At 32.5% G+C, this 121896-nt stretch overlaps 1 protein-coding gene across 1 annotated transcript; it reads right to left on the bottom strand.

The window, feature by feature from the left end:
* Positions 1–252: 252 nt before the first annotated feature.
* On the bottom strand, positions 253–115204 carry Samuel (SAM-motif ubiquitously expressed punctatedly localized protein). Its single transcript, XM_070650973.1, has 8 exons — positions 113369–115204; positions 76343–76384; positions 40328–40838; positions 37275–37535; positions 35914–36010; positions 35722–35835; positions 34797–35423; positions 253–756 (listed from the first exon to the last, which is right to left on the bottom strand). Exons 1-8 carry the CDS (start codon positions 113424–113426, stop codon positions 484–486), a joined length of 1983 nt encoding a protein of 660 aa, XP_070507074.1. The 5' UTR covers positions 113427–115204; the 3' UTR covers positions 253–483.
* Between the last annotated feature and the right edge of the window lie 6692 nt (positions 115205–121896).

Raw genomic sequence — 121896 nt, 5'->3', positions numbered from 1 at the left:
ATATGTATATAACACTAATTTTATTATATTAATTAATTTCATTATATTCTTACAAAATTACAATTGCATCTTCAATTTCTTTCAATTTTTTTAAATTTTAAATCCTATAATAACATTTTTAATTAATTAATTAATAAATAACATTTTAAATGATATTTTGTTTTTCTTCTCTCGTGTTAAATTGACTATTGAATTATTTATTAATCCTAAACATGATAATTATTAATCTATAAAAAAAAGATTTAACAGTTCTTGTATTAAGTACATTCCTTAATATTCTAAAATTATTAATCATTAATAATGCAAAAATATTCAAAAAAATCTAATTTTATAATTTTTTAATAATTTTTTTTTTATATATTTATCACTTTATGTTAGTTTCTGTTAAGTCAATGAATCAATAAAAAATATATGAAAATAATAATAATAAAAAAAGTTGATATTTTGGTGGGATGAATTACAAATGATGATGAAGAACCGTTATCAAAATTTGACAGAATCAGCACTGCCTGATAATTCACGTGGAATTGTCATTTTTAAGAAGCTCTTTGAATCAATTAAATTCTCATCGCCACCGCCATTTGATGTGATGTTCATTGAGTTACATGACGTGCAATTGCATGGCTGATTGAGTCTTTTTAACAGCTTTGATCTGAGTTTTAGTGCTGGTCCAAGTTTCATACCCAAAATATTAATTAAATGTTCTTCTGTTAGCATCATTAAGCCTTCACCGTCGATGCTTTGCTCACGAAAATTCTGTAAATTAAAAGGAACAAAAAATAAGAATTAAACTCAAATGCGAAATTGACTGATAGCCACGTGCCCACAGGGGCTTTATCACGAATTGTCCATTAATTTCATTTCGCAGCCTTCTCTCGTTTTTTTACTACTTTTGCTTCTTCATTCTTAACTGCAATTTTCCCTTCAACTTAATTCACTTTTTTTCCTCTTTTTTATGGCTTGGCCTTTTTTAGTTCCAATCTGTTGAGTTGTTGTACGATGCATTATGAAATACAAGTACCATTCACAAAGATCACAAAATGAGAAAATAATAAAATAAATTAGCAAGTTTGGATGTTTGTGCGTACTTTTGTGGATGAATATAGCGAACTTTTTTTTTGGAGGAGTTTGGAGTCATAAAATAAATTTTTAAAAAGGGTTTTAATGGAAAAGTTTATATTTAAGTGCATCTAAATCAGGTATTAATTGCTAGATTGAGTCTGGTAAAATGTTAAATGATATTTTTAAGTGATTTTTAAAATCAATTAATAATTTTGCTTTTAACGATTTTTAATTTTTTTTATTTAGACCTGGACCAGGTAGTGTTATCCAGAATTCTTACTGATAGTCTCTTAGTCATGAAAGAACATTTTCACGAGACTACACCTTAAATATACTAGATGAGCATGCTCATGAGCTTTGCTTTGATCTTGAGAGCTTTTTGCTTGGTAGGGTGTAAATAGGAAATAATAAACATTAGCTGTTCAGACCATAGGGTCCATAGCTGCGCGTTTATATGCGTTTCATGGCTATTGATAGTTTAACGAGTGAGGATTCGCCAGATCTTCTGCTCAAACCTAGACCTACAGTTTATAGTGGAATTCGAACCACTTCTTTGATGACATTACTGCCTGTAGCCTTAAAAGGGAGGCTGTGAGCCGGTAAGGTGTACACATTGACAATTGCATGTCAAGTAAGAAATCAATCAAAATTTCTCAGTTAATCAAATTGGGTTGACTATAAATATCAAAATTGATCAAAAAATTAACAAAAATTATCAAAAATTTCTCAAGTATTTCTCAAAAATCATCAAAATCTACAAAAACTAAGCTAAAATTTGATCGAAATGATCAAAAAATGATTTAAATAATCAAGAATTATTTAAATTTGAAAGCAAAAAGACGCCGTGGAGCTCCAAAAGCTACATGGCACAGAACAATGATGAAAGAATGTCAGCTCAATGTACGGACAGAGAATTTTTACAGATTAGGTGACAGAACCAGCAATAGAGTCAGATGGAAAGCCTTTTATTGCAACCTAAGTTCCACAAGTGCTGGGAATTAAAAACTGGCAGAAGTTATCAGAGATAGATTCAGCTTCCAACGAACTCTAAATGCAGCAATGGGCCTACATGCGCCTTCACCAATAAAGTTAGTAAGTAAGTTCCACAAAGGAGCATGTTAGTGAGTAAATAAATTCAATTCCACCTAACCCAAACGACACAAATGAAGGCTGAGCCATACAAACGACTGCTGTCAAATAGAGACAGCATTTCCGAGTAGCAGAAATCAGTTAATCGATCAATAATCTGGCCCCTTGTTGACGCTGCTCCGACTTGATATATAAATCAATTTTGGTGCTCTGTCAGAGTCATGCAACCCTACTGCCGGATTAAGAATCGATTAACCCACATTGCACTATTCAGAATGACTGCTTATCCACATTGTTTACCTTAATATCGTAAATACAGCTTAACTCTCACGCTTAATATCCAAAATATTTGCAAATAATACCCAGAAGAAAAAAATCCACAAATTAAAATTAATCAGCATCAATAAAATATTGTCAAATTTTCATTCCCAGCAGCTCAAGAGTAGCACAAAAAGCAAAAGAGTATTCAATTCTTAAAGGTGTGTCTCTCGGCTACCTACCAAATTAAATTCATCAATATTCTTTCTCATTCCTTAAATTTCTTCGCCATCAAATCAAAAATCAATTTTGATGCCATGAACTTTCTTCTTATTTCATGTCTCGCATTTCATCGCCAACATTAAATTTACATAAAATATAAATTTTTTAACTCTTTTTTTTGCTAGGTATTAAGATAACTTTTATAGCCTTCAGTGCTAGCATGTCTCGTCTACAACCCTAATCATAACATAATCAGCCCACCAATTAAGCATAGTTTTGTCATTTTGACAGACAATAACACCCAACACGACGCCTTTATTTCGTAAATCATGTATTAAACAATTTCAGTGCGAGGATGAAGCTTAACATTTAATTCATAAAATTGTTTTTTTAGTCAGGAATCTTAATATTTCATTATACATTATTATCATGTGGTATTGTCAACATGTTTGCGGACTAGTAAGTAATAATAAATAACATTACAATTAAAACCGGTCTTGAGAGATAACATAAGGCAGTAAAAACATCGATCACAACATAAGATGATGAAGATGAAAAAATAAGAAGAAATTATAATGAAGTGGATGATGATTGCAATCGACAATGAGTTTAAAATTAATTAAGCTTTTGCAATAAGTACAGTACAACACGGCTGCATAGTTTTCATTCAGTAAAATATATGATATTAAATAATATTGTGAGAGAAAATCTTCAATAATTATCGGGATTATTGGGTTGGTGGATTGATTTATGAGCTTTTTGAGGAGGAATTTGATGCTTTTTAGATTTGTTCGTCTAATGATGAGAAAATAATTAGATGAGGTTTTAATTTGGATTTGATTTTGGGAGATTAACCATTTTTATGTCATTCTTCCCATTAATATTTTAGTAAGAATATCTGTATTTTATTATTAATTTTAAAAGGTTTTCGACAAGTTTTGACATGCAGGTGATCAATGCTACTTAGTTAAAGATTCTGCACTATCTCAACTACTCCATAAAATGCTAGTGTACTTCTACAGCTTCATGAGCACTTTTGAACACCTATGAGATCCCAAAATGTCATTAGAATCTAAGCTAGGCTTCTTAGTGACCCCACAAGTCAATCAAATCCCAAAATCTCAGTCAAAATCAAATCATTTGCTTAACCTTTCTAATAATCTCATTTATCAGAATTTTAGGAAATTTACAAAAAAATTTATTGTCGTAATATTTCTAGAGACTCTTGACAATAATAATCAATGGAAATTTGACTTTTAGAGCATCCTCGAAATTGCAATCATCACTAATCAATGGTCATTTAGATAATCTACTCGAATAGCACCTTGAGTGGACAAAAATACGTTAGAACTCCACATCAACTCGACATTAACTCGCCACCAATTAGTTTTAAATGTATTTTTGTCAATTCGCATATCGGCTAACTCAATACACGGCATAAGTTGGTTATTTGATTCAAAAATCAGACTGACAAACTCTGACTTGATTTGAATCCAATATCATCTTAGAGTCACATTTCGATTTAAACCAAATCCAACACCATGTCAGAGTCATGCCGGTCTGAAGCCATCTTTGGCTTGATTATCTAATTTGTGATATTAGGGCCATCAATTTTGATCAAGTAAGAATTATAGCTACTCTTTACCCGCTTTCACCTGTTGATCAAGTCAAGTCAATAGGTTTGGATTTGACTGGTTTTATGACTCATTTTAAGGACAATGCATTGCATCTCGCTGAAACTAAACGTCTTTAGAACCTGACAGACATCTAGTCAAAAACAATCTTGTTTACTCGAACAGAAATCATTACAAACACTAACAGTTCAAAGTGACTCTTTTTAGGTACCATAGTGGTATTTCTGTGTCATGAAAACATGACCTTTGCCTATAAGAGTATAAGTTGTAGTTACTTAGTCTACAATCTCATAACATCACATCCAAGACCCTCAAAGCCCCCACAAATCAATTCATCAACCCAAATAACTAATGAAAAAGTAAATAAATAAGTCGAGAAAGAGTAATCATAAGATATAATTAAACATAAGCTCCTACAAGTAAATCTATACGCATATTGTGTATATATTTTTTCTATAGATCATATGTATACATGGTCTATCATCATTCACAATTGCTTTGGCCACAGCGCGAGGTGAAAGAGAGATAGAAAGAAAGATAAAGTATTATTGCGACCAGTAGCTGGAATGATTAATTGATTACAAAAGCGTTGAATGGTGCGTCCAATGGTGCTTCTGTAATATTTCTTCTTTATTTTCATATTTTTATTTTTTTATATTTTCTATACCATACGATAGCAAAAGAAGTGGAAAAAATTGGATATTAATGTTTTCGCATTATTGTTTGCTGATTATGAAGATTAAAGAAACTTTTTTTTTTGCAATTTTTCTTTATTTTCGCATTTTTACCTCTCATTTCTTTATTGTCTACTCATAACACATCTCTCTCGGCCTTTATACACAATTCGGCTTAACTCTTTCATATTTTAAACAACTTGTGTTATAATAATCGACAATGATAGGTATGTATGTTATGTTTATTATTAAACACTATGTTTGATTACATGAAATGGAAGAATTATGGCTAAAAAAAAATCTTTTACTTTAGACAATATTTCATTCATCATTTTTCTGATATTTATACGAGTTTTTTTATGTTTTATGTTTTTTTTTCTTGCATTATAATTTCATGTCTTCCAGATCATCATCATCATCATCATTATTATTATCATCATCATGATGTGGAGTCCGATAAATAAATTGCATACACAAATTGACCTTAAAATGTAGTCGCATCAAGAAAATCCTACTCTTATGATGTGCATGTTTAGCTGGAATATTGAGGGGGATTGTTCATGTTATGTTTGTTTTGTATGAGGGGCTGGATGACTGGGTTATACACATTGAAGATTTTGACAAAGTGATTTAGGATCTTGTTGATCGGGGGATAGACAATGTCGGGTTAAATGCGAATTTGTATGATATTTACCATAATTTTTAAATTTTCATCATGAAAAATCAACATTTTTATGAAAATTGACCTAAAAAAATTGGAAAAATCGTAAAAATTCATGTGTTCTTGATAATTGAATGATTCTACACGATGTTGTCGTAAGTCCATTTCACTTTTTAAAATTCTGTAAAAATACATTAACTCATTAAAAGTATCATAATATGTATATCGTTGGAAAGGTTTTGACTTATACTATATTCTGCCGCCATTTTTGGAACTTTTCAAACGGTTATATCGGTTTTGTATCGGTTCAAAGTAAGACTAGAAACAATTGCTTATAACTTTTGAACAGATTTACGAAAATTAAAAATTCCTCTTGATTCTGAAAGCTTATAAAAATCTTCGCTGCTTTTTGAGACTTTCAAATTTTTTCTACCAGTGTTACATCATTTTTGATGGCTCCAAACTTGAAAATTCAAATGTCTATAACTCGGAAACTATAATAGATTTTTAAATAAAACTTTTACTTATCGATTACATTTTTTAAGTAGTTTAATTAACAAAAGACAATTTTGGGGTTAATTAATAAATAATGTCACAAAAATCAAATTTTCTAGATTTTCAAAATTTCTTTCACTTTTTTCACTTATAGTTTGCAATTATTAATAAAATTGGTTAATGTATTCATAAAGTACATAAAATTACCTTTAAAATGATGTATCACATGTATGGGGTTTGTACAAAATTAGGTCAAAAAATATATTTTTATTTTTTTGACAACTGTTTTGAATAGTTTTTAAAATTCCAATAACAGATTCGAATAGTACTTTTGAAGACCTTTTCAGCAATATATAGTTTGTATAAGTTTACTTGCGTCAGTTAAGTGAAAAATTAAGAAAAAGATTTCAAATTTTTTTACAACAACAACAAGCATGAATCGGTAATCTTAGTTTTTCTCAAAATTAACGCAAGTAAACTTATACAAACTATATATTGCTGAAAAGGTCTTCAAAAGTACTATTCGAATCTGTTATTAGAATTTTAAAAACTATTCAAAAAAGTTGTCAAAAAAATAAAAAAAATTATTTTTGACCTAATTTTGTACAAACCCCATACATGTGATACATCATTTTAAAGGTAATTTAATTTACTTTATGAATACATTAACCAATTTTAATAATAATTGCAAACTATAAGTGAAAAAAGTGAAAGAAATTTTAAAAATCTAGAAAATTTGATTTTTGTGACATTATTTATTAATTAACCCCAAAATTGTCTTTTGTTAATTAAACTACTTAAAAAATGCAATCGATGAGTAAAAGTTTTATTTCAAAATCTATTATAATTTCCGAGTTATAGACATTTGAATTTTCAAGTTTGGAGCCTTCAAAAATGATGTAACACTCATAGAAAAAATTTGAAAGTCTCAAAAAGCAGCGCAGATTTTTATAGGCTTTTAGAATCAAAAGGAATTTTTAATTTTCGTAAATCTGTTCAAAAGTTATAAGCATTTGTTTCTAGCCTTACTTTGAACCGATACAAAACCGATATAACCGTTTGAAAAGTTCCAAAAATGGCGGCAGAATATAGTATAAGTCAAAACCTTTCCAACGATATACATATTATGATACTTTTAATGAGTTAATGTATTTTTACAGAATTTTAAAAAGTGAAATGGACTTACGACAACATCGTGTAGAATCATTCAATTGTAACTGTAAAGACAGTGAAAATTCCCACATGCCCCATGACGGTATCACAAAGCTCAGGTTCAAAATGACAGTTAGTATTAAAAGCCAGCTAAATGTAACCTACTAGATTTCTTAGCCTGCCTGTTAAATGCCTCTGATTCCTCGCTTCGAAACGAGATAAACCATCAAATGTAATTCAGACTAGCCAAATCTAAGACTTCATCTTATGTGATTCTAGTTGCTTGTAGAGGTCCGAAAATTATCGGTAATCGAGATTTGACGGTACCGGATATTTACCGGTAATTACCAGTCATGGACGGCATGGACATCCGTCATTCGGACCTCTAGTTACTTGATTTTGAGTTTATATGAGCAAAAGATGCTTCAATTAGCAGTACCGAGTTATGAGCGTACAATATATGAGTCAGAAGTACACAATTTGGTTAGTAAGTCACCTTACTATAAATCACGCTAGCCGAATGGATTAACACATCAATATGCAATTTATATTCCTTAGATATGCATCAAATTTCCTTCTAAATTGACTATAACGTCAAAAACACATCCTAATCATCCAAAAAAAACTTAAATTCCCCCAAAAATGCGCTCAAATCACCCAAAACCTCTCCATTCCCTCCAATAAAAATCTTACAACTTTATTCATACATCCCCAGCGTTTGCATACATCTCCGTACATATGCTTTATAAAAAAAATATTTCATTCATATACAAGATAAGAATTATTATGTATAAAAAAGAATGAAGCATAAAAGATATAAAAAGAGTCGACGATAAAACAGAATAAAAAGAAAGAAAAAAAAAGATGCATGACATGCACATGCACCTTAGCCAAAAATGATATGTGTATGGAAGCCGTCAAATTATGGATGTAATAATTCATAAATTGCGTCATAATATGATCATAAATCATACTGATATGTAAGTTTTTGATGTTGTCAGACAACCAACATCATCTATAGACTCATCCCCGCCCCGACATTCTATATGCTATGATACAGCCTCGCAATTATTTTGCCATTTCTCAACCAGAAGCAATGCAACAAAAAAAGAGTTTAAACATAAAAGGTTAAAAAGTAAATTGTGGAGATGAAAGAGAGGAACAAAAGATGGCAATAAGGAGCACAAAAAATGCACAAAAGCAGACAACATTAGGGATGATAAAGTATGCATGAAAGGGAATTGTCCATTCGGAAGGTAATTATGTGTGCTACGGTGTCTTCTTCTTGTGCTTTATATTAAGTCTTTCTCTTTGCTTTGCTTTTTTTGTGAATAATAAGCAACAAGTTAAGAACTCAAAATGCAGACATTCAATCACTGGCGTATGAAATAAATGATTACACGCATGTGATGCAGGGCTGTTGATCTGAATGTCTATATTATTGGATGTAGATGCTTGAGACTGTCTTGATGGTAGATATTTTGAGGTAAAATCAACAAGACAAGCCTAAAGGCAGACTATAGCTGATTCAGGGGAATGAACATATTTTATGGTCCAGATCAAAAGTATTCAAAGTTTCTTTTTTGGACTTTTTAGGTCCAGATGACCAAAACTGCAAATTTTAGGACGAAAATTGTCTAACTTTGATGAGATTTAGATTGACAGATCCAACCAGAAGCTATTCAAGTCTAAGAATCTTAAACTATAGATTCTTAGACAACCTTTAGTCAATACCGTAGCTCCAAGCATTACTTAAGCTTTATTTGCAGTCAAGTCGAGTCAACAACAAGATTTGGTCCAGATTAGACATAATCTAGGTTCACAAATCCATTTAGAATATAGAATGGTTGTTGGGTTTGCTTATAGCAACGGCACTGCGATCGATGATCTGGTACAAATCCATTTAACTATCCAGTCAAGTCGTCAAAGACAGTCATTAATTCAGTTTATGCCATAGCTCGAAGTTGACTTGAGCATTATGTCGAGTCAAACTGACTAAAGTCGAATTTTCCATACAAAAACCGACTCGACTTTAAGCTCTGATTTATTTCCACCAAAAAAATCCCATTCCCAATCCCAACTCTGCATCTGAATATTGCTTTACACAAAAGTGATTGCATGCATAAGAAAAATACTCAGAATGTCGCAACATATGCACGCAAAAATAAATAATAGAGAGTCTCACTCTCTCAGTTTAATTCTTACAAGTAACAATTTTATTAAGGAAATAATGGTGACATTTTGTCTGTTTGCATGGAGGTGTTTGTTATGACGGAATAGATTTTTTTTTTTTGAATAATTAAATAAATTAATTTTAATTTATTGTTTGTTTGACATATAAAAATTCCGTTTTGGATGGACTGTTTGTCAATTATAAATTGGATCAGTTGAATATGTTAAGCGATGAAATGATGGTGAATTGGAATGTCTTTGCGATGATTTATTGATCTTTGTGGTTGGTATGATGGTCATAAAATGGTATTTTGATAGACTGTGAAGGTTACAGTCGATTTTAATTAAATAGATCCGTATTGTGCGTATTAAGCAAATATGTTTAAAGTTTGTATGAAAATCTGGAAAGCAAACGGTTGATAAATGGCCAAAAGTTCAGCTTCTGATCAGTTCAAGATCAGTTTGAACGCGAATTCAGTGAAATCCTGCTTCAGACCAGAGTTGTTTCGGTCTAGAATCGGATTTTCAGTCATTTCTACGCCGTGAGCTTTCTAGGACATGAGAAATACTTAATGCAAGTCACCACAGATTTTAAATTCCAAGCAAAATCTATTTTTGAGAATTTAAACACACTTTTCGTTAGATTTGGCATTATTTTGCTGTATATGCGCTTCAACTGAAGTCCAGACTACACTCCAATAGAGTCCATTGGACCACCTTTTTGCAATTTTTGGATCCGACCTCAAAAAGTCCTGCCAGCTGTCTAAACTCCTCTAAACTTAGCTTAAATAGACATAAACCATGCAAAATAAATTTCATCATCACCATACACCGAATATTGTAATCAAAATTACATGAGACATGCTCCGTCTAGCCAAAATTTACTCAGATTACAACTCGGCCATATGAGAGATCGGTCAAATTTCAAGAAACATACAAAAAAGAACGTAAAGTAAAGTACTTTAATACAGTTGAATAAACTGATCTTCTTCGTTTGACACTTGAAATTTGATGATTATTTTAATAAATAAGTGTCTTGAAGCTTCCGTAAATTGAAGTAAATTATGGTAAATTTATAATGGTTAATTTAATTTTTATGAAGATTTTGGGGTAGTTTGTAATTAATGTACTTTAAGACATGGTCTATATGGTCTATATGGGCGCTATATACCAACGTGATTTTAACTTAGTGCCGGATTCAGCTTCAAATCTGACATACCCTAACAGACATAGAGCATGCTTTCATGATACAGAAAGACCACTACGGTACCTCAAAGCGGTCTTTTTGCCCGTTATGGTATGTCAGATTCACGTCCACTTGGTTCCGACACCAACTTTAAATCGATTACTCGACTAGTGTCATTTAAAAAATCTTCAATATCATTTTAAGAATACAGTATCAGTGAATATGTGTCAAATGAATCAGTCGAGCTAGCATCGCATCTAGTGTCTATCTTGATGATCCAGTCTCTAAACTCAGCTTGCCAGAAATGCGCTCGCACCACAAAATTCCCAAAGTTCCTACAAAAGTCCCCTCTTATTCCATAATTTTACAACAAGAAACAGAAATCCAGAATAATAACAAACAAACACAAGAGGAACTCCAACACCACGAATAATAATAATAACAATAACAATATTATTGCATGAAAGTTCAAGGTTAAGTGCGGTAAGTAAATGTATGTAATGTTTGTTTTTTAACTCTATACTTGGGCAATCAAAATCTATTCAAACTCCCCGTTCCTTTTTTGTTTGCATTCTAGCAGGAAACCCACGCATCTAAAAATTTTTACACAAAAAAAATGCTTGCTTGCTGCTTAATGAATATTAATGTTTTCGGTACAAAAAGAGATTATTGAGGAACATGATTTTTATCTTTTGATTTTAAAAGCTCTGTTTTTACATCGTTTCGCTCCACAATTTAATCGATTTTTATATTTTTTTATTGTTTCTAACTATGCTCTGATTAGCATTACAATGTTTATGTTTCCAATGTGAACCACAAAATGCTTGAATATTTATTTATATTTTTTTTTTCTCCTACAAGAAATAAAAAGAACAATTTGAAATTGGTGCAGTTGTGGTTAATCATGAGTAACAATGGCGCATTAGTGTAGGATAGGATTGAGGGAATGTGCAGCTATTGATAAGCATTTGGAATTTAGCAGTCAAAAATATTTAAAAATTAACGTCCAAATTTTTTGTGAATTTTCAAAAATATTCTTGCCAAAAATACAATAGACTAAATTAACAGGAAAGGCAGATCCAAATTTACTACAGAGTTGCAAAGACCATCGAATAAAGTTCTGTTGAGAAGAGCTGATCAGGAAGACATCAACAGAGAAGTCCTAAATCGTCAATATGTCTGGATAGGTCACATTTCGAAAGCGGAATAGTGTTGTAGCTGGAGGAGAGAAACAAGCTTTTTATACCGTCCTTGGTTGGAATTCACAGCAGAAAAGCCTCCAAGTCGGAGCATAGTTCCAATAAATAAGTGAGTAAATAGCATAAATCGGTTAATCGATCTAAAATCCGATCCTATGCCAGAGTCAAGCAAACTTAATGTCGGATTTTAGATTGATTAACTGATTTATGCCAGTTCAGTGAGTCGAAGGGGCTCGGTGGTAGGATGGTTTCATACTTCGGTACTTAGCTATTGTGAAACTAACCAAGGGGTCATGGGTTTCGAGACTCGGCAGAAGGATCATTTTCATTTGTACTTTTTCGAATCATATGCAGTGGCAACACGGCTCACATCCTCCCTTTGTAGGCTAAAGACAAGAAGCTGACAACAGCGTCAACTAAGCAGTGGTCCTGATTCCACTATAAACTGTAGGTTTACAGAGTATAGGGGTCTGTTGCATCCTCACTCGTTAATCAATCATTAGACACGAAACACCCAAGAGTAGCTCTGGATCTCAATCCTGAATAGCTAAATATTTTTAAATTGACTTATGCCATTCAGAAGCACTGAATAGACAGTCAGACGAACATCCAAAAACCACAACATCCCTCCACAACCTCCGCTAAAAAAATATAATAAAAGCAGTTGGTTGAGTATTTTTTTTTCTTTTTTCAACATAAAAAGTTAGTGTTTTAAAAAAAATGCATTAAAGAAAATTGGAACAACAATTGCGCACAATAAACATTGCCGGTAGCACAAACATGTTACATTCAAGTGATAAGACAGAAGAAACTTTATTCATTCTTCTTTACTTCTTTTTGCCCATGCTCAACACAATCTTTTTTTTTTTATATGGACTGGCAATTTTTCAATCAGCAAACCATCAGTAGTGAGGAACATATTTTTTCAAGCAGCATAATAATAACATAGTAAAGAATGTATGTATGTATGAAGGATCTCCATCATATTAAATGCTGTGGAACAATGAAGGAATGGAAAAAAATTATTAATGAACAAAGGATCAAATGTTGCATTGCATCTTGGCTGATGGCAACAAGAGAAAAAAAAGAATGAAATAAAGTAACAATTGCGAAAGGAAGATTGTGGCCTGTGTGACTTTATGTTATTACGTGAGGAGAGAGAAGGAAGATGAATAATTTGAAGGGTCGAGTCAGTCGAATGAAATTGGCGCATTTTTATCGATTTTGTTATAATTTAAGTGAGTTGACGTCTTTAAAAAGTTTGGTGGATGAATCACGTACTACAATTAGCCTTAACACTTCATGTACAGATCTTACCTTCTTGCGATGATGACCATCAGTCCAAAGCACATAGTGAAGTGGAGTCGAACAAGGCTCGGAGCATGGACTGGCTAAAATTCCGACAGATTTGAATCTGCCTTGACATGACGCAAGAGTCTTACTGGCTTAAGGCTGGATATTTCTGACATTTCTAAATCATGTGTCTTTCGGGATAGCTTTCAAAAAGGGTAGTTGAGGGTTGGTCCCTAACTGATTCAATGGTATATCAATCAACTAATCTCAGAATTATTTTGATTTTTTGATGTTACATGAACTCAAAAGCTACAATTCTAAAGCTACAAATGGATGGTCATCGATCTGAAATTACCCAAACTGATTCATCGACCAAAAAGTCATCATCAACACAGGTCAAAGTGCATCCAATATTTCATCACCTCTCAAAGAACATCATCAACAAAAACACAAAAAAAAAAAAAATCTCAAAGAAGGAACAAGAGAAAAAAAAATGCAAAAGATCAAAGGCTTATTTTTCAGCCAAAAAGAGCCTTCAATTGCTGCTTTACACAACAACAACAAAAAAAAGATCTTTCCTTCCTTCTGAAAACGAGAACAACGAAAATATTTATATAAATTGACCTGCATCACCTCTCTTATATTATTTTTTTTTTTTACTTCCATTTATATTCCCGTCCGATTCAATCGATGATTATGTGCATTTTTCCTGTATTATTGCCACTTATACAGCCAACAAGAAATCCCTTTTATGTACCATCATCATTTTCGTGGCATTTGAAATTTTGAACAATGCAAAACTTTTGTCGTTTTTGCTTGCCTTTCCGCCTCATCATTATTGTGTTTGCCTATATATGAATGTTTGTCTTCTAACCTTCATATGGAGCAGTGCTATAAGCGAAATGTTTGTATAAAGCAACGTGACGGGTCATCAGTGACTAGTATGGAATGGCACAATATTGCAGAATGTGAAAATGAAAAATCAAAAAACAAAAAAAACAAAAGGTTGAAAAATGTTTTGAATGGACGCAGCAGCAACAGCAGCAATGTATAAAAAATCATAATGATGTATAAATGTTTAGGAGGCGAAATAATAAATAATTGAGCCCTAGGGCTACTTGAAACATGCTCTTTTTCGTTATATTTAATTCTTCTCGTGTTTGCTCCTCCATTTTAATACCGAAAAAGAGTTAAAGAGTGAATAAAAGGAGGAGACAGGGTTGGAGTTTTTGAGAATTTTTTTTGGGTTGAAGTGGGAGTTATAGCTGGTTATGTTGATTAAGAGATGATTAGTTGAGGTAATTTGAGCTTATCTTGATGATAAATTGTCGAGATAATCTGTTATGATCTTAATCTGATATTAGTGAGATTTCGAGAAGCTCTCATGAGTATAATTAGGTTCTAAAGACACTTAAGAAGCTCACACGAGCTTCAACTGATTCTATGAGAGTCTTGACAATCATTTAGAGCTGGAAATCTAACCTTGAGACTTATAACTTAATATGAGCTCAAACTGATTCAGAACAGAAATTTGAAATGTCCATTTGAGCACTAACTGACTCTATTGTGATTTTACAACTTCATATGAGCTCAAACTGATTTAGAACAGAAACTTTGCAAGTCTATGCGAGTTGCAACTAATTCTAGAAAGACATGGCATCACCATTTGAGCTCTGATTGACTCTACAGAGACTTGACAAGCCTATATGAACTCTAACTGATTGTACTGAGACTTGGGAGCTTGATTTAAATTCTAACTGATATTAAAGATATTTGAACACTTTATTTAAGCTTTAACTGGCTAAACAGTGACTTGACAAGTCCATTTGAGCTCGAAATGACTCTGAAATCACTTAAAAATTCTGTTTGAGCTCTTTCAAATAATATAGAGACTTGGTAGCTTCATATGAGCTCAAGTTGACTCTATAGAAACTTGACAAATTCATATGAACTCGAACTGTCCCTAGAGAGACTTGGTAAATCTATATAAGCTTGAACTGACTCAATTGAGTCTAGCACGAGTCTAGCACAAGTTTTATAAAGCTCCAACAGATTGTATAAAGACATGACTATCTTATATAAGCCTCTATTTGGCTCTATAAAGTTCAATCAAGTTCATGGGAATTAAACTTGACTATATCGAGTCTAGACAAGCTCATAGTAACATATCTAAATGTTTAGAGTCTAGAAAAGCTCATAATGACACATTTTAATTAATATAAACCCAATTCCAAACCCCAACCCTGACCCAGAACAACAACAAAAAAGGAACAATAAAAGAATTTCTTTTTAATATCGAAGCTCTCATTTTTCTGTCTTCATTCCCTCCTCGTTTCATCCCAGTGTGTTGTGTGAGGAATTTATTTCAGTGGCCCGCAAAAAAAAAAAAAAAAAAAGAGAATAATTGTTACATGTTTTATGTTTTAGTTCTTCCACCGATTGATTCCTTCTTCTTTCAACATTCTTAACTGACTTTGATGATAAATTTTTGATAGTGAAAAGGAAGGCAAAACTTCGATCTTCTGTGTTGTTTTTTTAAAAATTCTAAATGCCGTTGGCATACAAAGTATAAAACTTCGAAGAAATATTCATCAGACACAATATTTTTTTGTATATGAAAATGAAAAGGAAACACAAAAAATAAAAATAAGAATTCTAAAATGCGACCTTAGACTTTTTTTTGCAACAGAATTGAGAGGAGACCTTTCGCCCTTCGGGGTATTTAAAATGAACGTTAATAATGATGGCAGAATGAGGCAGAAACCGAGAATTGAATATAATGAAGTTGAAGTCATCAAAGGCAGCTCTCTCTACAATCTTTGGCTCTTTTACTGTGTTGTCTTATCAACATTCATCGCATGCTGCATAAGATCTATTATTTGTTATTCCACTGAACAAAATAATGTACACAGCCAACGAGTGAAACTAAATATTATTAAGAGATATGATAATGTTTTGGTGGATTGGATGGGATAAAGCGCATTTAAGAAGGATTGAATCAATTTGATGAGTTTTAACGGTTTTCAAAAATTTGAAATATTCAGGAATTTTCAGGAAAAATAAGTTATCAAAATTTTGAAAAAATCAACAGAAGAGAACATTTTAATTTTGCAACGTCTTTCAAAAATTTGAAATTTGCAACTTTTTTCTAGAAAAGTTAATTTTTTAAAGTTTTTCAAAAATTTGAACTTCGCAACATTTTTCAAAAAATTGAATTTTTGAACATTTTTCAAAATTTTGAATTATTCAACGTTTTTCAAAAATTTGAATTTTGCATCGGTTTTCAAAATTTTGAAATTTTCAAAGTTTTTCAAAAATTTTTAATTTTGCAACGTTTTTAAAAAATTTTGATTTTTTTAACGTTTTTCAAAAGTTTGACTTTTTCAACGTTTTTCAAAAGTTTGACTTTTTCAACGTTTTTCAAAAAATTTGAATTTTTCAATGTTTTTCAAAAATTTGAATTTTGCAACGTTATTCAAAAATTTGAATTTTGCTACGTTTTTTGAAAGTTTGAATTTTTGCAACTTTTCAAAAATTTGAGTTTTGCAACGTTTTTCAAAAATTTGAATTTTGCAACGTTTTTCAAAAATTTGAATTTTGCAACGTTTTTCAAAAATTTGAATTTTGCAACGTTTTTCAAAAAATTTGAATTTTGCAAAGTTTTTCAAAAATTTGAATTTTTCAACGTTTTTCAAAAATTTGAATTTTTCATCGTTTTTCAAAAATTTGATTTTCAACGATTTTCAAAAATTTAAATTTTACATTTATAAAAAAATTGAAATTTGAATCGTTTTTCAAAAATTGAATTTTTTAACGTTTTTCAAAGATTTGAATTTTTCCAACGGTTTTGAAAAATATAAATTTTGTTGTTTTTGACTAAACCAGCATCTGGATGGGTGACCAGCCACCCAATCCCACCACCACAATCCACAACATTTCAAAAAATCTCAGCTTGCATAAAAAAATTGCACAGTGCAGAATGTGGCATCGGTAGTGATTAAAATAAATAATATAATGGAACATTGAGTTTTTAATCCACCGGTATATATGCCAAGGGGATTTTTATATATTTTTTTTGTGGGCGTCAACTCTTAATTTCAGACAATTGTCTAACAATATCAAGATTAAACAGCACAAAGGTGCCCGCAAGTCATCATCATCATTGTCCGATAGGTTATTTCTGATGTTATTTTTAGTAATCTAATCTGAACTAAATTCATTTAAGTTAATGCCACTAAAATACCAGTTGTACATGTTGCTGGATATAAATCTACACATCTGCTACGTCCATTACATTCAATTAATTAATTAATTTAAATTTTTTTTCTTATTATTTTTTCGATAAGAATGTTAAATGGACGATTAAGGCAGCAATGAAGAAGACCAGAAATTTATTCATTTTCCGGTTAAGTACCCAAGCTACAGTCTTTGACCAGTTTTGAAGATGCATCAGAAGTTATTGCCATAACGATAACATAAAGCAGCATGATGGAACATAAACACGCAGAACCAATCAATAAATGGAAATTTGTGACCAAGACATTCAACATACATGTGTAATCAATATCAATCGATCGATGGATGGAATCTGGTTTTTCTTCCCATCATTCTAAATGAATCTATATGTTTTTATATGCTGAATATGTTGAATTGGATGGGAGTTTGGGTGTTGTTCTGTCGGATTGACTGGATTTGAATTTTAACGGTTTTCAAAAATTTAAATTTCGAAATTTGAATTTCGATTGTTGATTTTCAAATTTTTGAAAATTGTTAGAATTCAATATTTTGAAAACCGATTGAATTCAAAATTTTTAAAAACTGCTGGAATTCAAATTTTTTTTGAAAATTTTTGAAATTCAAATTTTAGAAACCGTTACAATTTAAACTTAAGAAAACAGTTGAAATTCAAATTTTTGTAAACTGTAAAATATAAAATTATGAAGACTGTTCAAATTTAAATTTTGGAAACTGTTAAAATTCAAATTATTGAAAGTTTTTAAATTTCAAATTTTTGGAAATTTTTGAAATTTAAATTTTTGAAAATTGGTAATTCAAATTTTATATTCAAATTCAAATTATGGAAAGTGTCGAATTTCAAATTTGAAAACCGTTAAAATTCAAATTTTCAAGACCGTTTAAGCTTCAAAGTTTATGAAAACCGTTAAAATTCAAATTTTTTAAAATCCGTAAATTTCTAATTTTGTAAACATTGAGAATTTAAAGTTGAAAACCGTAAAATTTCATGAATTATCAAAATTTTTTAACCCAAATTTTTGAACATCGATAAAATTCAAATTATATAAACCGTTAAAATTTGAAGGCTTTTGAAAATTTAAAAGCCGTAAAATTTTTATAATTCTGAAAAATGTTAATTCAAACTTTTAAAATTCAAATTTTTGAAAACCGTTAAAATTTAAAATTTTGAAAACTGTTGAAATTCAAATTTTTGAAAATTTTGAAATTTTTTATAAAAAGTTTAAAATTCAAATTTGAAACTATGAAATCTGTTGAAATTCAAATTTTATAAAACTGTTAAAATTCAAATTTTTGATGACAGTTGATTCTATTTAAAATTTGAAAATTAGAAAAACTGTTAATTTTCAAATTTATAAAACCTTTGAAATTTCAAATATTTTAATAAACCTTTAAATGCGTCTGCTCCGCAACACCACCAATCCACTTTATCCTCTCCTTGTTTCTCCATTCATGCAAAAATATATTTCCATCTATCTCCACCTATCTCCATCTCCCTCCCTCAGAATTTTCTCAAGTAGTTTCAAACACTTTTATTGTCAATGTCATACATGCAATAATAGCCAAATATGTTAAATAACTTTAATGAAGAAAACACAAGATAATTCAATGATTTCAGCTCGCGAATACATTTCAAAATAGTTGTTGCATTTCATTGAAATAACATTGTGTGTGCAAATTAATTTTTAAACCGTGTAATTTACACGCTGATGTAATTCAAACATTAATTCATAAAAAAAGCACAAAGAGTCGAGTTGAGGAGAGTAAAGAAAGTTTTATGCCATGACGCGCAATATAAATATGTAGCGCGATGATAAACATCATAATTTTCCTTGTGTTAAGAATTTATTCATGTAAACGCAATTGCAAATTAATCAGCAAAAGAGAACGAACGAAAAAGCGTAAAAATAAAAATCTTTCGCACTACTGCTGCTGCTGTAGCCGGAGAGACCTCGGTTAAAATGTATTAAAGATTTATGAATGCACAAAATAATGCATGTTACTGTTGCGTTGAAAGTAAGAATAATAATGATAAGGGGAAGGGGTTGTTCACTTATTACGTTACTGCTTCGTTACGAAATGCCAACATCACCAACCATCCACTTCCTTTCCTCTCCTCCTCTCTGTCTCCATTCATGCATAAAATATTTTATTTCCATCTATCTCCAACCTATCTCCATCTCCCTCTCTCAGATTTTTCTCAGAGTTGAGTATCATTCTTTATACATTTTTATTGTCAATGTCATTGGACATGCAATAATAGCCAAGCATAAGCATAATAACTTTAATGAAGAAAACACAAGATGGAGGTCAATGATCGGTTCAGGTCGCGACCTATACATCATCAGAAGCCAGGCTAGTTGTTGCATTTCATTAAATATCACATTGTGTGTGCAATCATTAATAGTAATCTTAAACCGTGTAATTTACACGCTGATTGTACTTGCAAACATTAATAATCATAAAAAAAGCAGTTGAAGAGTAAAGAAAGTCTGGTTGATGCCATGACGCGCAATATCTCTATAATATATGTAGCGCGATGATAAACATCATAATTTTACTTGTGTTAAGAATTTATTCATGTAAACGCAATTGCAAATTAATCAGCAAAAGAGAACGAAAAAGCGTAAAAATAAAAATCTTTCGCACTACTGATGCTGCTGCTGCTGTAGCCGGAGAGACCTCGGTTAAAATGTATTAAAGATTTATGAATGCACAAAATAATGCATGTTACTGTTGCGTTGAAAGTAAGAATAATAATGATAAGGGACCGTTCACTTATTACGTTACTCAAACCCCCTCCCCCCAAACTTCATTACGAAATGTCCTAGACTGTTACAAAATCGTAGACCCCCCCTCCACCCTAAAAAGTGAACAGCGAACGTAATAAGTGGACGGCCCCTAATGAATAAATATAAAATGCAAGAAATATGCGATGAAGATCAAGTTTTGAGGAGTACACTTTCAAGTACCAATTAAAGTACTCTAACTGAGCTCGTGCTAATCACCTATCGTCAATTACTACACTTATTCGATGTTGTTTGCATACATTTGAGGCAGTGCAATGAAATATGAAAATATGTGTAGTAAAAATACAAATGGAATTCAGCACAATGAGCACCAACAGCTACTTGAGATTACTTGCTTTTTATAAGTCATGGACTGAGTGCTGCAATCTGATAATATAAAAATTTATTGGGGTGTAGAAAATGTAGAACGTTGGATTAAGTGATTGAAACGCATTTTTATGGATTATTAGAGTGTGATGTTGGTATGATACTTATTTTTGGATTGAGGTGTAATGTTTAAGACTTTCGAGGATCACAACATAGTTATCTTACATGATTAGTATAACATATTATATATTTTCTTAAGATTTGCTTGGACAAAGAATAATTAGTTTTACATTGGGTTGGATCGTAGATGCTTTAGTGTGATGCTGTGGAACTTTTCATCTAGTTCCAACTTTTAGTGCAAGAAATGAGAATGCAAAGATATTGTCATCTGAAGTTCCGAAATATTGATTTTTCAACTCTGTCTACTTCTGGGATTTTCCAAAAACATGCCATAACTATTCACTGGAAGCATATTTTCTATGATCTTGCATTTGATAGTTTTTAAACCGAATCCTAGCACCAAAATTTTTTCGGTTGCCGTTTAATTATTGCGTTACAGAAAATGAACTATGGAATTCTTCAAATTTCTATTATTTTAATCAGAGATAGGGAAGGCGGGCAGTTCCCTGAACGAAATAAGTGAATGGCTCCAAGTCAGTGTCACGCCGGCCTGGGACTGTACTTTTGATCGATTAACTAATCTGTCATATTCGAAAAAATTTTATGCCTAAATGCTCGATGCCATGAAATCTTGTTATATCATTAGAAAATATGCTGATTAGCTGGAGTCACTGGAGCAAACTAGGGATACCTAGCTAGACTAGAGTTGAAAAATCAATATCGGAACTTCAGAGTTGATTTCAAAATACTTTACCCTGAATCTTTTTTAAATCACAACAATTTGGCAAGTCTAACTTTTTCGCTGTAAGACAATCGTCATCTCTAGAATGCTAAGAGACCACTATTAGGTACCATAGTGGTCTTTCTGTTTAGATATGAAATCATGCTCTTTCCGAAAATTGTTATAATAATTTCACTTCCTTCATTTCTGAGAAATTTAGCAATAAACAGTGATAATGTTGCGGTGCCTTGCCGAATACCATAGAATTAGGGATTTCAATCCCGGGATCCCGCATCAGATTGAGAGCTTTTTTGCAAATTGTCATCCCTAAAGGCTAAGAGACCACATTTAGGTACCGTGGTGGTCTATTGAGGCATTTAACCATGCTCCTTGTTAAGGCATTGATATTTTTAAATAAGACAGTAAGGTATTGAGCTGGATTTACATTGTATTTGGTTCAAAAATTGAATAACTCAAGAACCAGACACAGGTCCATGACTCTAACAAGATCCACATCATCTACAATCTCCTCCACTCCCCAGCCACCCAAATCAAACTGCTTCTTTAATCTCATTACCTCATCTTAAATCTCAACAAAACAAAAAAGTTACTTCCCGCTTCTTATAAACACACTTTTTTTTCTTCTACTTATTTTGATGCCATGTTGTGTGCAAAATGCAAAAAATACTTAATATTAACCGCACCATGAATAAAACTGAAATGATGAATTGCCATACAAACATGAAATGAGTGCTCGTGGGTAATTAATAATGAGATTAGAGCACTTTCGTATTAAAAGTCTACACTTCGATATGCATGCATACATAGTATATACAAAAAATTTTGCTTCTTGATTTTTTTTATGAGCTGAATATGAGAATGAAGTGTAAATTTTTATGGTCTCAAATGGCACATTCAACTACTGATCATCATCATCATCATCTACTGTTGATGATTATGGGGAGTCACTTATTCTTAATATTTATGTGCATGGAAATTGTGCACCGTAAAGTTAGTGGATGTCTATGAGTAATGAACTGAAGAAAGGTGCAAATACTCACAGACGTAGGCAATAATGTATAAGATAGATGGATGTGGATAGTTTTTTAAGTAAAGTAGCAAACCATGACCAATGGATATGCTGCATATCTGGTTAATGCTGTTAATAATGTAATAAAATGTAGTCAGATTTATCAGTTCGGACAGCAAATGAACAAATGGATATTTGGACTTAAATAGAAGTTTGGAAGCAGATCAATCAAAATGTTGAATGACTTGATCATTATTAGCATAATTTATCGTCAAAAAATAGAGAAATAGCCGAAGAAAAGGCCATTTAGCAAGAAGAATTAGTTAACGAATTAAATCAAAATCAAATCAACCTTCACATGCTCATCTCGCAATCTGTTACGACTCATTTTGATGGAAGTTGATTTTTGTTGGAAATGGAATTGGTGATTTGGATGTTTATAATGTTGGCAGTTTGGGTGTTTTTAAGCAATTTGAGTGCTTATAGTTTGGGAATGATGAAAGTTTTGATTATTTTAAGAGGTTGAAGTATCAGATGTTATCCTAATGGAACTCTAAATTGATAAGGAAGTTTACTTTGATAGGACAACTTATGACCAATGAACATCTTTCGTTACCATGTTCATTATCATGTTTTCTCAATTTAGAATATCCAAATTACCGAACCACTCGCGTGTCTTACTTGGTGCCAGTTTGATTAGCTACGCACCAAAATAGCATTAGATTGTGAAGAAAAGGTGGAATCCGTATTTAGGTACGGATTTAGAATCTATGCCATTATGCAACTCGCGTTAACGAAAAGTATCGACGTAGCGATCAAAAATCGGCCAACGCCGTGACTTTGACTTGGGGCAGCAACCTCGTCAGAGTCATTCGAACCTGGTCATGACAGAATCACAACCGGCTTGTTACCCGATTCGGGTAAGTCTAGAAATTTACATCTAGAAACAGAACAAGTAATACTCTGAATAAGTCTCAATTAAGTGACACAAATGAAGAAGACAACAGATCCTTGGAAGCCGCTCTATATGGCGACTACATGGATTAACATTATTAATGATATTAATATATATCCCCGATCGGCACATATTGAAATGTTGCCACCACGGCGACAAGGTGGCAGTATACTTAGAGCCAGGTGCCTGCCAAAATTTCAATATGTGCCGATCGGGATATCCATTAATAAAATTGAAATCCAAGCGGTACAATGCGGTAAATCGCATTTTACACTATAAAAACGGATCGAAATCAGTCATCACGATCCCATCAGGGTAACCTTATCAAGCATCTTACTGTTAATACGGCAACGAAGCAATGCCTTAGCAGACACAGTATTTTGTCCAAAAAAAACTTATTCAAGTGTGTCCCCCAGGTCAAACCACCAAAAATTGCGCTCTATACTCATTTAAATCCCTCTCATTCTCACAAGCACACATTTTTTTTGTGAAAAATTCCCGTGAAATAATTTTAATTCCACTTGCTGTCTTCAAATAAATTTCTCTCAACAGTAAAAAGAGAAGGAATAAATAACGAAAGAGATTTTTCAACAATAATGGACATTCATCGAGCAAATAATGGCAATAACTTTTACTCGCTTCCTCAACAATTCACACAGCAGCCAAATGCTGTAATGGAAGAGATCAAGTTGATGAAAAGAAATGAGAATTGAAGAAGATGTGAAGTTAAAAAAAAAGTCAATAGAACTTTTCTTAGACTCAATAGCCATTGGAAATAAGAGGAAAAAAATTTAATACCGTTTTTCTTTCTTTTTTTTCGCATTTTAAAATTGTATTGGAATCTGGATGATGATTCTTTTATGCCTCCATCTCACTCACTCAACTCCATTCATTTACTTTTTTTCATTTTTATGAGTTCATTGATGATGATCTAGTTTAACTGTTAAAGTCAATCGGAATCACAGATGGTTGGTTGATGATGCACAAGATTCTTATATTTTTGCTGCTGCTGCTGTTGCTGCTCTTCCACTTGTTGTTATTATTATTTCATGTTATTAGTGAAAAAAATAAAAATAAAACAGTAATGAAGACAACAAAGACATCAAAGTCTGTGGTTTAAAAAGCGCAAGATTGGGAATTTTAAAGGGAATCTGAATTGTACAAATTGGCTGGTCGACCTGAATCTGTCCTCAAGTCGGCGTGATTATGGCTTGGTGCTCGATTTAAATCGACTCTAGTTAGCTATAGCTTGACTCTGGCTTGATGCTCGAATTGAGTCGATTTAAATCGAGCATCATGCTAGAGTTAAGTTCAATCGGGCACTATGACAGTGTCACCTCCAGTCAGGATCTGGATTTTGGATCAATTGACCGACTTGTGCTATTAGGTCAGGTTTGCAGTTGAATGGCTTTTGCCAGTGAATGATGTACCTGATTCCAATAATTCCTCTTTTTATGATACTTTGAGTTACTTTAACGATCCGAACGGGCAAACTATTACATTTGACTAGCTGTGTGTCTAGTTCTGAGGACGACTAATAGAGGTCGAGTAAGTGTAATTTGTCATCCCTAGAACAACATACCCAACTAGTCAAGGTAAAAACCTGTCCACTAAGGCTAAAGTCACGTCATGTAATCTCTTGTCGACATGAATCATTTGGAAGGTCAAACAGAGCAGCAGAAGCTGGAGTGTTTAAATGTTTTCTGCATCCATTTTGAAAATTCACGGGATTTTGGAATTTTTTAGGGTTTGCCACGAAAAACCTATCAACCTAAAGTTTTGCGCCCTAAAGATGAGGTTTACATCCCAAACCCTACTGAATAATCCCCTGCAGAGTAGCATACGTACTGACAATTATAGAAATACTTGAGAAATACTCTAACTAGCAGAAAAGAACAGCTAGTAAGACATCCATACCCATAACTAGACAGACAGACTACTTGTGCAGACATTCTCATCTATTCCCAATAGTAAATGCCCTTAACAATAAACTCAAAACAATTCAGATGAGGGCACTGAGAGAAACCACAAAGTTGTGAGTTGTGGCTCACTGAAATGGAACAGGTTACATTAAGATTCCTTTTTTTTTTCATCATCTTCCTTCAAGCATATTCAATTGCGTGTCGATTTGGCATATAATCATTAATGTTATTTTGCTTCTTTTGCATGCAGTTTTTTTTTTTTTGTTTTTAGTTCTTTTCCATTTCTGTTGTTTCCATAAATGCGAATCGTTTGTAATGAACTCATTATATCCATAACCCCTCACTCAGAAATGATTAAAATGTGTAATTTACTTCTTTTGTTGTGAGTTGTGGCTCACTGAAATGGAACAGGTTACATTAAGATTCCTTTTTTTTCATCATCTTCCTTCAAGCATATTCAATTGCGTGTCGATTTGGCATATAATCATTAATGTTATTTTGCTTCTTTTGCATGCATTTTTTTGTTTTTGTGCTGTTTCCATTTCTGTTGTTTCCATAAATGCGAATCGTTTGTAATGAACTCATTATATCCATAACCCCTCACTCAGAAATGATTAAAATGTGTAATTTACTTCTTTTAAAAACGGCTACAGAAATTAAATGGAAATTAATCATCTTTTGGATATCCAATTTTTAAGCGATTAATGAGTCGTGATTTTGCGATAATTTTCCAACTAGACTAGTTTTTTTTTGTTAAAGCATAAAGCCCCACTATTAGACTAATAGGATTAGAACTATAACAGAATCACGTAGATAAGTTTCTGCTTCTCATTGACGACTTAATAGGTTTAACTGATTTACAATCACAAGTAGCTGCTTTTTTTGTGTTTGCCATTATGGAATTTTATTATTTATCTGATGGATTAGAATGACTTTGAATTTATATGGAGCATGTATGGCATGCTTAATGTCCAGTTTGGATTAATTTGGATTTATAGTATAAGTTTTGATTTATTGGAGTGTTTGTTGCAATTTTTGTATCTTGGTATTGTTTGGTTGCTCTGATATTTTGCGAATAGCACAAGTTGACTTATCGATCCAGGGCAAATCCAGGGTCGTAACCATCGAATATGTATTTTTGAATATTGAAAATCTTTCTGGTTTAAGCCCAGAACAACCCACAACAACTCGGTTTCCTCTATTAAATACGCATGTAAATCGATCCGAAGTCCGGCATCAGGACGGCGTGATTCTTTGTTCAAGGTATGATTTAAACTAAATCTAACATCAAGTCAGTATCACTCAATCCTGGAAACTGATTTTTGGATTATTAAACAATTTATGCCTTTTGGTTATTACTTTTTTGATCTTTTTAGATGATTTTTGAATTTTTATGAAGAGTCCAATAGCACACAGAGGTATAAAATAGGCACAAAGGACCGCTTTGTAACTAAAATGATGTAGATGTATTTTGAAAGAATCATAATCAATTTTAGAGATTTTCAAAGTCTCGATTTCGACGAATTTTCGAACAGACAGATTCTAGAGAAGAGAATTCTTCGAAAATCACAATCTCTGTAAATCTCGAAACGAACTCTGGGATTCGGTCTCGATATCGGTCTGGGTCTCTAGAAACCTTAGTGGCTCTATTGAAATGAAGTCCTTAAGAAGAAGTGGTAGGCAACTTTGACATAAGACACATGGGATACAGTACATAACATTTCCCACATATTTTGACTTCATACCATCCGTCGGCACACCAATGTCTTTGTAAATCTTATTTAGAAAGCATTTTTAATTGAGAATAAGAAAAGATGGGAGTTGCACTTGTGTCTAATATTCAAGCTGATATAGTCTTAAAGAACAGTCAATCATAGCCAGTTTAAAGAGCTCAAGATCTAATTCAAAGCAACTAGAGTGCAGAGATCATTGAATTTGACTCATGCACTTCCAAACCATTTCACTTCTCATCATTTTACACTACAAGAACGTATTAATCCCAAGCTACCTCAACATTACACTTAATTTAAATAATTTGATACAAAACATAACATTTCCTTACCAAGAATCAAACTAGATAATCATCTATCTAAACATATATTTAATCTTAACCACAACATTTCCCATAAACACATAACATATCCAACAAGTAGCTTTTCATCAGCTATAAACTTAAACTTCATCAAAATGCATTAAAAATCTTCATAAAGGTAGTCAAGAAGAAGATAAAAAAAAATGCAGCATGCTAAGCGCTTCCACATTTAATTTTTTTGAGGAAGATAGAAAAAAATGCACAATGTAAAAGTATTCAGCAACAGCAGCAGTAGAAGCAACTTTGAAAGGTCATCATTATTAACATTTTTTTTTCTTATTTATGACAAGCAAAAAAGCACTTCTTTCACTTTATTTTTGCAAGCCGATGATGCTGAACAGCCTTTTGCAGAAGGAAAAGTTGTTAATATCGGTGATTATGAGATGGCAATATCTGATCATTAAACGATATTTATGCGATAGGTGGTAGCGGGGATTTTTTGATGAGTGAAAATTATATGAGGATCAATAGCTGATTATTAGATACATCAGTCTGTCAGTTGCAATCGCTTAATTTATCAGACAACATTTTATTGTTGACATTTTCGCACATCGTCATTGTCTTCACGTGGCTAATGTGAATGGGAGTCATATAAAAGTCAACAAATTTAGATTTAAACGGCTGTAAATGGACATAAATAATGATAAGAAGTTGTTTGACAATGATGTGATGGAGTTAGAGTGTTGTGTTGAGTTTGGGGAACTCCCAGATTCTTTAGTTTTGAAAAAAATTTGAAATTGATAGCTAGACTGAGAATGAGACCGAAAATGGGACTAAGACCAAGATCAAGAGCGGAAAAGAGTGCTAGACTTACACTGAGATCGATACCAAGACTGATATCAGGACAAAGACCAAAATCGAGACCGAGACAAGACTGATACCGTGACTTGGACCGATACCGAGACTGTGGACTTAGACGAAATCAAGAATGATACTGAGGACTGAGGACTGAAGACTGAGAACTGAGAACTGAGAACTGAGAACTGAGAACTGAGAACTGAGAACTGAGAACTGAGAACTGAGAACTGAGAACTGAGAACTGAGAACTGAGAACTGAGAACTGAGAACTGAGAACTGAGAACTGAGAACTGAGAACTGAGAACGAGCACGGACTCGAGACTAGGACTGAGACCAAAAAAAAAAACCAAGCCATACCGAGACTGACAATCGGGTCGAGATCGAGCCCGATACTGGGATAGATACCAAAATTAAGGCCGAGACTCTGACAAAAATCAGGACTGCGCTAAGACTGAGATTAAGACCAAGATCAGATACTGAGACGTATATATCGATTGGGACAAAGAAATAGACCGAAATTAGAAGAAATTAGAATTGAGACGGAGTCCGAGATCGGGACTGAGATGGAAACCGAGACTGGCAAGTCTTGGTCTCGATCACCAGGGTCCTTAACTGAGTTAAGGAGATTGACTATGGATGCAAAAATGATGTTGATGTCGTACTCAAGTAGTCCCTCAAATCCACCATTTTACCATCCATTGACCAACATCCTTGTTTCCACATCCACCCTCAATCTCTCAGAAAACTACAAGACCTCATTTGTCAACGACAACACAAAAATGAAATCGTCAGGAGAAACTGGAAACTTGGCTTTTAAATTTAAATAAATTAGACTTTCTGTTGATAGAGGACATAAATGTTGATACAGATTTCTAATGATGATCTTATTTCTGTTATTTTTGCTCGCGATCTTTTTAAATTGATAAAAAATTTATGATTTCAATAAAAAGTCTGCTTTAAAGCTACAAGTTTTCACTGCAAATTGATTTCTGCAATATTTCGAGCATTTATTTGCAATAATTTAAATAAATTTATTAAGTTTTGAGCCAAATTTTGTTTGTGTCTTGAGCTTATCTTGCGTGTTAATGACTTTTTATTATTGAGTTGTGCTTGTTTATTGCAGGAACTAGGATAGGTGATAATAAATCAAACAGTTTTATGACCCGAATGAAATGGATTTTAAATTATTCGTAAATATATTTTAATCTAGATTTTTGACATTATTAAGTTGTTAACATATGAGGATGTTTATAGCTGTGAATTGACTTTTAAGATGACAGTGATGTCAATTGAGTATCCGGGGTGGATATTGGCCGAGTTAGCAGTTACCAAAGCTTGAAACCGACTCAAATTGTGTATGGAATTGAGTCGACTTTTCCATACAAAATCCGAGTCATCTTCAAGCTCTAACAGTTACCATATTAGGCCATAATGTCAAATGTCCTCCAAAAATAAATAAAGCAATTTCAAATGGTCCAATTTTTCTTAACAGAAGTGTCAACATTTTTTATATTTCACATATTTCGCTGAAATCTCGTTGAAATATATTCAAATTTAGATCATTTTTCATTCAAATAATATAATTTTTTATTTTGGTGAATAAAAGTCACAGGTGAAGTTTAAAGAGGATTTGATATTTTTGGATTTTTTTGTGGTTCAGACAGTGAATTTGAATTTGAAGCAGGAAAATGAAAGAATTTTAATGATTATCTTAGTGTTATTTGTTTTACTCCTGATTTTAATATAATTCATTAAATTCTATTCGGAGTCTAGTCAGAATAAACTCAGGAGTAGTTTATTTGGCTTTTATTAATTAAATAGTCATAATTTGTACATCCTGAATTTTTCAAGCTTACTTAGCCTGTAATTCAGCCTTTAGTTACAGATATCTCCAAATCACATTTTTGTCCCTAGTAAATTCGATAGAAATTGTTTCAATTAATAATCAGTAAAATGTCCAAATTGGCACCGAGCTGCCGTGATCGACAAATTTTTCTGAATTTTTTTAACGTGATAATGCCGGAATTTAAATGAACCAATTACTGAACCTTGCATCAAGTCATTAATTTTATTCGAGTCTATACCAAATACTGACATCCAAATTTTAATCAATGTAATTGCTGATATGATACATTTTTTGAATTCGTGTGATCCAAAACTGACAAACTGATGTATAATGCTACATCTTTCCCGACGGCTGAGGCCAAATGTTTAATCATGTAACATGATCGCTGATTTTGACTCATTCTTACGGAGAAAACTGAATTTTTCTGAAAGCTGCCAATTAATAGATCCGAAAATCGGCATCAGACCCTGTCATAATTCCGAATTTATGCCGAATCCAGCATCATACTTGAGTCATACCACCTTGGGGCCGAATAACTGATCGATCAACCGATTTGTTCTATTCAGAGATACGGAAATATTTGTATTTAAAGATTTTAGCAGATTAGCATTAAGTCATAGAGATAGAAATGAGAATCCCATCAATGAAATCATCACTTTGCATTCTAAAATAGTCTATTTGTCTCTAAAATGGGATTTCCGTATTCAAATAAAATTCTAAAAATATCATCTGATTTAAAAATCTATTTTCATCCAATTTAGAAAGATATTAATGGATATGAATTTATATTTTGTGCCATCTTGTGTTAAGCTTAACGATTAAAGTCCAGATAAGAATATTTAATCTTAAAAGGTTATTGAGAACTGAAAAGTTCGAATTAATTAATTTATGGAAAGAAGATCCTGAAGATTTTTTGAGAATTTCTGATGTAATCGACCCACATGCTGTATGCAACAGCTTAGAATTGATTGAGATTAGTATGAATAAATTAACAAGGCATTGCTGTCCAAACTCCATTGATATTCAATCCATCAATTACTAATTCAGCAAATATCATTGCAGTCATTAACAATGGGCAGTAATAACCATAATTACGAGTCTATAATCCCCAAAAATTAATACCCTTTGAACCCCAGTATCACACCTCAATTACCAGCAATTCCACCCGATAATTGACTAGTAAAATTACACTCAATTAAATAATAAAAATTACATGCAATTTAAAATAACTGCAAAATCATTTTCAAGGAAGAGTCTTTTGTATTCTTAATAAGTAACACATTGAAAAAAAGAAGTAAGTTAAAAAAATAATAATATTAATTGAGATAGAGTATAAGAAGATTGAAAATCAAGTTTTACAGCCTCGCCATGTGTCATTTTATCATGTCACTCGAGCGGTTTCACCATAGGCGACGAGTGTGAACAGGGAGCTGCTTTATCTGTTTGCGCTATATATATTGAGAAGTAATATGTATGTGAAGCATAATTTATATCCATCGTCGTAGGCGCAAGCTCTAATAAATTGATACCTATCATAAACTCATGTTGGTAACATTTCCTAGCTCTTGCCCAAGGATTTATGAATACACATATATGTTGTTTTTTTCTTTGCTGTACATTTGTGACAATCTGTTCGAAGATATGTATCATTTGAAATAGTTGGAAATGAAGGAATGGAGGGGTGATTGGAAGTGATGTCTGTTGGGAATTTGGAGTGATTTCTTAGAGATTTAGAGTAAAGTATTTATGTAAAAAAGAACCTGTAACCTGTAGTAGCTTGGAATGCTAGGAAGCTTGGAAGTTAGGAATGCTAGAAAGACGGCCGTCTGGTGTTATGTGATAAAAGGTCAATAATGTGAAAATGATCTATTCAGATGCTATTTTAAGGATATTACAGGATTGCGAATCTTAAAATTCAGCTTTAAGCTTCAAAAGCTCAACATTACTATCGATTCGATGTCCTGAAATATCTATTGAATGAACCATTTTTGGGTACTTGACCCCTAATTCCTCTCAAAAATTACGATAAAAGAACCAATAATATCATTATTTCAGAATAATGCAGTGCTAGTTATGTTAACAGAGGAGTCTAAGAGTATGATGAGCAATACATGCAGTCAGTTGTACATATCATCTCGTACCCAATTATCTATCTTCTCCTAGAAGTCAAAGACCGTGCTCTGAAGAGCAGGGTAAACTTAGAACAAGCTCTCGAAAGCATGCTAATTCCCTGTTAGGGTTTGACTATCTCTTGGTTGATTCCGATAATTAATCGAACTAGAACACATGAAGTGGATTTTATAGGAAAGTCTGGATGTCTTAGCTGGCAACCCCAGCTGCAGACTAGGTTATATAACAATAACTCAAACTCACTAACAACTGACTTAGGAGTTAGTATCTTGGATTCATCTTGGATTCATCCTTGTTATGCTAGATAATATGCGGCTTAATCGAGAATTCACCGACAGAACCTTAGTTTTCTCTAATAACATTGAGATAGCATTTAGAAGAACCAGCCTTTAGGCTACATCTGAGAAAGACCATGGATCACAGTTGATCTGTATGGCCATCAAAGTAAGTAAGTAAGTAAGAGACCATCCAAGAACACATCAACACAAAAACTAAATTCTCATTCATCTTACACAGCCATCACTTCCCAACAACCCCCATATCAACTAAGAAGAAGCAGTCCAAGCAGGAATTCTTCAATGGCAAGGAGACCAGAACCAGATATATATATATTGCAATATTTATTCTCCAACCTTACTCAATGTCATTCCTACCAAGCATTCTCGCATGTTATCTCAATTAACAGCACATTCGAGAAGTGCAATAATTTGTTATAATGAAATACCGCATTCACAAATATCTCCGCCGACCGACTCGTTCTATCTCAATGTTTTTGATAAATGTCATTTGCATTCTAATTTAATTGAACAGTTGAAGTAAGGAAATTTTTTTATATAAATTCTCTCTTTTTTCGCATTTTTTTATTATTTGTAACCTGTCGCATTCAGGTATGGAAAATATTTAATGTCAACGTGCGGGGCAGTTTCTGTCTCTGTTTCACTCACTCACATTGAGTCGTTCGTTCGCGTGAATAATCTCTCATAGACTGAACACAGATATGGAGGGATAAAATAAAATAAAAATTCTGCGCAATTAGCTTTGGCGACAATTTATTTGTATGGTTAATGGTTGGCAATTATTTAAGTGAGAAATTGAACTTAAGCTCATGTTATTTTTGCGCTGTTGTGTGTGCTTTGTTCTGGTTGGTGCAAGGTGTATTTACTGGTGATAAACAATTTTTATGATATCTACTTATTATGATTTGTTGACAGTAATGAAGATATAAAGGAGAGTTGTAAGACTGTGATTAGATATAATGAGAGAAACTTCAATGAATTTGCTGATTTAATACTCAAAAGCCAGCCGTGTTCACAGGCCGGTATGAATCTAGCATGGAGTTGGATTTGGAAGAATACATTCTATAATCAGAAATGAGTCAGAAACGGGATTAGGGAGTTCTTGGTCATTTTATCACAAATTTTAATTATTTAAGACAGTTTTTAGATCAATATTCTTTAGTGACACTACGTATATGGGATTATGGTTCATAGGACCGACCGAATTTTATTATTTCGGCTGATATTTCGATTGGTCCTATGAACCAACCCCCGTGTATGGATGTTCAAATTAAGATCATAATACCTTTAACTAAGTGTTGGGCAACTTATTTGCTTCGGAACTAGTCGATTCCGAAAATTTTCCAAAAACCCGAAACGACCAACTTTCTAAAGCTCTCAAATGGTTTGATGTAGCACCCTAATTTTCTAACTCTTCACATCATGTTATTATACATACCAATTGCACATTTGATCTCTTGTACATCATTATTACATGAATATGATCATATTATGGTGATCCATGTCAATATTAAGATATTACGAGAACGGTTGAATAACTCATGAAAGGATACTACTGTTTGCGACAATATTGGGCAAGATATAGGAAATTTTGGAGTGTTTTGTAGCTTTTGTAAGGAAGAACATGAATTAAACTATCTAATTGAAACCATGGATGAAAGACAGATGTATATTGATACCAGGGCTTTCAATTCAAATATCAAATTGTACTAAAACTTGACTAAACTCCAAAATAGATCTCAAAATTGATTTAAATCCCATTTCATAGAGCAAAGAGCAGAGTAATTTGAAAGCAACGCTCACGAGTATGTTCATCTGGTAAATGCTCATAAATAAGTAAGACATTTAAAAATGTAATGCTCAACTAGTACTCTCGAGAGCATGCTCTTTGCCTGTTAAGGCCAACTAATAATGCTGATATTGCCTAATATGTAAGTTGATACCCTAAAAACACCACAAAACATCAATTTCCTCAATAAAAATCCCCAAAAGTCTCCATCCCCTGCCTATATATCTCTTTCCTAATTCCTTCTCATTCCTTAACATCTTTCTAGCTTGACCAGAGCAAAGCTTTAGGCAAATGTGTTTATAGATGTAATAATAATAAATTAAAGTTAAAGAGCACCCACGCGAGCTCAATCACGAATGATCAAGTTAAAGTACGGGGCACAAATGTAAGATTGAGAATAAGAAAATTTATAGATATTGTCACAAAGAAGCTGTGTATAATCCCCATTCAATGATTTTCTTATATATGAGATTATTAATAATAAAAATTGAAAACATTTATTTTTTTCATCATGTGATTAAGTGAAGAATAAAATATTGTCGCTTAAAGGCTTTTAAGTATCATGGACAATTCGTAATAAAATTCAAATTTGGATCATAAATTATAAAAAGGCACAAAAAAATCACTCACCTTAACATATTCAACACAAATTGCAATACTTTGAACAAAACTGCACACTTCATCCACATTCCATGCATTAATTTCATCAATTTTCATTTGGCATTTACGTGTTGACTGTTGTGTGGCTGTTTGCTCGCTATTATTACTTGTTGTACTACTGCTACTGGACGATGAAGTACTAAAACCTGATGTTGACGTTGTTAATTGATTATTTGTTGTTGTGACATTGGGTGATGTCGCTTGCTGTTGACGTTGTGCTTCCGTTATTGTTGGCGATAATTTGATACGTTTTGCAAGCGGTGGCGTACTTGATGAACTGAGATCAAGTGGTGATACACCCATTGATGGATTATTATCATTTATTGGACTTTTATATGGAATATTTGTCATTGTTGTTGTTGTTGATGATGCTGATGGTACTTGGGTACCAATTGGTGGTGCTGGTGGTGATCGTGTTGATAATTGATGAAGTGCTTGGAGATTTGTGAGGGCGGGAAATGGATTAAAATTATTAAAACTACCTAAATTTGGCATCTGTGTTGATGTTGATGGAAAATTATTGAGGTTGGGAAGTTTACGCGGCTTGTCGGCGTCTTTAATTAATTTTTGCATTTCTGCTTCTTGTGCTGCTCTCGCCTGTAAGATGACAACGATTAATTAATAATTTGTTTGAGGTCAAGCAAGATGGTTTAGCATTTTTAAGTGGTAAATTGAGGTATTTAAGTAGCGGTTTGGGTGGGTTTGAGTCTTGAGTGACTTAATGGTTGACTGACAGCCTGGTTGACTGCAGAACTAGACCATTAAATGATTGAGCGACTTGTGACAAGCAATTAGACACTGATTGACTAGGATGTCAGCCTGGAATGCGCTCTATCCACCCACAAACCCCTCATTAAACCAGCAAAAAATTACATAAAAGTGAAAAAACACTTACAAGTAGCACCAATGCCCTCGTACTTCCCATATCGAGCATCGGATTGAAAATATTATTTTGATTAAATTGAAGACTTGAGAATAAAGATGTGAGGAGATTTTGATTTGATGGAATCTGTTGAATAAACATAAATAAAATTGACATTTTAATGTGAGGCACATGATATGAAATAAAAAGATGTTTAAAGCTTACTTGTGGAGGCGAGCTTGGCTTTTTGTCCAATGATGTTGATGTGTCGCGATTTGATTTGATTCTAGAGTCCATAAATGTATTTTTGGGTGTAGATAAGCTGTAGATTGAGAGATGAGAGACATAAATTAATAGGAATGGATGAATATGATTGGGTTGGTGTTAAGTTGCAGCTTTTTTGAGGGGGAAAATGTTGAAATTACGGAGTTTTTTTAGGAATTTGAAAAATTTAACGAAAAATTTGCACCAAAGAATTTAGTGTAACAAATTTTAATTTCAAACTTTTTGAAAATTTAAACAAATTGTTAAACTGCACTGTTATAAAAATTTAGTTAAAAAAGATTATGCGTAGAAATATAAAAATTTTAAATGAACTACATATTTAATTTTCAAAAATTTATAACATGTTTCTTTTAAATTTAAGAGAAGCCAAAATTCTTTAAAGAAATTTGAAAAATTTAAAAAACTTTGAAATTCCACGAAAATTAGCTAATCTATTGAGAAATTTGAAACCAATTTAAAGCTGAACAATATTAAATTTAAAACAATTTAAAACTCAAGAAATTTGTAAAAATTTAAAGAAATTTGAAAAATTGGCGTAACATATATGTTACATTTTTTATCAAAAATTTATGTTAATTTGTTAAAAATTTTAATGATGAATTTGAAAAATTTAAGGCCGAAAAGAAATTTGATTCAAAAGTTAAATTTAAAATTTAAATTTGCAAATTTAAAAATTTAAATTTGAATTAATAAATGAAAAATTTAAAGAAATTTGAAAAATTTAAAAAATTTGAAATTTGAAAGATTTAAAGCAATTTAATTTAAAGAAATTTGAAATTTGAAAAAATTTAAAGAAATTTGAAAAATTTAAAGAAATTTGAAAAATTTAAAGAAATTTGATTTAAAAAATTTTTTAAGAAATTTGAAAAATTTAAAGAAATTTGAAAGATTTAAAGAAATTTCAAAGATTTAAAGAAATTTGAAAAAATAAAATAAAATTGAAAAATTTAAAGCAATTTGAAAAATTTAAAGATATTTGAAAAATTTAAAAAATTTGAAAAATTTGAAATAAATTTGAAAAATTTCAAAGAAATTTGAAAAATTTTGAAAAATTTAAATAAGAAAAGTTTAAAAGAAAAAATTGATTCAAAAAAATCAAAAAAAAATGAATTTTGAAAAACTAAAAGAAATTTGAATAAAAATTTTTAAAGAAATTTGAAAATTTGAAATTTGAAAAATTTTAAAAAAGTTTAAAGAAAAAAAATTTGAAAAAATTTAAAAAAACTTAAATTTAATTTTTCTCATTTACTTTCCCCCTCAAATTAAACTCCAATCAATATAAAGTCATTCAAAAAACCTACTCATTGGAATTATTATTGCTATTATTGTTATTGTTATTATTATATTTGGCAGCTAGTGTTCTCATCATGTCAGAATAATTAAGTGGCGGAAGCTCTGGACGTTGTGTATTGCCACCGTTGTTCCCATTCCCCAGATGTGTTGTCGATGCTGACAACAATGAATTGATATTTGGATTATTCATCAAATTATTTGGTTGTGCTGTCTGTGGCGGTGTTACTGTTCCAATATGATTATGTGACTGTGGTGTTACACTTCGTGGTCTATAAAATGACAAAAATAATGAAAATTTATCTCTTATTGATATTAAATTTGTGTCGAGTTTTGCAAAAAAGCTAGGCTGATGCGACAATCACAAACAACAGTGATATTAGGTGAGACTCGCGCTCTCTTTTTTCACAATCGTCGTAATATGTCTTAAATATCAAGGTCAAATCATTATGAAAAATTAGTCGAGCATTTATTTTAGCTTAGCTGCTGCTGCTGCTTACTTTGTTTAACACTCTGCTTGATAAATGATTTGGATAGACGCAACAGATTCAATGAAATTATTTAAATTTAAATTTATGGCTCTATCAAGAAATTAATTTCAATGACAGGGAACTAAAGGTAAATTGAATGAGAAGAAACAAAAGATGAAAAATTGATGATTTTGGTATGGATGTAGATGGTTTTTGGCGCATTTTTTGGTGATTGTGGAGGTTTGAGGTATTGTTTTGAATTTGAATCTTAAAATTTTAAGAATTAAAAAATTTAAAATCTTAATATGTTTAAAATTTGAAAATTTTGAATTATTTGAATTTAAAAATTTTGAATCTGTAAAATTTGAAAATTTTGAATCTTTAAAATTTGAAAATTTTGAATCTTTAAAATTTGAAAATTTTGAAAGTTTTAAAATTTGAAAATTTTGAATCTTTAAAATTTGAAAACTTTGAATCTTTAAAATTTGAAAATTTTGAATCTTTAAAATTTGAAAATTTTGAATCTTTTAAATTTGAAAATTTTGAATCTTTAAAATTTGACAATTTTGAAGCCTGAAAATATGAAAATTCTCTTAAATTAGAAAATTTTGAATTTTTAAAATTTGAAAACTTTGAACCTTTAATTTCTGAAAATCATAATTTTCAAAAGTTTTGAGATTCAACATTTTAATTTTTTTAAAGTTTTCAATTTTTAGTTGAATTTTTTTTTCGAAAAGTTCAAATTTTCACAAAAAGCAAGTTTGATTCACTAATTTCAATTCAATTACAATTTAAAAATTCTATGAAAATCGAATTATTTAAAATCAATAGAACAAAAAGCCAATTCACTCTCATTTAAAGTCCATTCAAACCAAATTTCTATGACTTATGATCCGTAAATCCTCATCACACAAAAAATGCAGCTAATTCTTCACCTCATACAGTTAAACTGTAGACAATAACCCAACCTTCTTTTGATAAAATGCGTTTTGTAAAAAAATTGGCATTAAAAGATAAATGTGAAAGAGTAATTAAGTAGCGTGTATAAAAGTCACAATACAAGAAGTGACCGTAGACCGTATGAGAAATATAAAAGAAAAGAAAAAAATAATAAAAAAATGTATTGAAAAAAAAAAAAACGGCAAAAAAAAGTCGATTCTCATAAGAGTTCACCATTGAATGATGAGAATGAAATAAAAGGTAAAAGAAACATAATGTAGCGATATTTCTCATCATCGCATCGTTCATGTAAAGTATTGTACAATTGGCTTCGCTAACTGAAAATTGATTTTCTTTATGACCGTCGATTGAATGAAATTTGTAATGAAATGAAATGAAACAATGAAGGAGGAGGATAGGGCTGTACTAACAGTGAAAGGCATCATCTCATATAAGACTTCATGCTATATGTTATTCATTCAAAAGAACTTGACGGAAATCGAAAGATTTAAATGATGGTACAGTTAAGAAGCATGTCGAATTTTTTGAGCTTCTTAAATGATTGAAAATCATGTGGAAAATATGCGATATTGATTTGTTTTGTTAGCTCGATTTTTGAGGATGTTGAAAACTGAATTGCTCGATTTGACTCAAGTTGATCTGAGAATTCCTCAAGTTGACTCAAGAATTCAAGTTGACTCAAGAATTCTTCAAGTTGACTCAAAATTCCTCAAGTTGACTCAAGAAATCTTTCAAGTTAACTCAAGAATTTCCTCAAGTTGACTCAATAATTCCTCAAGTTGACTCAAAAATTATTTAAATTGACTAAAAAATTCATCAAGTTGATTCAAAAATAGTTCAAGTTGACTCAAGAATTCTTCAAGTTGACTCAAGAATTCCTCAAGTTGACTCAAGAATTTTTCAAGTTGACTCAAGAATTCCTCAAGTTGACTCAAGAATTCCTCAAGTTGACTCAAGAATTTCTCAAGTTGACTCAAGAATTCCTCAAGTTGACTCAAAAATCTCTCAAGTTGACTCAAGAATTCTTCAAGTTGACTCAAAAATTTCTCAAGTTGACTCAAAAATTGTTCAAGTTGACTCAAAAATTGTTCAAGTTGACTCAAAAATTGTTCAAGTTGACTCAAAAATTGTTCAAGTTGACTCAAAAATTGTACAAGTTGACTCAAAAATTGTTCAAGTTGACTCAAAAATTGTTCAAGTTGACTCAAGAAATCATCAAGTTGACTTAAGAGCTCCTCAAGTTGACTCAATAATCCTTCAAGTTAACTCAAGAATTCATCAAGTTGACTCAAATAATTCTCATGTTAACTTAAGAATTCATCAAGTTGACTCAAAAATTCCTCAAGTTGACTGAAAAATTGAATCAAGAATTCGTCAAGTTGAAGCATCTTCTTCGAGATGAGTCAAGAATTTCTCAAGTTGACTCAAGTTGACTAAAAAACTCCTCAATTTGACAAAAAACTTCAAATCCCAAAAAATGCGTCATAATTCCAACTTAATTGACCAAGATACTTTCCAGCCGCCTTTTTTGCAAAGAGGATAGACACCAGCACAAAACATTCATCTATTGTTTATGGGAAACTTGAATGTGATGTGCCGTAAAAATCAATTATTAAGCTATAAAAATCACTCACCTATATATTGATAAATCGTTGATTAATGGCGGACTAAGTCTCTCAGTTTTAACAGGTCCATTACCATTTGTCTTATTGCCATTATTAATTCCATTGCTCAACTTACTTAACGACGTAATTTGACTAAGTTTTTGTGCTGTCGCTGGCGATAATTGACCATTTTTAATAAAATTCATATTGCTATCTGATGAGCTTTTAATAAGTTTATCACCAAATGGACTAACAGCAGTCATTGGCGTTACATTATTATTATTAATCACCAAATTACTATTATAATTATTATTATTGTTGTGTAAAAAATTTTTATTATTATTTTCAATTTGTTTATTGCGCTCATTAAGCATTTTATCAACGGAATATTGTAATGTATTGTGAATGGGTTTTCGTTTGGCGCGAGCATTTTTGTGATTTTCACTGTTACTCAAATTACCGTTCACCGATGCACCATGTGGCGATATTTGTAATGATGGTGATGAGGCTGTTTGTGGCGATGATTCTGATGTTATTTCACCTGTAATTGAAAATAATGTTAACATTATTATTTATTTCTATTTAAAAAATCATCTTTAGGCTGAAAATTTTGTAAATGATTTAAATTAAACTAAAAATTGTGCCGCTGAGCACTCAAAAGCTATTTTAGAAATTAACAAAAAATTGTAAGCAACTGAATTCTTAACGGTTAAATGAATAAAGTTTAGTGTTCTTAGTTATTTGAACTTTAATTCCCTTTTTTTTCCTCACATTTCATTCAGTTTACTATAATAAAAAAAGATTATGGCTGGAATAAGAAGAAATTCCATTTATATTTTTATGAAACAATGGCACTTTTTATACTCTATAGCATAATTATGATGATTACGGGCAAAACTATAAGAGTAAACTAATGTCACATCATTATCATAAAATTATCAATTTCTCGACTTTATATCTTGGACTTTAATAGCTTTTAACAGCACAAATGGCAAATGTTACAAAAAAAAAAATATGTGAAATTCAGGGATGAGATGCAGTCGACATGACTTCCATGCTTGAGGGGAATTGTGATAAGAAATTGGATAAGCTTGCAGATGCAGATGTTGTATGATTTTGTGGTCTAGAATATTATATTGGGATTGCTTAAAATTGGCACTGCGATCAATGATCTGTTGTATTATCTCACAAAGCCTCTATAGAATGTCTATGTCCTTGATGAATCTAATTATGTCCAATTTCTAGTCTAACTAAAAGCTCATATCAGAAAAGATGCAGAACAAGAAGGCAAACGGTATTAAAATGGAATAAAATCGTGCACCTTGGGCAACTTGAAGCTGTTCATAAGCTTTATTTGGTTAAGTCCGGTCTCAAACCAGAGTAAAGTTGGCTTGTTCCGGATTTTTGCCCGTTTCAACTATATATCCTTTCCGGGAGTAGAATAATCTTCAGAACCCTTAGTCTCGAATATCATAAATTGGTTAGTCTATGAAAAATCCGGTCTAAGACTGTCGTGACACTGATTTGGTGTCAGATTCAGTTTAAATCCTAAATCAAGTCATGGTCATGCCGGCCAAAAATCCTACATGACTCTGACATGTTTTCATGCAAGATTTAGACCGAAATCAGCACCAAATCAGTTTCACGTCGGTCTGATTCTGGATATTAGATCAATTGAATGGTTTTTGCTATTTAGGAACCAGATAATGCTTAGACATCCTGCTCTGTAGATCCAGAATCTTTTCATATAATTTCAGAATCAAATTTTGACTGAAAATTCCATATTTCAAAGTTTTCTGTCCATAAATATCTGAGTATGATAGCAACCAACCTGAATCTAGAATATTGAAGGCACTGCTTATCACAAAATTCCAAAAAACATCAAAAAGTCACGGAACAATTCACACAAAAAACTATTAAATTAACCCAAAAAACTTTTCAAATTCACAGACCACTAAGATTTACTTATTTAAAAAGTATTCACAAAATTACAAACTAATGCATGAACACATTAATTTAATCTACATCAAACATCAATTTCCAGCAATCATCTCATACTTTATACATTTGCCTGCCCATACTCCACAACCATTTAACCCCAAAGTTCAAAACATTCGACACACTAAAAAAAACTGTTAAAAATCTTCAATTCATGATAAGATCCATCCATACTAAGAGATTCAAAGCCAAAAAGTCATCCCAAGTTCACATAATTCACATGGAAGTCAGTCCATTGATGAATAGACGAAGAGCAAGGCAAAAAGAGAACTGAGAGAATAAATATATGTAATAAAAGATTGTGTACGACTTATAAGGAAAAAAGTCTTCATATATAGCAAGAAACAGCAACATTCGACACCGTGCTCGATGTCAACACAATTTAAGGTTAGGTTGAGGTTAAAAGCAACAAAAAAAGTATAAAAGAATGAAAAGAACAACATGACAAAAGAAGGCAATTTGCATTCCTATCCTCGCCTTCAAACCATTGCATTTTAACTGACTTACAATAATTGTGCAATGTAAATAGGTGTCGTTGCCAGATCAAGACACATTTCAAATAATCCCTCGAGCAATGCTCACATATGCTAAAATATATTCCGCGATGAATTTGTGCCAAACGAATAAAGAACAACAATAATGAAAGAGAGAACAACATTATTTTTGTTGTTTTTTCATGTTTTTGTTTTAGCATATCTGAAAAAAAAAATAAATCCCTTCTCACCTTTTTTTTTGGTGCATTTTTTAGCATGTTCTGTGATAGATTAATGATTGGATTGCAGTTTAACCGTTAATTTGCCGCTTAACTAATTCAGAGATTTCAGAATTTTAGAATAGACTCAATTTTAGTGATAGAACAAGAATTGCTGGAAATTAATAAGCTGTGACCAACGACAGAGTCTACTTCATACACATTAGATTGTGTATGAACAATGTACAATGATTGGTAACAATGTATATTAATTAATTTGAATGGTTTAAAAAGGAAGGAACTGTTGACAGTGATAATAATGCATACAATATTGAAAACTGATAAGCAAAGCCAGCGAAAGAGCCAGTTTCAGGTGTCTGAGAGAGGCAATGGATCATAATTGATTAAAGTAAGTAATAAGATTAAAGAAGTGATGTTTAATAAGATCAGATCAAAAATATAATTCAGGTTGATCTCTCAAAAATTACAGAATGCCCAAAAATTGCCTGAGAGAGGCCATGATGAATAATTGATTAAAGTAAGTAATTAAGCTAATGAAGTGATGTGTTAATAAGATCGAATCTCTCAAAAATTAAAATCATAAATTTATACGCCGAATCCCGAAAATCGTCCAGTAGGAATAAAAGCAGCCTTATGATCTAATGATCTGTCTTTTAGATTGAATACTGATCAGTTGGACTATTAAGATTATCTAGCTTTTTAATATTCATAGAAAGCCTTTTGTAGATACTTAAATAGGCCCTGATTTTGAAAATTATGAATGTGCGTCTAGTCAAGACAGGCTTTTCATTGTCAGAAAATTAAGAAAACCTATTATATAACTTGTCATTCGCAAAATCATGTATCATTTCTTAAGAATCATAGTGCTTCAACCAGAGTTGGCAGGACTCTATTGTATAGGACTCCACTTGAGCTCAAATACCAGACAAGGCACCTTTTAGGTATTCAATTTAGACGTTTAAGAAGCTTCTTATCTAGGCCAAGAAACTGGAATACATGGAATATTTCATATAAATTTTTGGAAAACTTGTGAATTCTTATATACGAAATGGGAACAATACAGATGGAATACTAGGTGTGCATCTATGCATCTAGACTCATCTAATTTTGGCAAACCCTAGAATAATTAGAAGGACTTTCATGAATTTTGAAAATATTTGCGATTATATTCCAGAGTTCCCAGACCTTGCTTCTCATTGTAACAAAAAAATCCAAATCTGCGCTTCCTACATCACCTCCCAATACCCTCAAAACTTGTGTTTTGTTGTCGCTCAATTTAAATTTTTTTGTAGGTGTTAAAAACATAAAAGATTTGTATGCAAAAATAAAACTTATTTGTGCAATTTTTTTTTCTTCACTACCTTTAATAAGTATGCATGTGGTGAACTATCAAAAAATAAAAAAAAATTGTGAAACGAACGAAGCAGAAAAAAAAATGAAAAATAAAGTGAAAAACCTGTCACACGCTTTTTTTTGCAAAAAAAAGAGAAACAATTTGACGGATAATGTAGTTTGGCACATGAGCCATAAAGCATAAAGGCGCAAGCAATGAATTACATTTCTTTCTTTTTTCTCCTTTATTGCGCGGCTCTGCACGATTGTCGCAATTTATATAGCCTGAAAGTGTTGAAAGCTTTAAAAAAAAATTATTTCATGTAATAAGTCGTATGAGTGGCTGTTTTATGTGTGACTACATAATTTACAATAACGCATCAATTTCTGTTTTTTTGTTTTCTTTTTATTACTTTTTTGTAGTAGGTATTTAACTTTGTGTTTATTCAAACAATTGGGCGTTTTACAGTCAACTGACATTGGGATATGAAGTGGATAATTTACAACTATGGAATGTGTTTCATCGGCTTAATAGGATTTTAAAAAATGTTTACTGTGAAATGTGAGTCGTTGTGCTAATTATTCAATGATGATGGTGATGATGATGTAACAGGGTCAAGTTATGGAGACTTAATAATAATATGGGTCATTAGAGAAAGATATGGATTTAGAGGGGGTCATTAGAGGAATTTATGGAAATGTCCAAAAATTGAGATTCAGGATTTGAATTCAAACATGACCTTAGATTAGATAGAGAAAGTCTCAATGCTAAGACAGAAATACAATTTTGGTACATCTTCTTTGGTTGAAACTCGCAAGGAAAAAGACATTCTAAAGCTCCAAAAGCTTCATGGCACAGGATTTTTGAATTTGACAATTTGTTCAAACTAACCCGACCAGCACAATACAGCGAATATCAATTCTTATCGTAAGAATGAGTCAAAAACAGCCGCCGTATTTCCGTTGGAACAATATCGCAGCTTGCCATCGATTTGGCGAGTTTAGGGCACTTTAACGACTATATTGTGTTAGTCAAGGATTTGACAGGGTCTGCAGCAGAAATAGATGTTAAACATTTTTTTAATCTAAGGACTACATAAACGAAAGGTTCCAGTAAGTGAGTAAGTTAGCAAGTACACCCTAAACGCCACAATATGGCTAATTTCCATTTCACAGCACTAGCTCGGAATGCTCAAATCACCAAGCTGGCTTCATAAAATCGGGTTTGCAGTGGAACTGACATCAAGTTGGCTCAATACTATGATTATCAAAAAGATGGCTTAAATACTGTTAATTTTTTGGAAAGCTGCTTGATCATAAACATTGATTCCAAAAATTGTTGTTATTTACACAAATTAGTTCATCCATTCAAAATATATCATCAGTCCCAACAGACGGAGAGACTGCTTTTAGGTACAGTAGTGGTCTTTCCGCACCATGAAAGCGTAATATTTGTCTGTTGTGCCCTAACATTATTCTGACCGGCATTATTTTGACTTGGTAACGAAATTGGCTTGAATCCGGCATCATGCCAGAATTACCCCGGCCCGGTGCATGATTTTTGATCAATTAACCGACTTCTGCTATTCTGACTAATTCAAACAATACAAAAAATGCACCATATACTCAACAACAACAATGTTCACCTCTGTGATTGCTTTAAACTTCGCACATTACTGCCTATAATTGAAAAATAATCACATAGATGCACACAATATTATATACATTTTTTTGTTGTTGTATTGTGCTATTGATCTGACGAAGCCTCAATATAATATAATTTTTTTTTATTTCCCTTTTGCTCCATTGTTCATTATACTTTAAATGACACTTTGAACATCAGCGATGAGAGATGAGAAAGAAGAATGAATTTTTGCGCACTCACGAAAAAAAACCGCAAAAACCCCGACGGTTGCTTCCTGTACGTATTGAAAAATAACTCCCAAGAGACTGCTTCTCCATCTCCTCTCTTTGTTTTGCTTCATCAAAACGTCATGTCTTGTCATTCTTTTTTTTTGCACCCAAAAGCTGCAGCATTGTTGCAAATGTGATGGAATTTTTTTTTTAAAGCTTTTTCCATTCAATAACGTCTTTTTAATGAACTTCTTCTCGTCAATTTCTTCTCGGATATAGAAAATTACTAGGTGCCAAAAAAAAGCAGCACAACAAGTCGGTTTTTGAATGATCGACCACGAACTTCACTATGTTGCAAATATAAAAGACTTTAACTAACATTTCCACATTTTTTTCTCTTTTTTTGAGGTTTTCCGTCAGTAAACTACTTGATATTTCTTCAGGCACACAGAAAACTTTCTCGTTGGAATGCTGAAGTAATTTTTAGACAATAAAAATAGACAGTGGCGGTAGAAATAAAATTTCATTGCTAATCATTTTATTACTACTTTAATCGTCAGTCAAGAGATCAATTGTCTGAGTCTTTTTTTGTTGTAATGTCCAAACGATATGCACATATAATTTGCAGAATAATGGGATGGATTTTGTAGCGAAAATTTTTTTTGCTTTTGATGTGGAAGGAAGTTGTTAAGTATTGTGGATTGAGTTAATTAGATGATCGATGATTTGAGTAGCATGGAAGTGGTGTTGTGAGGGCTTTTTGGTTACTGGAATCAACTTAAAGTGTACTTAAGCGTATGGTATATTGTCAAGAACCAGGACCGACCCTTTAATTAATATTTGGCTGAGGCTAGTGACTAGCTCAAAAGGCAACGTTCAAAAATGACGAAGCATTAATAATAGCATTTTTAAACTCCTCCTACCTCCTCCGTAACGCTTTGTAACAAAATCATGAACCAAAATTAGGACACCGTAATCAAATTGCACATTTGGTATTAGAAATTGAAAAGCGGAAGCCAGCGATAAGGCCAATTTCAGGCAGCTTATGAGGAAAACCATAGATCACAATTGATCTGTATGGCCAGCAAAGATAATAAGTAAGTAACAAAATTGCAAGCTTTTTCCTAAACGTCATTTAATTTCTGAACATTTCTAAAGACACGCGGCATGAAATTATAGGAAAAAGTGTCCTCAGATCAACATGACTCCACTTCCAACCATGGCGAAAGATGAGCTACCCGGATTTGTCAACATTTAGTCACATTTAACTGCATTTACTAACAAGTTTCATCTCTAGGATTCAAGACTAATTTGAAAAATTTAGGTCAAAGTCTAGTGTCAAATGAGACTTTGGGGTAGTCTTATTTTAAGTGATTCACAAATTTAAGGTACAAAGCTTCTTTTCCTTTAAAGATCACTCTTAAGTAAGTTTGCACATAGTTTAGCCAATTTTGAGTTTATTCTGATTTATCAGGGCTCATAGTCGACTCAAATTTGATGCAATGTCAACCTGACTTAAGTCAACTTCTCCATTCAAAACCCAAGTCAACTCCAAGCTCTGAGATTCAATAGATCCGCATAAAAACGTCAATATCACATCCATATTCATTCAAATAAAAATAAAAAAATAAATAATTTCATTCCACATTTATATATGTTTTTCCTGATTCAGGAATTTAAAATTGTGGCATATGCTATACAAGAAGCAAGCCAACAAAATCCATGAAGTAGTATGCTACCCATTCATAGTGCTTCTGGAAATGAGATATATTTTTCATGATATAATAATTGTTATTCAGTATCGCTAAATGTAATCTCTACGTAGCTTTATTTTTTATTGTTATTTCATTCCACTTGAAACAGCCTTCCATTCAATAAATGCTTAATATTTCATTATTTTCATTTTTTTTTCTCTTCATCTCATGCCTTTATTTTTTTTTTTGTGTAGTTATTTATTATCTGCTTCTTTTTGTCCGCATCATTGCTCTGCTGTACCCTTTATAATATTTTTTTCTGCGCGCACACTATGTGTGCAACATACAGTACACAAGGAGTTTACCCGAAAACACATCAAGAAGCCATTCGGTTTGATTGGCTGCTCTCTGGCTGCTTTATAGCTTCTGGGTTAAAAATGTAAGCATAATAATAATGATTATCAGAAATGTTTTCTTTTTTTTTCCTTTTCTTGCTTTTTTTGCTCTTTCATTCCATTTCGCGTTGTACATTTTTTTTTTGCACTCGATTCTTAAACAATTGAAAAAACACGACTAGTGACAGAATGTTGTGAGCTTCCATGCTTTTTATGGATTGTTTTTTGATATGGTGATGATGGGGATTGTGTTTAGATTTAGGAGTTGATTTATGAATAAAGGTATGAAAATGCAATTTTTGGATTGTTGGTTATGGATTTAGGAGTTTAGTGAAGTATTACTAAGTTGACCATCTGTTCTGGTTAAAAGAAGGATGCTTTATAGCAAAGTTGACAGGATTCCAATGTTGAGGCGCCTCTATTGACTCTGATGGAATACGGACTTCAGTGGAGGCAGCTATTTGAACTTTTGGAGTCTGAACTCCCCAGTGTCCTTCAAACTCTAATTTGTAGTTTTGTCCTCAATCAGGAGGCAGACAACTGAAGTTACCATTGACAAACCAAGTGACAAAATTGACAAAATACTAGCAGACAAAGACCTTAATTTTAAGAGCAGAGTAAACTGAGAGCACGCTCGTGAGCATGCTTTGCTAATAAATTTAAGTAAAACAAGCTTTTGACAGCATGCTTTCATTTGCTTTGTCCGCTCTTAGCCCCAAATGAACAAGTTTTTATTTGACTACTTATGTCTTCATTTCAAGGGGTTCTTAGACTAGACGGGGGTCATGTCATTCATTTTTTGGAACAATAATTCGATTAGATACGTTAATATCCAACTTCAGACCAGAAACATACCGATTTAAAACTGCGTTTTTTCTTCTTTATTCGTCAAATACTTTTCGGGTTTTGGTAAAAGGAATTTTCATTCTTAGCTTAGAATTGCCTTGAATTATTCATATTTGATGGACAAATCTTGGGACAAAATGTTAAGAAGTAGCTCATGAGCTAAGCCAATTGTTATTTTTATTTGTAATGGTAGCTACTCAAAAGGAAAGCAGCTCAATTGAACAAATATTCGATGGATAAAGCTTGCAAAGGTACCTTAATCTTGTCTTAACCGAACGCACCTCCTTATCCTCATAATAATACTTATTAACTGTCAAATAACATTAACTCAAACAGGACAACCCAATACTTAATCAAATTAAATTATTAAGCAATAAATAATTCAAATTTACTGCCCATAATTTCAAAATTATTACATTTTTGTAGCGAATAAACAGAAACTTATTCATATAAATATTAGCACCTCCTTAATCCGTATAGTTCCCACATCCACAATAAGTACACAAATAAATCTTAAATATTCATCATCAAAATCCTCTAATTCCAATTTTGCACGGAAGATAAAGCAGAAGAAACAAAGATGAAAGGAAGAATGCAGCATGCAACAACAACAACAAAAAAAGAGTAAAATTGAAGAATTAGCATTTGCCAACGTGCATCAATTTCATATCATTTTGCCCCGCATTTATACATTCAACAATTTCTCATCCTCTTTTGCATCAGATGCGATGCAGATTTACGTCATCTTATAAATAACAATAATAATAATCATCATCATGAATGTGCATTAAATGCCATACGAAAAAAATCCATTCACTTTTCACTTGCTTGTCGCTCGAATGGAATTTTTTTATATTTTTTGATGGATAGAATGGCATTAAAATTGTAGAAAATATAATAATAATAGAATGGATGATGCTCATTGTTCAATCATTTCCATTCCCATTATTGTCTATTATTATTTATAATATTTACTTTATAATTGACCAAAATCACATAGGAAAAAGCCACACACACACACATTACCAATGCATTGATCTCCATATTTATCCAATTTTTCTAATGATGTATCTATACATAACATTTGACTTTGTTCATCGAGACCCGACATAAATGAATGAAAATGATACAGAATATTAAAATAAATTGGTAATTTATTTACTAAAAAACAGGTTGACATCCGTACGAATGGCTGAAGATGGGAATGAGAAGAAAAAAAAAATAAAAACATTTTTTTGTTGTTGTTGTTGTTGTGCTTTTTGGTCTCTTGTTCATAACAGTGCCGCCTCTATGTTCACCAACGTTGTGAGCAATTTATCATCGACATTTTATCAATTCAGCTCGATTTAAGTTTATTGTTTCAACATGCGTATAATAGCATTTATTTTTGTATTGGTGAGGTCTATGTGGGGTTTGTTTGGTTTGTGATGTCTTGTGATTTTTTTGCAGGATGAGATGGAAAAGGAGCTGAGAATTCTGGACCAGATTACTTTTTACTACTACTTTACTTCTTTGAGGAATGCGCATGAGGGTTCATTGAAGTCTTTAGAGTTCGTCGAAAGTTGGATCCGTCTTTGGATAACTGATGCTAGTTTCTAATTCTTAAAAATTTTGCATCCATGCTGTTGCTCACACAAATTGATCATAATTTGAATCTAAATTAAACCAAGTCAGGGGTCTATTCAGAAATTGATTGAAGTTATGGCTCATATCCAAACGATTTCAGATCCCTAATAGGCCAAAACTTGCCCAAAACAGCCTTTAAACCCCTCTTAGAACACCTTCACTTCTTCCTTCGTCTTGCCATCAACATGACGTAAAGCTATCTTGGAATCTACTATGGGCTACTATGGATAAGTTTTAATCTTTATTAGACTGTCTTAAAACTTATAACTAATTAGATACAGTAATAAACTGATTCATGAACTGACATAGCAAATGTTCATCATGCCCTCATCATCTAATTTGACTCTTCTCAACCTCTCTTCCCATACTGATCCCCAAAGCTGACTCTGAATACTTTCTTGTATTGGATTCCAGTCGTCAAGTCTGCTTTTTTAGGTCATGTGGAACAGGCAGTGTTTAGTCGACCCTATGTCTAGTTATAAATTTGACATCTCATAGAAATTTCCACAAATGTCAAACTTTTAATTAGACAAACTTTTCCTAATTCAATGACGATACAGATCTACTCTGATTCATAGCTTCTATTAGTTAACGTCTGAAACTGGATCAATTGTTGGCTGCCTTTAGACAATTACCAATTTTACTAGACATAAAGCCGACTAATCGCTTCATGTTCCACTCGGAATCCACACAAAAAATGCTTAAAACATCAAAAAATGATTAAAATTTAAAAAGATTCTATAAATTAAATTCAGAGTTGGCAGGACTTTGGAGTCCGGACTTTAAAAGTCCGAAAAGTCCCAAAAGTCCGGACTTTGAAAGTCCGGACTCCACTAAAGTCCGGACTTTGAAAGTCCGGACTCCACTAAAGTCCGGACTATGAAAGTCCGGACTTTTGGGACTTTGAGACTTTGACTTTGGGACTTTGGAAATTTTTGGACATTTTTTTTCGGTTACACTGCGTAACCCGAGCTAAAAAATTGATTTTTTTGACATTTTTTTCGGTTACACTGCGTAACCCGAGCTAAAAAAGTGAATTTTTTGACATTTTTTTCGGTTACACTGCGTAACCCGAGCTAAAAAATTGAATTTTTTGACATCTTTTTCGGTTACACTGCGTAACATGACTTGAAAAAGTGGTTTTTTGGACTTTGTTACGCGACGGGTTGGACTTTAGACTTTGGACTTTGGACTTTGGACTTTGGACTTTGGACTTTGGACTTTGGACTTTGGACTTTCAGCAGAGACTTTGGACTTTGGACTTTGGATTTTGGACTTTGGACTTTGGACTTTGGACTTTGGACTTTGGACTTTGGACTTTGGACTTTGGACTTTGGACTTTGGACTTTGGACTTTGGACTTTGGACTTTGAACTTTGGACTTTGTTGCGACGGGTTACGCAGTGTAACCGAAAAAATGTCAAAAAATTCACTTTTTTAGCTCGGATTACGCAGTGTAACCGAAAAAAATGTCAAAAAATTCACTTTTTTGCTCGGGTTACGCAGTGTAACCGAAAAAAATGTCAAAAAATTCACTTTTTTAGCTCGGGTTACGCAGTGTAACCGAAAAAAATGTCAAAAATTCACTTTTTTAGCTCGGGTTACGCAGTGTAACCGAAAAAAATGTCAAAAAATTCACTTTTTAGCTCGGGTTACGCAGTGTAACCGAAAAAAATGTCAAAAAATTCACTTTTTTAGCTCGGGTTACGCAGTGTAACCGAAAAAAATGTCAAAAAATTCACTTTTTTAGCTCGGGTTACGCAGTGTAACCGAAAAAAATGTCAAAAAATTCACTTTTTTTAGCTCGGGTTACGCAGTGTAACCGAAAAAAATGTCAAAAAATTCACTTTTTTAGCTCGGGTTACGCAGTGTAATCGAAAAAAAAAATATTAAAATACTTTAAAAAAAAAAAAAATTTGTATGGGACTTTTCGGACTCCCAAAGTCCGGACTTTCAAAGTCCGGACTATTCTAAAGTCCGGACTCCACTAAAGTCCGGACTTTGAAAGTCCGGACTCCACTTTTTTTTTTCAAAGTCCGGACTTTGAAAGTCCGGACTCCACTTTAAAGTCCTGCCAACTCTGATTAAATTTCCCATCAAACATCATTACCACACAGTCCCCATTATATGCATATAAAACAACAAACTGCTTATGCGTATCAGCACAAAGTATCGAATGTATCAGCATTGACCTTTCTTGTAGCTTGATTCTTTCCAACTCTCATTTGACCATATAATAATTTTAATTTAAAAGCGCGGAGAACACAGCAAAAAAATAAAAAAAATAAGGCAAAAAAACGAAGAAAGAATGAAGTAGGGAGCAACAAAAAGGAGAAGAGAAAAAGAGACATAAAAGTCATGGACAGGGTCGAACGTAACGAGATCATCGGGCAAAATGACAAGATCATTTCAATCATGAACCGGTTAAAGGAATGTTCTCATCTCATTTACTTCTTTTTTCGTGTGTTTGTCGTGTACGACTGAATCACTTTTAGGTTCTTTTTTTTATGATCTTTCTTCTTGTCGTTAGTTTGATGGTCAAAATGTGAGGCAGAATTAAAAAAAAAGAGATTCCACAGCTATGAAATCTGTCTTGGACTTTTTTTTAACGATTTTTTTATTATAATTCAGTTCTTGTGGCGACGTTTGACTTGATTTTAAGTCAACTTTACTTTTTAATCAAAACTGAATAGAATTTTAGATGAGATTTTATTTTTTGCTTGCTTGTTGATCTGTTTGAGATTCTCTGTTTTCCCACGCATCCGAATGACAACGATTTGCGCGCGGTTAAGATTTGATACACATATTTATTGTCAGTATCAGTTTGCTGTATCAATAAATTTCCATTGGAGAAGACACAAATGTTTATTATTATTTTTTGTTCAGGAAAGGAAATAAGAAGAATTAAGTCGCTTAAGTACGAATGTCAATTTAATTTTGAATGAATAAATTTTGAGGTAAATGAGATGGAGAATGGAGTAATGAAGCTATTAACTTCTGGGTAAATGGTAGCAAAGGTGCAGGCTTTGTTGATCTTAATTTTAATTCAATAAATACGAATATTTAATTTGCAAAAATATAGATTTTAGTTTTTATGAGGTTTTATTGAATTTAATGCTTTAGAGAATTTTAAAATTTAAAATAAATTCTTTTATGAATTGACTTTTTTTAAGTAAATTGAAATTTTGTCGCTCAATTTTAATTTTTTATTAATTTGAATTTGCAATTGAATTGATTTTTTTAAATTAAAATTTTTATGGAAATTGAAATTATAATTAAATTGAGCTTTTGTAGGAAAATTGAATTTTTTATGAAATTTTAATTTTTTGAATAAATCGATTTTTGAAATTTGAAATTTTTAATAAATTCAACTATCCAATTGAATACTGATCTTAAAAACATAATGATTTTAAATTGAAAATTTTAAAATTTGAATGTTTCACAAACTAAAGTTCTAAAGATTGTTAGAATTAATTTTTGCAAAATTACAAGAAAGTTTTAGATTTTAAATGAATAAAGTTTTAAAAATTATCATAAAATTTTACAACATCTAAAATTCTCTTAATCTTAAAAATTAAAACCTTTTTAATCTTAAATATTGAAATGTTAAAATTTTCAAAAATTTCAGTTTAAAGTTTTGAAAATTTTAACTATTAAATTTTTAAGATTAAAAAAAAAATGAAATATTTTAGATTTTGTAAAAAGTTTAAGGTTTTCAAAAATTTGAATTTTAAAGTTTTCAGAATTTCAATTTTTTAAATTTCAATTCCTTTTTAAAAAGGTTGAAAACTTAAAATCCCAAAAATTTATGTTTTATAAAGAACGTGAAGATTTAGGTTTTATAAAAGTCAGAAATTTAAAATTGGTTTATAGTTATTTTCATATATTTTAAACCTTCATAAAGAAGTTTAAAAAGTAAAACAAAGTTTCAAGAATATTATAAATTTTTAAAAAGATTTGAAATTTTAAAAATAAAATGTTAATAAAATAAAAATTTTAAGAAATAAATAAACTTTAAATATACTAAAACTTTAAAAATTTCAACAATTTTAAAAAAGAATTTAAAATTTCAAAATGAAATTTAATATCCAACGTTTTAAAAATAATCTGAGTCACAAAATCATAAAGGTGAACTTCATTTGACGCAACAAATTATCCAATCAACCTCACATCCATTCATCCATCCAACCAACCCCTAAAGCCAATGCAAAAACCACTCCAATTTCTTTTTAATTTTTTGCATAAAATAAAATTGCATCACATAAAAAAAGTTATCAACCTGCCAACAAAATTGACTTTGTTAAGCACAAACAAAACAAAAAAAAAAAAGGCAGTCAACGTTGATTGTTGACAGTTATTAAGCCATTTATGATCATTTGCATTGTCATTATGTCGCTCCGCTTTCTGCATCTTTTTTGCGGCTTAATTAAATCACGAAAAAAATAAAATAATTTTTATATTCCACCTCATTATGATGAAATTTTTTTTTTATCACGACTTACAATAGTCTTTTAGTGTCTCATTTTCATTCAACAACTTCTTTTTCGATACCGCAGTGAGCAGTGAGCGTATAAATGCAAAACCTTGACATTTTTCATCATCGAATTGGAGCATCTTCAACACTGCTTTTATTGAGCACACCGACTTGATTTGACATTCTTTTAATGGCATATATCGTTTATATATATTTTGTGTCTCAAAAAATTTATTAGGAAATTTAATTTTTTTGCTCTGTCCTTTTTGGTGACCGCATATTGTGCCAAAAAAACCTGTTTTAAGTTAAATGGATGTAAGTTGATAAAGAGGTGATGTGGAGGGAACTTTGTCTGATTGTCTGTCAATATACCTTGACATCAGAGCTTTAAATCGACTAAAATTTAATATGAAATCAAGTCGACTTGAGTCAACAAAATCCGAGTCAATTTGAGTCGATTTAACTCCATACAAAATTGAAGACAACTTCAAGCCCTTCTGGTATGGATTCAGACAAATGGATTGAGATTAAGTTATTTTGGGGCTATTCCGGAATTGTCTCAATCTTGATTCCATTACCAAAAGCACACGGCATAGAAATGGCTAAAAATTATGTTCGCAAATAATCGTGCATCTAGTAAGAGTCCAGATTCGATGAAATCCAGTTTCAGGCTAGACTCAAGTCGGCCTAGGTTTTGACTTTTGGTTATCTTTACCATGTACTTTCCTGGAATCTTGATCTCGTTACCGTATCTCTCTTGATATAGGTTTGATCAAGACATCCAGAACCCTAACTAATAGGGTCTATTTCTCCTATCTCTAATTAAGGAACAAGCATTATCTAATTTGGAGTCATTCTCTTATTCAAGTGTGTAATGGAAATGTGACCCATTTCCTAAATTTTAGATCTGCAGGCCTACAGTATTAGACCGTACCTTAAAGTTCATCCAAAGCTCCAGACCTGCAATTTTAGATGATCCCTACGATCTCTGTGATACCTAAGATCAATAAGACCCTTAGAAAATTGACACAAAAACTGCGTTTTCATAATCCACTCCAAATCTCATCCAAACCAGCTCATTTTTGTCATCAACAAAAGTTCAAAACGATTTTTATTTTGCGTTTTATAAATTGCTGATGTGATAATTAACATAAATTGAAGTCACATGAAGTATCGTTTTACTGTAAATTTTTTAATTAAGATAATATAATGGAATCGTGTGTTTGTAAATAAGCAATTTAGGTACCAAAGTGTTTATGATTTTGTTTATTAAAGCTACTGAGTACAATTTTTGAGTAAGCATAATTATATCTCAAAGTTATTCGTCATTAGTCATGATAGACCAGACCGAAAAAAAAAAGTATTCATATCTGAAGGCGATGTAAGTAGCTGTACAACAGAAAGCAAACCGCTACTATTTAACATGACTATGACTCGATGATATATTTAAACAATCAGATATTTTTTTTAATGATTAATTTTTATTGCAATTGCTTCATCAATTCCACAAGTCATTTACGTTTCATTTTCAAATTACTTTTTAACTCTCGCGGTGATTGAATAATTCTAATGATTTAAATAATTTTATTGCTTTCAGAACTCGACCGGGAGGGTAATAATAACTGGATAATTATTAAATTTATAGTTGAGATATTGAGCATGCCGAGTGACACATGGAAGTGTGGACATTGTCGTGATTTTGCATCAATTATTATCTTTTCTCTCTTAAATTGTGTGACATTGTTTCAAGAAAATTTAAGCACAACGATTTTATGTTTGACAATAAATTTTGAATATTAGAGACTAGATTTTCAATCAAATTAAAGCCTACAACTCACAAGAAAGGCACAGGAAATAGGCAAAGTGGAAAATAGTGTCTCCAAACCAGCGAGACTCTGGCATGAGGTCGACATTTGCTGCTGGATCCGACTGAGATACTAATTTTGAGATTTTCTGGATCGTATGTCTTTTGAGTTTATTATGAATCTCACTAAGGTTTTAATTTTAGTCCAATATAGAAGGATATGGCATTTAAGAGGAAAAATACGACGCAAATAATTCGATAATCAAAAATTGCCACAAATTTCACTTCTTTTGACCACAATAATAGCAAAATGATCAAACTGTTGCAATTATTGCAAGGAATTTATAAACTCTAGTGACGTCGCTAATTAGGAATACAACTTCCTTATACTCAGACCACCTCCCCTTTCCCTCCTTATCCCTAAGGAAATTAATGTCTTGTTGATGACTAGTTCTAACGGTTTTGGTCCATTTGGGAATCCATTTCTATTTATCCATATCAATACATCATTGATAATGACTTAAAAATTACTAGGATACCTCTTTAAATAGCTCAAATCGGTTAATCTATCAAAAATCTGCCTTCATGTTGGTTTAACTCCTAAACTATTTAAGAATCACATCAGCTTGATCCCGAATTTCGAATCGATTAACCGATTTGTGCCATTTAGCTTAAAGTTTGCTTAAAGTCACCCATAAACATCTCCACACATCTAGCTCGGTATCCACAATATCCACACATATATTAATGGAATGCGAATATTAAATATAAAAATTTTTTTTAAAGGTTTTCATCGCTAATTCCCAAGCAGATAATATATGTAATTTACTTAACAAAAATGACATTATCATTTAAATAAATATTTAAATAAAGTTTATATATATTTTTTTTGTGCTGCTCTCCGGACAACGCTCAATGAACTTGCAAATCGCATCGAAATAAAAAGCTTTTAATTCTCAGTATAAAAAATTGCTCTTTTTTTCTTCTTCTGCGGTTAATTACTTTTGATTCAGATAATTATGTGCCATAAAACTTTTATGTGCATGCATAATCTATCGCTGTTTTGGTGCGATTAACAAAATGAATAGAAATTGTCAGTTGAAAATGAAAATTAATTAGTAATTTACTTTATATGGTTAAATGGATAGTTCAGGGGTGTAGTTGGGAGTTTTGTTGGGAGTTTTGTTGGGAGTATAGTAAAGGTATGTTGTGATAGGAAGACTTGAAATTTGAAAGTTTGACAGTTTCTTGGTTGATTTGTAACAATTTTGACTTCATGGAGGTTTGAAGCTTTGGACGATGATATGGAATTGAATAATTCATCAAAACTCTATTTCGGAAGGCATATAGAGCAGAATAGACCTAAAATCAAGCTTCAGGCATGCAAGAGTCTATCCTGAAGTCGGATTTGACTGAAAATCCAAATCAATGTCAGTCTGGAATCAGATTTTTTACCATTTCAGTGATTTTTGGAGTAGTTATAGAGCATAACAGCTCATTTAATCTCAATATGGTGTCAATATGGTGACTGGTCCTTCAAATAAGGGATTAAGGGGTTGATTGCCAACTAGTCATATCTTTCTTTTCTTTTACATATCAGAAATTGCTTCTCATAAGCTAAATTCTAGTCTAAAACTAATTCGAACAGCACAAATCGTTTAATCGAGCAAAAGTTCGGCTTTAGGTCGGATTCACTCAATCTTGGTGACTGATTCGGGTATAATCCGGCAGCAGAATTGGGAGGAATCCATAGTAGATGCGTCTCTATTAGAGTCCGGACTCACAAAGCTTTGCCAATTCTTTGAGACACCATGACAAAGTAACACCAGTCTGGTGTCTGCTTGTTTATGTTTGTGGACCGATAGACCGACTAGCACAATTCGGAGAAGTCACACAAAATGTGTCCAACTCCCCATCCTACACCCCTGATCCACACACATTTAGCATGGAAAAAACAATTTGTATTTTTCCTTATCATAAAAAATGGAATTTACATTGTGTAACTGATTTTTAGATCACACGAGCAAACATTTTATTTTATTTTTTTGCTGCCTTTCTACACTCGCCTTTCTTTTCGCTGTGCTCTCTATCATGAACATATATTAACGATTGACAAATCACGAACTTGAAAGCACTACTCTCATATTTTATATATATATATTTTTTGATGACTAATGTAAATGACCTTTAAGTCGAGTGTTTCACATACACAAATATTGAGGAGAAGTGAGCAAATTACGAATTCTGTAGAAAAAATAAGATCTTAATGAAGGCATAGCGAAAATGTCGAGAGCGAAACGACGATGAAGTAAGAGAAAAAAAAGTCGAAAGGTTTTGACCTTTTTTTTTCCTCCTCATTGTGCCTGTTTTATGAATATCAACGAGGAGGAAACGTATTAAATTTACATGAGTCAAATATTTCTTCTTCACAGCTCTGCTATATATTTTTTTTTGGAGGCTCAAAGTGACATGAATATGTGATACACGATGTGTAAAACAAACGAAAGGCATTCAGTAAGCAATGAACTCAAGTATTAACGGAAGGTGCTTGTTGTGACTTCGATTGATGATCATTTTGTTTGTAAATTCCAAACTTTTTTTTTTTTGAAAATTTTCATATGGGGTCATTCAGCATTGACATCTCAATTGAGTGATTTTTGGAGTCTGCGTTCAATTTGGCAAGCAGACGAGAAGCAGAATCACAAAATTAAGCTTGATAAATGATACTGACTGAGCATACTCATGACCTGACTCATTTAGGTGAAAATGTTCATTGTCAGTTTGGGTTTTTGGGTCAATTTGCCATTATGGGCAGATTTTCAACTTGAAGCATCATGAATATGGCCCTAATCAACACTTATCTAGTTCTTACATGCAATGATACCACTTTTAGGTGTCGTAGAGGTCGTACTGTACCATGAAAGCATGTTCTTTGTATGTTAGGGTAGATTTAAGCTCATAATCCTGACACAGAGTTGAATTTACAGGATATCAGGCCCTTGAAAGTCAAACTTCAATGAATTTGGACTTAGTCTAAATACTCGTCGGCTTGGATCTGAATTTTCCATCATTATAACGCCATGTGCCATCCAAGTTTGTTCATTAGTATATGTCATGTCATTGAATATCATATATTTACATTAGAAACATATTTAAAACTAAGGCTGTCAAAAACAGCTGTTCAAATTTTGATGATTAGAAAGAAAAAGATGATTAACCTCAAAATCCTCAAATTCCATACCCAACATCACTTATCAACACCTCCCAAAGGTGCAAATGACTGCCTTTCAATTTTATAATCTCTCTTGATTTTCAATGGATTCCCCTTGAGGGGATTTTGGCTTTTTTTGGAAAGGATGAAGAAAAATCTCGAGAGGATCATTAAAAATTCATTAATAATTATTATGCAAATCCAGAGGACTTTTGTAACTTTGTTGAGTATTTTTCTTAAAAAAATATTTAAAAATGCAGTGAATTTTGAGTGGGTTAAAATCAAATAAATCATCATATGAAGAATACTGCAACGTCATATTGGCACACGAGTGTCATAATCCACAAATCCTACAATTGTGTCCAAACTTTAACCCCATATCACCCAACATACTTTAAACTTAATCATGACACATGACATTCCAGTTTTTTTAATTTATTTTATCGCACAGCCTTGAATTTTCTGATTCCATCGGGGTCAAATTCATTAAATTTGATAAAATGTATAGTAAATGATGATAACGTAAATGAAACTGAACTTTTTTTTTTGAAGTCGTTTAATTTATCAAACGCTTGTCGAAAAAAAAAGTAGGAAGAACAATGAGGAAATAAATTTTACAAAAAGGTTGGATGAAGTTTTTATGTGTGGACTGAGTTTTGTTTGATTGTTTGTCTTGTGGATCGAGTGAGTTTTGTCTGAGAGCAAAGTAATGGATTCTTGATAGGCATACATTGAAAAAGACTGAATTTACTGATCAACCGTCATTTTTTGATTGATCCGAACAGACACTAAACATAAGCATCTAAATAAGTCTACTCATGAGTAATCAATATGATTGAACATGCTCAATTTTGTAGGTAACTTTGTATGCTCAGGTAATTAACAGTTTTTGACATTTCAGTGGTAGCATTTGCTGATCGGGATTCAATCAAAAATTAATCTAGTTTCCCGGAAAGCACAAATGAAAAATTCCAACAACAAGCTAACCTCATACCAACTTCATACCAATGCAAATCTATATTCATACTGATCCGGATGGATGTGGTCGTACTCAAACAGATTTGTAGCTATTAAGCGCCATACGGATCATATTTAAAGAATGTTAAATTAGATTAAAATATTACATAACTCGAAGTTGAGCCAAATTTTGTATGAGAAAGTTGACTTCTGCAATTTGTTCATCTGATCGAGCTTTCGAGATCAAAATCGAGACTGGGAATAAAATCGAGTTTGGGATCGAGTCAAGACAGGGACATCTCGATCTCAACCCCAATAACCCTAACTGTCGACTCAATTTCATTTAAAATTCGAATCAATTTTAAGACCTCAATCATTTAACCCATAAAACTAGAAGAATTTACAAAAATTTGAATGAAATTTAGCTCAAAGAAAGCTCCATTGATGATTTTAGAGGACTTAATTTGATAAATATTTAAATCTTCTTAAGGCATTAAGTTTTATTGCCATCAAAAATGAGATAAATCACTTAAAAATTACCACAAAAATTTAATTGCCATTAAATTCGCATTTTCAAATTATTATCATTAATAGATATTGTATGTTTAGTCAACAAGGGTCCATAGTTACATGCCAGCACTTTAGGCTCCATAGTCTCATATCAGTATATGCGCATCACCTCTAAAAAGTCAACCTCGAATCCACAAATACTCTTTCTAAGGACAGTTCACTTGAAATAACAAACTTTCATCATCATAATAAAAATCGATGAATTTGCGGCATCGCACATAAGGTGTGGTCCATCATATACATACGAGACAATACCATACAATAGTAATAATAATAATAATGTCAATTAACATGTAAAATGATTGTTTTAAGGTGCGCGAGAAGATGAAATTGAGGAATGATAATAGCACCATGAAAGTGTCACTTTTTATGAATTTTGCAGCGGAGATGAAAAAAGATTCTCTGAGTAGAGTTCAATGAACAGGTGAAAAGTCCAACGCAAATGACGCTTGTGACTGATCTTCAAAATATATATAATAATGTGAATGAGAATAAAAACTTCTCAATCGGAGATAAAAGTGCAAATTTCTTCTTTTTTCGCGCTCTCCTTCTCACTACATTTTTTTTCTTTTCTTTATTTCTCTGTTCTTAGTGCGGCTCATCCGCAATTTAATAAAATCGTTTGCATATTTTTACAATCATAAATTCTTTGCTTAAATGACTTCATTGCCGTTTTGTGTTTTTTTTTGCCATTTAGGTGATACTTTTGTGATTTTTTGTAAGCGCATGTTACTTTTAGTTTGGGGAGATTGAGTCCGTGATAAAGGTGTGGAGCAGAGTAATCAGAATTTGGTCAATTATGGTCATTTTTGATTAGTTTTGATGATTTTTGATATTTTTTTATTAATTCTGATAATTTTTTAATAATTCTGATATTTTTTCTTTTAATTTTGACAAATTTTTGGTTATTTGACCAGTTTTACGTTCGAACAGCACTATACGTTTTCTAGGACACCCGCTATGTTGCCCTATGAATGATAAGACGCAATATTGCCCAATCGACACGATTATGGTTGATTTAGACTTAGATTTACAGTGAAAAATGAGGTTCGTCTCATAATGCAGCTTGGAAGAGAAACTAAATGGCGAAGTTGCTCCAACGACACAATAACGGGTGATTTGGATCTAGTTTTACGGTGGAGCCACATAATGCCGCTCGGGACAGAGGCCAAATTGCAAAGTTACCCTGACGATAACGTGACGGTTGATTTCGACTTAGTTTTACAGTGTAAAATAAGTTTTGTCACAAATTGCTGCTCGGCAAGGAGGATAAGATGCAAAGTGGCTCTGACTGCACCTTGATGGCTGATTTTGACCCAATTTTAAGAGCGAAAAATGCAGTTCACCTCATAATGCCACTCGAGATGGATTTTCCAATGTTGAAATGCGCTTTACAAGTCCTTTCATTGGTATGATGGCTAGTATGACCATCTGTCCATCTCATGGTCTGTTTATCCACTCATCTGATAGTCTCTCATACCAATTCTTCATCTTATTGTCTGTCTGTCTGTTCACCTATACTTCCCCCTATCTATCTACCCTAACAAGCAAATAGCAAGCATTCATAGAGCAGAAAGACAACTACGGTACCTAAAAACGGTCTCTTTGCCTGTTATGGCTACAGTATAAACTAGAACTTGAAATTGACTCGGATTTTGTATGAAAAAGATGACTCAAGTCCTCTCGATTCAATATAATATTCGAGTCGACATTGAGTTCTGGACAAACCTGAATAAATGCGCTTCTTGAGATTTTCATCTCAATTCTACTTTTCTCCTTCAAACACATTCGACATCGACATTCTCATTTTATTTCTATATCCATTAAGTGATCGAATTCCATCATGTGTTGGTGTTGACTTCAATATGTGCCCCCCATCACACGATATATTTCATCTAATTTCCGACATTTTATGTCCCATCAATAAAATACAAAAAAACTTGATATGCAAATTATTTTAGTTGTGCTTTATTTAATCCTAACATCATCTGACACATTTTGGACTATGTTTTGGATGTCTTGAGCTCATCTATGATAAAATGCCATCATCTTCCGTTGGACTTTATTTAAATTTATTTTACAAAAAAAGCCTTAAAATTATCTCATTATGGATTCTTTGTGCTTGCTGATAAATCGCGTCTACATTTTTAATGTTAACAATTTTGCGATTTTCACTATTTAATTTGTAATTTATTTGACATGAAAAAAGTTGAATTGACGGTTGTTGGTCGTGGTCATCGGGTGGGCATTGAAACAATAGACACTTTTGGGATATTTGAATAGTCTTTGATTATTGGATTTAAATAAGATGTATCAATGGCTTACGTTACAGACAGATTATCGATTTAGTGCTTCCTGTTTATGATGATTTTTTGGAAATTTTAAAGAAAAAAAATTTAAATTTTGAAACTTTTTTATAAAAAATAATAATATTTTTATAAGAAGAAACTAAGTTTTATTAGTTTTATTATAAGAATTTAAATTAAAAAAGAAAAAAATTTAGTTTCTAAAAAGTTTTAAATTAAAATTTAAAATTCTTTAAAAAGTTTAAAAAAAATGAAACAAAAAAAATAAATTTTATTTAAAATTTAAAAAAAAATATTTTTTTGAGCTTCAAGAAATTGAAAGCTGAATAAAATCTAAAAATTCAACAAATTTAAAATTTTGAAAAATTGAAAAAATTTAACAAATTTAAAATTTTGAAAAAAATTTAAAAATTCCAGAAACTAACAATTTTAAAATTTAAAAATCCCAAAAATTTAAAATTTTGAAAAAATTTAAAAATTCCAAAAATTTAAAATTTTGCAAAAAGTTTAAAAATTCCAAAAATTTAAAATTTTACAAAAAATTTAAAAATTTAAAAAAGTTCTAAAAGTTTAATTTTATTTATTTTGTAAAATTCTCAAATAATAAAATAATGAAAAAGTTTAAAAAAATTCATTTTTATTATTGAAAAATTGAGAATTTAATTTTAATCTTTGGTTCAAAAATTCCTCAAAATCTTAATCAAACCAATCCAAAATAAAGCAATATTTCATCATATCATTCCTAATCTATTCTATATACCCACTATTTATATAACCTAATCGCTGGTCATTCTTGATAAAAGAAAAAAAATATTTACGATTAAACCATAAAATTCGTTCAAAAATCAGCAAAAAAAAAATTGTTTCATATTTTTCCAACTCGCACACCCAATAAAACTACAATAAAAAAATGTTTGTGATCAAAAATGTTTTAATATGGAAGAAACGCACCAATAAATTATATCTAAATTGTCTATGAAAGGTAGCATTTTTTGAAGCTAAACAAGCTTTTACACTTGTTGATATTCTTCTCATTTGAGGTGAAATGGAAGAATTTTTGGGTGTCATTTGTAAGTGATGTTAACGGACTTTTGAGTTTAATTTGAAAATTAAAATGTTTTAGATGCTTTAAAGAACCAATTATCCAAGGGTAGAGTCAATATGGGAGTTAGGGGGTTGTTGAACACAAAAATTGCGGTTTTTTTGGATATTTAGCTCCAAAAAATATTAGAAAACTAGAATAATCACCCACCAAGCATGGTGGGAAGAATTTATACTATTTGGGTAAAACACCCATTTGGGGTAATCTAAATAGATCCGAATAACCCCAAATAATCAAATATTTGGGTATTTGTCCTAGTGACTTCTAGTGACTCTATACAAGTCACATCAATTCCAACTAAACCCCCTTAAATTTAAATCCAATTCCAAACGATATTCATTCTCTTCTCCAACAAATAAAAAACTAGAGAAAGAGCTAAAGAAAGATTGTCGCAGAGTAAAGTTAGCCTCAAAATATCGTTAATCCTTTTCGTTGTATAATAATATTTATTTAATGATAGTTGTACATAATGTTAGGTATAAACGATTTAATGAAGGAGGATTTTGATCTATAATAATATAATTAATAATTGTAAATAAATCAAATAATTAATGGCAGAATAAAACTTACGAATTTTGTAGAACGTCCTCACTCTGCAACGTTCACGGGTAAAAAGAAATAGTAAACATACTTTCGCGCACTTTATGCAGGGCACGTCAACTTACTATTATTTGTTAGCAGAGCAAAGGTTTTTCAAATGCAGAAAAACCGTTAGAAATCAGTTCTTATATATTTTGCCATTAACTTTACATTTAATTGGTTTAATATTAAATAAGTAATTTAGATTAGTTCAATGCATGAATTTCATGCTAATATTATACATTATAATGATTTATAAGAAGTTCAATAAATAAATGTAAGGTAATTAAAAGAGATGAAAATAATTGAACTTAAATTGAACTAAACTAAAGTAAAATTAACAATATTGATATAATTTCATAGTTTACAATATTAAATATAATTCGGGTATTTTAGCAGCTGTCACAGTCAGTGACAAAAGATAGTCATTTGAATATTTAATTCTCAAAATTTCCTTAAAAAGGTCCAAAAAACCAAAAAATTATTCCACACGATCGCATTTAAATGTTTAAAATATGTTAAAATCACAATAATAAATTGCGTGTGTTATTGATGTCGATTTGTATTAATTCATTGAGCATACTAGATATGTGTGTTGTGTCTGTAGATGTCTATGCCCTCCGCGTCGAAATGACATTAAAATTTCTCGTGATAACACCGTACATAGTTCACTTTTTTTATATCTACAAATATTCTTCTTATTTCCTCAAATTTTTTTATAATTTTTTACGAAGCCATTCGTCGACCGACTGATGAAATACCCTGCGTTTCACCTTTAGCAAATTGCCACATAGACTCAACAATTGTTCTGCCTTTTTATCACCTTTTTTTTATCATTATTGTTGTTGTTGCTGTTATATACACAAAAAAAAGACGAGGTAGTCAACCACATACTCAAAAATTATCATGTCTTATGGATGTATGGGTGATTGGATGTGAGATACACGATAATAGATTATTAAGTTCATATAAAAAAAATATCAAACATATCATTGCTTAAACTAAAACATATTGAGCCTTGAATTTCTGTTGTTCAGTTCCATTTCGACTCGAAGATGAAGAGAAATATGAAAAAATTAGGCTATACATTTGTTCCTCATTATTTATCATTTGGTTTCGAAAGCGAATGAACACGAATTTTATGTGACATTTTGGAAGTAGTGCGACATTGCTTTTTAGCACGTTTTGGTGAACTTTTGATTAGGAATGGAGATACTTTGGATTTTATGCGTTTGAATGTTGAATGTTATGGACTATTTGTTTTTATGGATTGGATTTAAATTGGATATTGCTCATTTAATGTCAATAGACAGTAATGGAGATTGGTTGTCAATGTCAGGATTGTGATATGTGATGATAGTCCTTAAAAATCAAGGATAAATTAGATTTCGATGAATTTTAAGCTTAATGAGAATCCCATTAATATAGTCTATTAGACTGATTTTGTAGATGGAAAAAGAGCACTGAGGAGGTCAAATAATTATTGGACAGAGGCTAGAGGCTGATAGAGTTAGCGGAGTGTTTGGTATTAATAATTGGCAAAAGGCAGCTAGCGATAGACTCAGCTTGAGACGCCAACTAAGAAAGAACATGGATCACAATTAGGCTTTGCTAAGGTTCTATTATGATTCTATGAGACCTAATGGTTGGCTCTAAGAATAGCACAAGTCGGTTAACCGATACAAAATTTGATATAGACTGGCATGACTCTGGCATGGTGATATATTTGATTTAAATCCGAAAATATGACCGGATTTTTGGTTCTAACCCCAATTTAAATCGAACTCAGCATCAAGAGAGTGAGAGTCACGTCTTTTTTTTGATTCCTCCTATTAGGGCACATGATCTTGTTAGATTGTATTATACAGCTTTTCTTAAACAAAGTGCTTATGCAAGAATGCTTTGCTTCGTATTGATAACCATTGTTCTGGCATAGATTGACATTTTAAGGACCGTTCACTTATTACGTTCAGGAAGGAGAGTTATTAAGTAATTCTGTAACCAAATAAGTGAACGGTCACTTAAGGATAGTCGAAAACAATACAATTCATAAACAGACAATTAGTCATGAGCATGCTCAATTATATTGACCCAAGTAGACCAAAACCATAAAACTAGCCATTGACGTGTATGTTCTCATTGTCCTTAAGGATTCAGCCCCAGTTGTCAATTCTCAAAGACATACAAGACTGTAATATCCACCATTGAAATTCTCAGTCATTCAAAAAATGCGCCTTAATCAAAAATGACCAAATCAACTTTATATTTTGCCACAAAACATAACAAATTGATATCAACAGTTAGGAAATTTTCATTTTATTTATCAAGAAATTGATAACACGCCAAAAAAAGACGCCAACTATAAACGCTTCTTTAAACACGCATATGTGACAACCTGAAATGCCAAAAAGATATCCAACAAAACAGTAATGCTGAATAAAAAATTATGTGTATGGACATATTTTATTATGGAAATTATGATTTATACCACAACAGAGGATTTATTTCAGTATTGATTAATCGTTCCAACTGCTAATTTCAATTTAATTAATTGTTATGCGACACGTTTGGCATAATTACATGAAAACATTTTGAAAGGGATTTAAGCTATCAAATTTCATTTATTCAGTGCTTTAATCTCCTCTTTAAGAGATGCTAAAATCAAGGTAACGACTCATTATTTCAGCTTTAATTAAGCAATAGTCAAACAATGCAATTCAATTCTAGGTTTTATGTTAATTTAATAGATGTAACAAAAACGACATGAGTTAAGATGCTCATCTCAATTAGTCATGACATTATGTTGCAGATACACAATTGTACATTAAAATCATGTAAGCAATTTGCTTGATTCATCACTCAACAGCAATTTGTGTCACTCACGAGAAAATCATAAGCAATAAAAAAATTCTTTTACAAAATTAAACATTTTTTTTTATTTTTGCTCGCTTTTTCGAACGTTTTGTGTTGTATTGTAATTGTTGGATATATTTTTTTGGCTAAACTACACTTTAGGGTGGGCCAATATATTAATTTTCATATGTACCATATTTCATATAATCACTCCAAAAGCACTTAATATAACGTTTAATCGTAGTTTTAGTAGTTTTTAGGTAAGTTTTAACAATTTTGGAGAGTTTTGGGTCAAAAAATTTGATTTTAAAATTTTAAAAAAATTTATTTTTTTTTCTTATTTTTGGTATGGTTTTAATTTTTTTTGTACCATAATTCATAATAATGATCCCTTTTACAAAATGTTCGTAAAAACTGATCCAGGAAAGGGTAATAATGATTCCCAGACTATCGACAACTCATTTCGAAAAAATTCGACATTTACTTCGAAAAAATTCGACAATTATTTCGAAAATTTGAATTTCATTTGACAGTTCTTGGATTAAAAAAGTAATTTTTGAAAAAACTTTCTTTCCACTGTATTAAGACAGTGCTGAAGTGTTTAAACTAAAATTTACCAATTTATGCCTTATTAGTTAGGTTTAAGCACTCTTGTTCTCTGTTTTTACACATACAAAGCTTTGTTTACAAAACATTTCCAAATTTTTGCAATCATAATATGTCATTTTTCTCGTTAATAAAATATATTTAACATATAATTCTTGATTTTGAACTCTAATAAGTATTAAAGTTTTGATTCTTTATAAAACTGAATAGTATTTAGTGTGATTTTCTTAAAATTCATGGAATTTTTCAACGTACAAAAATAATTCAAATATTTTAAATTTTTTCTTAACGTGAAAACCGTGAATACTGATCCAGAACCACTCCGTGAATACTGATCCAGCATAGGGTAACAATGATCCCTTTTACAAAAAGTCCGTGAATACTGATCCAGCATAGGGTAACAATGATCCCTTTTACAAAATGTCCGTGAATACTGATCTGGTTTAGGTATATCTGGTTTAGGTATATATGGCCAGATCAGTATTCATTTTATTTAAAAATTAATAGATCCATAAACTGGAATTTTTATTATTTGTAATTTTCTATGCTCAAAATATGATGAACAAACCAAAAATAGCCCAAAACGACAAAAAATATTGAAATTTTAAAATCAAATTTTTTGACCCAAAACTCTCCAAAATTGTTAAAACTTACCTAAAAACTACTAAAACTACGATTAAACGTTATATTAAGTGCTTTTGGAGTGATTTTGGTACATATGAAAATTAATATATTGGCCCACCCTAAAGTGTAGATATACCATTTTTTTTTGCAAGATCCAGAGTTGATGATTGAGTTTGAATGGAAAACGTTGATTAATGGTGCAAAATTCAAACCTAATCCGACAACAGGACAGATACACGCTGGTCTACGGCAGGTTATTTGATCGACTTACTGATTTGTGATATTCGGGAAGGATAGATTAGGAATTTAAGTATCAATTGGAGATAATGTAATATCATGAGCACTGTGCGAATTCTTTTCATAACAACAACACTCTATATAAATTTGAAAGAGCAGCTTCTGATGGATATCGAATCAATGTCTTCAAAAAAAGAGGTTTTCAGACATATCTCTGCATACACCTCCATATGATACTTCAGATTCTACTTTACTCAGACACATCAGTCGAGTCTGGTTTTATTGGACTTTTTGATAGTCCTTCTGATAGTTTATTAAGTTTTCTTTTAGTTCTAGGATTGAAATTAGTCTGAGAAGTCAACTGGGGTTTAGATTGAACACTGTTTTGTAACCTGGAAAGCACATGGCGTAGAAATGACCGAAATAATGGCTCCAGGGCGGTGTGATTCTAAATCATGACTAGATTTGAAGAAAACCAGTTCAAGTCAAAGTCAAGTCGGCTTGGAACCGGATTTTTGGCCATTATTATGTCCTGTGATTCCCAAATAATGTTAGAATTTTAGACTAAATTCTAAAATCGATGAACATTAGAAGTTTCAGGCTTCATTTTTTAGCTTCTGCTTATCTGAAATTCATTTTGCTTACAATATTCATTTATATTCACAAAAATTCTAAATCACTACGATATTCAATGTAGGGTTGGCCGAATTTTTGAATATATTCGACTACGATTGTGCCCAACGCTAATTTAGTGACTGCAAAACTCAAGTAAATTCCAGAAAAATTAAAAAAAAAATCCAAAAAACTCAAACCTCACATAATGTCACCCCTGCCAATGACTTTTCAATCATTTAAAAGCTAATTTAGTCAACACCCAAAACACAATATAAACCTCCGTATCGAATCAAATTGAACGTGATTAATTCGTGAGATTTCTACAAGCACAAATTTCATTCTCATCAAAAAGACTAATCTCATCAATACAGGTGATTTTTGTAAAATTGCCAAAATCTAAAAAATCTAATCTAGTTCTCGTCAATTTGACTTTCACATCACATTAGAGTCATGACCCCCCGCCAAGTCATCAAATTAGATGCAAACAACCATCTCTGCTTATTCACAAACTATTCATATTATTTAGATCTAATATTGCACTCAATCGTGTGCCAAAAAGCCATAATAAAATGAAAAAAAAAAAAACATTACAAAATAGCGCGAGATGAGAGTGAGAGCCCGAGAAGTCAGTGAATGAGTAAATATATATAAAAACTAGTGTATCGGGTAGAAACCCAATGCGGATATATTCACACCGTTCCATAAAAAGTCTCGCGGGTAGGCCAAGCTTCGCTTGGCAAATGTTTGAGGAATCAGGCTCCAGCGGGTAGGCCAAGCTTCGCTTGGCACATGTTTGAGGAATCAGGCTCCACAGGTAGGCCAAGCTTCGCTTGGCACATGTTTGAGGAATCAGGCTCCAGCGGGTAGGCCAAGCTTCGCTTGGCAAATGTTTGAGGAATCAGGCTCCAGCGGGTAGGCCAAGCTTCGCTTGGCACATGTTTGAGGAATCAGGCTCCAGCGGGTAGGCCAAGCTTCGCTTGGCAAATGTTTGAGTAATCAGGCTCCAGCGGGTAGGCCAAGCTTCGCTTGGCACATGTTTGAGGAATCAGGCTCCAGCGGGTAGGCCAAGCTTCGCTTGGCACATGTTTGAGGAATCAGGCTCCAACGGGTAGGCCAAGCTTCGCTTGGCAAATGTTTGAGGAATCAGGCTCCAGCGGGTAGGCCAAGCTTCGCTTGGCACATGTTTGAGGAATCAGGCTCCAGCGGGTAGGCCAAGCTTCGCTTGGCAAATGTTTGAGAAATCAGGCTCCAGCGGGTAGGCCAAGCTTCGCTTGGCAAATGTTTGAGGAATCAGGCTCCAGCGGGTAGGCCAAGCTTCGCTTGGCAAATGTTTGAGTAATCAGGCTCCAGCGGGTAGGCCAAGCTTCGCTTGGCACATGTTTGAGGAATCAGGCTCCAGCGGGTAGGCCAAGCTTCGCTTGGCACATGTTTGAGGAATCAGGCTCCAGCGGGTAGGCCAAGCTTCGCTTGGCACATGTTTGAGGGATCAGGCTCCAACGGGTAGGCCAAGCTTCGCTTGGCAAATGTTTGAGGAATCAGGCTCCAGCGGATAGGCCAAGCTTCGCTTGGCAAATGTTTGAGGAATCAGGCTCCAGCTGGTAGGCCAAGCTTCGCTTGGCACATGTTTGAGGGATCAGGCTCCAACGGGTAGGCCAAGCTTCGCTTGGCAAATGTTTGAGGAATCAGGCTCCAGCGGATAGGCCAAGCTTCGCTTGGCACATGTTTGAGGAATCAGGCTCCAGCGGGTAGGCCAAGCTTCGCTTGGCAAATGTTTGAGGAATCAGGCTCCAGCGTGTAGGCCAAGCTTCGCTTGGCAAATGTTTGAGTAATCAGGCTCCAGCGGGTAGGCCAAGCTTCGCTTGGCACATGTTTGAGGAATCAGGCTCCAGCGGGTAGGCCAAGCTTCGCTTGGCACATGTTTGAGGAATCAGGCTCCAGCGGGTAGGCCAAGCTTCGCTTGACAAATGTTTGAGGAATCAGGCTCCAGCGGGTAGGCCAAGCTTCGCTTGGCAAATGTTTGAGTAATCAGGCTCCAGCGGGTAGGCCAAGCTTCGCTTGGCACATGTTTGAGGAATCAGGCTCCAGCGGGTAGGCCAAGCTTCGCTTGGCAAATGTTTGAGGAATCAGGCTCCAGCGGGTAGGCCAAGCTTCGCTTGGCAATTGTTTGAGGAGTCAATTTTCATACAATTTTCAAAGTTTTAAAAATCGTATTAACCATTGGTTTTAAAATTTTGTATGAAAACGAAAGTTTTTTGCTTTTTCTGAAGCAACGGCTGTTCCTGCCATACCCAAAAACTAATCAGCTCTTCTATAGCAATAGCACGGATCGATTGCAAAAAACTAGAAGTCTCTACGATGTCTCGTTATTGAGATTTCTTGATGATTAACTTGCTTGTTTGCTTGTTTGCTTGCTTACAGAATGCATATTTTTACGGTTTTCTCAACAATGCCTCAACCAATTTCAAATTTGTTTTTTGATTATGATGTGAAATTCCAGGCACAAGCTTATTGTAATAGAACACAACTTGTCATTATGCTTAGTTTGGCTGTAAAATCTAAAAAACTGGTTTTCCAATCTGAACAAATTCAATACATTCACACGTGAAAACGGTGTGAATATAAAAAATTTTAATTCATTTTTGTTGTATTATGCAAATTATTTCATGAGATTATTTTCGTTACAGCTGACAGATTATGTCATTAATACCTTAACTCTTTCATTTCTTACCTCGTGCAGCACAAAAAAATTTATTTTGGAATAATTTGAATGAAATTTGTTTTTGTTGTGCCAATAATTATTCAATGTAACAATTTAAGCGAATAAAATCAATTCATCTGTAGCACAGTTTTATTTAATGCCAGCAAGTGGTCATCACAATTAGCAGATTATTGGCAACGACAAGCGAGTGCCAATTAACTTCTTTTTTTTTCATTTCTTCGCATCGCACTCAGTCTCTTCGTTCTCTTAGTCATATATCTCTTGACATTTTTATGGCATTTTACACAAACAGTTTATGCGTTCAACTGACACATTTTCCTATAATGACATTCAATTAGAATTATGATGACCCTTATGTGTGCTGAAAATGTTATTTGATAGCAGTTTTTGTATGGAAAATGGACATTAGTGCTTACACATTGTCTCAAGATGAGCTCGGAATCTACTTGGAGTTTTTATGGAATAGTTGACTTGAATTGACTCGACTACATGCAATATTGTACTTGAATCGACTCCAGTAGTGTTTTCCTCACCAAATTCGAGTTGGCTTCGATCTCAGATCTTAATTAAGAGTCTGTTTGTTCTTAATTTGATTAAAAATTCTCTAAATTGCAATCCATCAGGTCAACAAGGATGAGAAGCTGATCAATCTCATTTTTTTTTTTTGGCAATTTTGATCATTTTGATTAGTTTTCAACTCTTGCCTATCCGAAAATCATTCAATTTGGTCCATTTGACCCATAAATTGTGGAAAAATTTGTTTCGTATTCTTCAAAGAATAGTTCAACTGTCAGTCTATCTAATCGTCACTATCTTATTCTTTGTTCATAAACTCGCACATTTGTCTAGCCATATATCGACCTGTTTGTTCATATGTCATGTGTCAACTTTAACATGATGTGATTTATGCGTCATGTGTCATTTGCCATATGTTATATGTTATAAAATGTGATATAGTCATATGATGTCATATGTCATGTGTGAGTCGAGTCAACTTGAATTGACTTTTCTATATAAAGAAAGCTCCCATAGCAGGCAAAGAGTATGCTTCAAGAGCTTGCTCTTTTTAAATGTACTTGTTGAGTATGCCCATGAGCGATGCTTTATGTTTTCTTTGCTCCTAATAACACGCCAATTATCTGCTAGGGCTCAGATTTTGCCCTGGCAGACTGCTGTCAATCTGTTGGTCTTATTGTCCATCTATTTTCAGAAATATTGTGTCAAGCTAAGGTCAACATAATATCTGATTCTGCTTAAAATAAAAGGAATTCCATAAAGTCTGGACTCCAATGTTGGGGACTTTTTTGGACTTTTAGAGTCCGGACTCCCAAAGTCATGCCAATCCTGCTTGCAACTGTCAAATAGTAGCCTTAATGATAGAGATTTATATATCATCTGGATGCTGTTTGTCTGTCAGACCACCTTTGCATTTCTACATCCGTCAATCTGTTCACTAGTCATCCATTTGTCTGTTCACATATATCCTAGTTAGTCTAACCATTAGTCTGTTCAAATCTACTTTATTACAATTTCATAACAAAGTTATTACCCCAAGCCACACGGACTATTAGTTAATACAATAAAAAATGCGCTGTCCAGCCATCCACCCGCGGTCATAATTCTCGGTTACTCTCTCAGATGACATATACACTCACTCTATATGCGCATGAAAAATATTATAATAACTAGTGTGTATACGAATGAAATAAATTATAACTGAATCTTGCAATGGCAGGTGAAGCGCAAAATACCCGATCGACCTCAAAATGAGCAACATTTTTTTTTTCTTCTTTTTTTTTCGATGTTCTGCTCGTAATAATGAATAAAAAGTGCAAACCAATGCGACATTTTACATTTTATGCCTTTTTTTTCTTATTTTGATTTTTTTTATTATTATTTTTTAAGAACAGAATGGAAAGGAAATGAAAGAAAAATTAAGTTTTAATTTAACGATGAGACGATTTTGTGTACAAAATAGATATAGTGAGAGAGAAAGGAAGAATGAAGAGATGAAAGAGAAATAATAATAAAAATATATATATTTGACCCTCATTCTTGGAACCTTTCCAACCGATCAGAAAGTCTCGACTAGATTATTATTGAAAAAGTTCAGTTTACACAATATTAAGAGATAAAAAATAGAACTAAATGGTTCTGATAATTTTCATCCGAATTAAGGAATTTGCCATACAATACAAAGTTGATGGTCATCATGAACAATGGTTAAACGTCATGACCCCTTCAACCGGTGCTTTAGTGCTGAAACAACAATGATGAAGAATTTTTTTTTTTTTGTTTTTTTGCTCTTTCCTCTTTCTTTCTCTTTTATGTTACGAAGATGGCCGAGTAGCACATGATGGTTGAATGATGTGTAGAGACTGATCAGCGTAAGGTGATTCTAGTGATTATACTGCAAGAATGTAAGCTTAAAACAATCATGTTATTGTGAGGAAAAGGGACTTCGAATCCGAGACTAAGAATTCTCAGTTCAGGTATCGAGATTTGTAGGGACCGAGGCTTAGTAGAATTTCTCTAGAGTCTGGAGCTCGGTTCCGATTTCTATCTCAACAATTCGTTGAAACTTCAGGAAACCCTAGGTGAGACTTGTATTATGAAGATCTTTTGAGGATCTAAGGTTAAATTTTAAACTCAAAACCAAGATTTATATGACGAAAGATAGTCTTTTGGATATCTTACTGTAGAGACCGATGCCAATCTATACTACCAATGTGTTGTGATTGGTAGAACTGACCAAATTTTGATCAGATTTCAGTCTAATTTTGTATGAATTTCATCCAATTTCTAACCTAATTTTGTCAAATTTCTTAGCGATGTCACTAAATTGCTTTATTAATTTAAATCATTTACAAAATTCTTGACGAGCCTCAATAAAGTAATTTTTGACAGATAATTGAGATAGATTTCAACTTACCAAATAAGGACTGATCTGGTGAGAATTGAGCAGCAGGAAAACCTGAAATTAGCAAAAAAAATAAATTTGAATTAGTTTTGCAAATAGGAAATTGATTTAATTTATGGTAATTAAAATTTTATGAGATAATACATTAAGACGTGTCTTATGTGGGGTCTTCTGACCAAATTTAACCCTATTCCTCAGTAATACTGCAGTGATATCAAATGAGAATCGAATTCAGGATAATAAACATATTGAAGATGAATTTGCCAGCAATTAAAGCCCTCAATAGCTCAAAGTATCGAATATCCCAGAAATTGACATTCTTTAAGTTAACCACAATATGAGACATTATATGCCGTTCTCTTGATTATCAATTAAAACCAACCAGAAATGCACAAGTTGGTTAATATATATGACTCTGATTTGATAAAAATTTCAGTTTTAATGCTTTTATCAGAGTGACTCTGATATGATTCAAGATTTAAATCGAATTCGGTATCAAATTAGAGTCATGCCGACCTAGGGCCGAATTTATGATCGACTAATTGATTTATGCTAATCTGGATATGCTACGGAATTGTTCAATTTACCAAAAATCATCAAAACTATCACATTATTAAACCTGCTTAATAAATTCCGCACTCATAGAGAAAGTTCAAACATAATTCAGATCAATCCAACTGACCCGCATGAGCATCTCGGGCATCTTCACATGCCCCATTGAGTTTAAAGAATGAACATTAAAAGGAAGTTGAAACAGCACTTGATGAAGAATACATATTGACACGACCGAAAAAAAAGACACAGAGTGCACAGTGTGTAGACATAAGAAAGAATCTACCTGTATAAAAATTGTGACACTAAGATGTACACATACAGGTTTAAATTAAGACATTTTACCTTTTACCTTTCCAACACTAAACTGCTTCGTGTCTGGTCACACACAAAATTATATTCTCATGTTATTTTCATGTACAGATCACATTTTTTTATCTAAACTAAACAACAAAAATGATTCTCTTTTTAGTGTCTTATTTTACTTCTTCATCTCATGTTCTCTGTTATTCATGCTTTTTTTTAAGGCCTTTTGGAATGCACTCAACACAACCTATCGTATTTCATGTGTTAAATACCGTGCACACAATCTCTTTAATCAAAATTAATAAACAAACAATAAATTAAAAAGCATTGGAGAGGAATTCAGTCTCTCGACAATAAAAATTGCTTTGTGGGGAGCGTTTGGAAGTGATATCTAGTGTTGTCAATGAGGTAATTTAGTGTTTTGGAAGATTTCCATGTCAGTGATTGTCTGGAGGTCATTATCATTGCTTAGTCCAAATTCTAGCATTTATTTAGGACAGCGTTGTTTATACTGCGTGCTGCAGCACACTATTGCTCTAGAAATGCCATAAACCGTATGCTGTGTCAGTCGAGGCGCACTATTAAGGTGTACCGTGATGCAAAATAGTTTGAACAACACTAATGTAGAGCCTACTAGGGGAACCTTAGTGTACATTGATCTACAAGCCCATGAAACTCAATTTCGAATTTCTAAATTCGTTATTCTTGCGTCCAGATCCTCCTCTAAAGGCACAAGGTGTAAAAATGCCCGAAAATCCAGTACAAGGTCAGCGTGACTCTGATCCCAGACCAGATTCGATGAAATCCCACCTCAAGTCAGAGTTAAGTCAACTTCGAGTCTTTGCAATGTGCAGAGCTTGCAAGTGGTTCGGATCCCACTATTAACTGTAGGTCTAAAAGGTGTTGTGCAACAGATTTAAAATCGCAGTGCCTCCAGCTCACAAGGGTGGGACCGTCAAGCATTATATTATATAAGTTAACCTGGCGTAAGCTCTCCAGACTTTCAAGCTTCTTACACAAGTGTCATCATTCACAATCTAACCCCCACCAACTGCTGTTGTTTGCTACTCATTGTATCAACCTGACATGCATGCATGAAGTGCTTAACCGAAATGAATTCTAATGTAAAAAATAAAGGAATTAGACTTTAAAATTACATTAATAGACATTTTGTGCAAATATCGCAATTTTATACAGCCTATTCAGGTGTGTGGCATTTTTTTTCTCTCTCCTTTTTTTACATCTCTTCGCGACTTTTTAATGGCATTTCTATGAAAAATTTATTCCTTAAAGGCACAAAAAAAGGCGCTTATCGGATTATATTGTGAGAAAAATATGCAACAGCAGTTTAATGCTACTTTTTTTGAAATTCACAGATAAATTGATGGTGAATGGTAACAAATTGATTTCATAAGCATGTCCTATACAAAAATTGTGCTTGTGTTTAATTATATTCAATGAGATGAGAAAGGCACAAAATTGTAATGTTGTGCATGTGATAAAAGAGATCTCGAGTTGATTTATGACTATAAGAAATGAAGATGCCATCGATAATAATAAAAAAAACGAAGAAGTGATGAACAAAAAATATACAAATGCGGATCTTGTAAAAGATATGCGACATGTCCAAATGTTTTCATTCGATTTTCAGTTTTTGTTGGCTCTTATTAATGAGAGTTTTTTAATTTGCCTCTGTCGCTTACTTCGGATTTTATTATATTTTGGGGATTTATTGGGTGTACATGTGATTGGATTTTAAAGAGATTAAAAGTTTGTTGGGTTTGTCATCGATATATTTGGTGCTTAAGATTTGATGGATCTATATGGGGAACCTCGTGCGAAAAGTTTGAAGATACATAAATTGGATTTATGCAGTTTGTTGATTTATTCGACGAATTTATGTCAAATTTAGACAAAGTTTTGCTAAAATTTGGCAAAGTTCTTCTAAATTCAGGTATAATTTAGCCAAAATCAAGTGAAATTGTTTTAAATTCAGGTAAAATCTTGACAAATTCTGCTTAATTTGGATATGAATTTGCAAACTTTGGGAAAGTCTGGGAAAATTGACTAAAATTTTTTAAAAGTAAGGGAAAATTCAGGAAAATTTGGATGAAATATTGCTAAAATTTGAATAAAGTCGAGAATAATCAGGAAATTATGCAAAGATCGGCAAATTTGGATAAAATTCTGTCAAAATCTGGTGAAAGTCTGAAAATTCTGTCAAAATCAAATAAAATTTTGTCGAAGATTGATAAAATTATGTCTAATTCTGATGGAATTCAGCCAAAATTTGGTAGGAATCTAAAAATTTCAACAAAATCTAGCAAAAATTTAATAAAACTCTGGCTAATTACGGTGAAATTTTGCCAAACTCAGATAAACAGTTAAAAACTCTGCCAAAATCATGTGAAAATTTGAAAATTCTAGCAATAATTTGATAAACTTGTCGATAATTCGTGTCAAATTATGCAAAATTACGATAAAATCCATCTCAAACCAAGTAAAGTCAGGTTAAATTCACATATTTGGCAATTATTTCACCAAAATTCTGTCAAATTCCTCCAATTTCAGCTGACAATCCGCCAAAAAAAATCCACTCTCCAAACCAATAATCCCCAACATTAATCCTCCTATTCAACTCACTTAAAAAACTGACATTCATAAATGACAAATTATTTTCGGTGTCACTAGTCAGATAAAGCACTCAATATCTCATTGGATTTATAATTAACTTGAGAGCCATAATGCGAGTAAAACAACCGAAACAGTTGGAAGATCATAAATCTATTGTCAATCCGCAAAAATCCAATGTTCTCATTTTCTTCATGTCTATGTCTTTTAATTAATAACATTGTATGGGTGAATACAATATTTCATCGACAACTATCAAATGACCTAATGCTGACAATAAAGGCCATCAAACATTACGGAATATTTTTTAAGCGTCTGCTTTTATTCAGAAGCTGTCGAAAAAATTTTCTTTCTCTTTTTTACTACGAAGATTTTTTTTTTGTGTGTGTCTTCCTCTATGGCATCTCATTCAATTATTCAGTCAATTGTGAGGTATTTTGATGAACAAAAAAAGAGTATTTAGAGGAAGCTGATGGGTTATATGGGATGGAGTTAGGAGGAGGAGGTGATTAAGGTATTTGAGGACCACAAGAACCCGAGTGGACAAAAATGGGTTATAGCTAGTAAATGGCAAGTTAATATCTAGTTAATGTCTAGTTGTAACGTATTTTAGTTCACTTGGGGAAGGCTTGATAAGGGTACGTAATTTAATTTTGTAACGTAAAAATTAGTGTTTTTGGGGCTTGCCTTCTTAATGCTTTGTGACAAAATCATGAACCCAAATTTGGACATCATAGTCAAGCTTCATCACCCTTTTAAAGTATTACGTACATTTCAGAACGTTTCCTAAGAGAAGTAAGTGTCTCAGGTCAAAATTAGCAACTTTAAGCCTCTGAACTTCAATTTGATATTCTTAAATTAAACTAAATTCAACTATGACTCTATTTGAGTTTGCAGGCTGAGCCTTAGCAGGCAAAAATATAGCTTTTTAGGTACCGTAGTGATCAGTCTTTAGTAAGTATCTTCTTGGACTTCAAGAGGATATCTAGAATATTCTAGTATCTTCTAGAGGAGTTGGAGCAGTTGTGGTGACAATTTAGTAAGGTCCAGAGCTGGCAGACCTCCTAAGACCCAACGTGGAGATTAGCATGCCAACTATGAAGGTCCATAGTTGGCTGACTTCCTTGAAGCTAATGTAGAGGCCGGCCTGTCAACTCTGGACCAAACTGAACCCCCTCCTAAGATACTTCCTGTCATTTTCTATTTAAATGAGTACATTCACCATTTACTCTTCCAACAAAAATCATTCAGACCACCTAGAAGCTCCATAGAAATCATTCTGACTACATCCCTGCCGCTTGACATGTCCGCTACCAAATCCACTTTCCAATACGCCACAAAAATGCCAAAGTCTCGCAAATTAGAGATGAAAAAAAAATAAAAATTATTTCGCACCCAATCAATGTTCCAATAAATTTACAGCAATTGAAGATATGAGAATCGGAAAGGAAGGTGAAAGATTGAGGCAACCTGTAGAGTCAGAAATATAAATTAGACGAGGTGAAATAATGAATAAAAGAAGAAGAAAAGAACAAGAGCAGTAAAGAAGAAAAAAATGAATCGTTTCATCTTCATTTTCAATCCGTTGATGATTCCTCTCATTAAATGGACCAGCTTTATTATATCGATTTTTTGCCTTTCTCTGCTCATTCCATAGTACTCAAAGTTCAATGATCATCATCAATTTACAATTCATTCAGATATTCCTCCGTTCATTCTTCTTATTGCTTTTGTTCTCTTATTTATCTGTGTGAAATGAGAGATTCTTTATTATTATTCGGACGCTGCTGATGCTGCTTTATATTTCATGTGATTTTTTTTTTTGAAATCGGAAAGAAATTGAACATTTTCATTGTAAATCGATTAACGGGTGATTTCAACTCGAGCTTTAAATCTGCTTCATTCTCTCACACACAATATACATATTTTATGTGTTACATCAAATATCGAATGGGCAGTGAAGTGAAGAAGCATTTGCAATTAAAATTTTTATTTTTTTTTTTATTTTTTTGTTTTATTTCGGGTTTGTTGAATTGAGTGAGAAGATTTTTTTGAGTTTATTTTATATTTGATGGACATGGATGGGAATGTGGTTGGAGATATTGTGTGATTCTAAAGGGCATCTGTCAATGTTCTGAGAGGTATTTGGAGTCTGTTAAGTTTCTGAGAGGTCTGTTAAGGCTCTGAGGAATTATTTAAAGCTCTGAGCAGTCCAACTAGACTCTGAGAAGTCTGTCTAAAATTTGAATAGTTTGTCAAGGCTTTTATGAGTCTGATAAAGCTCTGAGGAATCTGTTTAGACTCTAAAAATTCTGTAAAGGCATTGAAAGTTCTGACAACGCTGTGATGAGTCTGTTGAGGCTCTGACAAGTCTGTTAGGGCTCTAAGTGGTCTGTTAAGGCTCTGAGAGGTCTGTTAGGGCTCTAAAAGGTCTGTTAAGGCTCTAAGAGGTCTGTTAAGGCTCTAAGCGGTCTGTTAAGGCTCTAAGAGGTCTGTTAAGGCTCTAAGAGGTCTGTTAAGGCTCTAAGCGGTCTGTTAAGGCTCTAAGAGGTCTGTTAAGGCTCTAAGAGGTCTGTTAAGGCTCTAAAAGGTCTGTTAAGGCTCTAAGAGGTCTGTAAAGGCTCTAAGCGGTCTGTTAAGGCTCTAAGAGGTCTGTTAAGGCTCTAAGAGGTCTGTTAAGGCTCTAAAAGGTCTGTTAAGGCTCTAAGAGGTCTGTTAAGGCTCTGAGAGGTCTGTTTAGGCTCTGAAGAGTCTTTCACAGCACTGAGAAATCTCTCAAGGCTCTTTACTGTTCTGCCAAAACTCTAGCATATCTTTCATTGCTCAAAAATGTCAATAATTGATCTTATCAGTCTGTCTAGACTCTGTGGAGCCTGCTAACCACACAAAAACTCTGATCACCAACTCTGCAATCAAATAATTCTTAAAAATTCCACCTGTTCCTTAATACTTCATTTCTATTCTATCAAATCAACCTCAATAAATCTGAATAGTTTCTCTATAAAAAAATTCTACTTCAATTTTTATTATACCCGACCTTCTTTATCGCAAAAACTAAAACACTCAACATTATATTATTTTAGTCCGATGACGGAATTACGTTGTAAAACAATCACGTCGTTGACATTTTATCGAATTATCAAGTCATGCACGCATACAATAAAGGCCGCAAAAGTCAGTCACAAGTTCAAAATACATAATGAGCTAATAAATATTTCTCATTTTTTTTTGTTCAGTTTCTTTCCTCCTCATATATAAAAAAAAAAATTTTTTTAATCAATAATATGAATGTACACAATGGAAGGATATATTTATTTGGAATTCATAATGATTAAGGTCAATGCTTGGACAAATTTCGTTTGAATTGGAAGCGATGGGGTTAGTTTGTGGTGATGTATGTTGGAAAAAGATGAATGACAGCCAGTCGAGTATCGGAGGTCTATGATTCCTGCTCTGTGCACTTCAACAAGAGTCTGAGAAGTCTTTTTAGACTTAGAATAGCTTGTCAAGGCTTTGATGAGTCTGTTAAAGTTCTGAGAAGTCTGCAAATTCTCTATGAAATCTGTAAAGGCTCTGAGAGGTATATTAAGGCTATTGGAGGCCTATTAAGGCTTTAAGAGGTCTGTTAGGGCTCTAAGAGGTCTGTTAAAGCTCTAGGTCTGCTAAGGCTATAAGAAGCACAGGTCTTGTGTTTTGGACTGTGCTTTACAGCTTGTCTGAAGCTTCAGGCATTCGCTTTTTGTCTGTAGGCCTCCAAATTCGAACAAACTTAGAATGAACCCAACCTTCAACACAATATAGACATCACCAACCAATGACCCCATCAAATAAAACCATATAAATTATTTTCCATCGAATTAAGCGATGAAATACTTAATTTATATTAAATGCGCATAATTTCATCTCATCATGTCACTGTGTGTAACAGATTAAATATGTAAAAAATTATAGACCTAATATTATTCAAATGACTTATAAAATCTATTCATCGGTAAGGGACACAAAAGATATAATAAAAAATTATGAATTCTTTAATAAAATTATTTTTTCGGCTTACATCTCAAATTACAGACCGAAGAGACATAAATTCTATAACTAAGGTGACCATCGCTGGCCAAATGTCAGATCGATAGAAAACCTACATAATATATCGGATGGAACGCCAAAAGGCAATATGGAGGAGAAATATTGAATTGTAAAAAATTATGTGCTATGAATAATTCAGTTGAAAATCAATTTAGCTAGAGTTGAAAGTCTTTTTGGAATGGAATCCGTTCACATTTGTTATAAAGAGTGAGACAGAGAGATGAAAAGACATATTATTGAATAAAAGACAGACATGAAAAAAATATGGATAAAAGAAGAGTGTAGCAAAGTGGATGTTAAGTATGATATATGGGATTAGAGTAGATTTTTTAGAGTTAAAAAAAGTGAGAGAGGAGATCTCTTCATATTCATACCGTGTTTAGTTTAGGTATTTCCGTTGTTTTTTTGGAGATTTTATGAATGATTTGGGTTCAAGTGAATTGAAGGTGTTTGGAATCTGTAAATTAAAGTGGTTTATAGTGTAATATTCTCACAGTGTCTTTTGACACTGGTATTGGCCTTAGGTTTGATAGGACATTTTCTGACAGTTTTGTCAATTTTTGACTTGGTGTTAATTGTTCTGATTCAATAAGAACTTGCCTGACTTGACCTAACCTTATCTTACTTGATTTCATTCTATCTAGCTTAATTTCATTCTTTCCGACCCTAACAGACAAATATTATGCTGTCAAGAATTTGCTCTACTTAAATACACTTATTAAGCATGCTCGTGAGTGTAATCTCTGCTTATTCTGCGTTTGAGAGCAGCTTGTTAGGGTGACCTGATAAAATTCTGTCTAATTTGATCAAAACGTGTCAAATTTGATTAAATCCTGTCTGACTTGATTTAATTCCATATCAATCTAAATCTCCCAATTTGACTCAATCTAATTCTGTTGTCAGAATTCTGTCTGACCCGATCAAACCAAGTTTGACTAGTTCTAACCTTGAATAACATCAGCTGCACTTATGTAGCTTGATCATACTTTGAACGACTCGATCTAAGCTTGTCTGAATAGATTTAAACTATTTTGACATGACTGAACCGATTGTAATCCTGTTTAATCAATTTCGAACTCAATTGACCATTTCTAACATGATACACAATAACATGCTGACTTATAAAGCTACAAAATTGGAGAAACTCGTATCAATTCCATCTCCAGAAATCACAGACTGAAGATCCCTCCTTCCTCATACACATCACACTCAACGGTGTGACTACAAAACCATACCCATCAACCTTTTATCATTAGATATATTATTATTGTATAATTTGTTCGGATTGATATTGATACAAATTTATTTTACATTTGATAGTTCTGACTTCAGGTGGTATTAGTTATGTTATGTGCAAAAGCATTAACATTAATTCACCGTCGATATTGAGAAGAGTTTAAACGTAAATAATTTAAATACGACACTGTTGTGTGCTCATTTAATCAATTATACCACGCTACTACTGTTCGGCTTCTCCCTCTTTATGTATAAATCACTGACTTTATTTATATATAAAGTATAATGACAATCTTTGTGTGATACAATGTAAAAATGGTCGCAAAAAAAATTTATTTTAAAGAAATTCCTTCATTTTTTTTCTACAAATAATTAATATGTTCTCTATATTAATGATACTGGCGTGAAAGCAAGCAAGCAGGCAAAAGAATGGGAGAAATAACCTTTAATGAATGTGGATTATACGAAGAAATTAAAAATATGTTAACAACGTGGAAGATATTAGCTATAAAAGTGTGGTGCACGAGAATATCATTTAAGACTTGTCGTGACTTTACTTTGGCTCTCCCCTCTCCCTACCGAAATATGTATAAATATAAAAACTACCGCAAACTCATCTTCAACTTGACCGTTTACCTATCATAGAGTCGATAAAAATTAATTTACATCTCCGGTCTATCTATCGATATCCATATTTATAAACTCAATTTTTTATCTAGCTTAATATTTTTTTTACTAGGAATTCTTCTTTTTAGTTCTTCATCTTTTTTTACACATTTGACCAGATCATGAAAATCGGCCAAAGAATCACACACAAAAAAAAACTTGAGATGAAAAAAAATTGAAATTCGATCGATGATAAGCTTATTTTTAAGAGCGATTGGCTCATTTTGTATGTAAATTTTCCCGCGGTCATTTATTATCAGACACAACGATTAAAGTTTAATTTTTTACTTCATCCTCAAAATAAGTAATTAATTCTTGGAGACAGGGTTGTGGTGATGTCATGGCTTGATTCTTAGGACCATTCACTTTTTACGTTACAGAGTAATGAATTATTTTTTGAAAGTGAGCAATTGAATTTTAAGAATTTCTTAAATGTGAACTTAATAAGCAATACTGTTTGGTCATTTCATTTTGGTTAAATTAAGACAAATACTTTGTTAGTCAGCTAGATGGATATAGTTTGAACATGATATATGCAAAGTAGCTTAGGTAGCATTTAAGACTTCAATTTCTCGGATATATATTATACCATGTGACATAGTAGTGTGATCAGCCTTATAACATTATTAATCAAAAATCCTGAATCAATCTAGTGGAACTCTGACTCTGATTCCGCCATAGTACCCAAATCAAGCCGGTCTGATGCAGGATTTTGGATTGATTGACCGATTTGCGACATTCATATAGTATACTAGAATCCAATTACAAATTTTTTCAGAGCATTTCACTACAAAGGTTCTAAAGAGATAGCACAAGTATAATTCGAATTTAAATTTCTTTAACCAACTGAACAACCTTCATTATCATTATATAAATCTTATTATTGTTATGTCAACTCTTTTTTAACAATTGGCACATTTCTGTCAATTTTGTCAATTTTTTTACTGAGTTTTCTGCCCTCTCACTTCCTTTGGATGCACATAAACCATTGTTGAGCCGGATCTAGCTAACATTTAGTTTCGACCCTTGCGAATCATAACAGAAACTTGGTGTTTTTGGATAATTTCCCTGTTTTATCCAAGCTTTTTCTCAAAGTGAGCGACTTTGGACCACAATTGAGTTGGAAATTTGGTAAATATTCTGTCCAATGGACTGAATAAATTCTAAATATTCTGAGTTCTTAATATTAGTTGAATGTTCTGGATTGAATCAACATAAGAATCAGGTTAAGAATTCCCATCTGTTACACAACATATCCTCCATCCCTGACACCCCTCACATAAATATCTCCACATTACCTTCGCTTCTTCAAAAAAAGACTATTTAATATCATCCACAAGGAGAGAAATTAATATGCAAGCTGGACATCCACAAAGCCACAGAAAAGTAAAAATCAGAGTCATTAAAATTGGCAAAGCAAAGTAGAAAGGAGAATATTATTCAGAAATTTTTGTTGCTTTAATTGCGACGAGCAGCAATCATAAAATAAATTTTAATATTCCTTCCCCTCCGCTGTGCATGTGTATGCTTAGCACTCATATGCTTAACTGTTGACATATCATTATGTGAATGTGTTAAAATATAAAATCTCTAATGACAAAGTTCGATATCATAAAAATAAGCTTTTTTAGTGAGTGCAATAAATTTTTGGCGACCATGGTGAGTCTTTTGGGCTTTTTTATCAAAATAATCTTGTAATATTAATTCCTTTTGAGCTCAATATTTGTCTCTAGATCGTTTTGACGAGATTTATTAAAATACACAATATTATATATTTTTCAGTCATCAATTTAATTCGTTTAAGGTCATCACAACGGTTATTGGTTTGCTGTTGTGTGTGCGCACAGCTCAGTCGATCGAGTTATTTTTTTTCCTTCTCATTTCTCGTTCGCCTCCAACAAATATGAAAAAAGCAAACCGATATACACGACATCCACATCATCCACAAATGCGATATATATATAATAATAAAAATGTTTGCTTTTTATATTCTCAAATCGTAAATATTGTGATATGTGGAATGATAAATTAGAACAAATTGTTGGTATTTAAAAGTCATGCTCTCATGAGTGTACTCACTCACAAAAAGAGTCAACTGAACTGAATACAATAATAATAAAATGTATAAATGCTACTTCGTTGAAGGGCATAGATGTGTACGGAGATGATGACGTTTCTATTAAATGAATTGATAAAACTATATTATGTACATATGTGGATGATGATGATGTTCTTTACATATCGTATCGTAATAAAAAAATAAATAAAGCTGGTGTGAAAGACTTTGAGTTTGTTTGAACATTTTTTTTATGATTGGAGAGCATTTTTGGTGTGAAAAAATAATTATAAATGATAATATAATGTTGAGTTTATTGCTTGGTTATGGAACATGGCGCTTGACATGTTAAGACATTCTGTAGAGGCATTGGGATGGGACAACATATCATTGATCGCAGTGCAGATTTTACTATGTCAAAACTGAGAATTTGTACAAGCTTTGTGATACAGCCAGCAACAGAGTCAGATGGAAGGCATTTTGTAGCAACCTAAGCTCCAATTCGGAGCATGATTCCAGTAAGTAAGTAAGTGCAGATTTTGCTATAATCTAACTTCTATTGACACGTTTGAGGTATTTTGAAATGTTTGAATTTCTGAAACAGACAATGAACTTCCTAATACCCACTGATCGCAAGTGTCCGTTTGAAAGCAGTTTCTGGACAATCTAGGAATTATTTTCAAAGCATCTTTAATTTTTCAACCTTGAATCATTTGAATAAAGTCTAATTTTGATGAATACTAAAGAATACTCAAATTCGAATACCAAAAACGGACATTATTGTATTTTTTGGGATTAGTCATCTGACACACAGTTTTTCTGTTAATCTATAAAATTTTAGTATACAGCTGAAAGGCACAAAGTGTGAAAAAGTTGAAAATTAGTGTCATTAGATTGTCGTGACCACTAACAGGTATGCTTTCTCGCGATCGGGATCGGGAAGAATCCCGGGATTCTGAAAATTTCAAAAGTCGTGATCGGGATTTTGAGAAAGTATACTAACAGGCGAAGAGAAAGCTTTCATGATTCAGATAGACCACTATGGCATTTAAATGGAGTCTAATTGCCTGTTAGACGACTCTTTCGAGTTGGATTAGACAAAATTCTGTCCACGTTAGAGACACGCTGATTTGAGGGATTTTTTCCAACTTTTTCATATCTGACATCTTATAAACTGCATTATTTATCGTATAAATGGGTCGAAATCAGCCGTTATTGTGCCATCAGGGAGTCTTATTCTTAATACGGCGAGTAGGGGTTTAAAATTGAAAACCCTAATGGCAACGAAGCGGTGCTCTAGCAAACTCGATGGGCTGTTCGAGTGTCTAAGGAATGCCTTGATCGTGGTTAAACCATTAAAAACACTCTCTAAATCTCTGACCAACATTCTGTGCTACTCCTAAATCATCAAGCTTAGCATAAAAAAACGAGGTAACTAAGCACATTATTTTCTTAATAACTGTCCTCTCTGTTTCCACCCAAGTCTTATAGAAAAAATTCTTCACATTTCATAATTTTATTCATTAAAAGTGTGTATATAAAAATAATAAAAACAATTATTTTTTAGCCTATATCTGCATATTTTCAAAGTTTTAATTTATATTATAAAATAATGACTACATTCCACTGCATTACAAGTAAGTAAATATATAAATTTTGCCAGTTTATTGCACACAAAGAAGAGCAACAGAAGCAAGAGTCAGAATAAGAAAAAAAAATGTGAAATAGAGTAGCCGAGAAATGCACTCGAAAAAGAAGAATATTCAGACTTAAATATCGTGAGTTCACGAGCACATTTTCCACCTGATATTAACTTTAGTACAAAAAAAAAATTTAATTAGTTTTTAATTTCAACAATTAATGTCGTTGCAGGTCGTTTATTTACCACTAAGTCAGCATTTTATGGCGTTTCGAAAAACCCGTTTTTCGTGGTATTTTTCTTTGTAAATATACAATCCAGTGTAATGCCATACACTTTTTGCATTTTAAAATGACTTCATTTCTACCACTCATCAGCATACATTTTGATTGTAAAAATCATTGATGCACTTCAGAATTTCTTGATTTTATTTTTAATTTTTTAACTTGATTTCTTGGGATGTTGTGGATGGTTTGGTGATGCAGATTGTCTTAATGGGGGAATTTTGATGCTGGAGAGTGGCTAGGCAGAACTGGCAGATAGTTTTAAAGGATAGAGCCATTTTTAGACTTTCACTACGCACGGCAATGGGCCCTTGTCCACCCCTGCCAAGGAAGTAAGTTGACACTCTTATCACTCGAGTGGCTAGAATGTCAAATCTATGCATTGTGTAGTGCCAGGAATTGGCAAGTGCGAAAAAGCGGTAGAGTTAGTTTCAAGCGGTATCTATGGGTATAGGTCAGTGTTGTCCAGATTGTGTGCCGTGATACACTAGTGAGCCACCTTATTGACCAACAATGTGTACCGTGACACAAAAAAGCTTCTAAAAGGCAGGTCTAGGTCATGCTTCACAATTGATCTGTACGGTCGCTAGAATGTCCATTTTGACACTCTGTTTCATATTTTTCCGCATAATTCAGACGAAAAATTTGAAAAATTTGCACAAAAATCTTCGTTTGTCTTCTTAACATTCATCAATAACCCAACGACTCATCACCTTACCACCAATCATCATTCAAATATTTTCTAAAATATTTCAAACTAAATGAATCATTGCCTTACCAAATAAAACTCTCTAAAATCATGACGTGAACTACAGACTACAAAAACAACAAAAATATCACCTAAAATAAGTGACGTAAATCGCCTCAGGTGACACTTGATCTTTTGCAACAGTTAATTAATGTTACTGATAAGATTTGTTTGGACTAAATTTAGAAAAAAAAATAGGTACTCCAAATAAAATTGCAAAATCATGCAACAAAGTTCATGATATGGAGAATGTGTGTCTGATAGGAGATAAAATGAGCAGACTTTATGATAAGAACACTTTTGATAAGGTTGTGATGAGATGGTTTTTCCAAGAATTGTAAAGTTTATGACTGACCTCGGATGGTTTTTAATGATTATTGTGTTTTTGTCAATAAATTAGAGAGTTGGAAGGACTTCTGGTGGTGGAGTTTAGTGGACTACAAATGATCTCCACAGTTGGACTGCAAGTTGGAGTCTTGCAAGCTCTGAAATGGAATTTTGATGGTTCTTGTTATGTTTCTTTAGGAATCGAATAGCACAAGCCTGTTAACATGTTAGTTGGTCTGAAATTCAGTTTCAGGCAAGGATGACCGTGACATGGTGTCAGATTTAAACCAAATTCAGCACCAACTCAGAGTCTAGCCGACATTGAGCCGGCTTTTTCATCAAATAATCTAGTGATGCAGTAGGGCACACTAGTGAGTTGCCAAAAATTCTGCAAAAGCCATGAATCGTATGTCGAGGCTAACAACTTGGGTATGCCGCGAGAAATAAACGATTGTCCTAGACTGGATCAATTGATTTGTCATATTTCATATTCATCCTCAAACAACACAAACCCAAGAAGCCCAATACAGTCCATAAAGCAACACTTCATTAACGTGTTGACAACAAGACAAGAAGATGTCCTGAAGGCATTGTAGCTTCTGTTGTCGATCAATTTTTACGATTAAAAGTGAAATTTTCCGCCCCTTTTTGCTCAAGTAACAAGCCTAAGTCTATTAAAATTCATAATTTTACGACTGTTCTTACAAATACCTCATAAACACCTATGACAGCCACACATTAAGTGATGACATCTCTATGACTACTGACGATCTTCACATTTTTAATTCAGATTTTTTTAAAATAATATCTAGATGAATAAATTGAATAAAATTAACCTCGTGGGTAATCGAGTGAGAAGAGATCACTAATTAGATATTATGCGACCTGTTGTGCAACTGTAAAGCTCAGTCAAAAAATACATTCAAGATTCTTCAATAAGATTGCAGAAATTCAGACATCCAAAACTCCAATAACTTTCTTACTTGCACAGCATTATCTACTTTAATGTCTTCATCGCGTTTAAGCATCATGACTGCAAAGTTATTAATTTATATATGCATGATAATGATGATGACGCTTCGGTTCTAGTGTATTAATGATCATCGATTCTCAAGTTTAATGTCTTCAAGTGCAAAAAAGAAGTCCGCGAAGGGGCATCTCCTTAAACGTTCAATCAACTTCTAAATGTGTACACCGAGTTCACAATTGTTACCTTTTTTTCATTCTTTTGCTGTCTTCTCAGTCACTCAGTCATTTTGCAAAAAGAAGTATTAAATAGCATTCATAAAGTCTCATAAAACAGTCGACGCGTCATTAATTTATAACATGCCATTAATTACAGTCCCATTAAGCAACTTAGCACCGTAGTCAAAGTCTGTTTGAAATTTTCACTTTAAGTTAATTTAATTCATTGACTTGTCATGACATGATTTCAGATTCATTTGTGTCCATTATTGATCAAAATTGTTGACTTTTGTTGATTAATTTCTTTTGAAAAGTTTTGCAAATGCTGTTGTCAAGATGATTTCTTGGTGGTGATGCCCGGGAAACACAAATGATGAAGGCTTTGCTACGGAATTTGGCAGCTCATCTTTGTCGGATAGTTAGCGCTTTTGAGGCTCCGCTAAAGAATATGTTCATATATTATCCAAAATTCTAAAATTTATGTGGAGTTTTCTTGAAAAATCGGGACATTTTATTGTCCAGACACAGCAGAAAGGGACGCGTCAAATAGAAACAACTACTAATGGTAATTGGCTGACGGAAGCCGGCGATAAAGCCAGCTTTATGCCTCTGGAGCCTCCAAAGCCTTCAAAGTCTCCCAAAACGTGAACTAAAACAAACTTTTTTCCCTCCCAGAATTTATTTACTTTGCAAATAACGTGTGCCTGGCAAGAATGAAGCAATACACGCGAAAAATATAAAGAATCTTTTTTCAATCGATTGTCAATGGACGAGATGACCCCGTTGTGGATGTTTAAAAAAAAAATCAAAAAGTATAAAATGAAGAAGAAATTTTTTTATTGGAGCTCAATAAAAGTCCATTTGGGATGATATCTTAATACTTAATACACTCTTTAAAAAAACATTTTATATCGATGAATAAAATAACATGTTTTGGCCCCGAAATATGTGTATTGTGTGTAGACCAGGTAGGAATTCGTCGCCGTTGTTCCAATCCATGTTGTTTACTTTTTTTTTCTTCTTGTTGTTGTCGTCATGAATTTTCAACTTGTATGAGTATTGTGTCGTGCTGTACAATGTTAAATGAAATTAAGTGCTGTTTACTTTTATGAAAAAAAAAGACTCAAAATACTAAAAAATTCTAAAAGCTTCTTTTTCGCGCTGCAGGTTCATTGAAACTCGACGCAACCTTTCGCGATCATGATTACTAATAAAAAATGAATTATTAAATGACATTTTTTTTCTCTTCTCGATTTTATTGTATTTTTGGCTCCCACAATATGGATTTTGGATGTTTGTTAAATTTTTGTTTGGGTGTCTAGAGGTTTATGAGGTTTGTGAGCTTATTATTGCTCAATTTGTGAAATTTGTCAGAGATTCTAAGGTGTGATTTGAGTTTGGATAATTGATTTAGACTTTATAGTTTCTAAATTAAGCTTAGAAGCCTCAATTTACCCTATTGTTAACCTTTATAGAAACTAAAAAGTCTCCAATGACCCCTAAAGAGCTTCAATCGTCTCTAGAGAGTCACAATCGTCCCAAAAGAGCCTCAATCGTCCTTAAAGAGCCTCAATCGTCTATACAGAGCTTCAATCGTCCATAAAGAGCCTCAATCGTCTCAACAGAGCCTCATTTGTCCATAAAGAGCCTCAATCGTCCCTAAAGAGCCTCAATCGTCCCTAAAGAGCCTCAATCGTCCCTAAAGAGCCTCAATCGTCCCTAAAGAGCCTCAATCGTCCCTAAAGAGCCTCAATCGTCCCTATAAATTCTTTAAAAGTCTCAATCGTCCCTAAAGAGCCTGAATCGTTCCTAAAGAGCCTCAAACGATCTCTCAAGACTCAATAAGAGTCTAAATTGACCTTAAAGTGTTTCAATCTTCCCAAAAGTGTCTATATTGACCGAAAAGTATGTATATTGACTCTAAGGAATCTCCTTTAGTTCTACAGAATGTAATCTGATTCAAAAAAGCATTCATTGATCCCAAACAATCCCAAAAAGCTCAATAAGTCTCCATAAGCACTAAAGAGCTGTGGATCAGTATTGAGCAACGGTGATTGATTTTTCAGACTCTAGATAAATTGAAGTAAAATCAGAACATTATCCAAAATGATTCAGTTCTACTTGAAATGTCTGCAACCCCCCTAGATACACCACCGAATCTAGAAAAATCTCACAAATTGACTCAATAACTCATAACAAATCCATTCCAATAAATTCCATCCATATGATCACCCTACATATTTATTTTTTACAATTCCATATGTAAATTTTTTACACAAAGCCGCGAACCAACCTGTCGATGTCTTAATTTTAACTCAACTTAAATTGAGTGTGGAATTTTTTTTTCTTCATATATTTTTTATATTAGCACCATATATTTCTTTTTAAACATCATCAAAATAAGCAACAATATTTATGATCAAAATCCTATAAAAAAGTCACTTTTATGATCACAATCGAAATGTTGAATATTTGGTCCATAAAATATGTCGCACCATTAAAAAAAATAAATATAATTTTTTTTTTATCATTTTAGAACGAATAAAGGCATCCAGCTAGCCACGTAAAAAATGTTGAACATAATAAACTTTTTTATTCATCTTCTTCTCTTATTCCTCACTTTGTCAGATGAGAATACACAAAAAAAATAAGTGAGTAAGAGATGTCGATGAAGCAGTAAATAAAATGCTGTAAAACGACATGTCACTAAAATCACCATCAACTTTTTTTTTTGAGGCATTAAAAAAATGGCAGGTGGAATAATTTTTTGACAAATTTACAGCAAGGAATTGATGAGAAGATGAAATTTCATACATGTTGAATTTATAATGAATTTAACAAATCAGTATGACTATGATGGAGTCAGTAGTTGATGCCCGAGTGACACAAAATGAAGGAGGTTCCATCACGAGGTTTTTTGGGCTCCGTCAAGAAGGTTTCAAGTCTACGTTTTAAAGAAGAGTCTTTTTTAAGGCTCCGTCATAAGGAGGAGTCTTTTTTAAGGCTCCGTCATAAGGAGGAGTCTTTTTTAAGGCTCCGTCATAAGGAGGAGTCTTTTTTAAGGCTCCGTCATAAGGAGGAGTCTTTTTTAAGGCTCCGTCAAAGGAGGAGTCTTTTTTAAGGCTCCGTTACGAGGACTTTTGGGGTTCCGTCAAAAAGGCATTTAAGGCTCCTTTTAAATCTCTTTTATTAACACTAAATGGAAGCCGCCTATTTTTGCGTCCACATGACGGCTAAATAGAGCCTTCTTCACTTGTGTCACTCGGGTTAACGTTACACCGAGGTCAAACTCAATAGCAAAGTCCAATTGTCAAGTGAGACACAACTTGCATACGAAAAATCGAGCACATTATTTTTATGACCACCTCGTGAGTCTTCTGTCGTTTTCTATGTATTTGTTTGTTCATTTCTTCTTAATAAAAAGCAAACAAAACAACACAAAAAAAAATTGAGTTGTAAAATTATTAAATTCATTGAGAACCTTTTGCCTAGCGTTCATTCAATTCATAATGAATTAAAAAAGATTTTTTTTTTATTTTTTTCATTAAGAAGTTCAGCGAGCGAATAAAAAAATAATTTTTTTTTTGTGTGATTATCGTGTGAATTTACACAGTGACCGTAGCAGTTAATGATGAAGAAGAAGGCATTAAATGGAATGAATTCAAAAAAAATATTCTGGAATTTTATTATGATGCTTTTAAGTCAAAAAAAGTAATTTTTTAAATGAAAAATTAATGAATTAGAATAGTAAATTGGATTGAGGGTTATTGTTGAGTTGTAGATTAGAATCTGGAGCATTTTTTGGAAATTAAAGTGATTTTTTGGATTTTGGTGGTTAAATTCATGTTTTAGATTTGAAAATTTCATTAAATTCATCAAATTTTATTGATTTTTAATCAATTTTGTTGAAATAAACTGAAATTTTTATCAAATTTAACAAATTTTATTGGAAATTTGTATTAAATTTGTCAAATTTTATTGAATTTTTATCAATTTTGCTGGAATAAATTGAAATTTTTATTACATTTATCAAAACTTATTGAAATTTTTGTTGAATTTTGTATTAAATTCATCGAATTTTATTGAAATTTTTCATTAAATTTGTTAAATTTTGTATTAAATTTTCAAATTTTATTCAAATTTATATGAATTTTTGAATTTTTTCTAAGTTTATAAAGCTTAAATCATGGAAATATTTTATAAAAACTAAACAAACCCCATCCAGTACCCCCCCCACAGGTCAACAGGTCAAAATTTAACTAAATCCAACAATCACCAGCTCCAACCAATTTAAATCAACCCAAAATCCCATTAAACTCAACAAAAATTCTTAAGTCAATCACCAACCAAAAAAATATTCAATCAAGAACTTCACACTTCTACACACAATCGCAAGTCGACCGCAAAAGTGACACAAATACAAAAAAAGATCGACAACAATTGCTGAGTTGACAGTGCCTATGACTTGAAGAACCGAAAATGGTGATTGCCAGTCGACGTAAAAAATAAAGACTACATAAAGAAGTATAAAGGCGACGATTGGAAAGAAAAATATTTGTAGCATTTCGATGGATGCGACTCAAACTGAATTAATAATTAGCACAATAGTGTGGCATGACTATTGAATCCGTAATATGAATGAGGAATGAGAAGAATAAAAAAAAAACTGTAAAAAATAATCAAAAGAATGAGTTGTTCGAACTAGGAACAGAAGCTATTGAATAAAAATGCCACATAGTAGTTCCTTAATTGGCAGTCCAGTCAAAGTCATCGCTAATAATATTGAAGTATTTTTTTTTATCATAATTTAAAAATCCTTTTCCAGCCATTATTCGTTATATTTCATCTAAGACTATGAACCACTAGACTATATACATTCATTATACATCACATGCCCCCACACATGGTTTCCGTGCATTTCTTTTCTTTTATGTATAGTAAAGGCATAAATCAGCATGCTATAATTAACCATTTAAATTCTAATAAAATGTTAACCAGTAATCTTTTACATATAGCTACCATTAATTTGTAATCAATTTCATTTGATCGCTTCAAAAAAATTGTTTGCACATTTTTTACTGTTCCCAATTTTATTTTACCTTATTGTACTCAAATCTCTTTTTGCCCTCTCTCTCTCTCTCTTTATTCTGTCGAATGCAATGAATAAAAAAATTATATTGTTTAATGTTTTAATTTGCTTCCATTCTGCTCTGGCCTCTTGCACCGCGCACATTCCCGTCTACATACATTATTGTTGTTTTGAGATAGTGCAAAACTAGTAATGAAATTTATTTAAATGTGGGATGGACTAGCAGCTTTTTTTATGGTAATGAGCTGTTTGGTTGTTAATTTGTGGAGATTTTTTTTTTCGATGAGATGCGAGTTAAATTTAATTAGGGGATTTTGTGTGATGATTAAGGTGGAGAGTGATGATGAATGGAGATTGATGGAGGATTTATGGGTTATTGTTGGATACGGTGGAGTTTAGAGGTGAATTTTAAGGGGATTTTATGGATTTCGATGGATTTTGGTTGAAAAATTGACAAATTCTGGAATTTTGATAGAATTGTCTTGATTTTTGAGGAATAGATTACTTAAGGTGGGTATTGCTAGGTATACTTGAGGAACATCACATCTAACTCATGTTTGTTAGGTATCCGCATGAAAAATCCCGAATTGATCCAGAATATTGTCAATTACTGACTAATTTAGCAATATTTCCTAACATTCAATGAGTATAGTCACCTAAATGGGCGTATCCAAGAGTATACTCAATCAATAGAGTTAAGTATGCTCAATTTTGTCAAAATACTCTTCGTCTGTTCGGGATTTATTCAAAAGAACCTCAATTAAACCCAGAAACAACCTCTAAATGGACAAAGTCTATTCGTAGGAACGACAAATTTCATCAAAACCGCCTAAGTCGTCATCAGAACGTCATCCTCAGAAAACCCCAAATTAAACCAAGAAATGCCATCCAAGTGGACAGGGCCTGTTGCATCATGATCTGCAAATTACATCAAGACACTCTAAGTCGTCCTCATGGCTAGTCATACTGTTAGTCGGACTCTATATGAACAATCTTCAGCAATTAAATCAATAAATCCCAATTAATAACTGAAAAATCTATCAATTGACCTCTACAATCCTCCATTAAATGACAAAAATCACTACAATAATCCACATTACCCCCTACACATCACATCTAGACAAACTGCATCAAAATTCCCACTAAAATCCCACCCATCCACAGAGTTCAAGCTAATAAAATTGAGAGAGAAAAGGAGTAAAAGGAATGAAGATTATTGTTTGGTGATTACGACCTGAAAAACTTGCATAATGAATATGGGATTTTTAAAACGCCCACAAATACGAGTCGATTTACTTGCATTTCTCTAAATTACGTTACTGATAAGCTTGGTCAGAAAACGTACACATTGAGTATGAATGAGGCAGAAGATCACATTATAAGAAATGGTAAAGAATCCTAAGAAATATTATTATATATATAAAAAAGTTCCATTTTAGGTTATAATGTAGCTCTCAATGACTTCTTGATTGTTGCATGCTGTCTGCCTACATATGGCATAGGTGCCTTCGACCGCAAACATTTTTTTTTTTATTTTTTTCTTAAAATTATGTGTAAGAAAAACGGAAATGAGATCGAATGCAAGAATTCTGCACATAGAATAAGTTGATATGAGGTATAAAAAAAATAAAATTCCGATGATATGCTACATATACAGCAATAGCGGATCGCATAACTCATTTTCTCCTCAAACATCATCATGAGAGTGCCTTACATGAAGAACAGAACTAAAAGGTATAGAAAAAAAAATGCAAAAAAAAAACTCGATATTGATTTATTGATTGCAGCTTTAAAAGCTATCATAATATGAGAAAATTATAGAATTATAGACGATTTTCTGCCAAGTCAAATGGGGGAGATGTACTCAAATGATGGATATCAGGAAGGGGGTTTCATGGAATTTGTCTTGAATTTCTATAGTTATTATTGTCTTAACATGCTTTCATAGTTCAGAAAGACCACTATGGTACCTAAAAGCAGCTCATTTGCCTGTTAAGGTGTACGCTAGCGGAGTATTGATGTCCTATTGGATTCTTGAGCCTTTAACCCGAATAGCTCAAGTCGGTTAATCAATTCTGAATTCGACAACAAGCTGGTGACTCTGAAATGGTCCAGGATCCAAATCGAATCCAAAATCAAGTTATAGACACTTCAGCATGAAGCTAGGATGTAGATTAATTAACCGACTTGAGCTTTTCGGATAAGTGCTTTTAAAGGACTTCTGGTGCTGTTGTTTTAGCTGTTATGTCTATGCTAAGTCATGAATAGCTTGCAAATCATTTAAAGTCCATTTATCTTCCGCATTTGATCTCTAGAACCCAACAAAGACCCAGACAACCCTCCTCATTCATTGATCATCGCCCTTAAAAATTCAAGACATCCCCCTCACTCACCTAACATCACTAACTCACAACCCCCCCACACACAGAAAATTGGATGAAAAAATATATAAAAATCGTTGTTTGTTCAATTGCCAATCGATTGGCCTCAATGATCCCCGCTTTCTTTAACACAATAAACAACGCACCACTTTGTTAACGGTCAAATGTGTACATGAATGTTGCGGCAGCAGGCCAGCAAGCAAAAAAAAAAAAAAAGATAGAAGAATGGAATTCATTCGGTACATATGAGCTCTTCAATCGATGATAATTACAATACGAAAAAAAATAAAAGAGAAGAAAAAATAAAATAATTGATCTTCGGGCAAGTTCAAAAACAGTTAGCAGTACTTTTAGCACACAGCAGTTCAAATCGAGGAATAAAAAAAAAATGATGTTCAAGTAATGATGAGATTACAATTGGCACTAATGTGAAGCAATCATTTTCCACATAAACAGCAAATTAATCAGGAATAAAAAAAAGGTCTTTATGCGGGTCAGATCAACACACTAGCGTCATTATTTAAAATACAAAAAAAAAATGCGCACATTTTATACCATATCTACAAATACATGTGAGACCTCGACGTTAACCCTCCAATAGCCATCGCACAATCGATAAACCTTTGACATCAGAACAACATCACAATTTTTTTTTTTTTAAAAAAAAAGCAGACTGGCGGGTAAGCAAGTAAGTAAGTGAGTGAGTGTAAAAAAATCGGCACATCGTCACGTCCACATAAATGAATAATGTACATTTATAAAATGGGAGAGAAAGATGGAAGGAAGAGGTCGAGAGTTGGAGCAATGATTATTCCCCAATTGTAGGTTATCGCATGCATAAATTGTATAGATGCTAGCGATGAATGTGAGTAGCAGTGGAGTAAAATAAAAATGAAAAAAAATTGTGTGTTCATGTTGTGGAGTGAATGTGACACACGTGGGAGGTGTCAATGACGGGAGAGCGCATTTTGATGGAGGATTTAGGGATGGTCTGATGATCAGCTAGAGCAAGAAGAGCCATGAAAAGCAGTTGATCTTCTAGTAGCAATAGTATCAAGAAAGTAAGTATAATATCCTTGAAAACAGTTCGATCGACGCTTGGTTTGAAGTTAATAGCCAACAACAGGACTTAATACTCAATATTTATGGCTGTGTGTAGATTAGACATTATGTAAGTTCAGTAGCCACAACGGTTAAATGTAAGCTGTAAGCAAGTCTATATGAAGTTATACTTGTTGTTGCTTACGTCCTTGGCGAAGGCGCACGAGTGCCAATTGCCGCATTTAGAATTCGGAAGCTGGATCTGTCTTTTCTGCCAGTTTCTAAGTACTTGCTGTTAGCTTGCTTAAAACTAATTTTTGAACTGTCTGTTTACTGAAGTAAAGCTTGTCGAGAAGAGTTTTATTGATTTAGAGAATATATGCACTTCGAAGATTAAGAACAGGACATTACAACTTTAAAGAGGAATTTCATGAGGCATTGTGCAAATCCTTGTCAAATCGACAACACTCTGACTCGATAATAAGTAAGAGATCGACGTCTCTGGTGAGAATCGAACCCACGTACTCAAAAAGCGGTGTTACAGATATCCGGTCTATTCCTTAAGGAGTCAACCACTGAGTCCTTACTCTCGCACTGACAGATCGCCTTTATATGGCTCGATACCCAAGATTCCACTCTGTACAGATGAATCAATATTGTGGAGTGAAATACTTTAGATTTAGTCATCCTAAAATTCTAAATTCGCTCAAATTCAACATCAATTCTACAACAATTATGTCTCAATATCCTCATTCCTACCCCGACTAGTCATCATCCATTTCTCTACAATTTCATTTTTATCTAAATGCTGCGTTAATATTGACATATAGAAAATGTTAAACGATTCAATAAATTCAATTTTGCGTTTTTGTTCCGCACTAGACAGGCACAAAACTGCATCATAGTCACATTGTGTGAATAAATCATTCTGGAGTGTGCTCGCGCTCTGGTTTCTCGTTCTCCCTGGCCCCGACATCTACCTCACCAGTTTTTTATATATTTATATTTTTCTTTCCTTCATTTAATGTCGAATCGTAAGTAAGTAATTCAATAGCATTAGCTCGTGTGTAAGAGGCAACTCTGACTTGGCAAGAATGTAATTTATTAATTTCATGCTAAAGTATCGTTAATTAAACTATCGGAATTATTTATAAATATTGTGAACTTTTTTTTTCCTTACTCTCGCATGCACTTTAATGGTTGTTCAATTGTAACAAATTCCTGTACACAGATGAAGGCAATAGCAGCAGCAATAAACTTTAAAAATACTATATATATGTGTACATACGTTCCAATATCTTTATGAAAGGGTAATTTGAGTTAATAAATTATTAATTAAAAAAAAATCTTTCTCCTTTACTTATTGCAACAGCGTGTGTGAGCTGCGCAATTTAATAATGAAATGAAAAGAGAAATAAGAGATATGTTCGAGACATGAATAATGGGAATATTCAGTTCTTTTTCTCTTCCAATTGAGCATCTACGGTGATAATTTGCGTCCATTTCATTTCTTTTAAGATAATTTGTACGCACCCATATGAAGACGAATTTTCATTGAATTGAAGTTTTAGGCCTTTTGTCATATGAAATCATTATTAAAGATAATAAAGAAGCATCTCGCGCCACACACATTTACAGAAGCGATTTTGGATTCAAATGGAACTGATTTCTATTTGGGCTGTGGTTTGGTCTAAGTGATGTAAACAGTAAGCTTCAGATTTCTAATATTATTGCGATCTTTAAACTGTAAAGTCTTGTTCAGGTCAGACACGAATAGCACAAATTGGTTAATCGATCAAAAATTGAGCAACAGGCAGGCGTGACTCTGATTAAGACACTATGTCAAAGTACAGTCGGCCTCCTGAAGAATTTGTCGACTTGTGCTTTTAGGAGATAATTCTCATTTTATATCTCGATTTGTAATCTCTTCATAGTTGTCTACATGACCACCAAGTGGATAATTTGTCTAGAACCACCCAGCGTCCACTTAACAGTCATTTGGAAGCCACTATCTTATTGTTCACATGACCACCAGGTAGATAGTATTATGAGAACCAAGCAGCGTTCACTTGGTAGTCGTTTATAAGCCACTTCTGGTAGTTCACATGACCACCAAACGGATAGTATAATAAGAACCAAGCAGCATTCATTTGATAGTCATTTAGAAGCCACTGTCCAAAGGAACTGCTTGCAGCATGAACAAATCCCTTTCACTTAAGTTTTAAGTAATATTCGAATTTTCCCTTAACAGATTTTAATTATGATTCCAACTTAATCCATATGAGCAACATTTAGATTCCTATCGACCTAACATTGTTAGCTACCGTACTACTCACTATATAGAGTCATAAATAATTTCTGGTACACAATTTTCTTTTAAATGTCGAAGTTAATTTTTAAAATTTTAATAATAGATATAAATTTGAAACTGACATGAAAAAAGACAACATCGATCCATGAGAAATGTAGAACATTCTGTCTAAAATGACCACTTCTCCGTCGTAAAATATTAATTTGTGAAGTTCAAGCTACTTCTATCGAATTTATAATTTATAAAGTTTCAATGCGAAAGTGCAGTTGCTGATGTGGCTTTTTCGTACATAATATGAAAAGCTTTTAATTCAATGAACTTTTTGATCTTATCTTAATAAACTTATCCTTAATGATTTAATCCAGATTTAATACTAATTAAAGTTAATCATTAACAATTTATCTTATAACATTCCAAGCTACCGAACCCTTTAAAAAGCTTGTTTAGTAGCCAAATGTAATTCAACTATCCTTCATAAAGCTTAGAGTTTGCTTGAAAATGTTCAGTTACTTAAGATTAGAATATTTCATGAATTTCCTTACAAATTCATTTGTAACGGTTTATTAAAATTCAAATTTTCTTCATTCAGATTGCAAAAGATCAAAGTAGCCAACTTCACGTTGTTGATTTCTGAAAAATTGTTTTAATTAAGTGAGTTAATTGATTTTTAGTGAATTAGTGCATAAAATAAACTTAATTAAGCTGAAAGGAAGTCATCGTTGGTCACAAGAAGTTGCAAAAGGTGGAATTTGTATAAAGAAACTAGAAAAAAGCTTAAAATTCAATTTTTAACAATTCTAAATCAAAGATCCAGGAATCAAATCGTCGAAAATTCAACAATACATATTCAACCTTAGAATCAACACTTATTAAGAAGCCAGGTGAGTCTTCATGCCATATTTTCTACAGTCTATGAATTATTCATAGAGTAAACTCAAAAAGTTTAATAGTTCGTGTCTAATTTTGAATGTTTATTGGAAACTTTGGTCGATTTTGCAACACGATTGATCAATTATATTGCTCAATTTCATCAATTCTAATTTTAATTTACTCAACTATGATCTCATTTGAGTTAAGTCTCACAAACAAAAGTTGATATTCCAAATCAGAAGGTTTAATTTACACCATTAACTTAATACGACAAGTCTGCTCAATTTGGACATCATTTGGATCGAAGATATAATTCATAATGAATAAAAATTACCTCAGACACTAAACTATTCATATGATTGAGAGTCAGAGAGTTGAAAGTTAACAATAGGTGTGCTTCACGCGCTCGCCCACATCAAAATGCTGACGATATTCGACCCCGACAACGACATTTGTTCGTAAATGAATGAGATATATAAAAAGGTAATGTAAGTGGTTAAAAAGAAGAATAAGCAAAAGACGTGACAATGTTAAACTTTTTTATTATATTTTATATATATTTTCGTATTTATAAATGTTGACTGTCTCTGTATTCAGTTTATTTCCAACAATTACAATGTTAGCTCATCGCCACAGAATTCAATCGCATTATATATACAGGGAGAATGTCAAATAGTTCAATGTTTAGATTATAATTCTGACATTTTCGTTAACCTTTTCATATTTTTTTTTCTCTTCTCTCTTTCTCTCTCTCTTCCTTTACTTTACTTTTTATTTCATTACTTATTATAGACATAAATAAAATAGCTGAAAATATTATTTTTCATCATCATTATAATCATTTTTTGCATATATATGCGAAACAAATAAAGGGAAGAGAGAGACACCCGAGTGACATAGATGAAGAAGGCTTCGGCACGATGGTTTTAAGGCTCTGCTTAACCTCTTATTCATACCAAATGGAAGTCGTCTCATTTGGAGACCAAATGGCAACCATTGCATGAAGCATCCTCCATTTGGCAGCCATTTGGACGCCATTTGATCTCCAAACGGCTGTAACTTCCATTTAGTATCAGTAGAATTGGTTTGACGGACCCCTAAAAGCTCCATGGCTTAGCAACCCTCATTTGTGTCACTTGCTGATTATTTGATAGCCATATGGTCGCCAAACGGATGCAACTTTCATTTTTGACTTTTAAAGGGGTTTATCGTACCCCATAAAAGCTCCATGGCTTAGCAACCTCCATTTGTGTCACTCGGGACAGTCACTAATGATGAGGTTATAAAATGTCATCAGAAAAAATATAAAGTTCTATCCACAATGAAGCAAATAATATAAAAACTAAGCAATTTTAAGCAGGCATTACATAATACCTTTGTGCGGGTGTACGAAGTGCAATAACGTCAATCGTATAACGAAGCTTATTAGGTTCGTTCAGTTTAAGTATATAAAAATTTATATGCAGGTTACAGCCGTAATACAAAAGGTGAATATTAAGGGGCGTATGTGTCAGCAATGTTAATTCAATTATTTCAAATACTTTTAAATGGGCGAAGTGGAAGTATGTGACAGCGTCATAACCTTTTTAGCTTAATTTCTTGAGGATGGGTAGGTGTAGAGGCTTGGTTTGTCTTGGAGTTGATTGTTTAATGCTTATGAATCGTATTAAAGTTCAAGTTCCAAAAAATTGGATGAAAAATCCACGAAACAAAACCAAATCGACAAATTTTCCTTGACATTTGCTTTTTCCTCATTATTTTTTTACATTTCAATGAAGTACTGACGTTTATACCTTTATATACTCCAGCAAGTGCTTTAATTTTTAATACATGAATATTTTGTTTTTTTCGCCTTTTAAATTCACAAATTCTCACATTACATGGCGTGTATAATTTAAATTTGAATGTGATTAATCAAAACCACTGTTTTGTGATAAATAAAATTAATTCTTATAAATACCCAAAAAATGATAAATAAATGAAAAACACTACAAATTGTTAGTCACTTTTTTTGTAAATTCTCTCATCAACTGGTGCCAAATTAATTTGTCAAGTCGGGCATAAATTGATGGTTATGGTGTCGAAAATGAATGATTTTTTTGTGATAAATTGCTTTGTAAATGTTGTGAAATATTATTTAATGTTGAAAAATAGTTCAACAAGTTTGGGTTGAAAATTAAATATTTTAGTATGAATTTAAATGATTTATATTTTAAGTTTTTGAATTAAACTTTTAAATCTTAAAATTTTTTTATTTTTTAAATTTAAACCCTTGAAGTTATTGAAATTTCAAATTTAAATAAATGCTTTTAAATTGGTTTTTAAATTTAAAATGGTCAAACCTTTCAAATTTAAAATTCTTACAACTTAAAAAATTTCAAATTCTTTCAAATCTTTAATATAAAAATTTTAAAATTCTTCAATTTAAAAATTTTGAAATTCTTTCAAATTTAAGTTTTATGTTCTTCGAAATTTTTTTTTTTAAAAAAACTTTTAAATTCTTTAATTTAAAAACTTTTAAAACTTTAAAATCAATTTGAAATTTTAAAGCTCCTTCAATTTAAAATCTTTAAAATTCTTAAATTAAAATTTTTTGAAATTCAATTTAAAAATTTTGATCTATTTTTTTTTTTAAGAAGTGCAACTTAAAAATTTCTAAATCGTGAACTGAATTTTGTTCTATTCTAAAACTTAAAATTTTTTTATTTTAAACTTATATTGTTTTAAATTTTAAATAATTTTGATAAAAGTTTAAAATTTTAAATTTTTTAAATTTATTTGATTTAAATTTGAACTTTAAATCTTATTATATTTCTTTAAAATTAATAATTCCTAATTTATAATTTAAATTGTTGTTAAAATTGTCCAAAAAATTCCTCACCAAAATGCGTCCCAAATTCAACAAAATCAGTTCATAATTCTCAACTCATTTTCATTATTATTTCTTGCCAGATCTACATTGTTTTTGCTTGACAAACTAATCGGATGAATGAGGAATGGCAGAGTTCAAGCTCATACAAATATGGGCACTGAAGTATATTTCATTTATATAGAACAAATATAAACAGAAATATCTGAATCAGAGAATATAAAAAATATTTTTTTTAATACTTAAATGCTGCTCTGCAGATCGCGAAAAACCACAGAAACTAGAATATTTATATTTTATTTTACTTGGGCAAATAATCTTTGAAACAACCTTGAGATTGCTTTGACTTTGGCCGTCAACCAATCACGCCATGACTTTAAACATCATTCTGTTCCATTAGTCCATATTTTTTTTTTTTTTTCAATAAAAATATTCACGTGGTGGTCGAGGTGGGTTAACTTTGAAATTTAATTAAGTGGATATAAAGTTACTGTGTAGGGATTTATTTAGAACTCATGGGTGCGATAAGATATGAGGCTATTTGAAGAATCAGTTGAAATTTTTTGGTGACTAAAAAAATTCTTAAAAATTAACAAAATTGTGGTTTGGGTTAGAATTCGGTGGAATTTTAGTTTTGATTACAGCCTAAGAATCTGTAAAGTCTTTCTATCAGTTTAGTATGATGCAACAGGTAATATTACCGTTGTATGTTGAGTATATATGAGAAATTCTTCAATATTCGCGAGTTGAAATTTTTAATAAAAATCAACCAAAAAACACCGAAATTCTGCTAATTTCAAAATAGATTTATTTCAAGGCGTATCAGCTAACGTTTCACTATTAAAAATATATAAAATAATTAATTAAAATTCATTAAATAAAGCAAAAATTGCTTACAAAAATTTAGTGCGTCTTCTCGCTTTCACGGTTAGTTTCAAGAGGGTTAAACTACGATATTATGCGAGGGGATTGAAACTTTATAAAAATGAAGTAATTTTCGTACGGATTCATCAAATTGAATTCAAAAAGTACGTTAAACAATAAAATTGCGAAAAGTATGGAAATTAAGTGTGAAACTTAATGAAATTAATAACGCACGATGGTAATCAAATAAATTCATAAAAATAATTCGAAAATGAATTCAACGTTATTGCTCAATCAATAACATTCTCCGGGGAGGAGGACTTGTTCGCTGACATGATATCCAGAACATCTTTATTCATTTAACCATCAATTTCACGCTTATTGCCTATGACTAACTGTCTTTGCTTGCGATGCATTGGTAACTTGATAGATGAGGGAGGTTTTGGATAACGAACATGTGAGGGACGTCGTATGACTGAATGATCTGGAGCTATACGACTCGTTCTTACTGCTGTGGATAATGGAACTTGTGGAGGAGACGACCGTCTGGCCCTTTGTTTTGCCTTTGTTGTGAATAGAGGAGACTTTGTCGTCTTAATAAATTGTTTCAACGCCACTAGCGGTATATTCTGCTTATATAATTCACTAACTTCAACATCAAGTGAATCTTTTGACTTAAAATCAGATAATTCCCTATTTGTTACACCTACATGTACTGCTAAAGCTCTACTACAATTACTACTGCTGATTCCAGTTTTTCCTCTAATCTCTGATGATAAAGAATTCTCAATATAATCACCACCATAAACTGTTATACCTAATTTGGTTTCTAATGCTACTGGATTTCCAGGACCACCTTCAATTAATCCTTTGATACTCTCAATACAGTATGCATGAGGGCTGCCAATCAACATGACTGGTTCCTCATTAAAATAGCTGTCAAAGTTGACGTCTTTCAAATAAGGGAACAATGACTTCATCTTATCCATGTCCAATGATCTGGCTGGCAAATTAAACTCATCAATTGCATAACAGTCTTTCAGAATTATTGGCTCAGAATTTTCCAAAATTCCTTGCAATTTCATATCAAATTTGATTGCAACATATTCTCTAATTGTTTTGTCTGTCCATGTTACACTTAGAATTTCAGGAGTTCCTTCAATTCCTAAAGCTTCTCTCAAATCATTCCTAACAAGTGTAACTTCTGAAGCTGAATCTCCAATAGCATATGCGACAACAAATCCATTAGATCCCAAAAATCTATTTTTAAACATTTTAACAGTGCGTGGTAATTTATCGGCAACCTGATTAATTTGAACTGTTGACACAGAGTTTGGAATTACATTATATACTCGTGCTGGAGGACCTCTAGATGAACTTGCACTCGAAAATTCATTAATGTTCTGAAGCTGTGCATTCGCTCTCTGAATTGCATTTGCAACTTGTTGTGGCTGATGCGACATTTCAACATTCGGTTGACTTGGATTATTTTGTGGTGCTGCATTGTTGACTTGTGTTGATGCATTATCATTTTGCGTTACAGCATTCATCACTTGTTGTGCGTGGTCTGTATTATCTCGCGTATGTGACCGTCGCTTCAAATAGCCACCACTCGATCTGTCACACGCAAAATGTATCGATGCATGATGTTTTTGAGAACATCTTCCAAATTTACCCAACTTCATACCGCAACTTACTTTAAGTTTGCACTCATTAGCCATGTGATCCTTTGATATCACACAATTTCGGCACAGTCGTTTGTCATTTATTGACCTTAATCGTTGCCCTTCTGACAGCTCTTGATACTGGCTGCACTCTACTGAATAATGACCAGGTTCATTGCAAAATTCACAATTTTTGCTAACTGCATTAAGTAACTGCATGTCGTAACCCATAAAAGGAGCAATTTCACGATCTCGAACTTCAAATTTGTATCCTTTATCATTCCAAAATCCAGTTGAAGTTGATTCACTACTAATAGACATAACTTGCAATGTTTTTGTCTTCTTATCATCCTTCTTGCCTTTGTCCTTTAATTCATCAGGTTTCTCATCCAAAATTAATAATCGCTCAGCTAAATAATCATAAATGGTGTTTAGACATATAACAATTTGCTTTCCTGGATTTTTCCTGACGTACATCTCCTTACATCTAGCCTTATCTTCGTAATTAAATTGCTCATAAATTATTTCTGCCAATTCGTTGGAATTCAAATATCCCGTTTTTGCGTATGTGCAGGCTGCAAAATATCCCTGCAATACAACTCGAATCTTAACAGCATCTTCTCGATAAAGAGTTCCAGGTAATGAAAGAGTTTTAATGTCATTGCCTTTAAGACGGACCATTGTCATTGGATTACCAAATGACTCTTTCAATATATCCATTACTTGCTTGAGTGTAAATATGTCGAATACATCCTTCACAGCATCAAAAGCATCTCCTTTCAGTGCTCCACGAACGTGTAACTTAATTGTTGGATCATCATATTTACACACTGCTCGGTATCTGTTGACATCCTGTTCGAATTCAAGCCATTTCATCACGTCTCCATTAAACTCTGTAATTTTTGGCATTGCACGACGAACGGTTGCTAGTTCCTTTTCATTCTGTATACGTTCCTGACAATCAGTAAATCTGGAAAGAACTTCTAATGTGCTCGTATCTCCTTGAGAATTATTTACTGATATTTGTGGCGGGCGATTATGATTAACGTCCTCATTGCACTTCCAGCGTGTTGATTCACTATCCGGCGAATTGACGTTTGCAGCATAAAATGTGCTCATAGAGAAGGAATCACTGGGAACTGCTGGATCTGTATTTAAATTAAACGATCGACTTGATTTGTTGACATTAATTTCCTTACGCAAATTCTGCATTTCATTCATCATTGAGTCAAATCTCAATTTTGCTTCGTTCCTTTCTTGCTCAAGAAGTCTCATAAGCTGCTTACTTTCATCATTTGCCTGCATCAAGTCCCTTTGTAATCGTTCAATTTCACTACTGGATGTTGAAAGAGTTTTTTGCTTCACATTCTTACTGGATCTCTCAAATGAGTCCAAATCACAAGAATCGAATTCACCATCCGTATCAAACTCATTCTCAATACTTTCAATTGTCGTGTCTCTCATAAATCGCTTTCTTCTTGTAGCCATTGAATTCTTATATCCAGATGCTTTATAGTATGTGACAGCTTGTGGATTCATAACATTATCTCGACATGTCAAACATAACCACGGAACTGCTTCCTCTGCAATTCCTTCTTTACTTAAACCAACGCATTGAACATGATAAACTTGATTACATGTAAAGCACAACATCATCGGATTAAACTCATACTTTGCCGTCGATGGCTGTAAATACTCAGCACTTCTTACAGGAAGCTTGCATTGTAATGCACTACACTTGAATTCCGGCTTAATCTTTGTTCCTGGTAGATAATAAGATCGAATTCTAGACATCAAATTGTCTTTTTTATCGACTTCACTAATCCATTCTGGATTCAACTTTCCATCCTTAAAAACTTCCATCGTAACAACAAAATTCCTTGAATATCCACTTCCTTATAAATCCCTCAAATCCAAAATCCTCTCACACTTCCTAAAACTGACTTTAATTCCTCAAATGGAATAAATTGTATGGCTCAAATACCACCGATAACCATTCGCTCAAATACGAATTAGTTAACGCTTAATTGACGTGTTTTCAAATAAACAGCGGTCAATTAATTAACTCAAAGTCAAATGCTCTAACCTCACCAAAGAAAAAATAGAAAACTAGTTAATTTAACTATTTTCTTACCAAAAAACAGGACAGCTAAAATATTTCAATTGCTCTTCAGTCACTCCACGAAGCACTATAGCAGCAAAAGCTCAATCACAAAGCTTCCAATAAATTTTTTGAAAAATGTTCGCGAGTTGAAATGACGACGCGGAAACTTTGAAACGCTGAAATAAAAATCAACCAAAAAACACCGAAATTCTGCTAATTTCAAAATAGATTTATTTCAAGGCGTATCAGCTAACGTTTCACTATTAAAAATATATAAAATAATTAATTAAAATTCATTAAATAAAGCAAAAATTGCTTACAAAAATTTAGTGCGTCTTCTCGCTTTCACGGTTAGTTTCAAGAGGGGTTAAACTACGATATTATGCGAGGGGATTGAAACTTTATAAAAATGAAGTAATTTTCGTACGGATTCATCAAATTGAATTCAAAAAGTACGTTAAACAATAAAATATGCGAAAAGTATGGAAATTAAGTGTGAAACTTAATGAAATTAATAACGCACGATGGTAATCAAATAAATTCATAAAAATAATTCGAAAATGAATTCAACGTTATTGCTCAATCAATAACAGAAAACATAATTGATGTTTAGGATTGGTTTAGTTATGACAAATAAAGATCTTTTCACTTTAAGTACCCCGTAAGCTTCAGGATACCTCCATGTAACAGCCCACAAGGACATATTAAAGCATAGACAAGGATGCATACCTAGATTCTGTTTAGAACACAATTTTGTCTATTTTCCAACAGAACAAAGCTTAATAAATGCAAAAATCCACCATATAAGCACCCACTGTATTACGATTAAGTTCCCAATACCTACATCATAAATCGCCATTTGTCCATACCCAGCAATAATTCAAATTTGACCCACCTTGTCACTATAATATAATAAACGAGATTCTCTTTTTTTTTTCTCAATAATAATCTCCAATATGTCGATTTATCAACACTTCCATTAATGTATCTCTTTGCCTTTTCATACAGTCAATATCTCTATCTCTCATGAGACATTGTGAGATTATTCATCGTATAATGTCACAAGCAATAATTCGAAGAATTTAATGTTAATCTTTTCGATATATTTATATAAAAAATAAAAATAATTTGTGCGAGGAAAAATGCCATTTTCATTACATTTGATGACGTGTCAGTGACATTTCGATAGAGCATCTCATCTCTATGCACGTGACGCATTGAGAATATTCTCAAAAATATTAAGCAAAAAAATTACTCTCAGTATATACTCGAAATATATACACCGACTAAGCGAAAGAGTCAATTTTTTTTATGAATGAAAAATCTTTTTTTTTTCTTCCTCTTCTTCTTTTTCCCATTCCACGACGAAGCCGTTTCATGAATCGTTAAATTTGTAAAACAATATGACTATCCATTTCCGGTATGAGTATTAAGTAGGTTCCAACCGAAATGGAGTATTGTTTGATTTTTTTTTCCTCCTCACATTCAATTGTACATTATCCACTTTGTCGTTTGTGTTTTTTTTTATTTATTTCATTACATTGGGGGGCGTTTGGGAGTTTGGGGGACTTGTTGGGGGTATTGAGGAATGTGATGAGTGATAGATGGGATTTTTCAATGGGAAATTAGGTTCGAGTGGGCAAAAAACTTAAAATACTAGTCACTAACTGAACATTAACTTGTTATCCATTCATATAGTCCACTTAAGAGTGTTAGATATGGCTGAGGTGGACCAACTGCATATCTTGATACAATTTAGGACAATTGATGATTTCAACCTTCATCTTACACAATCTACATACTCAAAATGTCATCTAACATTGACATATACTCAACATCTTATAAAACCCACAAAAACCACACCATACGTCACTCCTGTACACCCCCATACATAATTTCGATATTACTTCTTCTTCCTCTATCTAGATGGTAATATTGTGTCGCAAAGTAAAGTGACATGAGTAAGGTATTAAGGTCAAAAGCCACATAAGAGAACGTCTTATTGAACACAACAAAAAAAATAATATAGAAGAAAAATCAATAATCAATAATTCATCGTGCTGCCACGACAGCTGTACGATAAAATATATGTATTGAAAAAATTTGCTATTTTTCTCATATTGACTTACCTGATTGATAACACCAAGCTGGCCAAACAACGGGCGCTTCAGTATCTAGTTCCCTCATTTTTGAAGAGTATTACTTTATATATTTTATAATTTTTTACGTAGATGTGTCACTTATTAACACATTCACTCGACTTGAGTCTCTTTTTACAAGTTTTTAATTTATCGCTTTCGATGTTGTGTACAAAAGAGTCACCTCACGGCTCTTTAGGTATTTTTAACCTTTATATATATATATTTATATTCTTCACTAGTAAACAGTGTACAGTGTCGAGCACTTTGAGTTCACTAAATTATATTTTTTATTTTTCTTATTTTTTTTTTGTCGTCGCTTGAATTTTTCACAACAGAGCGAGAATCGCCTCGACACAGAAAAAAAAATCCCTTATCGTATAACTTTTTTTTTATGTAGTTTTCTCGCTAGTTCTTATCAGTTCAGCAAAAAAAAGCAGACCACATTAATTGCACTTAGAAGAAAATCACGTATTTTTTTTTTCTTAATTGCTCTTTCACGGAGGTTAAGTTTTCGACAAATTCTCACATAGAGGAGTAAGTTCAAAGTTCAAAATAATTCTTTTTCCTCGATGATGGTTGGAATAGGTAGTCAATTTACTTAAATATCGTTAAATTGCCTTTTTTTCTTTTTCACGAATTTTTTTATTCTTGGCCGATAATAATTGTATATAATTTCTATGTATTTTCCACTTCTCACTGTTACTGCCGCTTAATTAATATTTTTTTTTTCTCCTTGTTTCACCTCGGCTTTAACTTTTAAAAATTATTCTATGTGCTTATGAAAATTCGTGATCTTTCAATTTTTTTTTTTATTTATTTAAATAATATTTTTTTAAGCTGTTGTTTTTGCGCGCGGGGTTCGAGTTCAATCACGAAGGTCACTTGCAAGTCGAAAAAAAACACAAGAAAAAATATGGAGTTAATTATTAATTCTATAAGTTCCCCCCAAATATCAATTTATACGATTTTAAAACTCTTTGTTTTTCTGTGTTACAAGTTCAAAGTTTAATAAATGTAAAAATAGTTAGCCTTATTGAGTCACGATTTGTTATTTTTAGACACTAAGTTATTTCTAATTTCCGTTCGACTTTTACCGGACTTTTTTTTTTATTTTATTATTTTGCACAAATTGTGTAATGTGTCAATTGTCACTTGATAATGCCACACACATGTAAAAATTATATTATTTTCAAAAATAACACAACAATGTTGATGATAATCCATTAATTAAATAAAGTAGCAGCTACTTCTATTCACTCCTTTTGATTTCCAGCTGTAAAAATACACTTTTCACTCGTCATCGACACTACCGACTCAAAAGGTTCAATTGAAACTTCATCAAAAAAAACGTTAATCAATCATGTGTCAAAAAAAATTTTTTACTCTCTGTGTGTACATGTGAGAAAATATCATACGAAAATATATAAAAATCTTTATTGTGTGAATGATTTAATTTTTTATATTATTTTTGTTGTTGCTAGCTCTCTTCCTCGGGGTCGAGCGCGGCTGATTTGTTATGTAGTAGTAGTTCATAACACCCACATTTGAAGTTCGTCATATGCGACACTTATGTATCGCTTTTTATTTATCTTTCAAATAAAATTGTCACAAAAAAGTATTAATTTCACTCAAACAAAAAATTTCAATTCTTGACTCAAAAAGATTTATTGTTAAAAAAAAGAACCAAAAGTTCAGACGAGTAAACAAAAAAAAAATTATTTTTTGCTGTCGCAAACAAAAAAAAAAAAGTATAATGAAATCTTTAAGATATCATTGCCATTTGTCAGCACTATCAAAACGGCGAGAGCGATTTTAAAAAACCGACGTTCTGTCGCAAAAGAAAAATCAAAACTGAAAAAAAAACCTTTAAACACTTTGAAATATTTTTTTTTTCTATGTCTTCTTTCACTTTAAGAGAGCGGACCCGGTCTCTCGGCATGTGGACTCTCTCTCGTACTCTCGAATTATGATTCTCTCTAAATATACAAAAAAAAAATAATAAATACACTTGTGCTTGCCACTACTTCGTCCCAGTTAAACAGTGTTTTGCGTTTTAGTTATGATGATAAAAAACATCTTCTTTTGGACAACTTTATGTCAATGATATGATTTTGGGGTGGAATGGAGCGCATTTTTTTGATGATTTGTCTTTTGGATGCTGAGATTTATTATGTCTTTTATTTAATTGATGGGGATATTGACCTGTAAATCAAAATAATATTTTGTATTATGATTCTCATTTGATTTGCGTTCCAATGCTGATAAGGATGAAGCCAGAAAGTTCCATTAAGGACTCTACCTCACTCCAAGAGTCGGATCAGAATATTAGTTAATTAATCGATCCAAATAGGCACAGTTATAGGTTTTTTACTCCTACTACTAGTGCCAAATTTGAATCAAATTTGTCACCAACTCAGAGTCACGTCAACCTGGAACCAGATTTTTGATCGATCCACCAATTTTTGCTATTACTTACTTACTTCCTTGGCTGGGCAGCACGAGGGCCCATTGCTGCGCGTAGGGAATGTCTGAAGACAGCTCTATCCTTAGAAACCTTCTGCCAGTTCGGGATATTAAGGACTCTAGCTTCTTTTTCAACACATGCAATCCATGAATTCCTCGAAATTTCAATCCATGAATTTTTGCTATACAGAGATGATAAATGGAGGACTTTAAATGGAACTATAATTAAGATTTCAAGAGAAAAAAATCGTCAGAACCACTAATAAAATTTTGTGACTACACATCTGCCAATGTAGGAAAGCTAGGATCCACTAACCTCAGAATTATTGGAAACGGATAAAAAATTATTTTCAAAATAAACAAATACGTTTAAAAAGTTTTGAAAATCCATATCTCATTTAGTCAAAAAGACCCTGGCCTGAGTCCTATCCTAATGAAACAGGTTGCAAATAGTAGATCATTTGTTTGTCTTGTCAAGCTTATATGTCAAGTTAGTAACTAAATACTGTTGACAAATCGCAGTTTGTTCCATTTGAATTGGTGTTTTTTGTATGAAGATTAGCTCAAGTTACATCAAATTTGTGTATCATGGAAGACATCCTGCTCCATAACATATTTCGTAACCTACCCGAAAAGCACATGTCGTTGCATTATTTTCTAACTTTTCACATCTTCTGTCTTTGGGGTAGGAAGCAAAGCAATTAAATTGATAATAATGCAATTTATTTTAATTTAAGAACTAAAAACATAAATAAATCCCTTAAAACTAGACCATAAAGCAATTCCATACACAATAAACTAATTGATCTTCTTCTACCTGTAAAACATGAACCTGTAAAATAATCTCAAAAATCACCCAAAACAAGTGTACAACAAAAAAGACTGAATGAAAGGCAACTGCTTCTCAACAAGCAAATCAACCCGAAAAAGAGACGTGAAAAATTGACGAAAACGGAACTGTTAATGCCTAATAGAAGAAACTTATAATTTAGTTTCGACCAATTTTAAAAAAATAAATTATAGCGTATCAAAAATTTGTCAGATTTTTTTTTTTATTTTTATTGCTTGATTGACATTTTATTTGAATCAAGTGATATTTCCTCGTAACTACTAACTGTTGATGCTTCTTTATAACACCTTAATTAATTCAAAAAAACTCTTTCTTCATCAATCTGATATTGATGTTGATGTGGATATAATAAATTGGACGTAAAATAACATTTTTGAGACTGATTTATTTTAAATTATGCAAATTTTTTGTTGTGTTTTATGTCTTTTTGTGGTGATTGCTGTTGTGTGTGCTCAAATATGGCAGTAATCATATTTCAATGCGATTTACCTGGGTGAGAAACTGTTGATTCAAATAAAAACAAAAATAAAGGCAGGATTTGTTCACTTATGATCGGTTCTCGGAGCGATACTCTCAAACTCTCAATTTTAGAGAGTAATTCTCATTTTTGTGTCTTCCTCTCACGTAAACAAATCGTGATGATCTCTCAATGAGACCTTTTGTCATTGCACTATGCACTTTTATATCACATAAATTCGTCATCAATTATTTATTGCTATTGAGGAGGGAATCTATTTGTGTGTGTATGGGAATTTCTGTACATGAGAATATATTTGCAATCTACATAAAAGTTGTGTGATTGGCAAAAAAAAGAAAAAGAAAGAAAAACGAACAATTGAGTGCGATTATAAATAGAACTATTTAACCCTCTCAGGCGACTATGACCCCGCCGCGACTCGACATATAAATATGAAAGTAAAATATCTCAAAGTGCTTTCTGTGTTACTAGCAAAAGAATTATTTTTAGAAAAAAAAATTCGTCGCACTTCTGTGAATGCCTTTCTGTAATTCTTCTTTTATATTTATGGCATGTCGGGAGTTTTTCATCACATGAATGAAGAAGAAAAATATAAAAAAAAATCAAATAATAATAATAAGAAGAAGGAATTGAGAAAGAATAATTTTAATTCACTAGTTTATGTGGAAAGCTAAAAGTTCAATGATGGGATGCGAAATATTAATAAACATTTGATGAATCAAAGGAATTAGTGCGCGCACATTTTATATACACAATCGCAGAACATTAAAAAGAAGTTCTTTTTTTTTTGTGCGGTCATAAAGACAAACAGAGAAGAAGTGAAAAATGAGTTTGGGGATTTTTGGGGTGTTGAGGGTAATTGGGGCGACTTTTTGACTATAATTTGATCAAAATTAGATTGAACTGGATCAAAATTTGATTGAACTGGATCAAAATTTGATTGAACTGGATCAAAATTCGATTGAATTGGATCAAAATTTGATTGAACTGGATCAAAATTCGATTGAACTGGATCAAAATTTGATTGAACTGGATCAAAATTTGATTGAACTGGATCAAAATTTGATTGAACTGGATCAAAATTCGATTGAACTGGATCAAAATTTGATTGAACTGGATCAAAATTTGATTGAACTGGATCAAAATTGATTGAACTGGATCAAAATTGATTGAACTGGATCAAAATTTAATTGACCTTCAAAGTTCGATTTGGATCAAAATTTGATTGAACTGGATCAAAATTTGACTAAATTGGATCAAAATTCGATTGAACTGGATCAAAATTAGATTGAACTGGATCAAAATTCGATTGAACTGGATCAAAATTTGATAAAACTGAATCAAAATTTGAATAAACTGAATCAAAGCGAGTCATATGATTCAAAATAATCTTAACTCAACACCCAAACAGACAAAACTGCGCCAGACTCATCATTTACCCCTAAAAGCTACAATAAATCAGCTACTGACTGACAGAGACAGTACAAATGAATATCGAACGATGACTTTTAAATTAACAAAAAATTAAAATGAAAAATTGAAAAAATGTGTAACAATTGAATCGAAAAGATATTCGAACTTTAAATGTCTATTTGCGAGAATCGAGAATCTGAGCATTGAGAAATAAATGAAGAAAAAAATAAAAATTTATGAGTAAATGAGAAAGGTTAAGGAGCAATGAAAAGGTCAATAGAAATATGTATTTAAAATGAGAATCGACAAAAGGTCACGAGTTCAAATTTCAGAAAGAAAAACGAAGAGAATGAGAATGAGAGGGTTATTTTATGGATATTCATAAAAATTATTTTTTTTTATGCTGATGCGAGCCAATACCCCCAAAAAAGGTAAAGACGTTCCAATTGTTAATGTTTAGATTTTTATCTACGGGCAATAAATTCATTCTAAATTGCTGTCTTTTACCTGACTCAAAAAATTGAGAATGTTCTCAAGTCAACTGACCTCGCTGTAATTGGACTATCGATGCTGAAAAGCAAAATTATTTTCTTCGATGTCGGCAAAAATAAACAATTTTGAAGCTATGCAGAAATGTATTGAACTTAAGGGGCGTCTAATGCAGTTGGGGAATTGAGTAAATCGAATTCCAATTCCAAAACTGACCAAATGTCAAGTATACAGCTTCTCGTGGTATTTTATGATATCGTTAAATACACCGTTGAATTCAAGCTATGTATAGAGATAAGGGCGCTAAAGGACTGAGTAAAATCCTACAAACTACACCTGGTTTGAAAAGTGGCAGCCACTCTGTTAGACGAGGTGTCTTAGATGGTAAGCAACTCTGTTAGATGGTAAGGCTTACATTCGACTATTTCCGAAATCAACCTGTACAAAGATTACAACTTAAAGTATGCAGAATTGGATTAACAACGAAAACTCAACGCAAACGACAATCGGAAGTCAATTTGATAATAAAAATTATGAACCAGTGGCTCAGAGGTGGGGTCTATGCTGTTATGGTAGTTTTATAAGCTCAGCATAGTCAGACCACTTGGATAGGACAAAAAATTGCATCAGGAATCATTTGAAAACAATGCAACACTAAAAGAAGACGTTTTTAGACAAAATCATGAACCAGAATTTGTAATTATTCCGTATCAAAATTGTAACTATTCCCTACCACTCCCCCTACTCCTCCCTAACGGTTACGCAATTTCCGAACGTTCTCCCATAAGTCACCCATATTTTCTAGATGCCAATTCTAATATGACCTAGTAGAGACTAAGTTAATCATTCTTAGAGGCTGAAACTAGTTCAAAAGATTATCATTTCAGGCTTTGAGCATCCATATAACATGATTTACCCTAGTTCTGTTATATCCGGACCAAATAAGCATTAATTCATTGCAATTCCAAATTTCAAGCTTTTGATTGCTAAATATTGACATAATATTGTTTATTACTTCCTAGTTTTGAACTCTTCAAACTACTCATGACTGCAACTGTTCTAAACGAACGGAACTAACCTCTCAGAATCTACTTATTTGACCAATGCATTGCAATGTAATGGAATTTTAGATTCATCCATTTTGGACTTACGCCAAAAAAATTCCACCACTGCTCTTCCATAAGCTTCTAAAATAACAAAACATTCTCTCGTTCCCGACATAAAAAAAAACATCAAAAATTGTTTGTAAAATTTTTATTCACATTCTGATTAGTTTGTCATTGAACTTTTGATGTTCATATGAAAGAAAAAATATAAATGAACGGCGAAGGGTCAGTTGGAGTTCAGGGAAGTTTAACAAAGATCATCATTTTTATTGAGTCTGATTAATACAAAAAAGAGAGAAAAATGATGATTTTTTTTTACAAAAATTTATATATATTCACAATTTCTCTCTGTGTCTATAGATTTTGCGAATGTGATATTTTTTGTGTGTATATATCTAATAGAATGTTTAAATGGGCACATTTGTCATGTCTTTAATGAGGCACTTTGAAAAATATATTCAAAACCGCAAAAATTTTTACATCATGAGAATTTTTTTATTTTTTTCCTTTGACGTCGTCTCATATTGATGCATTCATTGTACATACATTTATGTAAATAATCGAAATAAACATGTTCATCGTAATTGCGGAGACAAAACCAAATTAATTGATCTCAATTCCCTTATTTCCAATTTTCCAATCTCTCAAATCGTTTTTAATAATACATATATTGGCTTATTTGGTACATCGTGTATAAATAGTGTGGCAATGCTATTGCAGTTATTTTCTTTGCGGATGATGTTTAGTTTTTTGTTGGTTGCGGTTGCATTTTGTCTGTTTGTTTGGATTTGAAGCTTGTTGACCTCTTGATTGTTTTAGTTTGTAAAGATTTACATGCAAATGTGCTATTGTAGTCCAATAATTTGTTGAGGTGAGGGCAAACTTGTTGGATATTGCTGAAAATCCATTTTTGACTTGCATTTTGTGGGATTATCTATGATCAAGCTCGTTAATCCAAGCATGCATCATTAGATAATTTGGACGACGAATAGACGAATGTCAAGTAGCGCCAGGTCTACCAGTATATCGTCTACCATTGCGCATAACCCTAATCTTCAAAAATCCAGATCTGAGATTGATATTTGCACCAATTTCCCAAACAGATTAGGCTACTTGTTGTTTGGATTATCTTAAATAAATGGTTGCATCCTCTACATCAGAGTTGACAAAACTTTGGGAGTCCGGACTCCAGTGGAGACGCCTCAAAATGTGAGTCCTGCTAACTTTGCTCTAAAATTCAGAGGTTTGATATTTTCCAAGAACCGCAGATTTGCTTTTTGTTGCATTTTGGTATCCATAAGTTGCATAATCTTTTAGTTCGCCAAGAATCGTCCGAATGTTTCACACGTCTGCATGTCTTGTAATTAGCTGTATAATTCATCTAAGGCACAATCTTACTTATTGTAACCTGCTATATTTCGAATTTTCTTGACTAGTATTACCTCCTAAAACGATCAAAATCATCCAAAACACCCACAAATCCAATCAAATTCCATTCCAAATGCGCTCACATCACCCGATGAACTTTAAGACCCTTTTAAAAATTTCTCTTTCTATAGTTTTGCATCTCGATGCAACAAAACTTCACTTTACATTGTTTAAAGTCGATGATAAATCAATAAAAAGCAATTTAATTGTGATGTCGCTTTACGCTACCCCGCTATCCGAAGGCTTAATGTCTATGTGCGCCGATTTTTGTGTTTTCATTCTATATATC

This window comes from Chironomus tepperi, unplaced genomic scaffold (genome assembly GCF_022539635.2).
Source record: "Chironomus tepperi strain 1889 unplaced genomic scaffold, CSIRO-AGI_Ctep_v1 contig_451, whole genome shotgun sequence".
Lineage (NCBI taxonomy): Eukaryota > Metazoa > Arthropoda > Insecta > Diptera > Chironomidae > Chironomus > Chironomus tepperi.
Note: the sequence above shows the minus strand (reverse complement) of the source record. Positions and strands in the feature narration are given on the sequence as shown.

What these genes read in the sequence shown, in the direction of transcription:
- Samuel (XM_070650973.1), bottom strand. Translation starts at nt 113,426, where the DNA reads ATGAGGGAACTAGATACTGAAGCGCCCGTTGTTTGGCCAGCTTGGTGT. An exon ending in AACGATTTATCAATATATAG is followed by an intron (nt 37,536 to 40,327) that starts GTGAGTGATTTT and finishes GTCATTTTATAG; the next exon opens with ACCACGAAGTGTAACACCAC. An exon ending in TTTGTGTTGAATATGTTAAG is followed by an intron (nt 757 to 34,796) that starts GTGAGTGATTTT and finishes TTTAATTTACAG; the next exon opens with AATTTTCGTGAGCAAAGCAT.